Genomic DNA, 144179 nt, shown 5'->3' on the forward strand with positions numbered 1-144179 from the left:
GTTAAGGAGAGATGGAGAGGGGAAGAGTCTCTTGATGTGGATTAGGGAGAAAGATGAGGTATCAGATGAGTCTAGAACGGATACATGAGGGAAGGGTTTAGAAAGCCTTCTTTGGGAGCTCTGTAGAGTAATAAATATAAAGATACATAAGTACATGGAAGGTTTATATGTATAATGAAGGTAATCTAACTAGGTTTAACTTGTATGAGTTTGGGGAAGGGTACAGACTGCAGGATTAGGGAACGAGATGCTCTGCACCTAAAATTGTTCTTCACACTCCACTTTAGCAAAACATGCTTCTTATGTCTACACAGTGCCGTCCGGCAGTCCAGTTTAATTTCCCTCTTCCTGCCCTGGAATGGACAGCTCAATGCAGATAAGGTTTACTGTCCAAGTGCTGAGGCAGCCTGTGGTTACTGGGCAGTGCTCAACTGAGTAAGTCCGGTACAGCAAGAGTAGAAAAGTCTTGAGTACTACTGCAATACTCACGTTCCAGAGCCTCCTATTTTTGTCTGGACTCCTCCTGCTGAACCAAAGTCCAGGATTTATTCAGAAGGCAGTTTTGGTTACAATAAGGTATAGCACAATCAAATATTTCTAAATTAATGGTTAACACTTTAGGAAACATAGTTCTTTGTTTCCTCTACTGACAAACAAAGAGTAAAATGATGAAGAGAACAGAGGTCTAAGCACCTTTTGGGGCAGAGATACAATGCCTGTCATTGTGGACTGCATATAATATTCTGTAATGTCCCATGAGAACACAACTGCACTCCAGTTTACTGAAATATTCTTCTACAGCCTGACACACACTCAGCCCTAGACCACTGGAAAAGTTGCACACGAAGGAGCAGGACAAGTCAGATCCCTACAACACGTTTTCACCCTTCCCTGAGAAGAGGTTGTAGGGTAGGAAGAGTAGGCTCTCTGTTGTGATCTTAATCCAGAATGTTATGTGTGGAGCTTTCGGGAGTCATTTTGGGAGTGATTCCATGTAAAACAGTTACTCTGGACTGCTGCAGTTGTGGCTAATAAATACATGTCTTGAAGTATTCCTGTCTGCTGCCATTTACTACATTACACTTCATTACACTCTCCTTCCCACCCTAGCTCTCTGTTTTCACCCATAAGCTCTTTCTGCCATCAGCCATTAGCTCCCACTCTTTACTCTGACAGAGGCAATAATAGAGGCTATTTTGCAGGGCCAGCAAAGACCCCTTGTCACTCCAAGTACGGCAGCCCCAAGAAATTACAGTATTCTGCACAGCACGGCACAGTTCTGCACGTCTCCCAGACTCTAATGTGCCAGTGGATCGAGCACTGGGAAGTATGTAGAATAGGAGTAGTGCACAGGTTTATTTCTTGGCGCTGAACCCGGGCACTGGTCCTTCTGCCCCATCTCTTCAACACCATTAAAAAACAACAACAAGTTAGTTCTTTGGTTGTGGTGGCACACATTCACAAGGACCAGCCCGATTGGCTTATAATGCATTTCTCTTTTCTACCCGCTAACAGAAGCAAGCAGTAGTGAGCGACAGGTAGTGCTCAGGTGATGGGAGCCTGGGCCCAAAGTCAAATGACTGTTACTCATTGTGGGGCAGTCAAGCAAGTCTGTGAATAACTAGCACTATATAGTAAACCGCACAAGTAGATAAACCTGATTGGCAAGTTGCACATGAATCATAGAAGGAGGCGTACAAGCCACTGAGCGGTTTTTCCTCAACTTTTCTTGAATCGTTGAATATTGTTGGAGTTACAATTTTAAAGGGTTCAAGTTTATAAAGTATAACTTATCAATTCACTCTTTGTACTGATTTTAGGAAAGTTTCTTTGAAGGACACAATAGTCAATTTAAACGTATTTTAACTCACATATAAAGACAAACTGTTTGGTGAAATTTCACTGAAATCTGCGTTTGTGTGTGGGCTTTAGATAATTTATTCTAGCTGAGTGGATCGCAGCACACACTGCAGGTCATTAGGTCTGTAATCTGTTGCAATAGGTTATAACTGATCACATTATCTGCTAGGTCTAGTTTGTGAGTTATTGCAGCTGCTGCAGAGGTCTGGGGTGGGTATACTCTGTAGCACATAGTTATCAGATCCTTCTGCCAGAGGCACTGAGAGGTGATTCTGACATCCTGTTCTACCACTGCCTGTGCTATACGTGCTGCTTGTATGAGAGGAACATGCACTGACAACTGCGTACACCATAATAACCCCATCTCACCTGCCCAGGAATGTAAAAGGGGGGCACATGCAAATATTAGTAACAGTCATGACTTAGCAACCAACCCCAAACATTCCTTACTTGCAATTATAGCAGTCATGCTCAGAGGTTCTGAAACTGTAACACTTCAATATGATCTGCTGCTGGTGCAGCTGTCCTTTTGTTTTTAAAGGTTTAGCAACACTGATAAGAAGTAGGTATACTTCCCCATTAAATTACATCAACTCTACTAAATGGCTGTGCTGCCCTGTGCTGTTATAAGTAGGCCTGGGCGAAGCACTACGCTACGCTCGCGGAGTTTGCGAAGTTTGTGCAACTTCGCACTACGCGAGCTGCACGTAGCACAGTGCGAACATGCGTAGTGCAGCGTAGCGTAGTGCAGCGCTCATTTTTTGCTTGTTCGCGGTCCTGAACGTCATGTTGGCGACCGCGAGCAAGCAAAATTACATCCCGGCGAGATTCTCAACGCAGAGAGGTAAGGTTTCTCATTGTGAGTGGTTGTTCATGCTTGCGACCTCTCTCAATGAGAAACTACCAGTTCGCGTTGAGAAAGCTGCAGCTCGAGTAATAATCTACTCAAGCAGCAGAAAACTACAGTTCGCACTGTGCAAGATGCCGTTTTCAATGATTGCACAGTGCCGGATGCTTGTCCGCACTGTGCAATCATTGAAAACGCATCTTGCACAGTGCGATCATGCTACTACGCAGCTCACGTAGTGCTACGTGAAGTTCGCGTAGTGCGAAGTGCACTTCGCGTAGCTTCGCGTAGCGCTACTACGCAAACTACGCCCATCCTTAGTTATAAGTACACAAGCCATCCACGGAAATGAAGGGATCATTGCCCATGGACATAAGAATTAGTGCCACAGGACCACTACTAACCATCTGGAATGTATTATACCATTGCACCAGTATGTTGAAACATTTTTAAGATATCCACAGAGTATTACAACAAATGTTCCCTGTCAAAATGTGTCATAAGTAAACTGGCTGACAAGTGTGTGCAGCACATAGCCAACTTTTGCACATCTGCAGTAAAACTAATAAGTATGACAATTCTGCTTAGAATTGTTACATCATCATGCACTGCAACTCTGAGACTTGCACGTGAAGCAAAGTGCAATAATAGGGCTCCTGATTTTATGGTATTTATTTTTTTGACATTACCATCTGTATTTATCCATATTTATTTTCTGCTCATTTGTTCTGTATTTATCAATTTTTTTATTTGTATTTTCTGTATAAATGAAGCTGCAATGGGTATTTTTGCACATTTATATGACTGATAAATGCATATTTGCATTTGAATAGCTGAAAGGTTTCAGCAGTATACAGTGCAATAGCGTTATCTGAAAACACTTACATTGTAGAAAGCATAAATAACTGTAGATCTTCACTTAATTAAGCTTAATTCGAAAATCTATAGTATTTTTTCATCTCCCCTGCTTCTCACTCTGTACTCATGATTGGCAGTAGAAAAAATCATTAAAAGAAGACCTATTCTCTGTATTTAAAAATAAATATATACAGGAAAATAAATAGTTTTTTGTGTGTATTTTTCTGTAAAAATCAGAAACATAGAGACACTGGGAGCCCTGTGCATCAATCACAATACAGGTAAATTCTGTCACAGTCAGTCTAAGTGATTTCTGAAGCCGATAGCACAAGTGGATATTTTTACAGGAGAGGTGGATTTCAGTAACATGTTGTCCCTCGTACAAGTGGAATTTTTAAACAATTCCACACCCCTGATTAAGGACTGTCTAATGTTCTAAACTAAGGTTTAGATCTTACAGCAGCCGTGGTTTAAGTATTTGCGCCTAGGATCCACCACTCATTTCCCAACTGGGATCAACAGCAGTGATGTCACGTTGTCCCAGTAAATTATCTGCAGAGTTTAACATTCATAACAGTGGTTGCATCATGGCTTCCATAAAGGTTGTACGTCTAAACGGACTGTTAGAGTTCCAAAGCATGACGTTTAGGGAACAAACAATCATGCACCAAGGATTATGAAACTAGGATCCCCTTTTTCAATAGAAAAGCTTTGACACTTTATGTCACAATGCACTCCAAGATCCTCAGCAACACTTCAGCTAAGCAACCTGGAACAACAAACAATAATAGGTGGGAACAAACTTCAGGGCTCGCTACTGCTCTGGACTTTACTGACCAAAGGCTACACCATCATCGATAATCTGCAAATCTGACTGTTTGCACAATAAGTGCAGGTCACAAACCACACACTTACAATGCAGACCTTCTCAACAATGATGAAGGTGCCAACAGATATTACTATAATAATTAATACTTCAGTTCTTGAAAGCAACCACTCACTGACAAACAGTTAGCAATGTTTTTTAGCATTATGCTCCCTGAAGAACAATGATCAAAATGAAGAAGCAGTGATGATATTCACTTATTTAACAGATATTATAGTGTTCATGCTTAGGTTCATCTTGTTTGGAAAAGTAAAAAAAGGATTGACTCAAGTTGATCTCAAGACACAGCTTACTTAGTCAGGCTAGATTGTTATACTTGTTTCTACTATAAATGTAGCACCACCAGACCCTGTAGGGACAAATACTTTTTGCCAGGACGGAAAAAGGGGATCCTCCTTTCCTTCTATTTGAAATCCCACACAGCCATACAGAAATAGATAAACTCCTTTGCACGCAAGGGTCAAGATATTTCATAAAACGTACAAACAGAAGGCATGCAGTTAACAAGGTGCCTAAAGCATCCTCCCAGAGGCGTGTTCTAACATGAACAGCTGTGTATAACCTTCCTGGCCTGGGGAGGGAGACAATGAGTACACCTTGGCCTGCCCGCAAAAATAACCTTTACAGGCAGTCATAAGCAGAAAGTAAACGTTCAGCTGACCCACATGCAGGAGTAAATTGGGTAATTTAGACATGAAGTGATCGGGTCATTGTAATAGCTTTAGTGGTGCCCCGTAGAAGCATCTAACTCAATGCTTCAAATGAAGGCTAGCTCTTTCCTCGTCAGACACTTCCACTGCACCATCCTTTCCACTGCTACTGTTCTTCAGGCTGCTTTTCACAGTTTTGGGGGGCTCCTTGGCTTTGGAGGTGCTAATACTGAGTGCTGCTGGAGAAAGAGAGGTGGAGGACTCAGATTGGCATACAATATAAGGCGGCAACGTAAAGTCATGAAGGAAACATTGATGATTATCCTTGAAGTGTTGCTGGAGGCAGGGGAGGCTGATTACACTACTGATTCAGCATTTTCAGGAATACGTAGATAAAGCACCTATGAGTTCTGCCAGAGGAGAAGCGCCTTCCATATGTGTTTGCTGCTCCAAACACATATTAATGACCAGGGTAAACACCATTCCAGCCATTCACACCTTAGTGAAGGCCATTCCCTCTCCCTGTCCCACAGAGACATGTTCAGCACTGTAGGAAGCTGGCTCTGTATATACTACACCAAAGTAAGGTATGGTGTGCACAGGGTCCAGTGGATTCCCAGAGGCTTTACAGAGGCTAAAGTGGATAATACTAATGCTCTCCTTTGTGGAACCTTGGGCATGCAGTTAGGCTTATCAGCGGGCAGTGTTAAGCATTTGTTGTACACACTCAGGCTAGAAGTGATTACACACACTCAATGACTAAATCCAAGACCAAGGGGCATATTACCAAGCCCCAATCGCCACCACAACGTCACTGGTGGTGTATCTTCCAATTAGGAGCAGATAGAATCCTAATTACACGTCTGGGATGGATGACCATTGGACTTTGTGAATTCACTCTAGACAGTCGCACACAAAGAGAGCTGAGGTGTGCCCTTCATAGGCTGATGGCCCATCACCAGGCTGATGGGTCTTCCTGAGCTAGAGTGGTCGAAGGAGTTGACAATTGCACCTGAATAGGGCTATGGCTGTCCCCTCACAAATCAGTCTCTCCCCTAATAGTGTGGTGATGCTAGATGAAGCATGTAGGAGAGTAGGATCTGCTTACTATGGTTACCACTACTTTTTGCTGGTGTTTCACTGTATTTCAACTTTAGTCTGGCTGGGGCCCAGCTAACCAGGACCCCAGCTTAGCTGCTTCCTCTCTTAAATGATTGCATGTACTTTAGGTACACTCCAGATTGGTTACTGGGTTACCCTTGTGAGTCCCTAGTATATGGCACCTTAGGTACTAAGGGCATAGGTACCCCAGATGCCTACCAGGGGCTGAAACATGTATTATGACAACCCTGGGAAGCCTTCCAAAATGGTACCACAGGTCTGCTACTGCAGTCTGGGTAAGGTGGTGCATGCACCCCTTGCTAAGATATAGGTTACCTATATCTACCTTTAATCACTGACACATACAAACCTATAAGTCACTCCAATGGCAGACCTTATCAATCCTGAAGGCAGAATGCTTGGTTTTGTGTGAGAGGGTGCCCATGCATGAGCCGGACCCCTCTGCAGCTTCCGGAATCAATTCTCTGTAGCTGTTCTGTGAAACATGTCGTGTTTGGTGTCAAACACTTTGGAATCCCAACCCCCCGCCCCCACCAGTCCTGGCGGCGGGGGTAGAATTCTACCCTTCTAGAGGGAGAAGACATGTACACACTTACCTAACTGGTAATAGTTTAAAAGAGCCCCAGCATCACAAAATGGATGCTGCAGCCACAGACACGAGTCTGACCTCCTGCTGCTTGACGAAACTCCGGCAGGGGAGGCGTGGCCAATAGGTTTCCTGTCACAGGGAGGTGTAACCACCAACCCAAACAGACTTTAGTGTATTGCGGCTAGGTGGGTGCATTCATAGAATGCTTTTGAGAGAGTGCTGGGGGCACACTTGGTGTCCCTGTGCATATCCCAGTGCAAACCGGTTGCAGGGGCACTCAGCCCCTATTCTGGCACGAAACTGGACAAAGGGAAAGGGGTGTAGCCATCCCCTTCCTGGATCCTCTCATAGGTGGGTCTCCAGAGTATGTCCAACCCCCTAACTTAGTATAAGTATTGAACCCAGCATCCGGGGAAGAACTACACGCTGCATGTGAACCAATACACAGAGATTCTCTGGTTGATGGCTGAACCCGCCCGTCACCCTGTGGTGTCCCGGATCGAGCAACTACTGGACCACACCTTACCTGAAGCCAGATCTGGCCGGGTTGGAATTATCACCGGCTATACAAACCTTTTACTCAAGATTCACTTTCAGCCCTGAAGAGTCACAGGTTAACTGCCCGCTTGACGAAACACGTGTCGGCTGTTTTTTTCTTTCTAAAGAAGAAGGTTCAAATATACTTCACCTTAAAAGAAACTGTCTACTTGTGTCTACCTTGTGTCATTCTCTGCAATTACATTGTGTTTCTTGAAAAAAGACATTCATTTATACCTACCATAATGTGTGCACAGGACTTTTGTTGGCTTTACTGAGTGGGCTCTTGCCACTCCCAGGGGCTATTGTGGTTTCCATTGACCTTGTAACACCGTACCATCCATTGTTGCATCTCTTCAACTCACCGCTACCAGGTAGGGCACCATTCTTCCTGCATACTCAAAACCCTACACAGAACCCTCATGGTCCCCAGAGTATGTCTAACCCCCTAACTTAGTATAGTATTGGAACCCAGTCCTTAGGACTTCAGATTACACCTGGACGAAACGCTGTAACATATATCCTGGAGCTTCGACATTCTACATAAACAAGAAGATGGAAGAATCTCCTGTGGGGTCAAGGAGTGACTCCCCTGTTCAAACAGGCACCAAAGAAGCATCTTGCCGGTCTGCATTTGCAAGGCTCCCGCCGGATCCCAATGGTTTTGCGACTCAGGACCTGGACTTCCATACTTCTCAGAGGCCGACACGAGATCCCAGCAAAGCTGAGACACACTGCCCTCACGAGTGACGTGGATCGAAACTCCTGGACACCATGCACATTTGCAAGTGCATCGACTTCCTGAGCTTTTCTGAAGTTGTGCATTGGGCTACTTGTAGTCCAAGCCCGAACACCATCTGCACCGAAGATTGTGGGCCTACACTCCACGAGTGTTCCATGGGCCTGCTTCCAGCATTTCTGCTTGAAGCTCCTTCATGATCCCTGGTCCGTCGACTGGTGGGTCCCCACAGAGGTAACTATTCTGTTTCTTGGGCTTTCCTGGTTGCTCCAGATATGCCCTGACTCCCCTCCAAAGGTTGAGTCCCTCAGACCTTGCTGGTCTGCACCGAAGCAATCTCTGCTTTCTGCGTGGGTTGCTGTTGCCAAGGCTTGCTGGGTCCAATCCGTAAACCGACACCGCAGCACTCGACATCCTTCCTGGGACAGCTCAGATCCAGCTCCTGGTCATACTCAATGCCTCCTGGTCCTCCTGGCTGACGAGTCAAACTTCACCTTCTTCACCTGAAATCACCAAACATGGCATCTTCTCATCGCCTTCCTGGTCACTGGCAAGTGACCCAGACTCTGTCCCCTCTGCTTTCAGGTTCTTCAGATCTCCGATCCGCCCTTGGATCCACCCGGACACTTTCCACTTGGTCGCCTGCAGCACTTTTCAGCAGCTCGCCATTGAAATCGTCAACGAAACCCGACACGAAAAAACACCTATGCACTCGGGTTCCCTGGGTGAGGTAATTCGAGTACTCTGGTGCTCCCATGGGTGTTGACTCTAGAACCTCCTAGTTCTAAAGGGGTTTGCTCCAAGTCCTCTTCTAAGTGTTCCTAATCTGTAATTTTCCAACCGCGACTTTCCCCATAGACGTTAGGGTGATTCGCGGCTGTGTTGAGACACTGCATGAGTCCCCCGTGGGTCCCCTGTGTCACTACATTGGGTGGTTCCTGGTGGCCCCAGCAGTTCTAAAGGCTCTAGGCCTTGTATCTATGTCTGTCATGGTTCTTATACCACTTTCTTAGTATATGGTTTGGAACGCCCCTAGGGCTCAACATATATTATGCTAATTTACTGTGTGCTAAATAAGTTTACTGAATGTACTTTTGCTTCTAACCTCATAAAGAGACTAGAGGGATGTGTTTAGAATAAATACATGTATTTTATATATATACCTGGTGTGGTTCCCTTTTCATTTGGTCATTCATGAGATTATAGACTGGTAAAACAAGCTGCTTTACATTCCTTCAATCTTCAAGACTTAGCCTGAAGGCTGCTCTCCACAGCTACCACTAGGATAGCTTTCTATATAAGTTGTCTTTAAACTTACCATCAATAAGGGTTGTTTGGACTGGTGGAAGGTGCCCACTAGAATAGTGGACAGCATATGCCAGACCAACTTCTCACAAAGCATACAAAAATAAGTTACTGCCACTTGACCAACTACTTGAAGATTTTGTCATGGTCCCTGAATCTGGGGCAACCCTGGATCAGTGCAGGTTGTATTACCCCATTTCTCTTATAAATAAAGATACGTAACAGATGCTAAGGTTTTGGCAACCCACTTAATAATTGTAATTGGTACCTTAATTTACAAATATTAATGCAGGGTCATGACTGAGAGGTTTACCAAAAATAATATCTACAGACTTCAAGCCACATTAGCTCTTGCGCACAAATGATACAGCTCATGGCGCTCCTATGTGTAGACTTTGAAAAGGCTTTTAATTTGGTGGCCTGTGGTTATATTTTGTAGATCTATTAGAAGGATAACTTCGGTGACAGTTTTCCCTATTTTATTCGCTCGCTATATAATCATCTGAAGGCCAGGGTTCAGCTCGGCTCAGATCTCTTTACAGAATTCCCAATCGGCATGGGGACAAGACAGAGGCACCCTCTCTCGTCCTTGCTCTTCACGATTGTTATTGAACCTCTCTTACAGGGATCCGGGTCGACTCATTGGTAAAGGGGTTTCCATGGAAAACAGGAGACTCTCGTAGTGCTTAACTCTACACAGATGACCTCTTTATATTCTCCAAGTCCCACAAGAATCTGCGATGCATTCAGTGTTATATACGATAGGTGTGAAGTCGGAGGACCTTAGCTGGGCCTCATACCTTACATTCCGTTGTAAGGTGCTTGAGCACACGTGGACAAAAGAGCGCAATACTACGGCAAAAATATTTGCATGAGGACCATTAAGTCTATCACAAATGGTTAAAAGTCCCAGGCTGATCTCCGTGTGGACAAAATTAGGAATAACGGCAATTGCTCCCAAAAAATCTATGTAATAATACAATGCCTGATTAAAAATGAAGTGAACTCCCGTCTCTTGTTGAAACATCTGCCAAGAAATGTGACAGGCTTGCGGATCACTTTATTAAAAAAATGTAATGACATCTATGTGCATTTCCCCAATGATAACCTCTTATCTAATGCTGGATGTCCTAATCCAAAGAGTGAGATTATGTCACAGGGGGGTGGGTTGATGGAGTTTTAATTTTTGGATTATATTTCTCTCAAAACCCTTATGTGTAAAGTAAAGCAGAGCTCTCCTGATGACCCGATGAAACCGAATCTGATGTTTAAATTTAAGGACATTGTAATCGCTATATTTGTAAGTTTAGCGAATTCGAGAACTGTGGTGCCTACTGCATGAAAACACGCCCAAGCCATCCCACACCTAAAAAAATCCTTGCTAGACTCTGCTCTGCCTGAAAATTATTGACCCATCTCTCTCTTACCTTTTCTGGCTAAAGTGATGGGGAAACATGTGAATAATTTTTCGGTAGATTTCTTAGAGAAGCATCAGCGGTTACACCCCTTGCAGAATACGTTTATATCTGCCCATAGCACAGAATCCATCCTTTTTTTTTTTTTAAACATATTTTATTGTTATTTTGCACAACAGTCATACATCTTATAATCAATCCCCAGAACCCAACCAGCCCCTTGGTGACACAAAGGATCTCCATAGGAACCAAGTATTCCGCCATAGTCTGAGTTTTGCGACAGCTAAATCCAAATAATTTGCTCTCAGTTAGTTTATACTCCTATGTGATATCACAACCAACAGTCCCAGCCATCAATTACATTAACTCCCTATTTAACACCCCCTCTCTCCCCCTCCCCGATCTACCACTCCACTTCCCCACATATTCCCCTTCCCTACCCCCCTGTTACCGGTGTGTTCTATATGTCAATGGATATGTTTCGCATGGAGTGTGTGGCCTATTCTCAGGATTCCCACTTTGGGCATTTCAGTGCTCTTCCTGCGCTTGATCATTTCGTTCTTGGGCTTCTCGTGTCTGCTGGTCTGCTAGGGAGTGGACTAGTTCTCCCCATGCTCTTTCTGTGTCTAATGCTTTCTCACTATTCATACGTCGCGCTTGCCTGAGCCGAATTGCGTCCTCTGCGCTAGCCCACTTGAATAACTCTACCCCCCATCTCTTTCTACGGGGACCTTCACTAGACTTCCAGTGCATTGTTATTTCTCTTTTCGCTAGCACCAGACCCATGTCTACAAATGTACTCATCACTTTTGTTTTGGGGGGGGGCGTGGAAACCCGTGTAGTATGCACATAGCCATGTCAAATTCTAAATTACGCTCCGTAATCAAATTCAGGAGTTCTCCCACTTCGCTCTAGAAGTTCCCCAATCTCGGGCATTCCCACAACATGTGTTCCAGCTCCACCCCTACTCCAGCACACCTGGGACACACCGCATTCTCAATGTTAAAGTATCTCATAATCTTACCCAGCGTCAAATATGCCCTATGTATTATGAAAAAGTGTACTAGCTGAAAACGTGAGTTTCTAGTGCTTTTCCATGCCCTACGCAAGATTTGACCCCACGCGGTTTCTGGGATGGGTTTTCCAATCCCCTCTTCCCATTTTAGTTTTAGTGTATCTAGCGGAGCCAATCCCTCGTTCAGCATTCTCGCATACAGGCAAGTAACAGCCATAAATGTGCCCGCCGCCATTACAACGTACTGACACGCCATCGTTGTTGCAGGCTCTGCCAATCCCCCTCTGCAGTGTTTTTGCAGCGCTCGCACCAGGGCAGCATGTACCAAGTGTCAGGTTCCTTCTTCTGATCTCTTGGGGGCTGTGCTGAATTACCTATAACGTCCCCTACACAACTCTCCCAGAGCCTGAAGTTGTAAACACAGGCAACTAGGATAGTCCCGCAGGGGAAGGAAAGGAAAGGGACAGCAGGGAGGGAGATCTGAAACGAGAATGACAGACAATTAGAATACACCCCGTACCACTTTATGAGAACCCCCTCACTTCCTTTCCTATTCTCGTATGTACTGGTGTCACCCCCTACCTGTAAAGGAAAATACAGTGGACCTGAAACCTAGGAGAAGAGATTCGGGGCGATGCAAGGGTGTTGTAACCAACTGCAAAGGAAGACAATGTATTATATAACTCTCATTCCCAATGGAAGCTGAACTAATGAACAACTATCATTCTGCATACCAAACAAGGTCTGTTTGTATTTCTGTGGTTGTAACAATCCCTCAGACTTGTAACCCCTACCTCGTTTCTCCTGTGTAGGGATGAAAAGAGTAACAAAAATAGCGTGAAGACAACTCATAAAGGTTCAGAAATCAAGAGTGTAATCATCTCAATGTGTTCAGCCGAAACTGTACAGCTCCTGTGCTCCACAGGCTTCTAATGACTCTTAGACGACCATGCAATCACATATCAAATGTAAATAAGTCAGAAAGCAACTTGTGCACAAATGCTCTCTATTGGTTTTGAGGTAGCATAGAGTTTCGCAAAGACCCGTGAATAAACGGGGCTGAACAACATCCAATAGTGCCAAGTCTTTGTTTTCTCCCTGCAATGAGACGGCAAGGACTCGTCTCTTCCAACAGGGAGAATGTTCACGGACTGCTAGGGATACGAAGAAATGCCCCAATTTCCAGCTTAAAGCGAGTTTCAATTTGGAGAGACTTAGTCAGTGTACCCGACCCAGAGTGGGGTACCAATAGTCCCAAGGCCAAAGAGGAACCAATAAGGATCTTACCGGAACGGCTGCATACCAACCCACTCCGGCATCTGGCAAGAATAATCGGCGATGTCGGCATCTTCGGCGAGCTCTTTACTTCTTGATTCTGCGTGCCTACGTCACGCACGCAACGTGTCCCATGGCTTGCTGGGTAATTTAGTTCTCTGCTTGCGCTGCTAACGCTGTATTGTAGCAGCAATCCGCAGACACTAAGGATCCACCCCTAGGGAGGTCATATCGCTCCTGTAACACCTGATAGGGGAGCAATGTGCCATCTTCATATAAATCTCCAAGCTCCTGGATCCCCGCCTGTTTCCAGTCTTGCAAGGAGGACCAGTCTCCCCCATGAAGCAATGCCGTAGCCATTCCCAGTGGAATTTCAGGGCATAAGGATGCGAGACACCTGCTCGCCGCTGACTCCGATTCCAGCACAGCCGTAGTGTTTTTTGCTCTAGGGAAAGACCCCCGAGGTCCAACCGCTGCTGTAGAATATTAAAGGATAGTATATGCCTCTTTATGCCCCTCTATCGCAGGTCCTCCGGTCCCCTAAGCTCCTTTTCCACCGCTTGCGTGAGGAGCTGGAGCTGTGCTGCAAGATAGTAGATTTCCAAGTCTGGGACCGCCAGCCCACCCTCTGCCTTTGGCCTCATCATTGTCTTCAGCGCTACTCTACGTCTTCCCGATCCCCAGAGGAACCCCACCACCATGGACTACAATAACTTGAATATCGAACACGGTACCCACACCGGTAATGTTCTGAACAAGTACAACAGCCTAGGAAGTGCTACCATTTTCAACAGGGCTATTCTCCTCATCACGGACAACGGCAGAGTACTCCAGAACACCATACTTCCCTTCAGTACTCGTATGCACCTCCCTATGTTTCCATCCAGAATAGCATCTGCTTCGTGATAGACACGTACCCCAAGATATTCCAAGCAAGATGGTTCCCATCGCATGGCCTGCAGCATCCCAGGTGCCGTTCTCCCCGGTTGTACTGGAAACAAGGAAGTCTTGGACCAATTCACATTTAACCCAGAAATGCAACCAAAATCAACAAGTAATCTCGTCGCTCCCGCCAGCGCACTCTCCGCTTCTGCCAGGAACATCAGCAAATCATCTGCATACAGCGAAAAGTGCTGCTGCTCCCCCCTGAACATCAGGCCCTCATATCATTGTCCTAGCCAGGCGTGAGCTGCTAAAGGTTCTATCGCTAAGGCAAATAGCAGCTGGGACAGCGGACAGCCCTGCCGAGTCCTGCGAGCCACTGCATACTGGGGCGATATCATCGTCCCCACTTTCACTCTTGCCACTGCAGATGCATATAACACTGTCGTCCAACCCACAAAGGCGTCCCCCAACCCAAAACATCTCATTGTTTTGTAAAGAAATGGCCATTCCAAGCTATCTAAAGCCTTTTCTATATCTACCGACAGTATCGTTGCGATTGGTGAGGCAACGTGGGCTTCCCCCATAACTCTCACCAGCCTCCGTATATTCGTGGTGGTGTTTCTAGTTGGAATAAACCCGGCTTGGTCCTCATGTAAAAAGCTGGTCATATGTTGCAGCAAGCGCAAAGCTAGGATTTTACTGAGAATCTTATAATCCGTGGACAGCATTGACAGCTGCCGATATGTAGCCATATCCACGCCTTCCCGTCCCGGCTTCAGCAGTGGGATAATAAGTGCCCTTCGCATTGACAACGGCAATTGGCCTAGTTCTCGAGCTTCCCCGTAGACCTCCAGTAGTTTTGGCGCTAGCAGATCTATATAGTGCAAATAAAACTCTATTGGTAAGCCATCTACCCCATGTGTATTATTACGTGCCATGTTCTCTTCAACTGTGATATCCCTACCTAGGTGCTTCGCCTGTTCCTCCTCCAACTGCGGGAACTGCAGATTCCCCAAAAAGGAATCAATATCCTCTTCTCCTGCCTCCAATTTACTCTCATTCAATGATTCGTAGCACTCCTGAAACCGGGCCATTATCTCCTTCTGCGTGTACACTGCACCCCCATCCCCTGTTGCCAGTGCCAGTATGGATGAACCCCACGGAGTTGGGTTAGCTGGCCATGCTAGTACGGTGCCCGCCTTGTCCCCCTCCGCATGAGTCTTTTCAACGTAACTCTTATAGTCAAAACAACGCAGTCTTTCAACAACCATGGCCACTGCTTCCTTAGCTTCTGCCACTTCCGCCTGCATTTCCGGCCTCTCAGGTCTCGCTTGTTCTGCTAACCTCAATTTAAGTTCTGCTCTGTTTACATCATGCATCAAAACTCTCCTCACTCCTGGATATTTACCGTTACAGAGTCTCCTTATCACCACCTTAAAGGTGTCCCACTCCACTGCTCTGGTAGAAGCTGTACCCGCATTTTCAGCAAAGTTGTGCATAATTCCTTCCCCCACTTCTCTCCGGAATACTGGGTCTTCCAATGTTTCTCGGTGCAATCTCCAAGTTGGTATGTCAGACATCTCTCTCGTCCAGTGCATGGTAACCAACAATGGCTTGTGGTCAGATAATGTCCTAGTAAAGTACTCTGAATTGGTTACAGTGGACATTACTGACTGTGAGCATAATATCGCGTCCAGACGAACATGAAGTTCGTGTAGCGATGAAAAATATGAATAGTCTCTATCCTGCGAATGATGCGCCCTCCACACATCCACCAAATTTCACCTGGTCTGTCAGTCCAAACCATACTTTGATAATTTGTAAACCAGGGAGTCCACCAAGGGAGGGTGCGATCTATCTTGTAAGGGATCTGTTATTGAATTGAAGTCTCCTCCCAGCATTATCGGACCTGCCAAATATTGTGGTAACACTCCGGATAACCGATCCATGAAGCGTATCTGGTCCACATTTGGCGCACAAATGCTGCAATACGCTATTTCTCTTCCATATAAACGCCCTTCAACTGCCACAAATCTACCCTCAGAGTCTATCGTTTACCATATCACCTGAAAGGGAACTCCCGCCCTGATCCAGATTAGTGCCCCCCTCGCATATGCTGAATATGATGTGCTGAAAACCTGCCCTCTCCACCTACGCTGCAATGCCAGTCCCTCCGCCTTAGTAAGGTGTGTTTCCTGAAGCAACGCTACATGTATACCTCTCCTAACTAAGTATGCATGAATCTGTGCCTCCTTGACATTGTGTGTAGTCCCCGTACATTCCATGTGACGCAACGCAAATCAGGTACTGCCCCCATTGTCATACCACAAACCGTCTTCCTCCCCTTGAAAAAAGCAGAACACACCGGTGACCATCACATCCCACACTGTCCTCAAACCCCAACTACACCCCCCCAAAAGCAGAACCTAGAACAACATTGCTAGTCCTCATCCAAACCATCCCAACTCTTAACTCACACCTAAGCCTATCAGTAGTCACTTTAGGCATGTCTTATGGGCTATGGGGGGGACTCTGAGCCAATGGGTGACCCCTTGCGTACTACTACTACCCCAGCCTCCATTCCTCAAATGATCTCAGCTAGCCCCCAGGCCCTCCACACCTTATTATAGGTTTTCAGGCATAGCTCATAGAGAGACCGGCCCGCCCCAGTCACAATTCTTAGAGGCATCCTCCGGCTTTTCACTCAGCAACCATTCACCTATGGCACAGTAAATATAAGCAAGTCTCCATCTTCGGCCCTCAGTTTCCCCCACTCTGCGCTGTAAAGTGAACCGTCCTTCATCCAAGAGTCCATCCGCCATTACCGGGGTGACCTGTGGTAGTTTAACACTCTCCGCCTCTGAAGCCTCTGCATCCGATTGGACCTCGTCCTTTTCAGAGTCTGTACCCTCGGACGATTGTAGCATCGGTTCCCCCAACAATGCCAATACCGCATCTAGTGCCTCCTGTCTTTCCAGCTCAGTTTGTGCCTGCGAAGGCTTTCGGCTATCCTGTCGCTTGCGTCGGAGGCGTCGCAATTGTCGCTGAGGGAGACCCCCACAGGATTCTCCGAAGCGCCGCTCCGTGTGATCAGTTCCAGCCCTGTAATTCTCCAGCAACGCCCAAGCGTCCTACGGAGTGTCATGAAACTGCGTGGTACTGTCCAGCATTGTTTTTAACTTTTCAGGAAATAACGATGCATACTGAATGCCTTCCGATCTCAGTTGTTTTTTAATTGTCAGGAAGGAGGCTCGGCGGCGTTGGACTTCCCACGTGTAATCCGGGAATAACATCACATTACTGTTGTCAACTTGGTAGGGCCCATCTGTTCTCGCTTTCTAAAGCAATAGATCACTGTCCCTGTAATGCAGCAACTTAGCTACCACCAGGCGGGGGGGGGGGGGACGCCTGGGCAGCGGGTGGCTTAGCCGGAACTCTGTGCGTCCGTTCCAGCCTGTAGAAGGGTGAGAGCCCCTCCGCCGCCACCACCGTGCGCTGCCATTCTTCTAGATATTGCACCATGTCTGTCCCTTCCACTTTTTTGGGCAGACCCACTACTCGGATGTTACTCCTCCTATTCCGGCTTTCGACGTCCTCTGCCCTTTTCTCCAACGTCTGTATGCACTCCAGTGCGTCCGGTACTTTGTTATCTAACTCCTTATGGGCCGGCGCCTCTTCCAGCAATTTATACTCCACTTGTTTCACCCTGTCATCTAGCTTAGAGTGGTCAGCTCGCAGGAGTCCCAGCCCCGTCGCCACCTGTGCAATGTCTTGCTGTAGAGCAGTGCGTGAGTCCGCAATCGCTGCAAGTATTTTATCAAATTAATGCTACATTCCAGGATCTTGAGAAGCGCACAGTTCCTCCAGTTCAGCTTCAGACCTCGACTCTCCATCTGGTGGCTAATTTCTCGCTCCTGGCTTTCCCCTTGTTTTCCCCATGTTCTGGGCCACTAAAGTGTGCACAGGTGCGATTGTGCTCGCCACGGTGCCCTGAGTCCTGGTTGTAATATCAATGGCATAATTCAACAAGGAGCCAAGAGGGAAATGGGGGTGACAACAGGGTAGCCTCCACTCAACCAATAACAATAACACAAACCCTGTACCCCGGACGTCGGATAAAACTATTTTACTTAGCGCTTATTATTATTCGCCTAGAAAGACAAAACTACCAGATTCCAGTCTCGCACCCCCTCTTATATAGCTAGGTATGCTAAAAGCGTCTCATCCGACAACAAATCTTTGTATAGATAAAGGAAATACCCGGCGGATTTCAACAAGACAGTCGCACAGAGGGATATACGATGTCTGCTCCACTGAGACAGTACATCCACCCAATCTTACTATCTGGGAAAAAAAAAATGTGTGATGAAGAAGAATGACACCTCATGGGCGCACCACCCAGACGGCAGATGTTACCAACTTAAACCCCTTTCTCATCATTGGTAGTCATTCAAATTCAGAAAAGCAAGAGGAAAACGTGTCCAAATGAAACAACTTAGCATGTGAAAAATAAATATAGTGCAAGCAAGGAGCACTCGCAATCGCTCCTTTAAGTGACACAACAAGTGATTAAAATCACCAGGCACACCTGTGACACAATTTTATTCTTAAATTAGGTGTGTTCTGATGAAATAAAAAGGTTGGTAGCTTAGTTTTGCATACCAATACCTGTAGCCAACATGTTTCACTGCCTTCACAACTTCTGGCAGATTCGCCAGGGCTCACCACTTAGTCACTGCACCAATGTTGGACACCATAACTCTGGGACCTCATCCAGCCACGTCATCTCATACCGGCTGGTAGGGCAAAAAAGGCTCTAAATGCAAGCCTGTTTCAGTAGTTGAAGCACACCTCCTGGCGATTATTGCATCAATCATACAGGGGTTCAAACGGCTCAATAACTCGTTTCCTGGGTTGAGACTGGAATCTGATAGTTTTGTCTTTCCAGGCGAATAACAATAAGCGCTAAGTAAAATAGTGTTATCCGACGTCCGGGGTACAGGGTTTGTGTTATTGTAATATCAATGGCTCAAATCCTCACAGGCGAGGGCAGAGATCCTGCTCTTCAGGAAGAACTCCCCTCGCCTTCACAGATGTCTCGACAATAAAAGCTAGCAGTTCCAGTACCCCAGGGCATCAACACTCTCCATCTTTGCAGTCCTCAATACTCCTCTCCAATTACTCTGCCATGCGTGCCCTGTTATGTGTTGCCCCTTTGCCCCGTGCCACTACTGCTGGTGGTACCACTGTGTCTGTCTTCTTTTCATTTCAGCAGCCTGAAGCCTCCACTGGGCCTGTTCACCCAACACTGCTCTTTCACCCCTCTTGGGCCCTCGCTACTCCCGGACTGGTCTTCACTTCTGCCCTCCTCTTCCACTCCAAGTGATCGGCTGGTCATAGGGGCAAGGCATGAACCCCTCACATGTAGGGGGGACTCCCCTTCCAACCTGCAGTTCAGGGCCGCTGCTCCGTGCTGCAGGGAATTCCTCCAGGTGCCCGCTCCTTCCCCCCGCCCCTACCACAGCTTGCAGGCCGCGACTGTCCCCACAGCCCCACAGCCGCCTCCGCAGCCCGGGACCACTGGGCAGGCCACCCCCCACTCAGCGCAGCAGGTTTGAGGTCACCTCCGGTCCGCCACACAGCTCTCGGCAGCCACAACTTGCTGTACTTTGCGCCACGTCTATGGGGCCTTCTCCTGGCGCTAGGACCGCAGTTCTCGCACTTTCTGTGCTCGCTTGCGACTGTCTGCGGTCTGCGGCCGCCACGCCGATCCCTCAAACCCAGGATCTCCGCACTCTTCGCCTCACAAGCCCGGCCTCAAAACATAAGTCCCAGCGGAGTCCAAGTCATTATTGTCCGGCTGTGTTACGACCTCTCTCCTTCTCTCGTCCCGCAGCAAGGCCCGCTTCAGATAGCCCAGCTCCCAAAGGCAGAGAGCGGATCCCAACGCTCTCTCCGGTCACCCACTGCTGTTATCGATCCGCCCTCACAGCCTGCGCACGGGACCTCAGGGTGTACAGGCCTTGATTTTCACAGGCTCTGCATTGGACAGTCGTCCCATCGTCCCTTCCATGCACCAAAGTGCCGAGTTCCCCAACATCTCCTAGGGAGGCAGCTCCGCTCTGCCCTGCAGCAGTGTTAGTCGTCCTCTGGCGGGGCCACTGCCATTTTGGTTTCCACCACCGCCCGCAGCCCGGGAACGAATTATGCAGAAATCGCGCAGCTCTCAGGACGATTGTTGGCAAACATGAGCCGGGGCAGTTCCGCACCCCTCCATCACCCCTCAGTGACCGCGGTCAGTCTGGGGGCCAAGTTTATTCAGAACAGGCTGCAAATTGTTCAGAACATGGCGGCAAGATTTTTATTCAACCTACCCTAATTCTGCTTACTCTGTAAGCTGCTTTAGCTTCTGGTAGGAAAATGCATTGAGTTCAAGGCTCTGCGTACCTCATTGGATTGTGAACAAGCATGGTGCGTCCATTCTTTCATCCTTGTTTCAGCCTTATAATCCTACAAGGTATTTACGATTGACAAACTCTAATCTGGTCGTGGTACCTCACATTATTTTGGCTAGGAAGGGAGGTTGTCCTTTCGGGCAATAGCACTGGTGCTATGGAACAATTTACCTGTACACCAAAGGAATGCATCCAATAATATCTCCTTCAGAAAGCAGCTGAAGTCTGCCTATTTTCAGCATAGGCTTTTGGTCTCTTATGGGATCTCTCAGTAGTAGCAGATTACTACTGGGTAGCCCTTTAGGGGACAGGCATGAACTTAACAAAATAGTAGAGCCTAACATAAAATAACATTGTTCAACAAGGGCTCTACATATCTTGGAGTGTATGTAACTAGTAACCATAGTAGAGATTGGGAATGCAACATCCTCCACCATGTCTACCGACTGAAGGGATGCATTTAATTATTGTCCTTCCTCCCCCTGTGTCTAAAGGGCAGGCATGCCAATATCAAAATTATGTCACTGCCACAGCTCCTCTACCACCTACCACCTACAACCTATAGAATTGCCAACTCAGGATCCCATACATGTTCCTTAACCAACTAACACCCCTCCTCCAAGGCTTCCTCTGGAGAGGAATGGCACCAAGATTAGCCCTGAGTAAATATTACAAATCACCGTTTGATGGTGGTCTGAGCACAGCAGATATTCAATCATGCTACAAAGCAGCTACACTCCCGCAGTTTTCTGCACTCCGCGCTCCACGGATCTTGCAGAGTGCAGAAAACTCCACTCTGCTTCATTATCTCCAACTACTCCATACCTTAAGCCTCTACATCAAACACCAAAATGAGCCTCCTGAATTCAACCCTCTTGAGGCCAGTCTACAGACTGGCAATATTGTAAGTAAACAGATCTCCCTCATCTACCGTACGATAGTGAATTACTCATCTGACCGCTTTGACTTCCTCCGGGCAGTATGGGAAAAAGACCTCAGGGATTCCTCAGATAACAACTGCAGGGACGCTAGGATGGGCCCCAGAATGACAGCTATAGCTATGCAGTTCTGGATAATACAGTTATGGATACTTCAGAGAGTTTACATCACTGTCACAAACTCTGATGCTTTGTGAAAATCTCCTCCGCTTACTATTTCTGAGGTGGGAGTAATGTAGGTGACTTTGTTTACTCAATTTGGTCCTGCCCAGTAATTCAGAGCTTCCCGTATGTCGCAAATACCTCAGTGTGATGCAGGGATCTTCCTTATGCCCAGAACCTAAACTCTTTCTCCTACATTTGACAAAATACCTAGACTTAAACAGATATACGATCACCTCCTTCCATGTGGGTGTGCTGGTCATATTAAGGGAGACTGCAAGAGAATGAGGAAACACAACTTGGTTGTCCCTGGAGGTGTGAGCCAAAGGGCTTGATAATTCAATAGTATTGGAATTGCGGATTGTGACTACAGTGGGTTGCCAGAATACACGTGCTAAAATCTGGACTGACTGGCAGGACTATAGAGGAATTGATATGTTAGTCGGGGGAGAATTTACTCTTAATGGTTAAGTTATAGACACCCCATCCTCCGAAAGCCTCCCTTTACATGCCAAGATATAGCCAGCTTGTCAAACTATTATCCTGCTTAAGGTTCAGTGGGAGATTGTTGTGCTGTGCATATAAAACTTCAATAGAGCATGTTATAACAAAATAAACCCCTGGAATGAAGGGTTTCTCACTGGAAGGGTCTCCCACCATCCAAGAAGGTAGCTCTGCTATGAAAGAATACCTTGTATAACACTGAAAAATGCAGCCTCCCTAAAGCCACAGGCCAATAATGGGCATGGAGCTACCCATGCACCGGGCATGGTAAATTAGTGTGGAGCATCAATCACATCAGGTAAATATCTAAAGACATAGTGAGATATCTTAATATTCTATCATTGAGGTAGTGCATCAAACCTCAAACAGTAGAAAGGATATAACTTAAGTGTATTTCCATGTAACAAAATCTTGGTGCTCTCATGTAAAGCTGGTATTTCTGAAATTGGGGCTTAACAATATTTCGGGAACTATATATATTGACCAAACCTTCTTACCTAGTGACCTTATGCCTTGTAGGCTTAGTTTCTATGTTGCCATTTGTGCAACTTAATTACAATACATGATCATTCATATTGTGTGCTTCTTGCAGCAAGAAATAAATCACTTTTCTAAGTACCACATGCACCTTCACACACATCTATACTACTATTATAAAGAGAGAACAGAAAACTTTTGGCAAGGTAAACTCGAGAACCACAGCGCCAATCCACACACCCAATACATTGTTGGAATCCTCAGGGTGTGTAGATGGACATAGGCGACATAAAATAAAAATAAAACAGAAATAAAAAAATTAAAATTTAAAAACAAAGTAGTCCCCTAAAACTAGCGCCGGCCGCGACGTAGCGCTGACCGCGACCTAGATGTGTGTGATGACGACAGGCGGGGAGGAGCGGTGACGAGCGGCGAGGAGTGGCGGTGAAGTCCGGAGCGCGGGGAGGAGCGGCGGCTCAGGTAAGGCAAAGGCGAGGCGGGAGGCGGGCGGGAGGTGGTCTGGGCAATGTCGGGGCGGGCGGAGGCGGTCTGGGCAATGTTGGGGCAGCGAGGCGGTCTGGGCAATGTCAGGGCAGGCGGGGGCCCGGGCGGGAGTGCACAGAAGTCTGAAATGCTGCCCCCAGCCCCCTTCTGCCCCGGGCAACACTGGGGAGGGCTGCTAGTATGTAATATATATACATATTCTCCAGAAGGACATTTGCATCTTGTATGTACCAAATTTCATCACCACTCCAGAGACATCAAAATGTTAAAATATATATATTCATCTTTCTTTCATGTACCATATATGATGGCTAAGCAATTTGTTTCAGCAAATGCCTTCTACTGGGCCAACCCACCCACAATACAGAATGATTTTTATGCAGTCCTACCCCTATCCTACCTTCAGGAACTAGACTGCTAACCTTATTTCAATCATCTGTCTATTCAACTCTGCCATTTTGACCCCTTCAATCTCTATTGTTGTACATCTACAGAATTTTCTACATGATTCTAATTTCCTGATTCTTGTCCCAATATAGTATCAAAAATGGAGACAGCCACTGGTTGAACAAACATATTTTCACATTTCATTTTTCTCTCCAGCACCATATTTTCTACATTTTCAAGGTCATATTTTAAAGTGACACATGCAAAAGTGCTGAAAATATTTCCTTTAAAGTGCCCCAGTGCAATATAGTGCAATTGCTAGCAACATCTTGTAAGTTTAATCCATTTTAAGGTGCAATTCTCCAGATCCTCATTGCATCATGCCCAATAAATATATAATGAATTGTACATTTTCTATACACGATTAATATATATAATATATGTAGGCACATTTTGCCTATATATACTTTACATAGGCAAAGTTTTCCATCCTCAAAAAGAGCTTAGTTTGAGCATTCAGGCAGGTTTAGAGTAGGGCACCCACAGGCCAGGTGATTCATGAAAAGTGAACCAAGAATACCAAGATTATAAAATAGTGAAGATACATGGACGACATACTGGCCATTTGGAATGGCACGCACGATGACCTACCCAGACCTTTTAAGTGACATTTTGTATGCATGTCCAGTGTGTGTATGCACAGCATGGATTACAGATTTTATGTTGAGAGTATAATTGCAGGGAAAAAAGGCATTCATTTTAGTTTTCCACTTGTTTAACATGTCAAAAGATGAAGGTTGAAATGCAGCTTCCTCAAACAGTGGAAAGGTAGTGCCTGAATTCCTGGAGTTGAAAAGAGGAACCCCTGACAACTAAGTGTGGCAGAATTGAGAAAAGAGATATCCTTAGACTGTCTTGTAGTGGGTAATTGTTGATTAGTCTTTCCTGAGCACTGCCATTTGGTTTGCGATAGGGGAGTGGGGTTGAATCAGCAGATTCTGTTATTAAGGAGGAGGATGTTTCTAGACAGAATCTGCCCTTTTGTCTTTCCATGAATGATAATGGAGCAAGGCTTCTGACAGAAAGGTGCAGGGTTTTTACTCTTCATCGTGGCCATGTTTTGGATACTTCTGCTTGGAGCCAACAGCATCACTACCTGCTGCCTGCTGTGAAACCTATCACCTAGCACAAAGGCTGCGTCTGCAATGCAGTCGGAAAATGAAATTTGAAAAGGAGTCATACCACTTAAGATGGTGGATCAACATCTCAATTGGTACAAAAATTATAGGGTTGGGACCCAAACCATCCCACTTTTCATTATCAAATTTCTCCTTCACAAGGAATAGAGTGGTTTGCAGAATATTTAAAGAGCTGCTCTGCTCCAGAACTGGTACCTGTCTGACTTCCAGTCCTCTAGAGATGAGGGTACATCACCTGAAAACTATGCAATGGCCTAGAACCTAATAGCCTGCTTCCCAGCTTAGAAAGAAAAAGAGAGTGCCTTTCACTGCAAGAAAGGAGACTGCCCAGGAGGAGAAGCCCAGCCACGTTTGCAGCAAGTGGAGCACCAAGAAGAGCTGACTAGTACCATGAGTATAGCAGTGCTGACCTGAGCTGCAAGAGGTCACCTGACCTCTCTACATGATTCATGTGGAAAACTGCCTTATGCATCAACAACCCCCAAGATGTGACCAGGGCCTCTTCTGCAACTGCTTTGACATGCAGTCCAACTTGTGAGCCCTGACATCACTACTGTAGACCAGGCCACTACAACCTCGAGGCTGACAGTGCCTCCGCAAAAGCGTACCACCTATCACTGTGCCGAGCCAAGTCATATATAATAGGTAATACAAGGCCCAAAATCAAAGTCTTACAGACTGTATCCTGAATATAAAAATATATGCCTGTGAATTGGGGAGATTATTGATCCTAACAAATTAACCTACGGGTCACAAACTGACCATGTATAATCCTGCTTTCAATCCAACTTCAAAGTCTTCTCTCATCCCTCGAGAAAAGAGAGAGGTTAGGTATTACTCCTGGCCCCTTCCTGGAAGGACTCTCTCCTCCGTCTATCATCGTCTCATGGGAACACCACCATTATTGGACCGCCACTTAACTGGAGACAAACGAGGAGGCAGGTTTTACTTCTGATCCAACGCTGGAAGGACTGTCCTGTGCCTTTCTTTTTACCCTCAGATTTTATTGGTCTCTCCGTGGGTGTGGCTGCTCCTCGACCACACTTTTCGTATTGCTTGCGGCTTACCCAATTCCTCTCCACTCCCCAAAATTGGGGTTCTGCTTTGGTCTTTAATTCCCATAACCCACACAACAGTCATGCAGACTATAAGACAAACATCAGATGACATAGTGCTAATCAGTCACACAAAAATAGGGCTGCAAAATCTTGTGGATGCAACTCGGTTGTACTCGGATGGTAATCAACTGACGATAAATCTACAGAAGACACAAACTATGTCAATTAACAAAAAAGGGAGAACAAATTATGGCTGGTTCTGGAACAACAACCGTATTGAAGACACAACAGTATACAAGTACCTGGGAGTCAAAATCGATAACAGCGGTCAGTTTACAATTCAGAAAGCAAGCATTAGAGGAAAAGGTATTGCGATATCTATTTCACTAAAAAAACTAAATGGCAAACTCACTAGTCCATCTCTTCTGCCCCTGGCACAAGTTATAAGAGCTAAACTGCTGCCTACATTCACTTATGGGAGTGAAGTACAGAGAGGAAGGGATGCAGCGACTCTAGACAGAACTGTGGCAGCAGCATATAGAACAATATTCAGCTTGCCAAAACAAACCTCTCCGGCCCAACTTAGGCTGGAATTTGGAGGAGAGAAGCAGTCTCTTGCAAGACAAGGCGCATACATAATTACTTTGGATAAAGTCCGGAAGGCAAACAAAGGAACCCTAAATAGCTACTTATGGGCAGACTAAACTACCAAGCCAATTCTTCACCAGAAAGGAGACAAGCTGCCGGGGACCGGTTTCTGGCATTTGTCCACCATAAGCGTGGAAGGGTATACTCAGATGTGAGTCCCTTGCTCATTGCACCATCAGGATTCAAGCAAGCCGGGCCGAAGACAGCTGAAATGCCAGAAACCGGTCCCCGGAAGCTTGTTTCCTTCCCAGTATAAGAATTGGCTTGGTAGTCTGGTCTGCCCTGTTCCCACGATGCACTGGGCCAGGGACAGACTAATTTGCATGTAGCCAGGTTCTGAGCTGGGATGGTGCAGTGAGCTAAAAAACGGTGATGGATCAAGCTCTGATCTTTGGACTGGGTAAGAGTGGTCTGCTTAATTCAGACACTCTGTTCATCACCACCCCCTTTTCTGAATCATTTTGTCCACCATAAGCGTGGAAGGGTATACTCAGATGTGAGTCCCTTGCTCATTGCACCATCAGGATTCAAGCAAGCCGGGCCGAAGACGGCTGAAATGCCAGAAACCGGTCCCCGGAAGCTTGTTTCCTTCCCAGTATAAGAATTGGCTTGGTAGTCTGGTCTGCCCTGTTCCCATGATGCACTGGGCCAGGGACAGACTAATTTGCATGTAGCCAGGTTCTGAGCTGGGATGGTGCAGTGAGCTAAAAAACGGTGATGGATCAAGCCCTGATCTTTGGACTGGGTAAGAGTGGTCTGCTTAATTCAGACACTCTGTTCATCACCACCCCCTTTTCTGAATCATTTTGTCCACCATAAGCGTGGAAGGGTATACTCAGATGTGAGTCCCTTGCTCATTGCACCATCAGGATTCAAGCAAGCCGGGCCGAAGACAACTGAAATGCCAGAAACCGGTCCCCGGAAGCTTGTTTCCTTCCCAGTATAAGAATTGGCTTGGTAGTCTTGTCTGCCCTGTTCCCATGATGCACTGGGACAGGGACAGACTAATTTGCATGTAGCCAGGTTCTGAGCTGGGATGGTGCAGTGAGCTAAAAAACGGTGATGGATCAAGCCCTGATCTTTGGACTGGGTAAGAGTGGTCTGCTTAATTCAGACACTCTGTTCATCACCACCCCCTTTTCTGAATCGCCTTGTAAATAGGGGGCAGCGTCAAAATCAATGGGTGTTGCAGTGGAACGACCACCGCAACACCCATTCCTTTCCGCTTTCATGCTAAGTACAGTATGAAAGGGTGCCTTATTTACATGGCAGAGTTAAGCCACGTTAAGTAAATAAGGCGAAGGCCCTATCGCCACCACAACGTCACTGAAAGTGATATTGTGTTGGCAATAGAGGCTTGTAAATATGCCCCTTTGTTTCAAGTTTGCACACTTTGGAGGAAGGTCTCACATCATTTTTAGGCATTCTGTGCTTGTGGAGTCAGTCTTGAGTCCACAGATCTGGCCCATTCAAAAAAAAAAGTGTAAGTTCACTATGAAGTTAGTAAACTTTAAATCATGAACAATTAAAGGGAACCCAGCATGGGTCCACATGTTTCATAGTTCATGAACCCTACATAGACTCCATAAACCACAGAAGGGAATCAAACGTTTGTGCACAAGTGCCATAGTTCATAAACCCAAAACACATTTTGGGAATTTAAGGCAGTGGATCCAGATTGGTTCCACAAATTTCATTGCTTGCAAAATAAGTACTGTTTTCCAAAAGTTCAGAGCATGGGTGCAGGGGCTGCTGCTGTCAGGGTTTGCAAACTCTGGAAGGTGTTCAAAGATTCAACAACATAAACCAACAGTTTTTTAAGTTTGAGGCGGGTATTTGTGTGTTCCTTCACATAGGCATTGGGGTCAGGGTGTGCCCACCCAGCCCAATATGGAGCCTCTTAATTCTGAATGCAGAATGTTTGTAACAGATCCTGTAATGATGGCTACAAGATAAATGTTTCTCTCACTGCCAGCCAATCAGGGTCTTCAGGTCCGCAGATTTAAGTTTGGGTCCACTGACCAAAATTGTACAATGGAAGATAAAGCTAATTCATTCAATAAGGGGACTTTATTTGTTAAATTTAGGTCTGCAAGCTGTCCTTAAGCTCTGGCTCATGAACAGTAGGTAGACAATTAGTCCTGATATTGCTAATATTTAATCCTTCAAGGCCCACTTAACACATTTTGCAATGCAAATTTCTTGAAAAATTCGTAATAGATTTATACCAAAACAAGCAACGGCCCTTCCCTAGTTTCATGCCTAGTTTGGTGAAAGTGTGTTGTTTTCTGAAGCATCGAAACATATTCCCAATGGAGTTCAATTGACCAACACTGCTTTTTTTATCTCTCACCCCCATTTTACCACTCCTTGATGGATCTGCACAAACCTTGGCATTCCAGTACTGAACCAGATGAACTTTGTTCCTTATAGACTCTAATGCAGCATGTATCTCAGCATTGCTTTTAGTGTTCATATTGTAGTGTTTTTGCATGCTCAGCACAGTTTGCTCGGAATAAAAGAATGTGGTTTGACCCATTTCTCTCTATTTTCCTTTTTTTGTGGTAAATCATGCTCTGGATGTTTGTTTTTGTGGGTCTGTTTGTTACATGCGCTTTTGGCGTGATTTGCATTACTCAATACGCCATTTCATGTGTTGTGGATTTAAGATAACAGTGCATGTTATGTCATTACTTTTATCTGAACTGTAGTCAGTGATCACTTTCTTGTGTCTGCATTGGGACACAAATATTTTGGTAATCATGGGGATTGGTTTCCATTTCTTTAGGGGGCGATAGAGTATTTGCTACCTCCTGATCTGTTTGTGCAGATCACATTTTTGAAACCAGATATCCATCTGCGAGACTTAGGGGCCCATTAGGATGTCGGGCAGATCGCCACCGCCGTGCGGGCAGTGGCGATCCGCCCGACATCCTTGCCCGCCCGCCACCCATTTCCCCCGCCATTTTACTATGGCAGGGGGACTGCGGCTGACGGAAACACCGTCCGCTGCTATTCCGCCCCGGTCGCCTTGCAGCCGGGGCGGAAAAGGGTTTATATGGTGCCATAATACGATGGGCTGTGAAAGATGCCTTTCCGTAGCGGCAATGCCGCCACGGAAAGGCAGGTGGTCTTTAATATGGGGCCCCCCTGCGGGCCCCCATGGTTAAGGTGAGGTGGGAGGTGCACCTGGGGGGTACCTGTGGTACCCCCCTGCATTTGCATACACAATGCGACAGGCACCGCGTGGTGCCTGCCGCTTTGTGTATGCAAATGCATGCCATGCATTTTTAACATTGCGGCGGGCGGTGCTTTTAGCCCTGCACGTCGTAATGTTAAAAGTGCGGGATGCGCCCGCCACTGTGGCGGGTGCATTCTAATTCCCCCCACGGGACCCCCGCCCCTATGGCGGGCAGGCCCAATCCCCAGGAGGATGGCGGGCGGGCAAAGTCCGCCCGCCATCCTAATGACCCCCAAAGGCCTTCATTAGGATGGTGGGTGGATTACCCCCACCAGGCTGGCGGTAGCCCGCCATCCGCCTCGGAATGACCCCCGCCACATTAGGATGGCTGGGGGGTCCGTGGCGGATGGAAAGATCGTCCGACGCTTTTCCGCCCTGGTCGCCTTGCGACCGGGGCGGAAAAGGTTTTATATGGTGGCGGTGTCTTACAGACACCGCCAGGCATATTAGGAAGGGCTGTAAACAATGCCTTTCCATGGCGGCAATGCCGCCATGGAAAGGCATGCAGAGACCTCCTGTGGGGGCCCGTTGCAGGCCCCCGGGGACTCCAGGAGGGTGGGGGTTGAAAATGGGGGGTACCTATGGTACTGCCCAGTATTTCAAAGAACAACGTGGCAGGCACTGCGCGGTGCCTGTCACGTTGTGCTTTGAAGTGCACAACATCTATCTTTACCATTGCGGGGCAGGCGGTCCTAAGTACCGTGAGGATGGCGGGCGGGCAAAGTCCGCCGCCATCCTAATGAGGGCCTTAGTGTCACTATTTTGGTGATTTAGCCTTTGTTTGCCTGGCTTAATAACTGTAATGTTAAAACAATAAATGAATGCAAAACCTTAAAATTCACATTCCAGTGTGCACATGTTTGTGAAGCTGCAGTAGCGTTTACTCAATGTCATAGATATTTCTATCCCGATATCACATTCGACATGTGAAAGTCTGGATTATCAGGACGGGAGAGAGACCCAAGATGTTTTAAGTTGTAATTACCGCTGTGGTGATGTTCTGATTTACTAAATGTCCCATGTTTTTGTATTCAACTGAAAATATCACTGACATTAGCTTTGTGTGTAGCAATGTATCCAGCCATCCATTTTTCTAGTTTCTGCTTCAATATTGTTTTTGTATTTTCTCCTGGAAAATTACACATTTACTCTTAACATGTATCTGTTAAATAAAAAGGAAAATGTGTCAATTAAATTGTGGCCAGAACTATGTATAATGCAATTCATTCAATGGGTTTACTGGTATCCAATCTCCCTATTTCTCTATAGAGCTGATAGGCACAATATACCTAGGTGGAAATTAACTGTGAAACGAAGGCTCACTGAACATCACACTTTCATTCCCTGATGGCTCTGAACAATGTCTAGAGTTAATAAGTTGAGATAGTGTAAGTCCACATAAAAGGCTTAGGAGCAATTAACAAATCAAGGATCTGAACATTTAAGAAACAATGATAGGTGAGACACTCCTCTTCTATTTCACTGTATTTTTTAATCTTTCTGTTTTGAAAAATAAAACTAAGGGAAACTACAAATGATAGAGAGGTGTCCATTGACCTTACATTTCAATTTTCCTTAAAATCACTGTTTCTCAATATGTAAGAGATTTCAGTGCATTCAAACAGGTATTATTAATGTATAAGTTAACCATTATTGACTACCTACTAGGCACACCTGTAAGATCAAAATTACCAACTATAATCCGGATCCAAACTCCCTGTAGTTAGAAATAAAAGGTGAACCTGTTCCTTACGATCAGTGTTTCACAATATGTAAGAGATTTGAGTGCATTTAAGCAGATTTTACTAATGTATTAGTAAACAACCTTAGACCACCAAACAGGCACTACTGTAGGATCATAATCACCAACTAAAATCTGGATCCAAACCCCCTGTAGTAATAAATGAAGGACAAAGCTGATGATATGGTTTGGTTGCAATGGCAAAAATAATTTTTTATGAACTAATGTTTTAAACACATACAGACAATTTGGTAGCAGCAGAGAACTTCACAGTCCATTGAGCCTAGACTTCAATAGAAAGGAAGCAATTGTGAGGAGATGAGAAGTAAAACAGTGTTGTGAAAATATATATTAAAAAGAAAATACATCAGTATGACAGTGTAGCTGTAGATCTTCTTTTCGTGATATTAGGTACCTTTTAAACAATAAAATATGTGAAATGTCAATTGTTAAACATCAGTGGAGTATCTAATGCTTGTTTAAGGATGCATAAGTTGTAAGATGTTGACAGGCATCATTTAAAAAAAAAGAAATCTTCATTCAGTATAATTTATGACAGCTACTTAAGAGGGTGGTGGGCTTAGTCATTAGTTTGTTCTACATATGAATATATATTGAAAATGCATTTTACATTACGATACGTTATGAAACAAATACCTGAATGAATTTTGAGCCAGTTGTTTTCTCATATTTTGTAATCAATAATATAATATGACATCCAGCTTTAGCTGTATGCATTCACTGAGAACTGCCGTAACAGAAATATTATACTGACTGGAACTTTACATAAAATATGCAACAGTCTTTCATGTACAAAAGTCACCATTAACATCATATTTATTGTTATTTAGTTGCTCAGTAAAACATATACAGATATATACATTATGCATGAATACAGAAGACTGCACTTTACATATTTAAAAAAGAAAAAATAACACTCAATTTTATGAGTTGTCACAGTCTTCCAACCAAGCATTTAAGAAAAAATATCGAGAGTAAAAAATGAAAAGAAAGATTACAGGGTTGCCGAACACACAGTAGGCTGAACTTTCCATATTCTACATGTGCAAGAACAACTTTAGAAGACTTTGCTTTGCAGTACTGGTTACCAGTGTTTTTAGATTTATTTATTTAAAACGTATATTTTAATTTGTTTTTGTGAAACATGATGCACATATCGGTTTTTCGTTTTCATAGTTTTGTCTAAACATGACAGTGTTTAAACATTAACACCCTTGAGAAAGTGCATGTTAACGACATTTCCCAGGCTGAAAGGGATCCATTTTTTCTGACTACCAAAATAAAATGTAATACGCCATTTTCAGAGGCAGAACCCAATTTTGAGCTCCTATGGATTTTTTAAATAAAATGACTATCACAGCTTTAGCATTATTAAAATATTTAGAAATAATTGATTTTGTGTAAAACGTGTAAAATGACTACTATGACTATCAATTGAAGAGACAACATTTCTTTGTATGTGTATGCTCTTGTGTTGCCATGGAAACAACAAACCTGCTTGATAAGCAGTATCCCTGCTCTCAGTATTTTGATAAAGGATGGCCTCATGCACATATCTTTGCAGAAATGACTTTCATTTGTGACCCCTAAATAGCACATGTCAATTGGTAAAATGGTTCGCTATAGCTCGTTGATAACACGCAACTACCAATGCATTAAGCTTTCATTGTGTTCCTTTAACAAGTTCACCAAGGTGCTTTTGAGATTTTCATTTGAATTGAAGGAGATTCCAATACTATGTCAATTACAACTATTTATCTGACTAAAAGTGAGAAAATGGTTTGCCTTGATGCAGGCACACCTTACAAAGTAAAATATATTCTGCTAGGTTATCAGTGCTGCTGATACTGGTACAGGTTCAGCATCCAGGCAGTCACTATTGGTCATCAATCCGAATATGGGGTATTAGGATTCTAATAAAATGCAATTGATTAAGGCAACAATTCTGCATCCTAAATTGTGGTACATATCTGTTTAATTTTCTCCCTGAAGCGAAAATTAAAACATTTACACCAGTTGAAGGCCAGTTTTATCTGTTAATATTAAAGTATAGTTTTTACGTTGTCCTTTAAAACCAGGTCAATTCTTGTTATACAGAGTATGGTGGCACACTAAGTCAGTACTCTTGGTTGGTTTTGGAAATGATAATAGACATTATTGAATACAAGTCCTAATCTTTAAAAGATCTTGTTTTGTTGCATTTTCTTTACTCCACAATCAGATATTTGAAGGAGTCTTGGGGATCATACCCTGTTCATTACATTAATTATCATGCTTTAAACATTTTATTCCCAGAAAATGAAGAGTAGATATTAAAAGCCTGCTTTTTCTTTTTACCAGAAGTTAGAGACATCCAATTTCAAATATATGTAAAAATTAAAAATGCAAAAGAAACGAATTCCAAAGGATTACTTGTTTAAGGTGCCAATGAAAGTATACAGTTGGGGTAAAAAGAGTGCACACACACCTTTAAACATTAGGTCCTTGTATTTGTAAATCACCTGCTATATCATGGCCTGAGCAGGTTATTTGCACACAAAAAACAGTTATGCATGTCTTGGTGTAATCTACTTTGATTCAACATTGAACCAGAACACACTTATACAACCTTTAGGTTTATTTACTGTCTTTGAAAAAATATACCTTTGGCAAAGTTAATACTGTGGATCCCAAGGACTTCATATTATCTGACGGTCATTTAATAATATATTTATATATATGTATATACTAGTATATTTTTATCACTGGCCTTCAAAAGAATAATGCTGATATCCAAAGCACAACTAAAGGATTTCAACATTTAAAAAAAACTTGAATTGAACTATCAACCAATTTATGTGGACAAAAAGCATGTACTCTAGAAATGGAACATGATTTATGGGGATCATTTTGGATCCAGGAATTGCAAAACCTGCACACAAATGTTATTTCTGTCTGTTCTTCCACCAATGCTTCCCTCGAGACGATTGCAAATTGTACTCCTGTGTTTTTACAGGAAACTACTACTGCCATCTATCTGGTGGGTTTTTTCCCCATGCAAACCACTGCACTGGAGTCATTACATGTGCAGAATCTGTATTTCTGGGTATCATATCACCAGTACTGCATTGTATTGCGGACATTAAACTAGAAAAAAGAAAGGACAATGTGTTTTCTCCAAAGAATATGCAGACATATTTTGGACCAAACCCAGCATTAGCAATGAGGGAGTTGCTGATTGTTTTCTTTTTCATACATATCTTGCTATTTCATCAAAGAAAGAAATTATGGTGGATTAGGTCTAGAAAGTAAAATTTTAGAGCTTTTGGCCAACTCATCTACTAAAAAGATCTGAGGGCTGCAATATCATTCAAAGAATATTGTTTTTGTTTTTGAGGCAAAGAAATACATCTGCAAGCTAAATTCAGCATACAGAGCTAATTGTCTGCCTGGTGTAGGGCTTAGTGAGTTCTTCCGGATTGGCATGTTATTGGGTACCAAGCAAAGAAAAAATATATAGTTGTCTTATTATGCCAAACACTGTTTGGACATAAATGATGATGTTAAAAATTAAAGCCCTCTTCCATCACAATCAAAAATAGAATGCCAGGCTTACAGAATAACAGCAAACTGTGTTCTCTATCAGGTGAAAATAAGTGTTGGCTAACTGTAACAGATTTAACACTGGTAACATACTGTGGAAGAAGATTAAGTGAATGAGGTGTGTCATAAATTAACCCTTTCCAGTCCATTTGCCAATGAGCAGTTACCAATCTAAAAATAGTCCTCCTAACATTAACGGCCCTTTAGAGAGTTTGTTTCTTATATGAAAAATACATGAAAATATGGGTTTTCTTCAAGTAAGGGCAGCCACAAAAGTTCCGAATCTGTTGGAGATGTCCGAATGCAGGGATCTCCATGTTGGCACTGGCGTCCGGCCCTTTGATTCGCTGATGTCATCCGTGCAGTGGAGGGAGAGGCACTGCAAATGGCTGCCGGCCTGGGCTGCTGCTGAGGTCTTGCTTTGAGGGAGATCATGAGCTGAGAAGAAAAAAATTGAAATGTCAATGCAAATCCTGTTTGGTATGCCTTGTAAAGAAAACAACATACTAAATTAAAACTGTTTAAAAAAAGGTTTTGATTTGTAGAACCTAGGAACCAAGACAGATATTAAAAAGCACCGACTAAGTAACTAAACATTAGCCATGATTACACATATCAATTGTTCACAAGGATTTCAAACTGGTTACAATGAAAGGACGAACTGGCTGTGAAAGAGGAAGGAGCAGTAATAATTAACCAATTTAGAATTCAAGGTAACCTTTCTACTTCTGCTTTCATGTCAATTGCCTTGAAGATAAACTTCGGAATAAACATTGGGAAGATATAGCAAGTTACTAGCAGATTTGGCTCATTCTACCATATGTTTTCTACTGTTCACAATACCTGGCTTTGACCTGGTACAATCTGTTCATAAAGTGTCTCACGTATGATTTATAAATCTGAAGCATATCCGGAGAGTAGGACACGCGCCGATTCCACTCAGCCTTCCATGTCTGGAGTCTCTCTGCCTCAAATGGATAGAAAGCCACCAGTTGGCTAGTTTGGTTAAAGAAATACGATTGTTAGAATGTTTGTAGTGCATGTTCGAATATGGTGTTTAGGCAGTTGTTGAGTGCCAGTGAGAGCCCCTTCTGATTAGTAGTTTGCTGAGTAGGAGCCCAGAGTTTTTTAGACTTTGACTAGTTTCTCTATGTTAAGTTTGAACTAAAAAATGCCATTTGGAGGGGCTACAAATAAGCACATGAACTTGGGTGTTATTTGTGATGTAAAATTGGATGAGGGCATGATCTACCGTAACGATTGGTGTACTGGATGTAACTTCAGTGAAGTTGTCTAAAGAGAAAATAAGGTTGATAATGTGCCCCTTTTGATGTATGGCCTTCCGGACCTCTTCTTAAAGCCTCAAATCGAAGATGAAATTATACTACAGCTAGGAGGGTTATTGTATAGGAAATTAAAGTTCACAATCAAATTTATGAAGTTGATGGAGATACAGCCAATCACTTCTGCCACTTTTTCCCAAAAAGAGACGAGAATGGGAAGAGGTCAGTGGACAAGCAAAATGCATACAATACTGGTTGCTGATAATGTCAAATGGACAGCCAATATTTCTTCCAATCAACAACTAATTTTCAGGACAATGACCACATTCAAGGCCATCCTGAATACTATTGCTAGTCTTCCCCCTATATGCTGGTATCAATTAAGATGTTACAAGGTGAACCCCGTAAGTAGAGCCTCCACTATATCTGGTCTAGATATCTCCTGCAACCAGGTCTCAGTCATACAGAGCACATCAAGTTGAGTGTCGTTCAACAGAACATTGTTTCAGCTTTGTGTTTGAGAAGTGATCTTACATTCAATAAAGCTACTTAAATGTGGCCCCTCTGCATGCCTGTGTCTTGATTATCTTTGCAGGTGTCAGATTAGATGTAGTAATGTAAATTTCAATGATCGTATTCCAGAGATTTGATCAGAGATTGGAACACTCATGTATCTTAAGTTGTACAGTGTGATGTTGTTTTAAGTATACCTGCATTGTTACCAGCTGGACGGTCAACTTGTTAAGACGGACTTCCATTGGCATGCCACAGCACAACCACATTGCAGCTGCCTCTAAATATGTCTAATGGTCTAATACACTAGACTGCAATGGTCTTGTTCAAAGTCTCCCTCCAAGATGGCACAATGAAACAAATAGAAAAAATACTACCAGAGTGCTAACAACTTTAAAATCCTAGAAAAGATTGTGTTCTAATTAGAAAATGTGGTGGTCAGTAACAACATGTTATCCCAAGAGCAAATACAAAGAGTAGGTTATCCCCGCAGATGAAAGGAGTAATGCTTTTAAAAACGGTGTTTCTGAGTCCTCATAACAGTGTGTCCTAATAATAATTTGTGAGCAAATTGTCAGATACACAAGTACAGATAACGGCAGGCTTTTGAGAGTTTTACAAAGTCACGGTTGGCTCAACAGAAAACAAGCAGAAAAATTAATAATCCTGCATCGCCACTGGAAATCTGCTTTTAAATATGTGTCTGCACACATTAGACAAGTAGTTTCAGAATGAAGAAACTTAAATAAACCAGACCCAGCGGCCATGAGAATACCTTTGGGTTGTGATTCCAAAACAAACCACAATAACGGGTTTGCTACTTATATGCAACTGTTATGTCATGATTGCTATTCTTGTCATTAATCATCACCTCAAGACTACAAAGGCAATCAGTAGCAGTAGCAAGACCTACTTTTTCAAATACTTTACATAGAGTGAGCTCCGGCTCCGCCCAGAGGAGTATTTCAAACTCTCCTTGTGCTAATGGTTGCTTGATGTATCATTCCACCACCCACAGAGGGCTTTGTGCTTGCATTGTAATCCATGAGAGACTGTTTTACATTTCAAAAGTACACTGATTAATCACATATTATATTCTTTATCTTATAGATGCGTTGTATACAGAAAATAAAATGTAAATTAAATGTTTTCTTTTTTCAGGGCAGCAGGCTTGTTTTCATATTTTAGCCAGGTCACAAAATGCAAGCCAAACCTATTGACTCCAAACTTGCTAAGGGATGATGAGGAGAATTGCAGTGTGAAACACTGTAGAAATGAGTGGGGTAAGTAATTTGTACTGAGCCTCATCCTGACGATGAAGGGAGAGAAGAAGTAGATTAGTTTTAGAGTATTCATCACTGTTTACGAATATGAGGAGAGGGGAGCTTAATGTCATCAAAATGTGATGAGATCTTTCGCTTAATTTGATTAGATTGTGAATGGACTGGTGAAAGAAAGTAAAATTCTATTCGAATAACTTGAAATGGTGTCTATGAAGTGTGGTAAGCGGATTGCACCAAGAATTCAAATATGTATGAGATGAATGTAATGAACGTTAGTAACCACGAATTTTTAGGTTTGGCGTTAACCAAGAGCTTTTGATTTTTTATAAAAATATATACTTATAATACAAACTTACAGGGGCTTTTAGTCACTCCTCACCATTTATTGGTCCGCTGCAGTGTCAATCACATTTTGCTTTTGCCTATCACAGATTAAAATATGGGGCACAGTCTCAGTCCACTTCAGTCATTGATTTCCTGGCTTAAAAGAACATCGGAAGCGTATCGAAAACAGAACTTGATTTTAGTATTATCTGGTTTAGAGACAGACACAATATAGCTCTCTCACCCTCCACAAGGTTTAATGCTGAGAAAAATAGTGACTAAAACAGGAATGTCCAGCCTAGGTTTAAGAAGGGATGAACTCAAGATAGATTTTAATATTACCACTGACTATGTAAATTAGTTCTGTCTATAATCATTGTATACCAATGTAACTCAAGATGATATCCTGAAAAACGTTCATGCATCCTGTCACTTATGGACCTATGTTGGACAACCCTCATTCAGAAGGTACCTTTTTTAATGGTATTCTGATCTCCAGAGCCTTCAGAGAGTGTTGACTCACATGGAGATTATCTTATTCAATGTGTATTAAAAAATCTCTTATGATATCTAGATTGAATACTGGCATTTAAGTGTATTTTATATGCAGATTACCAAGTAGAACACCATTTGGGATTAATTTGTCAAGGCCACATAATTTAAGAGAATTAAGACAGTTTGGACAAAGGTAATTATATCATTCAGAATTCACTAGAATGTGCCAATTCCCCTTTTTAACTATTCCAGATATTCCAAATTCATAAAAGAAGTATAAGAAATGTAAAAAATGCATTTTGCACACAGTAAATTCTGTATAATCATTTTCTTTGTCTAAATTCCCTTTGCACTCGGAATTTCTCTCTATTCTTAAATCTATACACTTTAAACAACATTATATTTGTTTAATGTGCAGTGTTTCTAATAACCAAATATTGAAATCTATGTAATTGGTAATAGGCATATATTATCCAATTCACTATTATACAGATACAAAGAAATAAAACAAAGTAAAGGTTCTTGAAACAGAAGCCTTTAACTATGAACAATGCATGTGAAATCCAAAAAGGCAAGTGCTAAGACTTAAAAGTCAAGTTTGTATCACTATCTTGCCCACCTATCTTCAACAACAGACTCAAATCTTGGTTCACTGAACGTGTAGGTTGATGGTCTTAAAAATACACCAAATTATCACTTGACTACAGTTCATCATTTTTCAGCACAGAACAACTTTTAATTTGGTTCGCATTGTTATTATGTGAAGGTTTGTGTACCCAGCAGCAGAGAAAACTTGGTAGGCAGTGTTTTCATAAGTCATATTCTGGTTATGCAGATCTATGAGCCTTACCAATGTATTGTTAAAGGATAGCACCTTAGCTGGTATGACCAACAAAGCTAGTGAAGAGGTCAGTTGTTATGGCGAAGACATCATGTCCTGATTGCAAATGATTGTCTCCCATTTTCACCCATCATTGTTCGATTTTATCATGGTGGTAAAGCTCACTCAAATGAGACTTCAAGATCACATTAGCAAAATAAAAAAGTTTCGATGCTATTAAAAACATGCCTTACATAAAAGAGTTGCACAAAATGATTGAAAACCTTAAGAACTCTGGAATATGGGTCTTTTTCGCATTCCCTTTATTTATTTAGGATTGGTCATCCATATCATGTGCCTGTTTTTTTAACGCTTTGGCAACCCCTATGTTCAACTTAGCAGAGAAGAACATTGTTTTTATTTGGGAAAAATCAGGATTCATGGCATTTTACAATTTAAAGCAGCATTCATGAACATAGAAATTCCTCAGTTTGTTGGCTTATTTCTCAGTGTTTCTGCAATCCATTCATAGTAATCTGACAAAGGAAGTACAAGGCAATGCTTACATAGCTGCATACAGAAACGGTAGCATTACATTTTAACATAGAGGTCACTGGGGAAAAAAGTTTTTCTGTCATCTCATATAGTTCCACAACTTGCTGTGTTAGCACAGGGGTTCAAATCTTGTGCTTGCTTAAAATTAGAGCATTCGAAAAATAAATGTTACTAGGTTGATTGAAAAAAAGATAAACATTCTGAGCTTGATTAGAGTGTTTGCCAATAGGAATTTGTTTTAATTTGCAGTGTACCCAAAAATAAATCTAAACATACACATTCATCTAACCTGAACAGACCTTTCGGGTCTCAAGACATGGTAGGTGGAACACTTGCAGAGCAACGACGCACGAAAGAAGTGCGCACGGACGATAAGCTGGAGGAGGATTGTACCACCTGGGGGGAACTCTTACAAAAATTGACAACGCTGGGGAACAATTCACTGTTTGCTAACTCATCCGGCACCCTCGATGGGAGGGGACCATCAGACGGCGGGAGAGCCAGTCCTGAAAATGCACCCCTGAATAGTGCCCCTAGATAGGCGTACCAAGGGGATAAGCAAATATAGTGCCTACCAGGAGAGGGATTTGGTTGTTGTGCAGTGTGCCCCAGGGGAGTACGAACCACATATATGATGTAGGATTCAGCTGAAAGGGAGTGGGTAAGGGGGCTAGAGCTTTACAAATTGTGATACAGTAGCCATTCTTATGCATATCCAGATGTATTGTTGTGTTTTTAGACTTAAAATAAAGTAAATAAAGCATTTAAAAAAACACACACCTAAGGAGGGATTCAGGGTCCTACATTAAATTTGGGAATTATTCTAACTTTTGAAAGTAAATAGTAACATTAATATTCCAGAAAGTATAATGTTTTATTTGAAACCATAGAAATGTAATTTTCATACATATTTTGTATGCAGTTAAAGATGTGCGCTGAAAGCATTTTTCTCACTCGTTTATATTTTGCACAGTGTTGCCCCTGTATTGCTCATTTAAACTTCATTTTGTGGTAGATCTCTCTTTTTCCATGTGTATAACTTTCCTCTGTCAATGTGTATCCTTGTGTATACTTGTTGGATTTGTGGAGTGTGGTTATACGTGTGTATGTCTTTGTCAGCATTCAGGTTTCTCTCTCTCGCATTCTCTTGTTCTTCTCTATGGTGGTTAGCGTGCTCACTTCTGCCTACCTCTGTCTCTTATAGCCACAGCTCATGCTCTTGCTTTTTAAATTTTTCTTCAAAACACCTTCTTTGTGTTTGCCTCTCTCACACACCACCATACTGTAAAGCTCTCTTTTGTTAAGTTGTCTATCTCATTTGGTCTGTATCTCTCGCTTGCGATTGAGCATTGCTTTCCCCGTTCTTAACTGAGATCAGGGAATGTGGGTACAGGCATGTGCATAAACCTCAGTCAAACCGTTACGGTGCAGGAGGAATCTGAAAGGACATAGCAATCTTTCTACTACAGTACCCATAAAGTATGTAAGTGGCAACAGAAGAGCAGAGGACTGGGTAGGTGCTAATCTTGGGAGGCCTGGTACACTGGTCTCTGAGTTGCTGTAAGGTCTTTTACTTCTTCTCGGCCCATGCCTCCCAGATAACAAATCCATTGCATCAGCAAAGACAGCCAATTGTCAAACTAAGTCGATGTTACCATTTGTTCTCAAATCCTTCACCAATGCAACACAGAGACAGAAGGGCCCTTATATGCCACATTTGTTTTCCCTATGTTTGTGAAATGGGATAGGAAGGCAACCTATATGTAGCTGTCTATTTTTTAGATCTGCCTGAATCCACTAGAGGGTTCAGAGGTATATCTCTGATTCTCCAAGTCAAAGACCTCACCCTCATTTCCATCACCATCAATCGGTTGATCCTGAAGAGAAGAACCAATCAGAGAAACATCCTTCTTACCTTTAATTTCTCATTAAAACTGCATGCCAGGCATTTTAATGATCTTTTGTGACAGCAGGACAACATTCTTACCAATGTCAGACTGGTGTGCTGCCATCATGCAAGCTGCACAAAAATAACTGGGATCCTTGCTTCTAGCCCTGTGGGAGAGGACACACTAATTTTGGGACTTTTCTCTATTAACTTGTTTTTCTTCATAGAAGGCTCATCTCCGCCCATAGCTTTCCTGGCAGGAAAAAAATAAACTTACCATCAGGCTAAAAGATAAACAAATCTATCCTTAACATCCGTAACAAAAGAAATGAGACATCAAGAAAAGTTAGTAAGTTAAAAGCTAAATAGCAATTGAAAAATATATATGAAAAATATATATGTTGACTTAAAAAATGCAGCTTTATGAGGAAATCTAGGAGATTTCTGTTGTGTTGCACCTCCAAAGCCACCTTCAAGGGATGGACCAATTGGGTGACGTACCTGAGGGAAGCTGACATCACGGCCCCACGAAACACACCATGGAGAAATGCCAACAGGGGGATGTGGGCAACATTGGACAAATTCCTAGCACCCTACGAGCCCCCATGAAAAGCGCTAGACAGAGACAACCAGGGGCCTACCGCAGGTACCTCGAGAGCAGGACGTCCCCCCCACCCCCTCTTAAATCTTTACTCTTACCCCCTCTCTCTTCCCACGTCAGAGTAGACAACAAGATAAGGGGACCGATAAGACACGTGGTACGTATCACCACATCTAGGCTGGCGGTTACCCCTAACACAAACGCCAATGAGTATATGTTCTATGTTATATGTTGCACGGCAGGGAGGCAGGGACGCTCAGGTGTATATGCCCATGGGTTAGCGATACAACCAACAACCAAACCGTGTACGCTGGGACACCTGTATGAACAAAAGCGTTGAGCATTTCATGTTTTTTGTCATATGTTGTAAATGTGAAATATACCAATAAAAATATATTTTTTTTTTAAATGCAGCTTTATATAGGAGGGGATCCTGAAGATCTATGGATTGGGAAATAACACGAACTAAGGTGCATGTTCAAAAACTGATAAAGTAAATTGTACTACACTAGGAAAATGCCTACCACATCAAATGGTCTGACTCAAAGACATGCTCTCCAAAAGGGAATGCTGTAAAAAATCTTTAAACTCAATTCTAAATTATTCATATAGAAATCACTGAAAACATTTTAAACTCATGAACGTACTTGAATAAAACTAACATTCTAACAAAGCCATGCATCTACCAAATATTTTTCTATTGATCTATTTACTGAAACTGATCTGAGTACATATTTGTTTTCAGAACTGATTATAGGATGTGTTCCAACAAGCCAGTTCCAAAGCAGTGTACATGTTTTTATTTTCATTACTCAGCTTTGGGATTATTTACCAACGAATTTTTTTTAAAGTTCACAAATCCATTATATGTAATGTTGTGTTGATTTGTATAGTGCTCTCTTATCCCGAAAGGGTATCCAGGTGACTGGGCAGGTGTGCGATCCCCAAGCTGCTTATATGAAGAGCCAGGTCTTCAGCTTCTTGTGAAACACAAGACATATGTAGAAGGCTCTAATATGTTGAGGGAAGTTGCTCCATGTCTTCGGTGCGATGCAGGAGAATGTGGAACCTCCATTTTTGCTTTTGTAGATGCGGGGAGTGTGTGTGAGTAAGACAGGGTGCAGGAATCTTGTGGGTTGGTGAAAGTGTATGTAGCTGTTCAGGTATTCTGGTCCTGTGTTGTGTAAGACTTTGTATGTGTGCGTGAGAAGTTTCAATTTATTGTGCTTGTGAATGGGGAGCCAGCAAAGCTTTCTGAGGTGCAGTGTGATGTGTGTGCAGCATAGTGGGCTGAGTATGAGGTTTGCGCTGTGTTCTAGATAGTGTGGAGTCTGTGAAAGAGTTGTCAGGAGATTCCTGCATAGAGTGTTGCCGTAGTCCAGCCTGCTGGTGATGAGTGCTTGTGTGACAGTCTGTCTGGTGTTCTGAGACAACCATTTGAAGATCTTTTGCAGCATGCACAGGATGTGGAAGCAGGAGGTGCATACTGCATTGACTTTAGCCAAGATTTTGAGCTTGTTCTCTAGGACGTTCCCTAGATTTCTTGAGTAGTCTGTGGGTGTGGGTGTTGGTCCTAGGTTTTAGTTCTTTTCTCCTATGGTTTATTCTGCCAAAATAAGTTTTTACAATACCTTGAATTCTGACGACCACTTGAATTTAATGTGTGTACTTGACTTGCAAACTTATGGCCAATTAGATTTCTTAACGCTTTCAAAGAAAACAATTCGGTACATTTTTAACTGCAATTCGGTCAAAATTAAATGCACTGACATAACTAAAAATATAGAACTATGGCAAGCAGCATTTTTTAATGTAACTTTGACTTGATATGCAGGCAAAGGGCACTCACACCTAAGCAGCACTATTATCCACAGTTCCTGAGATGGTTGGCGGTATACATACTATACTATGAAAGTGAATATGATCCGAGGAAATGCGGGACGTAATCAATTACACTGTTAGTTCCATTGCCTCTACCATCTCATCAGATCCAGCTACTGAACTATCCTTTCTAAGGATTGAAGATTTTCTATTTTCCAACTTTCCCATAGTAGAGATGTACTACTTTGGTGCAAATAGCAAAATAACAAGAGGGCTCTCTCTGTAGTTTTACATCTTATTCTGTCACCAGCACCTCGTTTGCACTGTGACTTCTTTCCTGCCACCAAATCCTATGGTAGGGGAATGTCACCAAATTGTGCATTCCAATTCCAATTTAAAAAGACATGTTTGACCTGATTTTGTGCATCACATTTTACATCCAGTCTCACAGACTTTGCACTGATGTATTCCAACAACACTTATTAGACAGCATGCAATTTAAATAGCTCCAAAATTCTCACCATAGGAATAATCCATAAATGAAGTATAATCTAACAGTCATTATCTGACTCAGTGACATGAATTTTTTGAGGAGGGACTTTAACAATAAACCATGATGAATTTCCCACTCAGAAACAAAACAAAAGTGAAAACTATGATTTTTCAGTATTCTGTTTTCTCCCTGACTGTCACACAGGAGACTTTCATTGGGATTTGGACGCCTTCATAAGATGCAGTACATTTGCTGGCTTGGCTCCATGTTTTTAATTAAGGAGTATATGTGCCTGTAGTGTTAGTGCTGTCTGCACAACATAATGGGAACAGTATGTGCACGTGAGTGGGTGCATGCGTGCGTGAGAGAGAGAGGAATACTACTCTCCATGTGTAATTTAGAGCAGACGAGAGTGGGGCACTGCCTGGTAAGAGCATGGTTAGAAGCGGTGTTCACGGCTGCATTTCATCTTCCTTGTAAGATCAGAATGACAAACAGGAGGTGAAGATCTCCGGAAATGCTATTTGCCTCAGGGCTTGTCCCTTACACTTCTGCAAAGGCTCTGACAGAGCATCAGCCACTGCTCATGGCTGCCCATCCCATGCACCTTACACAGCACTGGCCCAGTGTGAGGCAGCCCGCCCTTGATAACTACCCAAGCGTGAATTTCTCCCATGGATACTGATCAGGTCAAACATGTGTGGGTTGACTGAGAAAAAAAATCTCCTTTTCCAGCAGAAGAAATTGTTCTTTTTTTCAGTAGCATCCTAAAAAGAAAATATAATCTCCTTTCAAAATGTTTGAGTATGGGTTAACAGTCACAGGTAATAATAAATGGGAGTTGCAAGCTTTTGTGAGGCAGCAAACCTAAATATAGAGTACCCAAGAAATCCCCTAGGACAAGATATTTTGTGAACAAATCTTTCACATGACAGTATGACATATTGGTTTAGAAAGACTTTCTGTTCTAACACTCACCAAAATCAAAGCTTGTGTGTCTGAGGTAATGCCAACGAACACATAAAATGCGTATGTACAGATGGAAATACATATCTTGTTAAACAAACTCTCTTACCTATGTTAATATGGTGTTCCGTTGTCTTTTTTTTTTTTAAGACAACTAAGATTTAAAATTCTTGACAAAATATTCAAAGGTACTTTCATTTCGTCTTTAATGTTATTAATGTGAGCACATGCACACCTAACATCAAACCATCTATTCTACCACTATGCACCGCTTTCTCTTCCAAATATTTTCCAGTTGCAATCAATTGAATTGTAATACATTTGTGTCAGAATAAAGGCCTAACGAATGCCCCTAGACTTTAGGCAGAAAGAATTGTCATAAAAATTAAAAATAAATGCAAATGTCTTAATACTCCTCTGTAAAAGCGTTTCTGTTTGCATTAATCTATAGCTTCTTCTTAAAGTTATTGCATTTATTGTGTTCAATTCATTGAAACCAGTCATATTACTAAACACTTCATCGCGAAAACATCTCTTGACACTGGATAAAAGCTGTGAAGTCAACACTTCTCAGGATCTATTACTGTCAAAAGAACTACATGTCTTGATCCCAACAAGTTCACAGAGCTGTGTAATAAAAGCAGGCGCCCGGGCTGCTGCAGCACAAGAGAATAACAGATGTGTGTCAGCCACAAACCTGCTACTATGTGTGCATTCACAAACATTAAGCAGGCACATTCCCACCCTAAATACATCTAAGTAATTATTTATGTCAATAGAAGTGAGAAGCCCCAATCCAGCGTGGGAATTGGGTGACAACAACCCCAAAATTAGTGGGGATGTAAAGGAAATATGTTTCCCCATTGGAAACACAAACAAATGACCAAGTTCAAATACACCTCACCGTATCATTTGCACTGGTAAAAGTGTTTGCTCATGCAATTACTTGTAGGAATTTACAAGAGTTGCCGGTTCTCTAGACTCCTAGAAATCTTTGAGAATTAAATGATAGTCAAAAAAGAAGGCAAATTATAGACATAACCCTTTGAGTCCACATTTTTTAATTTAATTTTCAGCCCTTATCTTTTCCAATCACACTGCTAACCTTCATACCTCGAGTAATCAAGCTAGTACATGGCCAAAATAACAGTGTCCCTTCTACTCGTGTTATTTCCAACCTCAAATCCATCTTTTGTTATACTTTTTACGTTGTTGTGGCATAAAATCCAGTGTACGCGCCATAAAGGAAATCATCTGCCTTTGCCTAAAACCCCACCTCTTGTGAAAGCTCTCCATGTGTGAGTACGCATAAGGAGTGAGAGGACTTTGCTTTTAATCCTACCATGTGGGGGTACACATTCAAGTAAAGCAATGTCACTCTGATTCAAATGATTTTTCCACTCAGACCCTCTGATTTCAAGATACTACATCCAATATCAGGAAATGTTAGTACAAAATTTACATATAGCCCACCCACTAAAATATACCACTGAAACATGAAACGTGCAAAATCCACTCACAGAGGATGTTCGCACATGGATCAGATTCACCATGTCTTTTGCAAAAACTGTTCTAACTCACAAAATTACACAGAAGTAAATCACATTCCATTGCGTTTCTATTGTTTGTGAACTACACAAATCACCACAAAATGAAAAATATTTCTGAAATATTATCTTTTGTATCATGGCTTTGGATCTCCCTTCCCCTTTGTTTTGTGGCACATGGAAGTGAAATTGCACAGACTGCAGCTGTTTAGGTACCTCCTTCAATGAAACAAACATCCCTTTGCAATTTTACAACAGGTACTGGGCACACGTATAATAAAAAATTCTGATGGTACAGTAGTTGAAGACAAACACGATTGACACCGGTAGAATGGTAAAACCAATAAGTGATGCTTTATGTAGTTCTTTTTTCAGATTTTACAAACGCCAGCCGACACGTGTTTCATCAACAGGGCAAAACACAGGGTTTGAGGCTTAGTGAGTTACGGTACGTCATGTACTTGTCTACTTACATTTACAATCATTGCTTCACTGCATATTCATACTTGACCACGCTTGAACCATATTCAGGCAGTATGGAATAAGTCCATAGCAATATATGTCAAATTATGCTACCCATTGCACTATATGGGTGTTGTCTCCACAGATGGAGGAAGATATAAACTAAACAACCGGCTATCTGTTGCCAATGCATGCTCACACAGGATAGGCAATAAGAGTTCTTGTGGTTAAAAATTACATAGGTGGAAATAAACACCCAGAGAGTGCACACTTAAAGTAATGAATGTATTCACTCAATGGAAATTACCTTGAATCTCATCTGGTAAGGTCAGCAAAATTCGGTGAAAGGCCACTGAAAGAATTAACAATACCAGCACCCAGACACTTTCTAATTTGGATATTTTTTGCCATTAGATACACTTTACTGATCTCACTTAACCTAAATTAATTCAGTTATTCTAACAACAGATTGTGAGGAGCTAGCCTGCTAATCTGGCTTTGTGTGCAGTCAGAGCGCGTACTTCAATTCTTATCAGTTACGAGATATGCAGACAGTCCATGAAGCAGTGGTGCACTGTTGAAGTCAGAGGTGGAATAAGACTGTATATCTGTGCAGTGGATTTCGATACAGAACAACTAACATGGGGCTTTAAAATGTAACAACATTCCCCATTGGGCCACCAGGCAGAACAGTGACGTCACAATGGCAGTGCTTGCACTGCGCCTCCCTGCCATTCACCCAACGAGGTCTAGCTACCCAAGTAATTGAGGGTAATTACTCCCAGAAGCCCTGGCAGGTGTTTCCAATATGATGACATGGATTAGGCCCCACAGCGGTGGTGACAAAACCAGTGCCTAATTCTTCTTTTTTTTTTTTAAACGGGTAAACGTCCATGTTTTCAAGTGTACCCAGTTAGACAACATGAACCAACTCCAGCTAAATCAGCGTTTACTTCGGTGTGCAGAAACAGTTAATTGTGAAAAGACCAGAACAAAACTGAGCAGTTAGATACATGTTCGAAGTGCACTTTAAGTGAACATTTTATCTGGCAAATGGTTGGGCCACACATCATTTAGCTTTGCATACCACTGCTACACACCTCTCACATCTCTTCCAAGAATACGATTGCATTTTTTCAATGACATTATAATAATGTTTAGATATTACAGGTAAAAATGAGAAAAGGGCAGCTGTACAAAAGACACAAACAATCACTGGGAAAGCTAATAGCTTGTGTAACAGACATTAAAAAAATTACAAAAAATGTAAAGTAAAACTGTTGCCATGTAAAGGTAGTTTTCGTATATTTGCAACAAAAAATTACTAGTAAATAATGATACCGTAAAAATAAATAAATGAAAACTATGAAATTATAGCAAAAATGGAAACAGAAAATGTCTACTAGCCCCTCTCACTGAAGTTTACCACTTTCTAGATGGAGGTGCACAAGTGCAAAAGAAAAGGCCACCATTCACAGTGAAGTGGGCTGATCCACTGCCTAATGCTGTAAATCGTGATGGTGGAAGCAAAATCTAAATTACACTTGACCAAACCAATGGATGAATACGGCAGAACGAAAGCCTTTCTTAGAGTGTATTTTTAATCATGATTCTTTGGATAACAGGAAGCTGATGAAAAGGCTAAAGCCGTCTCTAGGCCAGGCCTAGGAAGAATTAATCCTGAAGAGGATGCATGTGGTATGCCCTTTTGAGTACCTCCATAAAACGACTACTGAGTAATCCGTCACGATTTTCAGAGACAGTCGTTAGCACTTCAAGTGCTTACATATCAGTTTACAGTTTTGTGTGTATCCATAAAAGGTTAATTGATTTCATATCAGCTAAAAAATAACAGAACACGCATATTCTATCTAAAGTCAGCGAGCAAGCATTTTTAAGAGTGACTTAAGTCAGTTGCACTGTGCAGAATTGCCATCTAAAGTTTCCCCAAGAGCTGGTAAGCAGATGCTTGCAACTTGACTTGGCGTTGAGACACACTGGCTGGAAATGGTCCCATATTCTGTGTTCATAGCATTCATATGTCATCATTCAAGTGTACTTAAATTTAGAGAGCTTCTACTTAAGGGTGCTTTATTCTGCCTCCTTCCATTGCAACCTTGGCGTGTAAAAAAAAAGGAACTCAACCTGTAAAAATGACTAATGATAGCAATCTACATGTACTTGACTCAGTACTTGAACCGCGTGGCCAGCAGTGCTAAAAGATTTTAAAGAAGCAAATTAAAGGGTTTACTGAAATGCGAGCAGTTATTGAAAAGCCAACCTTTTAATAGAACCACATCAATTTTAATATGTGTTCATTTTAAATTAATCGGTTTTATGTCCCTTTGCCAGTTGTGCAATGTACCATGGTTAGTGTTACTTGGTTCCCTCTAGCACACAGCACACATCTTAGATTACAAATGTATATATTTACACATGCAGTTATTTACTGTTGCAGTTCATGCCCATAACAAAAGATCTCTAGGGCTGTGAATGAAGTAGTAAACATTATTTTATATTTGCTAATCACATTGCTAAACCTTTAATTTGTTCTAACTCAAACATTTGGACATAAAGAATTGTGGTGTGTGCTGCAGAATGATTGTTCCAATGGCAGTGCTATATGAAACACTTGTAATAACCAGTAGTATTAGACATTCCTAATGCTGATAATTATGATACACTCTGGTAGGATGCCCACACTTCCTCTGATCTGATTTTCTAACACACGTTTCTTGCACTCGTCCTCCTTAATCACATTAAACAAATTGGCTGCCACTTCCTCAGCCCTTTTGCTCGATCTTTTGCTGCCACCCCCTTTACACCCAACCGTACCTTTCATAATGTGCAAAATCCACAATCCCCAATCCTTAATCAACACTTTCTCAGAAATCCACTTGCCTTCCAACCACATTCTCTTTTTGCCACGTTTTCACCAAATATTCTGTCAACTCCATTCAGATGATCTTAGTACTCATCTTCCACTTCGAAAACCAAGCAGCGACTTCCTCTTCTTCCCCTTCTCACTCCTCTCTTGAAACATTATCTCTTCATTAGCTCAATTGTTTTGGCAGCCTACTACAGCCAGTGGCATATTTGAGACATACAGCAAATTTCCCCATGGATTAAAGCTAGTCAGGTTTAACACCCACCAATCATATTGTGGTCTTTCTGCAACCTTGGCTGCACTTAGTCCAAATGTGCTTTGCTAGATGTCTGGCTTTTGGCTTCAGAGGAAGGAAGTTCAAACAGCAAATACTCTCAGGGTCTTCAACATCGTCATATGTATTTCGCCCATTCTTTGCAGTTGTTTTAAGTTGGTAACAAACGTCCACCAAATTCTATCAAATGTTGAGATTCTTTCGTGGATCAGGGCTGTGACTCTCTCCATGGCAGTTATCAACCATAATCTACCCCATTACTGACTAAATGTAGGTGACTGTTGTTTCCATATCTTGGCTATGCTTCTGTGTGGTGCTAGAAGTAGATAGGAAAATAATTTCCCCATTGGCATCACCATGGGGTACAGTCTTGGTTCACTCAAGAGGATAGTGAGTGGGTCAGTGGGGCAGAGTAACACTTGTGATAGACCGTATCGTGAGGAGAACATTGTCCCAGAAGGTCTGAATCTGTGGGCATGTCCACCACACATGTAGGAAAGGGCCCCTACCATCACAGCCAATCCAGCATGCATCCAAGATACCAAACCTCCTGGGTAACAGCACTGGGCTAAGGTACCACTGTGCCAGTATTTTCTATCCATTTTCTTTATTGTATAGACATATTGAGGATTTTGAAGCCCTCCCGTTGTATCACATAAGCATGTTTCTTGAGTGGGCGTGAGGGGTGGGGGGAGGGGTCAGATTCAGTAGTTAGCAATAGAGCCAAGAGATACCTCTGCTCCTAATGTTGTTAGCGTATAGCGATTCAATCTGTGTTTCCTCTTGTGTGAGTGTATATATGTCTAGCCTAGTCAAGGTGAAGTTCTCCATGAGCTCCGCTCTCAATCAAAGGTCAGTCCCACTGTACAAATCACAAAATTGTGAAACAGGTGAGAAAACTGAGTTCCAACAGATCCGGTGGACAATCAAGACTGTTGGCCAGAGGGGTGAGGGGGAATGGGTAGGAAGGAAAAGCCCACTTGCACCATATAGTTTGCTAGTGGGTCAGTAACTTGGCCATTAAAGGTAGATAATTGCCTGAGTGACACTCTGCAGCCATAGTAGATCCTTAAGTGGTATCATCAAGAATTATTTTCCATCTGGATCCACAGCATTTCCTCAGGATCCCAATGCCATTCTAAAAGGGGAGTATTTGGACCGCCAACATGTATATCATTATGTCGGAAAAGCCTACCCCCCTCACCTGTGAAAGCGGAAGGGACTTTTTTTTGTCTTTTTGTTAAGATTCATAACAACATAACAAAACATTAAACACTTCCCAGCATGCACCCTGATCCACCAACCAGCAGAACACGCTGCTCTGCAGCCAGCCCTGTCACTTTGAAGTAGGATGTTCCAATCTGGAATGTCTTGTGACTATGCTCTAATCTTTAGGCATACCCCCATGTCACCTGAGGCACCATGGGAGTTAGACCACCTCACATTCCGGGCCCACCTTGGTCCCCTGCCTCTGGGCCCACACTTTCCCATATTTACCAGGGCAGCGTCTGGCGCAGTACACAAACTTCTTCACCCGCATGCACCAGTACCAATGCTTAATTTGAGCCAGTGGTCTCTGGTGCTCGGCACTGGCACATCATTGCCAACACCGGCACTTGACAGCTGCCACATGGTAGCGCTGATTTTTGTCATTTAAAGATGCACAGAACAGTTGTTTACTAATTCAATATACATTGTAAACAACAAACATCTGCTACCCTGCTATCTGCTTCTTATAACATTGGGGGCCTCAAACAGTTTGAATTGTCACACTTGTAGCAGTGTGATTCTTAGGAGTTGTGCAGGTACTGCCATTGGCAGCGCTGATAGGACAATATGTGGTATAAGCTGTGGTAGCCTCCTGACGAGAGCCCTGGCACTTATTTTTTTTTTTTACAAATTAAGCATGACCAGTCCATACTCGAAACCCATTCGACCACCGGGGGGCCACTCTCCCCACCCCAGTATCTGGCACTGTCTCTTCTGGCCACCATCAATGCCATATTGCTGAACAGGAGCTGATATCTGTTCAACAACTGTTCCCCCCATATTCCCAACATCACCAGGTGTGGGGTAAAAGCAAAGGAGTAACCAAACACCAAAGAGATCCTCTCCTGCAATGCCTCCCAGTACCCCTTCCACTTTGGACATTCCCACAGTGCCTGGAGCAGGGTCCCTCTCTGCCCACATCCCCATAGACAGTGATCAGTATCCGCCCTCCCCATCAGGTAAAGTCTGGACCTCATGTAGGAAGCCCTGTGAAGACGCATCAACTGCGCCAGCCGAAAGCCTGCCTGGATAGCTACTTCCCTTGGGTACCTAAAGACCTCTCCCCAGATGTTATCCTCCATCATTCCCAGGCCAGCTTTCTACTTACTGCGTAAGGTGGTCAGTGGGGGCTAGGTATGCGTCAGCAGGGAGGCATAGATTTGAGAGACAGCATGTTTGTGAAAGGCGGCCCCCCAACACTTCCTGTATAGGGGGAAAGGATCGCTTTTGTCACTCAGGGGGATTTGCCCTCCCACAGAACATGGAGCATTTTTTAACAAAAAATTGACTGCCATGCTTGGAATCATGAGTAGGAGGGTTTGTAAAACATAGAGCAAACAGGCCATAAAATTCATTTTGAGGCTATTCAATCGCTCAAGCCTAGAAATGTTGAATTTGCCCCATCTATAAAATAGGGATGTAAGCAGGTGAGGTGTTATGTTAACAGTGATTGCAAAGCGTGTTCACCGGTCATTGATGTGCTTTGTAGTACAGTAGGTGTCATGGTAGGCAGATGCATCCTTGACCTATACTTTTTGCAACAGGTTCCATGTTATATAGAAATGCTTTAATGGTCTCACTAAATGGTGTTTACCAGTGCCTTACATATCACTTAGGAGCCCATAACAAGGAAAAATCCCATTGCAAACCTATAGATCTAAAAGGAGAACGCACAGCAATCTGATTGGTGGTTGTTGTACCTTAGCTCAGGGCTAGTGTGACTCTTAGTGTGAAAGCCTTGGAGTTAAAATATTTGTTGTCGTTGGTGAATTGTTGTGGGCAATGAAAACAGATTTGAATTTGGTGTGCCCCGCAAAGCAATTCAAATAATTTAAGGTTCTCTCACAAAGTTAGTTGCACCACAATCAGGGTGGACATGGTATAGTTTCCTTAAAGCCCATTCCAGAGGTCTGCATACAGATCATTGGCATAATCAAAGTGGAGAGGCACTAAGGCAATGACTCTGTCCCAGTGGCCTAACATTAGGTCCTGCTGCACTGAGGTGCCTGAGCTCCAGGCGACCCCCTCCCACACTGCATGGGCAGCAGACCCGTAGTCTGAGAGCTCCTGACTGGCTCCCCTGTGTGGAGACCCCTTCATGTACTTTGCCGAGGGGCGTGTGGGGGGCGTCAAGCTTTGGTACCCCACTGCTCTGTCCGTGATGTAGGTTAGGTGAAGAAGTTGAAGATCTGTCAACCTTCTGAGATGGAACAAGTAACATCTGCATGTCTGTTTTTGTACTTCACCACATAACTGCACAAATAAAAATAGACAACATTTGTTTAAGCCACTTAAGCAATGCAGAGGACCCTACACAAAAATAAAGGCAACTGTTAAAAACAAACTACAGCCTGCATGGTTTACCATTGCCCTGACTACCACCAGGCACCATCTCCTGCTGGGTCAGACGCTGTTCTGTCTTTGTTCACCATCAATCCTTTTTGCCATTCTCTGAAGATATGAGACTGAAAGTGAGCACTCCATTCCATGACACTCCAGCACATAATGCTTTGAAAAACAAAAATGTATTACATTCACAAATGAGGAAGCAAGCCCTTTATGTCTGTAAGTTGGGTGTTGAAAGTAAAACAGAAAGTTCTGTAATTGTCAGCACTATGAAGAATAACTATTGTACATTATCCCAGAGAACATGGCAGTGTTGTTTGCATGGAAGTGGTTGATGGATTTCATTTTCATCACTAAAAACAGGAAACATGCATTATTTGCCAGCTACTGAAACCCCACCTGTATTAACCATCTGCATTGAGGCAGTTCAGTTTCTCAATATTAAATTGTTATCACTGTCAAGTGGTTAAATGATGTAATGATGGCTTTTAACAAGTCCTGGCCATTCTGTCAAAATCAGTAAGCCTGCTGGAATCTTCTACCAATTTAAGTACCAGTTGTAAAACCAGGCTTTAAAACCAACATACTTAGTGTAGTCTGTTGAAAAACCAGGATTGACTAAAAGTCACTCCTGAGAGGGCAATCCTATTTTTAGGGAAGCAGGAGTAAAATGGATGAGACCTGCAGCAACCTGATTGGACAATAAATAGCACATGTTCACACATAGCAGCTCCCTCAATTCAATGTATGTGTTAAGAGTGCCACAGGGATTGGAAGTGTCTTATCTGGAATAGATTGATATCCTTTAATATTGAAGGTGGCCGGGAGAGATTTGAGCTCTTTATTATCTCACAGTTGTTGTCAGCTTCTCCTTTGCCCATTGTGGCACCTAAGCAGACACTGCAGCTGAGCCACTGCACCATCTCTGTTTCTTCTGGAGCTCATTTGCCTACCATCGTGTAGATAGCCCCCTATTCCACATGCTCCAACACTGGGCTCTGGGGCTGCCTCCAATTCTTGACTAGCCCTGCTTTTTTCTCCAACTGGTGTGGACCGTGAACCTCCATTCTTGAACCCTGACTCACAGGGTTGTAGAGTTGTGAAATATTCCCATGCAGCCGGAGCAGAGATAGGTTCCAGAAGCATGCCCTTTCTCTTATGTTGTTGTTCTCATAAAGCAACCCATGAATTCAGGTAGATTAATACTATCTCTGCTCCAAGAATGTTGCCTGTAAATGATGCCTTAATCCAGAGCCTTTGATCTGTAAAATATGTTCCCCTGGATCAAGCACTATAAGATCTGTGCTAGCTGGGCAAGAGCTCTTAATTGACAGAGGCTAAAAATTACACTGTATTTTACCTGATGTCTTGTCACTATGATGACTTTAATTTTATTTGTATTTTTTTTGCAGGACTTCTTTTTACTTTGCCAAATGTAAGCCCATGGGGCTCTATGTTTCCTCTGCATATTATGAGAATTTCAGCCCCTTTTAGGTGCGTTTTCCTTGAGATTGCCAGCAAAGGGCTTATTATGCATTATTATGGTATTTTTTTTTTTCTGGCACAGTCAGTCAGTGATGGCTCTGGGTGGCCCTCTGTACTTTCATTGGAGTGAAGGTATGGTGGAATAATCATGGGAAGTTGTAGGTGGGCATAGCATTGGTGCTAATCGTCTTAGAAAGTGACATTAACTACAGACTAGGAGTATCCAGGTTGACGCCCGAAAAAGTCAGAGCCATCACGGGTTCCATCGATGCATGCTGTGGGTCTAGAAAGTCTGCTCTACGCCAAGTACACTTGGTGGTCAGGCATATTCGTTTTTCAATGAAAGACATCCATTTGGACCATTTTCCAGATCAATCGCTCACTCCCTCCGTTCCACCCTTAAGGGTGAAAGAAAAGTGTTTTGAAAAAAAGGAGTTTGGGGAACTATCACGCAGATAGGCTGAAGGGTTGTGTGAAGAGATTTGACACTGATATTGAATCCTATAAAGGAACTGAAGTAAAGTGTGGGCAGCCTAAATACCTAACTGAAGGTTTTGGAATTGTGAATGAATACATTTATTGAAAGTCCCCTTTAAAATGTAAAATTACTGATAAGGTGGGGGCATTTCTTTTAATTATTGCTACTACATTTGGTATTAAATTGATGGGGGTTTCAATTTAAATGTAGCCTTGATTATTGAGAAAGATAGCTTTCCTGGGTTAACTGATCATACTCACCTCTTTACAAGTGTTTAGTCCAAGGGCTCTGAATTGGAGATTAAAACAAGACTTTCCTATATGCCAGGTCTAACAATTTCCATAAACTGTACAGATCACCCAGTGTCAAGGAGGTGGTCTTAGACTATACCTTCATTTCAGTGCCAAGCTTTACCCTAGTTAGCCAGTATAGGGTTGAGAGTGAGCATGCTGCAGAGAGCATGATCTTTAGATGCTGTTTTGAGAGTTTGACTGAATGTAAGAACATTGGAGTATCAGTTGCTACGTAGGCCTAAAAAAGGTTAAATTGGAATGTTCTCTAAAATGATGTAGTTGACTACAGAACATCCTTACAGAAGCAATGAACTTGTTGACCTTAGCTTAGCACACTCCAAATATCAAAGAAAGAATAGTGAGGAAATAGTAATTAAATGAATATGAAAATTGTTGCAGATCTTTGCATGCTACTGTTTTTGTAAATATTTAGATTAAGGAACTGAAATTAACACAAAAGAAAACACTTTGGCCCTCAAAAACTATGGCTCGACATTTATCATGTTTGTAAAGTGAGGGAAAGTAAGACATTTCACAACTTTACTTACCATTTAACTATCTTGAGACCTATGGTCTCAGGCAACCTTATAGCAGCTTTCTCTGGGACTACACATAATGAGAACCCATTTGGGGATCCTGCTCAATTATAAGTTGATATTAGGCCTGGCAATGGGTCCGACAATCTTACGGAGGAGAATATTAGTAATGTAATGCAAGCTATGCGTTCTGAACAGTGTGCCAAACACAATTTACAAGGAGGATCCTCAATATTGGGATGTTATTTTAGTTCCCCTATCCAAAGCATCGTTTGAATCACAAATATTCCTGCCTTACTGACAATGCTCTATTTTACACAATACTGAAGAAGGACGACATTGGGTTACCTGTAAACTATCATGATTGCTTTACTTGACACTTGGAGGCAAAATTCTTTCCAAAACAGTAATTGCTAGATCTTCATACTTGGGTATTAGAAACAGATTTGATTCCACATCACCAGGAAAAGCTTTAGGCCATATTGTGATACTCTGAATATTGTCATGTTATTGTAGTTGAGGGTGCATCAGGCGATTTCCATCAGAAAGGGCAAGTTCTTATCCGTTTCATTATTATTAGTACTGCTTTCGAGGTAGTTGTTATGCCTTTATTGTGGTTCAGACAAAAAAATTGGGGAATCCCAAATTCCTTGCTGAATCCTATTATTGCATTACATTACCATGGGTCAGAGAAGAGATCAAGTTGGACCAGAAGTGTCATGTCTCTACAAATAACAGAGGTTTGAAGCAGGGGGCTTGAACAGCTTGTTTCTTGCCTCTATTCCACAGACATGGAGTGTCTTTTGCCAAAGAGCATTCTTTCATTCAAAACTGAATACTTTCCCAGTGTGCCTACTGCAATATGTGGAGTATACTGTCTTTCTGGATTATAAGGCAGCACTGGAGATGGTTTAATTGGCTGGAGGTCGAGGTATAACAATATTGCCATGTGGGCAGAGAAGCAAGGGGTCACGAATTCCATCTGAATTGCTTTAAGTTAAAACTTAATTCGCTCATTTATGGGTTCAAGCATTTATATGGCTACCTCAAATCCCCTACCATTACACCAATCATAAAAGTCGTCTCCACAATGTTCCTTCCCTCACTTCTGTATGGCCATATTCCCTTTCCTGTGAAAACCTGAGGCTGCCTTGAGTGTGCTCAATCTAAAGCCATAAAATCTATTTGACATCTTCCGCAATCTAGCTAACACATACAACTAAGACATGAGTTTAATTCACTTCTTCAGGACCTTAATGTAATGAGAACCTTTATAGAGGACAACCCGAGATGTCACTCTAAAAAAAAATGTATGGGACTGAATAGGTTATTATTCAGGAGTATCTACAACATGGTCAACGTACACTAGGAATTCGATTGTTACTTTGAGATTTGAGGATAGCTTGTCTGGTGGTGTCTCCTAATCTTCTAACTTTAGATTATGCAAGCAACCCAAAGAAAGCATGATACATAAATTTTCCATATATCTATTCCTTTCATACGCCTGGAAAAAACAGCTATAACCTAAGATAAATAGATGCAATATTGGAAATTGCATCGCTACAGTGCTTTTCATATTAAGTGGCCAAGTTTTTATTAAACCCAAAGATGTGGTCAAGTTAACTGACATTAGTTTAAAGGAATTGGCCAAAATTCATTAAGGTAATTTGAATGCAATTTGTCATTTTTATTTGTCACTTGATGTTTTAACAACTTTAATATTTTATTGTATCAAGTGTTATCTCTGTGACTAATGTGGTTTACTCTGTGACTAATGTGGTTTAGAAGCTTCTTTATCACAGGCTGGAGTATGACCTTTTGGTTATGTTTTAATTAACTAATTATTAAATAAGCAACTTGACAACTTAGACCTGAGATTTAGAAGCTATCTTTCCTCCCTATGAAACAGTGTTTTTACTGGCCATTCTATAGGGGAAGGTTTTGGGTAGGCTAAAGGCTGCTGTCCACACTGTGGGGCAGATTTATAAGCCCCTTGCGCCACTTTTGCGTCACTTTTCCCATATTAAAAATGACGTAAACAAGGCGCAAGGGGCTTGAAAATCTGCCCATGTGTGTTCAGGTGTGGAAAGGAATGGGGTCGCAGATTAAGCTATTTGTCCCCATGTTTTTTACCATATTTCCTCCACAGAGTGCATTCTTTTGTCTCTTTCTCATGTCACCATAGTGACTACTGCTACACGAGCTAAGCAGACATTGTCCACTTTAACCCCATTACTTTAAAATTAGGTCAACAAGGAGGAGCTGCAAGGCTGGGTTTGGTCCAGAGTCAAATAATGTGTATAGGATGATTGCTTTATGTTGCTATAAGCAGTATGTTTATCAAGAGCGTTAGTGATTGTGCTGTCTACGTACTTTTCATATGCGTATATTTTTCTTGTTTACCTAATATCAATGCCATACTGCTTGTGTGGTTGGTTGGACATTGTGTTATGAGGCATGCTTACTAACAATTGAGAATAGGGAATGGTGCACATCAGGCTACAGATAATTAATGAGATAACTACAAAGATGATCCATCTCTGGGCTTGTATAACCTTCACCTCCAAAGATATTGTCTGGTTGCTTCATCCAGAAAATAGTTTGCAGATGCAATCCTCAATGACTGCGGTTGGTTTGCAAGGCTTTTTCCCATTATTGTTGGTCCACAGTATGCCATGATGCTGAAGAGGTGCATCAGGCAGATGGCTCCCACCATTTCTTTTTAAATAGGAGACTCAATGCTGCTCTGGGCAGCTCATCCAGGGACTTCAACACTTGAGGTTTTCATGTGAAGGGGATGTTTCACAGAGATGGGCTCCAACTGACACAGCATGGTACAAATCTGTGTACATGTTGTCATTTTTTTTTTGTCCAGTCACTATTTGAAGCTGGGAAAGTTAAATGAGTTGTCATTATCACCCTCCTGGCTGCATTAGTATTTCTCTTTAATTAAATTGATGTTTTTAGGGAGCTTTACGTTTCCCAATGTGTCACCTTGAAGTGTGTAGTACAAAGATATTATAGGAAACTATGTAAAGTCAAAGTACAAATATAGATGAACCCATGACTGCAAAACTGGCATGTTGGATCATGTAATGGTCTACAAAGGACTCCAGACAGACTTTCGTACGTATCTGGACCTAGAGGTGTCAGCACTCTTAGGGAATCAAATCACACATCACGCTGACACACTTGCTCTGACAGCTGCATGAAGCACAGCCATATCTATAATTACATCAGCCTGCATATGCATATGTACACACCTCTACTGATCCTCCTCAAGGCAGGTGGGCACTTGAAATGGTGAAAACTTTGAAAATCAGTAATCATGGACAATGCAGGGAAAGAAACATTTTGGACATATGTCCCATGCCTCTAAGCTCTTTGACAGCAAACCTGGTAATCCATAAGTTAGAAAAGTGGTGTTTTCCTTCATTGTTCTTTTCTTTAGTTTTCATGAGGAATAATAAATGAAAGAGACTTGTAAGTCAACTCTAAAAGGGTGAATCGAAGTTACAGGGACATACAATATGTTTTACTCATACATGATGCAATGAATGTAAATAGCCAAGGTGCTCAGTGTTTGAATGTTTACGGAGTGCAATTTGTCAAATGAAAAGAGTGGGCACAAAATGAGGAGGCTGCAGGACCAACCAGGGAAAGAACAGAATATATCAAAGTCCAGTCAAATAGTTTCGTTATTTAATTACAATTGTTATCCCATTAAGTCCTTGGTGCCGATGTCTTGGCCGAGTACATTTACTTTCTGGATAATCTTGAGGGGAAAAAATGTAATACACATACTGTTACTGCAGCTAATAGCAAACCACGTGCCAACTGATCACACAGGATCAGCATAGCATGTCTTTGACTATTTGGAGTTGAGCAAAGGATGGGTCCAGATCAAAGTATGAAGCACCAATGCAGTCAGTCTCGCCTTTCCGTGTCTTCAGTGCTTGATGTAATGTGGCTTCTCTGGCTGATGTTAGTAAATCTCACTGATTTGCTACTGTTTTTGAACCTAGTATTGCTCTAAGTGCACAGCTTCTTCTTTGGACAGGTCCCTGCGCACTTGGGGTGTGGGCATCAAATTTAGTTTAGCCGTGGATGCCCTCTGAGCAATGCCCATCTCTGGCCTTGATTGACTAAAATGCCGGATGCAGTGATAAAACAACATTAACAATTATTGTTTTCTTTGTAGATGAGATCATGACACCGTAAGAATTTACGGCGTCCTGATTCAACGCTTTTCAAAAGCATGCACTTTAATGTAAGCTCTCAGTAGGAGGCAAAATGGTATACAAAAAAGTAAATAGCATAGGGTGAGAGAGTGATACTCCTCTGAACAGAGCCAACGCCTACTAGATGCATATTTTAAATAATTGGTAACAATAGGTCTTGCTGACAGCTCCATTGTCAAACTAGACCTAATAAATAATGGGTACAGGTGGCACACTGACAAGTGATTCAAATGTATGCACTGATAACAGGAATTAATGTCACACAACTCGAAGGTGCTAATTTTAAGTATCTTTCTTGTATGCGAGACAGACGCATAGGACCCACTGGGAGTAAATTCCTTCAGGTCGCACATCAACCTTTGTAGCACGTGCATTAAGCAACCGAGCTAGCAGATTAGGATAATGAGCAGGGAAACCTACAATGTGATTTCGTCAGATGCCAAGAGTCACAGGGACATTGAGATTATGCCTGCTATCCCAGAAACCCATACTGAAGCTGCTGAAACATCCATTGGTTATAAGTCAAAAAAGATGACAACATCTGTAATGGGTACATTTATGATAGCACTAATCACCGATAGAAAAACACACAATGGAAGGGATCTAGAAAGGATGTAAACACCTCTGCTGCGACTCAGACCCCCTGAGCCCCTGATTTGTTACCCAGGAAAACACTCTAAATACACTGATTTCTTCAGGTGGGACAGCTCTGCTCGCCCTGTATCATTCCCAAGGCCTTTTACAAATCGCACACTCTTTTTTTCCTTTGACTACGTCAACATATATAATACGACTTGTTTAGGATTTTCCCAATTACGGCAAAAATAATTGCTTTAATGAATAACAAAGTAAAAAGTAATATGTCGACCCATTTCAATTTCTTCTCTCCCAGCTGAATGGAATCTTTGTTTGGGGCTGTGTGTTGCCAAGCGAGCCCCTAGCTGCACTGGCTGGCAAATGGCACCAAACATGCTGGTACCCTTAAACCCCCCACTCCCAGAGATCACCAGGACAATGACCTGCGGAAAATGTTTGATCCTCGTGCAAAGCAGGTTTGCCTTTTTTTTGTGCCCTCGGCTTCGGGTTTCATTATTCAAGCCCCTTGAGCATTTAGGTCGAGCCAAAAGTTGAAACCTGACCCTCACCGCCTTCAGAGCAGCCAGAACCGAGCTCCGGCCTGCATGCTTATCAGCAACACAGCCACAGCCTGGACAAGCACTCTCTTGTGCTCGTGGTCACTTCTTCTTGTGCCCACTACAAAGCTGTGTGTCTTCCTCCATTCCGTCCTTTTGTTCGCTTTTATGAACTAATATACCGACTCTTTAACTTAAAAAAAACTGTAGGGCTTTTTTTGGACTCTGAATAACTCTAAAGGACGCAAAGTTATTCCTACTTAAACCTGTTTTGGGATCTGCTTAGCTTTACCATAACTGCCACGTTTCCTCTTGCCATGTCTGACATCCTCTGCTTGCCAGGTTGTTTTAGCCACCTACGTTGCATTCTGGGAATTGTAGTTTCATTTATTTACGCTGTAAGAAAACAGTTTTTGTAAAAGTCCCAAAATGTGTTACGAGTCAGTTGTGGGTCACCTGGCAGTTCTGCCTACCTTCCAAATGTCTAATTAAATGTTGCTACGTCTAGTTACTGCTTTGCTAAGGGCGAGATGTATCAAGCCGTTTGCGATTTGCAAAGGCCGGAATTCGCAGAATTCCGGCGTTTGCGAATCGCAAACGGTCTTTTTGCATGTTTTGGCATGTAACAAAAATTTGCAAAATAAGGAATCGCAATAATTTGCAATTCCTTATTTTGCTTAAGCATTTAAATGCTATGTATGTAGCATTTTAGAATTGCGAGTTAAGGTTAAGAAATCGCAAATTGCCACCAACTTGTAGTTGGTGGTAATTTGCAAATTCTTTTAAAAATGCACAATTTGGCATTTGTGAAGGTGGCATGTGACGCACATACATGCCCATAGGCCATGTATGTGCGCCATATGCACAAACATGTACATTTCAGGGGTGCAGCAGGGTGTCCTTGAGACACCCCTGCACCCTTGAAATTATTCTCAATTTGCGATTAGCAAATTGCGAATCGCAAATTGAGAATTATTTCACAATCATTCCTATGGGCCTCCTGGCCCATAGGAATGAATGGGAAATTATTCCTTATTTGCGCATTCGCAAATTGCGATTCGCAAATAAGGAAGATTAAGAAATCGCTACAAAATTTCTACATACATCCCATTTTACAATTTCTAAATAGCGATTCCTTAAAAATCGCTATTTAGAAATCGCAAAAGGGTATGTTGATACATCTACCCCTAAGTCACAATAATACTATATCTAAGATTAAAGGTCCCAATTAGAAACACATGCATTTCTATTGAGACCACACAGAAAGGGGGTTGCAAACGTTTGCTTCCACTACGCTTTGTTTTACACCATTAGAATATTAATACCAGTAGGAAGGAATGAAAAATGTTCAACTGCTTGCTGGCAAGGAAACCGGCAGCCTTCTCTAAAACAACGTGCAGAGCGAGGAGGGAGAACAAAAGCCGCCTTTAACGCTGTGCTTCCCCAAAAGGGCTGCTGAGCTGAGCTCGGATTGCTCACAGGAGGGGAGCAGCCGAAGCTGAAATAGTTAACCCCTGGAGCACGTTTCAGGTTTCGCACAAAGTTGTAGCTAACCCAGCCTGCTACCCTGCCTGCAGCCTGACCCCTTGGCATTTCCACTCGGCTTCTCCCAGCCATACATAAACTTACACAAACAAACAGGTTGCTCAGACAGAGTGGCTCAAGAGAAAGGCTTTTTTTGCAGCTTGCGTCTTATGCTTTCTATTGCCAAAAAATGCTTAACTAATGAACCAGAAAGTGAACTGACAAACCAGAGTTATTGGGTAACCAGGAAAGTACAACAGCCAGACAATTTGTTTAATTACTTCCAAAAGGAGGCCCTGTCTCCCCCCTTTCCTCGAGGTCTGCTGGACTAGGCTCAAGGTTAAAGGTAAAGAGAGCTCTTTGTGCGTTTATCCTGGAAAGCCCAGTTAACTCGTCGAGTGTGGTGTACCATTCAGGGTTATTACCAAAACCAGAAGTCTTGCAAACAAAGAATGCAAATAATAACCAACGAAACAAACGAACTGCTGAAATGTGCTCAGAGTAAAATTTCACCATAAGGGGGGAAACTCTAATTAAAAATGTTTAAGTGTGCACAATTAAATGAGAAATAAGCATACTTTTATTTTATTTTAAATGATTTGTGGAGAGCTGGTTAGCACCATATGAACACTTCTGAGTGCTATAACAAATACCTGCTGCATAATAGAAAGAAAGACAAAAGCAAAACAACTTTTTTTAGTTTTACTAATGAAAAATATATCTTTCTATATGGGTAAGTATCAACAAATAGGTAATTTTGAACAGAGGCTATTTTCTGTGACATCATACGTAATGAGAGTGGCAACAGCCTCCATAAAAATATCTGAGGCTGATGTAACTAGACCACATAACTTTTTGCATAACGCTATGCAGATGCTGTACATTAATTCACTCCAGCTCATCTCTCTCAGCATCTTCTGGTGTGTTAGGGTTCTTGAAATGCTAGTGCACAAATCCCTAGGACTACAGGGACCTCGACTCTGTATGAATTAATTAATTAGAGTGAAATCAGGATAGCTTGAAAAACTGATGCTCCCTCAATCAGGAATGCATACATTAATGTGAAGGGAGCCTGCAATGCTGCTGGGTTGGTCTGCTCCTGGTCAATTCATCTCTGTGAAGACTATCTCCACTGTTAAGCAGCATTCTTGAAACAAGCATTAGAAATGCAATAGGTCTCGCAGCATTAGAGTTAGTGCTTTTAGAATTGTTTATGGTTTTTTTTGTAAATCTTTAGCATGAGGTTGAGGGTGAGTGAGGGTGAGTGAGGGTGAGGGGTTGAGGGTGAGTGAGGGTGAGGCTGAGGGGTTGAGGGTGAGGGTGAGTGAGGGTGAGTGAGGGGTTGAGGGTGAGGGGTTGAGGGTGAGTGAGGGTGAGGGGTTGAGGGTGGGTGAGGGGTTGAGGGTGAGTGAGGGGTTGAGGGTGAGTGAGGGTGAGGGTGAGTGTGAGTGAGGGTGAGTGAGGGTGGGTGAGTGTGAGTGAGGGTGAGTGAGGGTGAGTGTGGGTGAGTGTGGGTGAGGGTGAGGGATTGAGGGTGAGGGGTTGAGGGTGAGGGGTTGAGGGTGAGTGAGGGTGAGGGGTTGAGGGTGAGGGGTTGAGGGTGAGTGGGGGTGAGTGAGGGTGAGGGGTTGAGGGTGAGTGAGGGTGAGGGGTTGAGGGTGAGTGAGGATGAGGGGTTGAGGGTGGGTGAGGGTGAGTGAGGGTGAGTGTGAGTGAGGGTGAGTGAGGGTGAGGGTGAGGGTGAGTGAGGGTGAGGGTGAGTGAAGGTGGGTGAGGGTGAGGGGTTGAGGGTGATTGAGGGTGAGGGTGAGGGGTTGAGGGTGAGTGAAGGTGAGGGTGAGTGAGGGTGAGTGAGGGTGAGGGGTTGAGGGTGAGTGAGGATGAGTGAGAGTGAGGGTGAGTGAGGGGTTGAGGGTGAGTGAGAGTGAGGGTGAGTGAGAGTGAGGGTGAGTGAGAGTGAGAGTGAGAGTGAGGGTGAGTGAGGGTGGGTGAGGGTGAGTGAGGGTGAGGGTGAGTGAGGGTGAGGGTGAGTGAGAGTGAGGGTGAGGGTGAGGGTGAGTGAGGGTGAGGCGTTGAGGGTGAGGTGTTGAGGGTGAGGTGTTGAGGGTGAGTGAGAGTGAGGGTGAGTGAGGGTGAGTGAGAGTGAGGGTGAGTGAGAGTGAGGGTGAGGGTGAGTGAGGGTGAGGGTGAGTGAGGGTGAGGCATTGAGGGTGAGGCGTTGAGGGTGAGGCGTTGAGGGTGAGGTGTTGAGGGTGAGTGAGAGTGAGGGTGAGAGTGAGGGTGTGTGAGAGTGAGGGTGAGTGAGAGTGAGGGTGAGGGTGAGGGTGAGGGTGAGGGTGAGTGAGGGTGAGGCGTTGAGGGTGGGCAGAGAGAGTGAGGGGGCGGAGCGGGGGTGTGCTATATGGTTGTGGTGCCTTCATTCTCGCTAAAACACTCCTGTGGTAGCTGATGGGCTTCAGCATTTTTTGACAACCAACTTTTTTTTTGAAGATTCTAAGACTAGAGCTTGCAGTCAAATAACATGCTTGACTGGCCAATATTGTGAGCATCTGTTTTTGTAGTTAGATCTTTATAAATGCACATGCTGTTTAAGAAGATATTGTAGTTGAACCACATTTGAAAATTTAGAAAACAGCACCAGCAACTCTCAGAGGCCTTTTTATGAGCAAGAAAGAAGATGGTTTATTTTTTTTATGAGTTCTACTGGGTTTGTAAAAAATTGAATACAATTCTGGGAAGACGAAGTTTTAGGGTGGTTGCCAGTTTGGCAGAATACTGCAAGCATTGTTAGAGTGGCTGTCCAGCATATTTCCATCCTAATGGCCTGGAGCAGACTCTGCAGTCAGGCATTTCCTTTCTCTTCCAGTGCAGGAGATGCTCCCAGCATCCAATCAGAGCCGCTTCTCCGCTCGAGCAGGGGGTGAGGAAACAGAAGACGGACAGGCTTATTCTGAAGACATTTGCTGTCTGACAGAGTCTCAGGATGAAGAATTGAGGTACCAGCTAGTGGCTCCGTTGCTGTTACAGGGAGCTAACATAGCCTTCTGCTGCACAGTCTGAACCATGGGTGAGAGTAAACCATTAGAGGAAATGCATGCAGAGTGCAGGGTGGTAGCTAAGTATGCCTGCACCCATGACACACTCTGCACACTTCCGATTGCAGTGATTATGGTAGAAGAGGTATGTTGAAAGGCTGCGCCACATTCCACGTCACAGGCCGCCCTCGCTTTCATCCAGTCTCGAGGAGCAGTAAATTGGAATAAACGAAGTCCCTAAATCAATCAAATAGCAACAAAGAGCCACCCACCCAAGTGATCTTTGGCTGCAAAACTGGTTCCACCTTCCTGACTCCGAGTACTGACTTTCCATTCAACTTACCAATGCATAAATGTGCATGAAATGAACTACCACGCGCGTAATCCGCATTATTCATCCGCCCACTGCAGCACACAGCATGGGGCAGCCCACTTAAGCCATTGACTTAACTTCATTTTGAGCGACAGCATCGTGCCCTCCCCCAGAAGCACCTCCAGGCACACAGTGCTAGCCTAAAGTGCCAGCGACTACTATGGCAACGCATGCTATTTGAGACCGTAATATTCTTCTACATTTGGCCAGTGGTTTTTTTTCGATTTCACAAATTTGTATTGGGAGTTTCAACAGAAAAGAAGCAATACATACAGAATGGTAACAAATAAAACAAGCTTCTATTTTATAAAAAAAAATACCATTTCAGGAAAGATAACGATGTTGTGGAATACCGCGTTCTGTTTAAAATATATATGTCACTGAAATATCTTCAACCTAATAACATCAGGAGTGAGACATATAGTGAAGAGAGTGAGGCGGGGGAAAGGAGGAAACACGGGGAATCGAGAGGGAAAGAAGAGATGGCGAGGCAGAGGGAAGGGGAGAGAATGAGGTGAAGTAAGAGGGATAGGGAGAGACAAAAGGAAGACAGACTGCAACAAACAAGACGGAGGGCATTGCTGTGGGGAGGGGGGGGAGGAGAAGTGCGACACGGCCGCAGCAGGGGGCGGAGCGGGGAGAGAAATGTAATTGACACGGCCGGCCGGTCGTGAAACTGAAAGCATGGCCGGCCGGCCGTGAAAGCCTTTGATGCGGCAGGGGGAAATGCGAGACGGCGGGAAGGGGGCGGAGCGGGTAAACAAAGACGGACATGCACGCGCCCGTGACTTTTAAGGTCAATGCGCATGCGCATAAGCTTAATGCGCATGCGCATTGACCTTAAAAGTCACGGGCACTGCAAGGAATCGCCACGATTCCTTGCAGTGTAGATAAAGAGTGGATAACTCGCAATACTCTCGCCTTGCTCGATGCGCATGCGCATCGACAGGCGAGACCTAAAAAGGCTAGCTGGTACTGCGCCTGGGGAAACCCAATGCATTCAGCATGATTTGTGGCTGGGTCAACTGGCGGCAGGCTCCTTCAGGTAGTAAGCGCTGAATAGATATCACCCTAAATCAAGTGTGTAGCTACCAACAATGCAACAGGTACAGTGGGATCAGGCCCTGGAGCTCTGACGGGCTTAATTCACACCAATTATTGTCTTTTTTTTAGTACCAAACTCAGGGATTTGGGGGCCTGGCTTGCATTAGGGACCATGGCATCCTTGCCACACCACTACCCTAATTTGATAAAAACATTGCATAGCCATTGGAAGACATGCCTCAGATTTATAGATACTGTGGTTGCATACATATATACTGTGGTTGCATACATGCTCGAGAATCTTCTATGGAGCTTTTTTAATGTTCAGAAGGTAGCTAGAAACATTGACACATTATGCTAGGACCGTGAAGGTCTGACAAAAGAGTAGAAGATCTACGTACATTTACAAAATTTAGACAGGATTATACCACACCTTAAAATGCCTACTTCCCATACCGTGATTTTAGTTTTACTGACTCACAAGAGTAAACCACGCGAGGAACGATATGCCATTTTACATCAGATAAGTGTTTTTTTCGTACCAAAGTGAACTTATGCAAAATTACAAATCAGCTGAGAAAGATCAGTGTGTGAAACAGTTATTCTTGTGCTGAATGCTACATTTTACCTGTCTGAATATGTAGTCATTTTCAAGTTCATAAAATAAAATTTGGTATGTCACAACCGGTCAAATACACTATTGAGTATGAGTAGCCAGTCCCTTCCTCTCACAAGCTAGCTCTCCTGACAGTAAGATTACTTCATTTTAAAAATTAAAATCAAGCACAAAAGTTGCATTCAACACAAGGTTAACTAGAAAGTTTAGGATTGAGTGAATTATGTTTCACTAATTTATGATGACATAAGTGCATGAATCACATCTTCATGAGAATGAATGGAGGAACCATACTCACTTTGATTCTCTGGATCATTTATTTACACAGATAATTCAAATGCCCTTTATTTTGGATTGTGAGTGCTTATGACACCAATGTTGGATAAATCTCACTTTTGGAGAATTCAGAAAATACCAAGAAAAGAAGTGGGAGGAAATTATGTCATCTCTGTTGATGACTCTCATATATTGCCTAATATCTTCAACATAAAAAACTTCACTGTCCTGGAAATATTACATTATTTTGAAAGGGTTTATTTCTAGCAACAGCTACAATATTTCGTACAGAGAGACTATGCTGAAAATTTTGAATTTTTCTTAGTTGAATTGTTTTTGGATTGTGTAGGCTTGAATTCAATGCTGCTTTTTGGAAACTTCTTGAGCCACTTCCCATTCGTGGCTGGGCCCTCGAAACATTGAGGTATTATAGTGTTGTGTCGAGGAAAGCTACGTGACCCCCGCGGCTGGTAAGAGCAGTGCGGTTGGAGCGGAGAGGAGCATCAAAAGAGAGGGAGTGAGCTGCTCAGCAAGTCTGGACTCGACGGATGAGGCTCACAGCAGTAATCCTGCCCTGGACTGGACTGGACTCTGTGGTCAGTTAAAGGAGGTGAATCTCGGTATACAGGGACTGCGAGGACCAGCAGCCTGCGCTGTTACACAGCTGAGTCCTCTATCCTTGGGTGTACTTGAACTCTGTCATTTATTGTCTATGTATTTCAATTTAATTCTATGTTTAACTTTAGTCAGTCATTAATATTTACTTTATTTTATTTACTTGGGCCAATTTTATACTTAGTTTTATAGCAGGTGTTTCCACACCCTCTGTAGTTAACATACACCTTTCTTATAACTATTTCCCCTATATTAGCATGCTTGGTGAGTTTGTATTGGTGAGGGAAATGGGCAAGAACAATCCCCCTACAACTCGCCCTAATACCCGGCAAATGGCTGCTTCAACCTCCCAACTCCCGACGCTTACTGCCATAGATAAAATGTTGCAGAAGACAATAGGGGTTGTAGTCACAGCCATTGAAAATACAGAACGACGCCTATCATTGACACCAGCTACGCCCATACCTAAGCTACCCACCCCAACTTCTTCCTTGCCACCTGCTAATGAGTCTTTCCCAACAACTAAATCTCCTGATTCTCTGCTGGCATCCTCCTTTGCTGAGCTTCCTTGTGGGCCAACTGAGCTGGGGGCTAGCCCATGCATTAACTCACCATCAGCTTTGGGCCCACAGGGGCCTATTAAGGCTCCCAAGCTCTGCCCCAGAAAAAGGAAGCCCAAATCTTATTAAAAAAGTGGTTAGACGGAATATACTGGTTCCTGATATCCCACATGTGGATGCAGGGCCCTCCTTTTCGCCAACAACGTCACCGCTCTGGGCCACCCATATAATAATTGATTTACAAGTGCATTTGGAACAACTTATCAATTCGCAGTTTAAAATTGTGATGAGCAGAATTGAGAAAGTTGTATCCATGTTAAACAACAAGAGATCCGTAGGCCCACAGACAACAACGCTAAAGGCTATTACTCCTGCAAAGTCGGTTGGAGGAATTACTATACAGCCCGCTCAAGGCCTCAGTCAAGTGGCAGACTTTTGCCAAGACAACCAGGTCCAAGGGAGGGGACATTCGAGGATGATTAACTGTCCTCCAGCCCCTACCCATCCCAGTTTTGCTAACCCTATTCCTCTAAGTAACCCCCGAGGAGTGAGAGTACTGTTCCCCATACGCTTTTACCAATTTTAGCAGGACCTAGCATTCAGCTGACAAAGCGTGTGGCATTATCTAACAATTCTGCCCCCACCCCCCCCCCCCATTTGAATCTCTCCCTCAATCTTTACCATCCATACAACTGCCCCCTGAGGCTTCTCCATATGTGGTGGTTCTATCGGGAGTTCCACCACTGTTTGGAGAGCGAGGAGAATCGTTTCCTGAGCTTAAGAAAATAATTCTCTTTTGGTTGAATAAAAACAGACCACTAATGAATTCGGGCGAGGGAGAAATCCTTTTCGCTAGAAGAGTAAGCTGGATCGGGAACAAACCCAAAGATCGAGCAGGAGACTGTGTGATTATCAACTTTAGGGACCCGGTGTGGTTAATCACATTTTAGCATGGGGTGGTCCTCGACAACAGGGTTCAATCACTCCCCTCCATCTGGGGTACTTTTATCTGTATTCAAGGTACTTAAGCTCACGGGGATTTTCCCCTCTATACAACAGGGGTGCAAGGATGGAATATAATATCCTGGTGGAGAATAGATTCAATGCCCTGGACAATGTAGACTGGCTAATTCGCCCACTAGGGCATTTGTATTTGTGTAATGAGTCCATTTTAGCAGGGAATTGGGCAGAAAACGAGGGAGCGAGGCACGTTGGGATGATGAGCACGATCAGTACCTGGACCCCTCAAGTGGATCCATTCTGGATGCAACCAATGGACCCCTCTAATGTCCCACTATCATGGTGTGGTTACCGGGTAGGCAACTGGTGAAGGCACCTCCCGGACCAGTAGTCCGCTCACTCCCTTGGTGGATGATAGTTTAGGGCACCAACCCCGCATGTCACTTATAGTGTCTTGGAATGCAATAGGGATGGGATCTAAGTTAATGGATCCAGAATGGGGGGAGTTGGTTGACCTTTATGGCGTGTGTTTGTTCCAAGAAACCTGGATGACACCAGCTCCCCATAGGGTAGGTTTTGCTTCTTATTATAGCCCAGCACTACAGGAACCTAGGGGCAGACCTTCTGGAGGCTTGTGTATATGGGTGGCCACCCACCTGGGGTGTTCTGTGAAGGTGATAAATACCTCTTCTCCTGACGTCCTGGGTATTTCCCTCAAATTCTTAGATAAGATGTCATTGGTGGTCTTAAATATTTATCAGCGGCCCAGTTCCCCCTTGAAGGGGTCTCCCTTAATTGAGGTGCTCAATGATCTTTTTTCTATGTATCCTGCCCCTACTCATAGGATATTGGGAGGGGATTTTAATTGCCATTTTGAACCCCAGGTGGGTATACCGTCTGTAACTGTGGAGGAGGATGCTACATGGCACATACAGGAGTGTCCCTCATATTACGCTAAACGCCTGACTCCATTGGCGATGCAGATCAACAAGTTTTTAGTTTTCCACTCCTTAAGGACTTGTAATGGCAGGCTTCCCCCTGATGTGCCAGGGAAATTCACCTATAACAGAGCCGGCAAATCCTTAACTATTGACTATATAATGGTCAATGTTGAATTCTGGTCCATAATTAAATCTTTTACTGTTATAGAGAGGGTGAACAGCGACCACAATCTTCTGTCGCTGGAATTAACTATTGCCCTGGGTAACATTCTAGGTGTGAGGGAGCCTGCTATTCATCCTAATCCTAATCTTGTTCTGGTGGCAGGAGGTAGACGAATCAGGTGGGCCAAGTTTATGATGGCTCCAGACAAAGTAGCGGAGCTTTTCCAAGAAGTTGCCACCTCTCTTGAAGAGGCCTTTAAGCTCCCGGCTACCAATGATCCCATGAACTTTGGGGCTTTGGAGATTATACACACTAATTTAGTCACCTCCTTAGCAGTCTATTTATTTACTCCAGTAAACGGGAGGGCTCGCCCAAAAGCACAGGAGCATTGGTTCAATAAACAATGTAGGGAGGCAAAACATGCCTTCGTTAGAGAGGTTAAAACAGGCTCAGTAGAGAGCATAAGAGGGGATAGACACTCTTACAATGGCATCATTAGGAGTCTAAGTCGGAGTGGGAGACCTGTAGATGGGAAAGTATTCAAGAGGCCCTTGACACAGGGCGTTCTGGAATTTGGTGAGATCTGGCTCACCAGAGGGGACATGTGCAGTAATACCTAACTTGCATGAAGAGGTATGGATTGCGCACTTTAAGCCCCTTTTCGCGCATCCAAATAACTTGCTCCCTACTGAACCAGCTATCACTGCATCTCATCTACATGTTTTCCTAGACCCTGACTACTACCCAGTCACCCTCCAAGAAACCAAGGAGGCCTTATAAGGTCTAGCGGCAGGTAAGGCCCCGGGATTGGATCATATACCGGTTGACCTGTTTCTGGCCGAGCAAATGGTTTGGGTCCCATATCTCTGTCTCTACTTCAGCGTCATTATTTGCGGTATGGAAATCCCCAAAACTTGGTTGGGGGCTGAGATTATCCCCATCCACAAAAAGGCATCCCCTCTGGACCCGGCAAATTACCGCCCCATTAGTCTTATCGACGTCTTACAGAAACTTATGGCCCGCATTTTACTATCAAGGTTGCAGTTCTGGATGGACGAACATCACATCCTGACTCCCCTTCAAGCGGGCTTCCGTGGTAAAGTTTTCACCATAGACCAACGTTTTAGACTCCAGATGGTCTACTGGAAGACGGTTACTATGGGAGCGGGTACTCTGTATTTGATCTTTGTAGATCTTAGATCTGCATTTGACCTGGTCCAGAGGGAAAAGCTATGGGCGGTTCTACTGGAAATGGGTGCCCCAGTTTACTTATGCCATCTCTTCAGACGGCTACATCAAGACACGTTTGCAAGAGTAAGGTTTGGGAGGGTAGGAGAGCTCTCTGCCGCTTTTCCAGTGGAAAAGGGCATGAGGCAGGGGTGTGTCTTAGCCCCCACGCTCTTTTCCCTCTTTTTAAATGGCCTGATTAAACATCTTTTGGGCACAAAGGATTTAGACTCCCCTAGCCTGGCATCCCGAAAAATCCCAGCCCTAATGTTCGCTGATGATACCCTTTTATTATCAAAAACTTCCTCGGGTATCCAGCGGACATTGGAGGTTTTTTGCTCCTTCTGTCGACTCAGAAATTTGGAGATTAACCTCTCCAAAACAAAATTTATGGTTTTTAATTCCGAATCACGCAATTGTCCCCTCCCCCAAATGGATGGCATTGCACTCGAAAGAGTTTCCACCGTCGAATACTTAGGGGTAACTCTGAATGATAATATGGAATGGGGGTCCCATATAGCCAAGGCTAGCATGAAGTTGTCCCAATCTATTGGAGGTATCCTCAGGGTCCATAATGAGTGCTCGTCTAAATTCTGGGACCACCGTTAGAAATTTACAAAGCACAGGCGAGAGGGGGGGTGCTCTATGGGGTTGAACTCTGGGGCCATGCTAACGCCACGACGCTCTCCATTACGGAGAATAGTTTTATTAGGCGTCTAATGAGACTCCCACAGAGCACACCCCTGATTCCACTTCGGCTTGACCTGCGGCTGGTCCCGAAACACAAAGTCATCCCTAATCGACCTCTATTTTATTGGAGGAGGCTTTGGGCAACACCCGAACTCTCTAAAGTTACCTTCTGACACTGAGAGGTGTGGGAAAAATCCCTTGGTTTAAGTACGTAAAACAGCTTTGCCAAGACCTGGGAGGCGGGACTTGTGGCTTACTCCGGAATCTTCCACCCTCTCGATTACATAGGAAATTACTGGCTAAAGTGCTTAACCAATTCCATTTGGACCAGTTGGTAGTGAAACTATCCCTTGGTAGGCTCACAAGAAGTTTTTTAGAAATAAAGGATGTGTACCTTTTTGAGAAATTCTTGGATAACATTCAGCCCCCTCTGGCGAAGAAACTATACGTCCAATTTAGGCATGGTTGTCTTCCAGTGAGGGTTTTAAAAAATAAGTGGTCTATGGCTCAACACGCATTAAGCCTATGCCCGGGGTGCGAACAGGCCGAAGAGACAGATCTGCACGTTCTGCTCTTCTGCCCCCTGTACTCTCAGGCTAGAGCAAAATGGATCTTGCGGTTATGTAAGTCTAAGGGTTTTAGGGACTATAGAGAGGTGTTTAGATTGCTAAAATATGATTCCTCTGCTTTGGTTGTGTTCCCGACCTCTAGATACCTGTTTTCGATGTGGTGTACTAGAGGAGCCAAAATTAAATCGCATCTTGCCCTAATTGATTTTACACCCCCTTGAATTTACTTGGGATCTGTAACACACAATTACCCATATTATGTCTGTATATAACCACCTGTTTTAATTGTTGATGCTCATATATTCTTTTACTTTTATTGTGTATATAATGTTTTTAAAGTTGGCCAAACTGTAAATTTACCAATGTGTTCTGCTTTTATGATTTCCAACCGACAATAACGCTTTTTTTGACTTGAATATTTCCTACTACTTCTCCAAAAGCAAATCAGTAGGAAGTGATATAGTTGCCTGGAACCTGCCAGGTAGATGGCGCAGAGAGCTAAATAAATTTTGCGAGCAAATGTGGTGTTCTAGAGGTCAAGATGCAAATCCCAGTAAGGCACACTCAGTTGCCCTTGTTTCCACGGTGGATACAAGACATAGTGTTACTAACAGTAGAATCTGTTATTAACAGTTCTTGGAAACGCCACATGGGAGTTATTTTGCGCTGCATTAACATGTCATTATTATTATTAAAATTTGACCTGAATTACTGTGGCCATCTCTTTGCTAAGCAAAATTATTAGTTATGAATAAAATAGAATCACTGATCACAAACAAAAAGCCATGTTAAATTGGCACCTTCAAAAATGCTACTACATTTCATTACATCAACATAAATTATTATGATATGCTGCCGCTACCTCAGGCATTTGTTGCAAACTACTGCAGCAATATTTGTGTTACAGAAGATAAATAACCAATTAAATAAGCATTTTCAATTTTTACCACACACTTGAACGCCTAGACCATTGTTTGCCATATTGGGTTTACACCAAAAACTGGATTCTGACCTTAACCATGCATTAGCAATGATAACCACATCATATCCAAATATCCTTACAAAAATGGAACAACTTCAGATTTGACATTATAGGTTCTACTTTTTATACTTCATGACATCCGAGCACTGAGAAAAATATTAATTACTTTTTGTCTGAAATTATGATATCCAGTAGTATACACATTAGACAGAACACTATTATGATAAGATAGTTCTCAAAGCTTTTTATGTTACATTCATTCCAAATTGGTGTCCACTTCTAAATGCCTACACTTTACTTAAAGTTACTAATGCAAAGATTACAAGTCTTGGAAAGCAAAGCAGTCTTAACTAAACAGTGTCAAATAGATTTTAGACGGAGGCATGGATAGTCACACATCACAATAATCCATTTCAAATCCTAAAGTTTACTATTTAAATAGGTTTGAATGGGTGAGGGCCCTGGCACAATCCTTCACATGCAGTACATTTACTATAAAACGCACAAGCAGCTTCCAAATGCAATTCTCAGGGAGACATTCAAACACCGATTTGGCTTTCGAAGCAAGTATTTATATTGTCTGTTCACTCAGGGGATGTAGGAGCTGCATTCACGAGTTGAAACCTTTATCCTCACTGATGATCAGTGACAGCATAAACTACTGGCCTAATATGCAAAGTGTGTTCCATGCATTAGACAGATATAATGCCTGGAAACGTGTGAGCTATTTGGCAGGCAGATCAAGAAATCAAAGACATGCATGCAGTTGTCACTCACACATCCAGAAATTATGCAAGTAACCTATATTTTAGGATTTCTATAAGAGACACCTACAGAGGTGAGTTATCCCTAGGGTGCACAAACGGTGTGGATAATAAAATAGGAAGAACACCCTCATTTGTGGGCGTTCTCAAATATTAGTAATGCCATTTCCAACACTATTTTCTGTTCTAAATAACATTCGATTGCTCTAGACTAAGAAAAAGTTTTTTTTAAAAGGAAGACTTTTTAAACGTTATACAGTTACCCTCCGGCTTTGAATTCTATGGAATACAAACCTCTGGATGTATTTTTTTGGCAGATGTGTTGGATTTGATGAAGTGCATCCAACAAAATGTTAAAAATCTTTAAAAGACACATATGAGAGTATATTGGTTTACCTTATGTTGAGTTTGATAAGACTGAAGTGGATATGAATTACATTTTAAAAAGTGCTTTCCTACTCTCCGCGAGGCCAGGCGCACCCTGTGGACTGTGTGTAGTGAGATGAGTCGCTTTAATTGGTCAATTGATGTTCCTCTTTTACTGCGATATTACCATTCGCAATTAATGATCAACAAAAAATGTTTGCATGTTATGCTGCTTATTGGACCATTATGTGCTATTGATCGACTCTAACAGACCCTTTTTTAATGTTTTGATTAATATATGTGAAAACAATTGTATACATCTAACGGAAATTGATGGAAGTGCAAACTCAACATATTTTGCAGTGAAGGGCTTTTTTGATCCACATTTCAAGTGACTGATGTAGCTCTGCATTCCTCCAGTTTTCGACATTTGTTCTCTCTGACACAGTCTTTCTTTGGAGGTAGGAAGTTATGCCAAAGCAAATATAAAATTGGGCATTGCCACGTGAATTGTTTTAACTCCTGTAATGTTTTAAATACCATAGGAACAAAATTCACAAAAAAATATGGGCAGGGATTTACATCAATTCCTGAGTGCACGTTTACATTTTTTTCAATTCAGAAACATTCTCAGACATATACCTGGAAAGTTGCACCAAAGTATACAAAAAAGTGAAGCCTGGAATGCATGAATTAATCTCAGGCACTAGTAATTACTCTGGGCTGCAAACCAGTCAATTGTTATTTTACACACAATGCTATCTCAGTTTGCACCCAGCCATATGCACATCAGTCTTGACCCTGCTCCAATGGAGATAGTCCTCCCTGAACTGCCAAGCCAGGTCATCCCTTAACATGAATAGAAGCAACTCAGGACCAGTTTGGCTCTAGTTAGGACTCTGTAGCCAGGTATAGCTTGATTCTAGTGATAAAGTTTGCATAGGAACCACATCTGGGCATGCCCGCCTCCTTAAGGCGAAACACTGAAGTATACAAAAAGTGATGGATGGAATGATTGAATTCATCTCAGTTGCTGGTAGTTACTTGGGGTACATCCCAGTCCATCATTACAATTACACACAATGCCACTTCAGTTTTGATCCAGTCATAAGCAAATCAGTCTTGACCTGCTACAATTGGAACAGTCCATCCCAAACTGCCATGTCAGGTCCTCCCTGAACTGAAATATATCAACCCAGGACCGTTTTTTTCCTAATTAGGGCTTTTCAGCCAGTAAATACCTGGATCCATGGCACAGTATGCATGGGACCTACATCTGGGCATATCTGAGCCACCTAAGAAGACACACTAAAGTATACAAAAAAGTGGTGAATGGAATGCTTGAATTAATCTCAGCCACTGGTAATTTATTGTGCCACATCCCAGTCCATCGTTATTTTGTACACTATACATCTATATACTTTCATTGGGGAAAAAAAGATGAAAGTAACATTGTAGTTAGGTGAAAATGTCAGGTAAAGCAAAACGTTTCAAACTATAAAAACCACTGAAATTCATCAGTTATAGTTAGCTGAAGAAACTATAATTGTGCCCCCTCCCAAATACTTGAACTCTGCTGGGCCCTGACACCCGTGTTTAAAAAAATTAAATAAAAAAGGCAGAAGACCGCATTAACTCTTTTAATCTGCGCTGCTGACCTTTGTGGATTTGTGAGGCCAATAAAAGAAATTTGGCAGGCCTAGGGGGCAGGCCACACTCCCCATCAAAAAAATACAGCCTTGGGGGATGGGGACTTGAGGGCCTTCAAAAGGTTCAGGGCAGGGAGCCATGCACACCCCTCCAGTAAAAATGTAACTGGGCTGCCCTCATGCCCTGGCCCACTCAAGGTTTTTTATTTTAAATAAAAGGCGGGTGATCACCATATTTTTTATCCATGCTGTGTATCCTCTGCTAATTTGTGGTGCCAATTAAAACAATTGCCAGGCCTAGCAAGGCCCTAGTCCTAATGTTTTTTTAAAACTTTTTTCTAGGACAGGAGCACTGAGTTCCTGAGTCCTAGGATGGATGCCACCACATCTTTCTTAATGTGGTAGCAGCCAATCAAATCATATCTTTTGATCTGTCAGAAATATACATATATTTTTTAACCTTAATATTTCAAAAACTACTTAACGGAATTACACCAAATGACAAAAAGCCTGCTTTGTGGACCAAATTATAGCTTTCTGACAAATTTGATGCAATTCAACAATATTTTATATATTTGCCATTGTGAAACTGTCTATGAAGATTAATAAACCGTGTTATAGGAACTGAAGCAAAGATATTTACTTCTCTGTCTTTTCTGCATCATTAATTTGTACAACTACAGCCCGTCTAGCCAAAAATAAAGTATTTTAAAAAACATATCTGTTTTCTTAGCAGATTTGAAAGCGTCGTTGTGGCAGTTTCAAATTCTAGTGTTGTCTGGGGACACTGTCACTCAAAGACACCACCCAATAGATATCTGAGAAAGTGAGAAAATTTGCAGTGACTATTGCTCCCCAGGTACCATGTCACACAATTCTTACAAACTTAAAAACACCAAGAAACCTTCATTAACCCCATTATGGTTTAACTTGCTTCTATATAGCAAGAATACACATTTCTCAATAAATACATCCCAGCTAGAAATGCCATCTTGAAAAAAAACGTAAACCACATCTACTCATGCAGGATTTCAAGATCACTACAGGTAGCTAAATACTAACTACCACATGCAAAGGCATTTGGACAACATTGCAAAAACCGCTCCTTTCCCTCAGTTTCCTTAGAAACAAATGCATGAATCCAGCGCGCCTAGATACATCCTAGATGATTAGTATAAATATGATTATGTTTGCTTATCGAGTACAAAGGAAAGAGTAACCCTCCTATGTAGGATTCAGGAAGAAATGTAACAATGTTTTGTGACTGCAATTGTAGTAGCAAACCATTTATGAGTTACAAACCCCCGAGTGCTAACTGATTTTCAAAAGGGGAAGGTGTCCCCTTGGAACACCTTCTCCTTTGTGAATCAAGTCAGCAGCCTGTAATCTTCATCCGTCAATTTCAAACAAATTGACAAACAACTTTTTCACAGCAGCATGTCTTGGTTACGAATAACCACCTTATGACCATTGCCTGCTCCCCAACATGTCTTCCTAAATTAGAAGCATTTCTTTTTAGGTCGAGCCTGAGCCAGCGCACAATCACTGCTCTATCGATGATCTGTTGTAGTTCAGTACAGGAGAGAAGCCCCGCTCACTCCCCGGCCCATATTTTTCATTGGCTTGTGTCTTTTTCCTTTGTAAATTATGTCTTCTGATTCCTAAATATGCTTGTTAGTCCCTACTCAGTATGACCATGTCTTTATTTTGAACCTCCCGTGGCGACTGGCCCTTTACGTGGTTGTTACACGGTACGTGTACTATTTTATTTGCAATGCAATAGGTCTCGCATTTACGTGAGTTTAATGCTATTGGCATTGTCAATGACAATGCCCTTTATATATGTTTTAAAAACCAAAACATAAATAAAAGGCATTGTCAATAGCTCAAACGTGTGTACCAATAGCTCAAACTTGTGTAAATGCGAGACCTATTGCATTGCAAATGCTTGTTTGTAATAATAACCTGCGCCCTAGACTGAGTTCTCCAATATCTTGCAGATCATAATCTCTGTATTGGCAGCCGAAAATGGGGGGTGGGGGCACAAATTGCGATCTACCTAACTAATATTATCACGCATGTCATTTTACAACCCCCTGTAAATGAGCAATTTATGGTTTGACCTATTAGGACATAGACAATATCACCAATTACATTCCCATTCGCAAACCAGGCACTATGCAAAATGTGCAGCCCTAGTTTGCAACTGGTAAGAATACGTTTGGCCCCTAATTTCTAATATGGTAAATGAGACTGTGTCAAAAATATCTTTCTGAGAAATTAATTAAAAAATGCATTAATTATTTTAAAATGTTGTCAAACTTACAAACTTACTGAATAAATTAATCAAACTATTGCTTGTGACACAATCGAAGTCTGAGCATCTAACAGTACAGCTTTTATTTCTTTTTTCCTTTTTTTCAAAGGCTTGATGATATTACTTATTTAGACATTTCCTTCTGCTTTGTATGATCTCTCTCTATATGGTGCCTATGTGCTTTTCTCTCTATAGGAACGCGAATGGCAACTCAAGACAAAATAAAAAATGCAATATTTCCAGTCTGTTGTTTTGGGCTCATAGAAATCAGGGAAATCATCTGGATGAAATGTCCCGACATGTATATGAAAATTAATACTGTTGGAAGGAAGGATTTGCTAACATTCATGTTTATTACCTCAAGATGCACAAACTAGCAAGAAGGATCTAGGCACTTTTTCTCACAAACTTAAAGGAGAATCAAGGCAAGAAATGCTATCTGATATAATAATTTTGGATAGGACAACCTTTATAATCACAAACAAATATACCTGCTAGACCTCTTTGCATTAATTACAGTAATAAGTCCAACATATTTGTTGATGCAAAAATGTTTTTCTAAGATTTATTGTATTCATCTAAAGCGTAATTTTACTAATATACATTTGCAAACGACATATATATCTCATATTTTCAAACTTTTATCTATATAAACGTTATCCATATTGCACTTCTTTGTCCTATCAAAAATACACTACAGTAACATAGATACATTATATCAAACTAAATAAATATCATACACAATATCAATCTAACCCCACTCATCACTACTGTCTCTTATTCATACCCGCACACCACGCTAACACATATTCCCCTCAAACATTTCTCATCAGCCCAGAGCAATCCTAAGTATCCCAACAAAGAGGCCACTTCTTTTAGTCTTCCTTCAGTGTATCTTGGTCCAGGGTCTGCCACACAACCTTGATCAACATACGTTTCAGTGGATACACAACTTGCTTGACCACCAGCTTCAGGGCCTAAACCCAATAGATTGACTCACCCAGCACAAAAAGTGGGGGTTTATTAGAATACACTAGTCCTGCATACAGCCTAATGACAGACACAATTTTGGTAAAGTTTTCTCTCGCTACGCTATGTCCACACAATCATAAGACGCTTTACTGGATAATTTCCATGTCGTCAGCATTTATATACAGAATTCAAGATCCATCCATCCTAGATCATGCAATAACACACATTCATAGATTGTCACAATATGCTACTCCTCCTTTTCCCATACGATACTCCTGCAACTTGATTTACACACGAGAGTCTCATAGCAGGCATCTCTGGTTTTGCACGTCAGTCGGCATTAGGACGACCTTTATGCAGTAGAGTTTTATCTACCTATGCGATTCTTTTTCACCAATGCTGATAATAATTTTTGCAGCATTTTTGGAGAGAAGAGCAAAGAAGAGGTCATAATTCTAAAATGAATCACAGATCCACTAGGACCTTTACCGATATATTGCTCTTGTGCCAAACACAGGATTATAATTGGTGTCCTTTCCTGGATGAGGGGTCAGGAAATGGCTTTTTGTAATGGACACTTACATATTAATTTCTGCTATAGCTGAAAGGTGTAAGATCAAGTGTATTCTACATCCCTAGGGAGCACTCAATCACATTGCTGGACAGACCATGATAAAGAGTATTTCTGCGGTCGATCTGAGAATTAATGTCACCATTAACAAGCACTGGAGTGTAGAATGGCTTCGTGTAGGGACTCTAATTTAATTAAAATATGCAACTTCACTGTGTTTGTGAAGAATCGAGACAAAATGAGGAATGCAGTCTGCTTATATGGACCAGAACAAATTAAGAGACCATTCAATTTTTATTCTCCTAAATATTAATTAGTTGCATGTGATATTTTTCAGGAGTTGTCTGAATAGGAAGGAAGGCACAAAATGTGCTGTCATGGATCGGTACATTATTGCAGCATTTATATAGCACATACTACCTCTATGTGGGGCCCTGACACACTGGAGGTAGAGCATGTGAATACGCCATCTATCCAGTCAAATGCCAGGATAACCACATCAAGGTCCTTAAACAAGTCACATGCATGTTTTCTGGATTGGTTCAATGAATACGGTATCCAGTACAGATTGCTAAAATTATGAAATCTGTGTAAATGATTTAATCAAAAGACACTGCTAAATTCTAACATTATTTGAAATGTATTCTTGTAAAAGCAAAATATTCACCTCTACCTTTAACTAGCTACTGTCTTAACATTGATACATCATTTTATATCACCTCCAGCTCGAACTTGCTTGTAGAAAAAAATGTGACTAAATAAAACAATACATTTCAATTCCGATTGAGCTGAACAAAAGACAAATGTTGCTTCCTTGCATTTTGCAGCTTCCTACATTTGCCTGCTGCAGATCCCATTACAAAGGTGCAAACTGAAAAGGCAATCCTACAGAATTTATATATATATATTCGGGTTATAGTTTCTCAATTTAACATCTTTTCAATGCACAGTGTCGAAAGTTTCAGACTATAGACCCCGGTTTCATAAGATTAGCAATTTATTTGTTGAGAAAAACAGAATAGACCTATAACATGAAAGAACACTTTTTTCCACATTTTAGCATTGTTAACAGTTCTCAGAAGGCAGTCTAAGAACAACTAGGCTGCTTGTTGCCTAAAGCTCTGAATCTTTTTAATCTGTCTACCTACAGGTACAACAATCTAATGCCTTAAAAAAATCGAAATGAATACTGTAATGTATGCCTTTAGTCCAATTCTTCGAGATATTGCTTCCATAATTTTACAAAAGCTTGTTTTTTCCTGGGGAAATAGCGATATTTCCAATTACTGAAATGGTTAAATCGACTTAACTTATGTGCTCTGTTCAGGCACAAAATGGCCACATTAATAGTAAAACCAAAAAAACATACATATTAATGGTGAAAATAGATGATGTTCCCAGTTCTAATATACCAATGTTATATTGTGATTTTAAATTAATGGATACCTGATTTCAACTAAAAAATAAAACGTTTTTAGCTTTATTATACAATGTATTTTTCAACATTAGATTCTGTTTGTGGCAAAACTGTATTGTTAAGACAGCATGAGATTGGATTGCATCTTTTAATTGAAAGGCATAAACGCAATTTAGTTTTTTGTTTTTTCAACTGAGATGTATGAATTGTCGGATGAAAGGGCTGCCTTCAGTTTTCCGAGAAATTGGTGATATCCGTGAAACAATTCCAGTCCTAAACAGGAGCATCTGTAACACACCAAACACATTATATTTTCTGACTTCGGTTTTATCCATTGAATGTCAAATTTTAGTTTTTATTACAAGGTTGTCCATTGGCCATTAGGGTGCTTTCCATGAGAGCCAGGTTATGTTACACATATTTTTTCAGGACAGGGGGAACTAAGGGACCATTTGGAGCTTGGCAGAGGGGCTATTCCATTGGATTTGCAATGGAGGCCTTTGCCTGCCAAACCCGTGGTCCGCCTGCCTCCCTGAGAATTGGGCAGACCAGAAGTATTCCATTGACAGTGCTCCTGTTAACATCGTCTATAGAATATGTCCTTCAACGAACCCATGACTTTGACAGAGTAAAGTCTTTTCTTTTTTGCCTGTGTGCTAAAGCCAGAAAAAACCTGGTGGTAAGGGTCAGGAAAATAACAATAATGTCCCCCCAACACACCCTGGCAGAAAATTCCCAGAGTATGGGGCCATTCGTTTTTTTTTCAAACCCAAAACTTTTGAAAAGTTTGACGGCATGGCTGATGGTGCTACCTGTCAAACTTTTACTACATTGACAGGAACTACCAGAAAGGCAGAGAGTTGTCTGTTGGTCTTAAGGACAGCTTTATATTTGGTGGGCCAAGGTATCTCGGGACAGCGCAGTTATTGGCTCCTACTATTCCCACAAAGGAAACTCATTCCAACAAACTATAAATCTCAATGATTTCCCCAGACACCCACGACATTGAGCAGAGGTTTGGATTTGAAACTGGCTCCAGACCCAAAGTCAGCAGCTCTAGTCATTAAGACACATCTGTCCCATTATTCTGCACTAGTGGTAAATTTGACAATATAACACAAATGTTTTTGGCATTTATACATAAAATACTGTAATGCGTGAGCAAACTGATCATGACAGGTATGCAAATTCAGTCCACGTATATTATGAAGTGATAAGCTAGATAATCGATACACAAGTGATGTATTTGCTGTTGTACATAATACGAATACGTCTTTGAAATGTGCAGGCTTGTTTTGATTGCTGACATCAGGGTTAATTTTGGTGCACTTCAGTTCCATAAAAGTTTGATTTGCAATATTGTCCAATGTGTTTGTAAATAGTGAATGTTGTGTAAAATTCTCTTATTCTTCAAAATACTTCTGGAGAGTTGTCAGTTATTTTTAATGCACTTGTGGTTTCCATTTCTACTGCAATCCAATCATCTCCCCACAAAATGATCAACAACACACTAACTACTTTAGAATGGTAACTGTGTGGTTTGATTAATAGGATGTTTAATAAGAAATCACAAACATTCTGGTTTCATCTGAAATTAAGGATAAGTTTACTATGCTATGGGTAAACGAAAATCCAAAACAAAGGTAGTGAAGAGTTTGCCCTTCCCCTTGTCTGCTACGCTTGAATGAGAGACCTTTCACTTTATCAACATAAAAGTGAACAAGTATGCTAATAACAGACCCTTTACATGAAAGACTGTCTGTCTGCAACAACTATGATTATGGAGGCTATGTCCCATGCTTCTTGATTCAAAGACATAAGTGACAGATTGTTTTTGTTTATCAAGCCTGTCACTTAAAAATAAAATATGTGGCTCCTGGTGGAATATTTTTTTTAAATATTCCCACTGCCCGGAGTGAGATAGTTCTCCCTGCCAGACCATATAAAATTGGACATGCTGACCTGAAAGATCCTTGCTCAGCATGGCATTTTTCAAAAGATGAAGCTCCTAAATCCAGGCATTACTTTCTGCATGCATCGGAACCGTTGTAGGGCCTGTAAACATTCCATGGCTTTGTGAAATTTTACCAAGCAACCTACAAATATCTGCAACCCCCTCACCCCTCAAAGTAATTTCTTAAACTTCCTCCCAGTGTATTTCCTGAACTCTTTGCAAAGGCATTAAACCTGCATATTATAATTGTATATTAACTCTTCATAGCAGAAACTAGGATCGTGTTCCATCACAGCCCACAGACTTACTACACTATCTGGTAAATAACTGCAAGTTTTACAATCTGTGGAATTACCAAGTGGAATATCAAAATCAGACTTTGAAAATCGTATATTGCTCAACCTCTTTTGACATCACAAAAACTTGAATCTGCGGAAAAGTAAATGAGATCTGACACAATACAAGTTACGATTTATCACATATCTCCCACCATTGCTTTTTTCAAATCTCATTTTTAGCTTAATTTTGAACCGTGAAAGTAAATTAATCAGGTCAGGCTGGGATAAACATTTCCATGTCAACATAATATCTTTCAATTTTACCACTAAAAAACTGTTAATGTATTAAACAAAATAGAAAGTAAGATTCTTTTCCCTCCGCAGTAATAAAAAGTAACAGGGGAATGTCTTGCTAAATTGAGTCATAACAGTAGGAAAACGATATTTTCTGGTATCAAGCCTGAAGGCTTTTAATAACGGTCTGGTGTGTCACATTAATTTAGGCAAATAAATATTGTACTCATTATGCCAACAAAGTCGAAGATTTCTTTTTGCTCTTGTGCATGAGTGTCTTGTAATTTTTGCATTATGGCCGACCCTGAGGCTCAGCTGAGTGACAAATCCAGATAATTAGTTTTTTTTTTACCGTTTACTTATTATCTCATAATTTCAGACTTTTTCCTGAATTGCATTGGTTAATAAGGCAGGCATACTTCTGAGCAAGTATGTTAAAAGTTAGTTACTTACTAATGACAACAAATGAAAACCTTACATTTCTGTGCTGTTCCTCACGAATATTTTTATTCTATATTAATTTTTGTATCTTTTTTTTAATTGTTGTCATGCAATTATACACAAAAAGACTAACTAAACAGATTACTATAAATGGTACAGTAGAGTAACTGTAAGCAATGGAAATCGCTGCTGGATTTATAATAAATGAACTACAGATCACTGCAAGGTTTTAGGTAATTAAAATTTCAGATTCAACATTACAATCCTTTAAGAGTATTACATTGCTTCATTGTGGGTTATCAGCACGAAAAAAGTAGTAAATATCCAGTTATAGCTGATTGACTTGAGAACTGGTAGCCCACAATGAGGCTCCAGCAGTCAATAGTTAAGGAAGATATAGTAAGTACACAGAGGAACAGGTGCGTACAAGAAAAAGGTACTCAAAGTTCAGCCAAATAAGGCAAAGAGTTAATTGCCCTACTACTACAAGTAATACAACATTTAAATTAACCATGTGGTCAAAGCATGATTAAATTCACATGTATGAATGGCATACTTCACTCAATAAGGATAAGAGGGACTCATTTGGAGAAACACAGAAGATTGGTGTGGCTCACTGGTTAGAGGCAGCAGACCCGGAAGCAGAGAATGGCCCGGGACCAGGGTTCAATTCCCAACGCAGCAGGGTCGTGGACCAGGGTCAGCGGACTCGATAATTCTCACCTCGGTGCCTACTCTAACCAGGGATCACACTCTGCAACTCTGGGCATTAGCTTGCCTCGTCTCTACAACGGCCCCCCACATTTGCCGGGGATGCCTGGTTTCACCTTGGAGATACCCAGTAGGGACCATCTCACAGGGATAGCCAGGACGGGTTCCCCAGCTGTCTACAGCGCCACGACGCCTCAGGGCAGCAGTAAGCTTTACAAGAACACATACATTACATTACATTTCTTGTGTCACTGATTCTCGTGTTGTTTACCAATGGACTGTTTTGGTGTACTTTAGAGCATCAGAGCAGTAGTGGACAGTGCAAGGATGGTAATTTGAGAGGGTACTTGGGATGTCAGCAGGCAGGTTTCTCTTTAGAGTCTATAGAGTTCTGTGTCACTATTAGATGGTGGTTAAGGAATTGCACTTTGGATTAAAATGCCTTTCTCAATATTTCTTCAGCATTGGGTGACCAAAGAAAATGTGATTACATTTTAAATAAGAGCAGAGTGATGCTAGAATACGGATTGAGAATTAGAATGTAGTAGCACTATATGCTGAACCGTTCCTGATCTTCTAACGTCACAATGAATTCCATTCTTCTAAGATTATTTTTTATTTCAGTCATGGTTACTTAATATTTTACTTTCAAGCAAAGGATAACATAATAAAAACAGTGTGTGCAAGTAGTTAAAGTTCTGCCTTATACTGCCAAGTACAAATTTCAGAATGTTGATCAGGAAAATTGCAAACTAGCGGGACCACTTTTCTCTGAACCATAACCTATTTAAAACCACACAATTCCTTTTACAGTAACAATAAAATAAAAAGAACAGCTTTCACTACAAATAAAAAAATATATATAGTGATAGATTTAGCAGACAATTTATTATGTGTACAGGCGAAGCAGCGTATAATGCACAGTTGACAAAATAGGTTTTGTGCTCACTAATTTGACTTAAAGCACACCAGGGTACGTTTTACACTGTTAAGATTTTTTTTAAGCTGAAATTCAGTGATAAATGTGCCTGGGTTAAGATGTTTTACTTTACACGTTTTGCATGCCATGAGGTGGCTATTTGGAAAGCTGCAACACTGGTTCTCCTTCTTTAGATGTTTTTCGTTCACATTCTGCAGCTCCCCTCTGACATGCATTTGCACATATTCAAAACTCGCACCTCCCTTCTTCCAATGATTGGTTTTTGATAAATCATGAAGTTATCCTGATCTCATCTCTTCTTGCCATGATCATCCCTTTTCTTAGGGAAATGCTTCAAACATGTAAAGCTCACTTTGTTTATAATAAACTTGACCTGCTTCCTCACACGCAATATCATGTTGTACTTCTTTGGACACATAAAGTGACAAACCAGCAGTCCTAAACCACATTTAAAAGTTGTGGTCTATGGATTTATTTTGCCTTGCTAGAGGTTCAGAGAGAGATGGATGGCGAGGAGTATAGTGTCTTGGTTTAACCAGTGTTTAAATGCTCACGCCCACCTTAACATCCAATGATGATAATAAGTTGTGTAGTTTCTTAATCATATATGTTATATGCTTGTACATAAGAATGCTGACAAAAGGTATGCCCCAAAAATCGATCTTAAAATTCACACTTTTAACATCACATTCTCCTGAAACAAGCTTTTGGATGCAATTTTTGATATGACTCACTTAACGAATAAATATCTGTGCCTGGAACTGGGTGCTGATTCACACATCTTTCTGAATCAACACCAAAACATCTCAAATGGGATTTATCAGGTCAGATTCATGTGCAATTAACACAAATAGAAGGAATAAGTACTTTTTGTATTTTTACTAATAGGGGAATTGACATTCGTGGGCAAATTCACAACGGCATGTTATGGTTCATTAAAGAGTAGTCCTGCTTCCCGAACACAAATGTTTTTGAGAATTGGCCCATAGGTGTGTTAATTAGGACTAGTATAGTTCTAGGTGTGAGACACCAAAAGGGTATAACCACAGCAAAAAAACTCTAATAATACCCCCCAAAAAATGTATGATAAAAAAATACCAGTAAATATTAGCAAAAAAAACTCTAATAACACCCAAAAAAAATTAAGATAAAAAAAATAAGAGCAAATATTAACAAAATAATTAATTATTTACAGATGTGAACAAAATAATACACATTAAATTTAGAGTTTGCTCAGATAATATTTTGGTTATTGCCTACTTTGCTGAAAGATTGTTTATTGAAACATCCCATATAATTCAATTTTCGTAACAAGGATAAATGCTTTAAAGATGTTGCAAAACACAGGAAGACTAAGTAGAGGATAGCATTTCCTTACTGTTCATATTTCCTAGTTTTAAAGCAGTGCAATTAATAGGAGACTTCCTACATCAATTATTCTGTAAGAATGAAGCGCACATGCTAATGGATGCCGAGAAAATTTAATACCTTAACTACTTTGACATAATGCATAGATTGGAACATATCATGAAATAATTTTTGTTTAAAGAAATACTTTCTAAATAAAATATTAAGTGAGGGACTATATCTGATGTCACCAGAATGTGGTAAACAAAATAGTTTTAGATGAAATAGAGGACAACAGCAAGGGATGCTGAACTGGTTAGAAGCTTTATTCTTTACATTGATTAAAATATTTATTTCTGTCTGAGGGCCATTTATGACGGACATTTGGAAAAGAATTGGGGAGGAACACTGACATTGCAGTGCTACTGAGTATCAGACTGCTATGTCCAGAAAATGAGTTAGACGTACATTCTTATCAAGTGATAACAATAATGATAATAAATATAATGCTTACACGGAGAAATTATTCCCTAACACCCATTCTAGATGTGCAATGTGTCTTCAGCATCCTCTGGAATCTCATGTTCTACGCAACATGTAAATTATGTGTTGAGGGCCTTATACAGTAAAATGGTTTGCTGCAGCTGAGAAGTATGCTCAACCCCCTAAAAAATGCAAACAGCATTGGCTGACGTGTTTGCAGAGCTGTCAGCATTCTGCTGCCAAAGAACATGTCATGTCTAAAGGCTATTAACTGTGAGATATACGCACAAAACACATTTGTGAGGGGGGTTTTCCCATCAAAACATGCTTCCTGGTGTTTATATGAAAGACAAAATTAAAACCGCAAAAGTATCCTTCTATTGTTACATGAAATAAAAAATTTGATATATATGTTGAATTTGATTTACCTAATCAGTGTAATTTTCACAAGTGAAGTCACAGCACTGTACAGCACCAGGTAACACTCGGTCATTTTTGGACTGTACACTTTCTGATAAAGGACAAACATAACATATGTGCAATGCTATGGTGGCTTGGATACGTAATTCACTAGCATAATACATAGGTGCCTTAATTGCCTGGCAAGAGTCAACATAGTTATATGGGGTTAGGGAGGTCAATAAACTGTAAGATGTAGGGAGAAGTGGTGACCCGTTTTTCATGTATATAGAACGCTGTTACTAACTAATCATGTCACAGTGCACGAAAGGGTGCAATTACTATAAAAGTTTGCACTTACGATGATGCACTAATAAAACCTGTATGGTAAAATGAAGAGTCGTGTCACTACTTTGCCAATGTATTTGGAAAAATGTACTAAAGAGCAAAGATCCCTACTAATCCTAAAACAAGCTATAGCTTTTAGAAAAGATGATGGTCTTAAAAATGTTTCCTCAGTGGACATAAGGTTTAATCTGTGTTTTGCATCACAATTAACGAATATGGAAGGCTGGCACACCTATGTGATTATGCCCCTGCTGTAATCCCGTTGGCCTTCTGCACGAATGGTCAGTTTGTGGATGTTCTATCCCACTGTAAACATTTGGTGTCTGTGCTTAGCGTTTCTGATTAAAAAGCAGTAAAAACTGTCAGGAGCAAAAGCATAAATCAATTGGATGTATTTTACCCATACTTCACATATTGTGCAGTATTATAAATAATGATTAACAAGAAGTATTGTAGTCACATTTTCAATTTAAATATGGAGAAAATGATCATATTAGGACAGAATCTATGTAATAATCTGCTACTGACCAATATGTATTTATGTGTATGTGTGTAGAGTTATGCTTGCAAATGTGCTGGTTTACGGTGAAGCCCACAGTAAATCAATTAAATAGCTCATCAAATTTGCTAAACATGACACTGTTAGTGGAAAGGGTGTTCTTTTTAAAGATAATGCCATATGCTGTTACAGTAATTATACCAAAAGTATTCTAGTAGAAATCTGGAGGTGTAATTGCTTGAATTAGGATGGGAATATGTCAACCAGTACACGTGCAAAATGTATTCCTAAAAGGATTTTAAAATATTAAAACTTTTGTAGCTATACATTGCTGAATATTTTGCATGTTGTGACACAGTAGGCAATTGCATGGCAATTCTAGATATGCTGCACAAAAAGACAATTCAGTGGCAGAAAACAACATTAGTTTCCTACTTTATATCCGAAAGCTTCCAGTCTTTGACAACTAACCAATAGGTCAGTATAAGAAAGTACATCATATAAGCAGTTTCATCAATCACTGAAATAATCAAAATGGAAGAGTCTCCATTCCATGAACAAGAAATGAATGTGAAATTGCCATATTATTAAATACCCGCTATCACCAAATGCGTGTTAATGATAAAGACTGATTAATATATAAACAATTTACAAATGTATAATCAATTCATAATTATACATGCTATATGTGTTTTTTATTAATAGATTGACCAAAACCACTATGCAATATATGTTTAAATAGCAACATGGCTCTTTATGCAAACCCTGAAATATCAATGTAGGTGGATCTAAAACACGCAATTTGCTTTGATTTCCAACGATTCTCTCTCTGAGTGCCACTAGCATACAGCACCATTTGACAATGCTGGTAGTATACAATGTCACTGAGACACTCAAAAGCAACAAAGAGTCACTGTGGCACACAAAGAGGACGCGCCACTGCCAAAAAAATGTTTTCTATAAGAAATTGCAATATTTGGCATTATTGTATTATTCTGTTCATCTTGTAGAAGTTGTAAACATTGTTCAACACTGTTGCATTCTACATTAGCTTACAGTGATTTCGCTTTCAAAAAAGGTGTGAAATAGTTCCTAAGAGCTAACCATGAAACTTTATTACAAAATTACCAGTTGCGTTCAAAAGAAAATAAAGAACAAAGATCAGATAGCATGAGTATATTGGAAGAGTGAAAATGTAAATATAAAGTAAGACAACGTAGATCAATAAAACGTATTTTTGTAAAAACATCCACTGTGCGCAAAATAGTGTATATCAAAACCCTAACTATACGACTTGTAAAATCTTACTGTGTTTATATAATATTAGATTCAAAGTGCGAGCCCCTCAGAACTGCCGTTTTCTATTTCAAGTGTGTGGTACCCTTACTCCAGTGATTATGCAGATCTGTGATGCTGGCATTTATGTTTATTTGTATCTATATAAATGTATACATGCCATATATTTTTTTGCGTTTGTGAATGTGCAGTGTGAGTAAGAAAGAGAGAGGTAGAGAGATTATAATCGCAGGCTTTAGTTGCTTCTTGTTTTGTTTTTGCTTTTTTATGATTACGTTAATTCTGTGATAAAATATTTAACAAAACGAGCCCAGCAGTGAAGCATGCCGGGCTTGTAAATGAAATGAGGCAGACGTGAACATAATACATGTCAGGGTAACCGTACCCATTTACATTTTTCCTGATTAACACCTGTGTGGTTTTAAGTTGCATGTTCCTGCAGAGCAAATGTCAAGTGAAGGCATTTTTACAGACCTTAGGAATTTTGACGTGAAACAAAAAAAAAATCATGTTAACTCTTTCACTCCCTTTTTCTCATCTCAAATCCTGTGACACATTGTCTTTACATTCTGGAAGTGTGCAGAAAATGTGATAATATACTACAAGAGGTGCCGGAATTAATAATGTCTGCAATTCATTGTCGCCCATGAATAAATATTAGGCAGAATGGTGTTGACAGATGACGGGGTGGTTCTAAGCACACTACTGACCTGTCCCTCTACATAAGTCTAAATGTGTCTTTCTATTAGTTGTTGGGTTTGACTGAACTACAGCACAACAATTCACATGCTTTGCAAAACCAAGATGTGCACTGGTTCTGGGTACGAGTTTTGCTGTGGAGATGGAGATATTAATTCCAATTGCAAAGTTAAGTTGATAATATTCAGCAATACAATAAGTAGATAGTTTAAAATTATATGAAATAAAAAATATGCATATAATGTTTAAATGCATTGTGAAACATTAATCATATATTTAATGTATTGTGTGGATGTGGTCGTAAATGTATTCTGCTGCCAGGAAATCTGCAGCATCTAACTGGTGCTCAAAAAATGCATCTTAACAGCAATTTATCTCAAACGGAATCATTAAAGTTTAGACTATACTCGTGTTGACCATGCATTTTAAAGTATTAGGCAGTTAACATGAAATTGCCGGGGTTTTTTGTATGTTTGTGGATGAGGGATCGTGGAAAATAACAGAGTTTATACCTCGCCACTTTACTAAACAAACAATTGCCTGCAAAGCCTGTTTGAGAGGTGAAACAAAACATTTCTGCACGAAGGAATAGCAGACTTCTATCGGCTCCAAGTATGAGAGAGATAATACTTTACCACAGGGCCTAAACATCCTGACATTATACATTTACACCGATTCTTTAATTGTGAAATATAATCCAACACAAGAAAGCAGCGCCTTTCTGGGTAACTTGGAGTTTATCAAATGTTTTTGTAAGTTCGACCATTAGTAGGAACAGTCAACAAACGCATCCTACCCTCGGGGGTATTACCTGGCTCCTCTTCCAATGTCACAAGTTGTGTCTGCATGCTCGCACTCAGGCACACTTTGCTCCGTTTAGGTACCTAGCACACGCCTTGCAACTTTCCACGTGGAAAACAAAATACCCTCTGCTCCTTTGTCCTCCATGCCCACCACTACTGAGGGTGTTTGTATACTTGTGAAGACCACACATGACTGATGCTGCATGTTGTTCATATCAAGGCGCCCTGCTCTCAGCCCTGCTTTATTGTCTGCATCCTATTGTGGAAATGTAGTGTAATATATTATGGGACGCGTGACTGGACTGCACAATCTATTAATAAATAATGTATTTGAACAAGTGGGAACCACAGAAAGTACGTCTGTTTAGTAAAAAAAAACTAACTTAGAAAATGTTTCATTTCTAGCATCTGTCAAGAGAATGCTTTGACTTTGATATGCACACTTTATGTGGTGTGTGTGTGTGTGTGTGTGTGTTTGGGTGCTGCACCTGTGCTTCCCTTTTGCCGAATTTGGACCAGCAATTGACAGGAATGCATAATTATGTGTCCTGTATTTACATTTTCTACACTCTAAACAAAATATTCCAATGGGCACTGTTTACTGAAAGAAATACAAAATATTAATGTCCTGTGGAGGTGTGACTGAGGCATGCACAATGCCAGAACAACTGAAAGCCAAGGCCAATGCCTTGTGTTGTGAAGAGCTGAATGGACCTTGTGCAATTGCCAGCAGAAGGCATGAGATTGATCTTGAGGTGATATGTACAGTATATGCTTGTTGTTTCTGTGCGAAAGAGCGCATGTGGGCAATCCATTTGTGTCCAGTAGCACCTGGCTGAGAGTGTGTCTGTGTGTGTGTGTTTATGTATTACACTAAATGAACTGCACTCCTATCAGTTCATGCTAGTGGGAAGTGTTTAAAAAACAATCAAAAGTGCCAATGTATGTATGATTAAGGCATTGTAGGTACAAGCTCCGTCTTTGTCTTCCAACACTCTCACGGTCTCCATGAAGCATTGCTACAGATCAGAGGTTTAGTAGTACACAAACCTTGTGGTACTTTGTAAAGGCTGAACCTTAAAGTGGCCTGGTGTGTGTGAGTGTGGGTTGGGTTCGTAATTGTACAGTACAATTATAAAACATCCTAAACCTGTACATATAAAAGGTGTATTTAATCGCTGGAAGAAAGGGTTAGAGACATGGTTTGTCCATAAGCAGGAACTGCACACAATTCGGGGTACCAGGCAATATTACGGCCCAGGGCAGCTCTTAAGGACTTGGTTCGCGTATGTTCCGCGGTTCTATTTAAAATAACACATCGTGAATTAAAGGCAGAAATGAAATGAGGTAGTGCCCTTTTGTAAAGCAAATACCTGTCATGTCCAACGCCAAAAAAAGCAAAATGAATCTTAAAATAGCACCGCAAACCCTGCTTTTGTGAAACAATGAGAACGCTTTTCACCTTAAATAATTAAAAGACAAGCCTGCAATTGTATTGCACGGCGTTCTGTCTGCAAAGCCCTCCTGACAGGCCCTGTGATTTGTGCTAACTAGCTATTGATCCGGCCGCATCTAGAGGTGTGCAAGGAACAATAAAAGAGAAGGCTCTAGAAAGGATGTTGTGTGCAACTCCATTTAAGGGTGGAAAAAGACGGGCCCCAAACAAACCAATTTATGTCTTTGCCTGGGCGAAGCGTGGGGAATGCTGATGCGTTCGCGGGGCCTGCTCTGCATGCTAAGCAGCCGGGCCTCCGTCCCAGAGCCCTCCCGAGCTGAGCCTTAAGCACGAACAAAGAGGCGAGCGGCGGGGGAGAGCCGGCCTCCAGGCGTCAAAAGGCAACATCGAAGGCACACCGAGCGCCGTGGCCGCGGTGTGATGGGCCTTTTAAACAACCACAGTGTCTCTTCTTTTGTGCACCCCTTTCTGGTCCTGTGCCCCAGCTCAGGCACACAAAGGAACCTCTTCTAGTAAAACCACGAATGTGTCGCGGAAGAAATAGCACGCACTAAAATAACAATGGGAGCAAAATGCGCATACATTAATTAATAAGGAGAATAAATATATGTGCGGAAGCGAATCCAGGAAAATGTTTCCGTTCTGCATGCGTTTCACTACTTTAATAGCGGCAAAGAAGGCATTTAGAAGGTGTCTCCATGTCACTCACCCCCAACTCCGTAGATGAGCTATCAATATGCTAAAAATAATTAAGAAAATTGAAGAAAATCCTTGAATGGTACAACGCTGCCAAAAACGCGCGATAACAGATGTTGAATACGTTCCATACAGGTCGTTGCACTCAATAAAAGCAAACAAAAACTACAACACACGCTGAGTAGTTAGGAAAACAATATATTCAGTTTAGAAAACATACAGAATACCACTGTTGTAATTGCAAAATTACATTGAGACGGGAGTGGGGGATACTTCTGCATATTTGAATGAAATCTTACAATTAATACAAAAATACGCTATTCAATATGAATAAAATATATTTCGCATTCCATGGAGATGGAGCAACGCTACCCTTGTACTGTACACATTCTGTAAACTGAAGATACAGGCCACCCGGATTTACAATCCAACAGAAAAATATTTTTTAAAAACCCTGTTGTAACAATTGTGAAGCCAAGACATATTAACATTCATTAGCCTAATTGCTTCAATCAGTTCAGATCGTGGCTGTTTGATATGCAAACTGGAAAATGAGGGATACGGAGTATTTTTTCGCAAATTTAAAGATATATGTAAACTTTGAAAAATACTTTTGTACATGATATTTTTTTCCAAAACACTGAGAAACAATCACGAAATTCCAGGGACAGCTACTAATCACTGGTCTGTTACTTTCATGAGTGGGACAATTTCAGTCGATTTACATGCAACTGTGAGTAGAACATTACATGTACACATCTTCGGCAACATTTCTCCCTTCCTCTGTCTGTGAGACTGGTATAAAACATTGGCGTCCTGTCCCTTGTCTGCCCATGGCTCGCTTCACTTAAATTATAGAACATTCTTTCAGCTGCAGGAGGAGGTTCTGCTCCTTTGGTGTAAACAGATGCCAACATTTGAGATCCAGAGTTAGAATAAAGTGCATGGTCCGGCTGTTTTTATTTTAGAAATGCATTTAGTACCAGGCTATGATAGCAAACCCCTAACAATAAGAGGTATATTTAAAACATGTACTGTCAAGAGTACCGTCCTTTTAATGGCCATCTATCAACCCCTATTTGGTGACGAGATTCCGGCCTTACGGCAGTGCAAAAACGGGATAGTGCACATTGGTCGGCGTTAGTTTGTTAGAAAGTGTGGTGGCCGATTTTAGGAGACTCCAGTGCAACTGCTGGTAGCCACCCTCCCAGGCTCGCTGTTCCATCAATACTCTTGTGAACAGGGCCCCAATCACAGGGAAACAATATAATAAGATTCCAGGTGAGTGCAAAATACGAAATAGTTGTTTCTGCTGTGTTTGAATGCGGTCATGGGGTTCCACCATATCACCAAAGTATTGGTGGGCGTCAAGAGTGTCCAACTCCCAGTGTTCAAAGGCCACAGTCATGCAAGTTTTCCAGGTATCGATATATGACGCGCTCATGAACCTAGATAAGGAAGCGCCGCGCAACAGTGGACTTCCAGCACTGCAGATGGACAGTCCCATTATGACTGAGGACAACTGAGTGTAAAAGGCAGCCCCAGTGAACACACATGGAAGCCTCTTACGGGCAGGTGGTGTATAACACACCCTGCATTCTTTAATTCGCCTGACCATGGTTCAGTCTAACTTTTTGGATACAGAATGAGACCAGCAGGCATGGGGAATAAAAAAAAAATCCCTGGAAAACAATTATTTAAAAAAAAAAAGCTATACTAATGCATAAAATTAAAAATCTATACCTTCTTTGTTGGGGATTTGAGTCTTTGTTTTCTCCCATGATGCCATAGACTTGTCCTCCTCCTGTCCTTCCATCAGGGACTTGTCATTGGGCATGTACCAGGTAGAGTTGTGCTCTGCCATTAGAGAGTCAAGGTCTATGGTACTCATGGCACTTTTGACGCTGTCAGAGCAACAACTGCTTAAGTCATTGTCGCCATTTTGAGCAGTACATTCAGTTTTTTTACTTTTCAGACCCAGTGGCTGGTCTTCTGATATGCTGAACTGCTGCCTCTGGAGCTGGATCTGTGCTTGGAGGATTTCGAGAGGGTGGATTTCATCCTGCGGTGATGTGCTAGTAGGGGTGCGGACTTGCTCCATACCAGGGGTGCCGGGGTGCCCAGTGCTGCTTAGTCCATAGCTGTCTGGGGTAGAGGTAGTGTTGTTTAATAAGTTCTGAACCAGGGGTTTTTGTCCATTGAGCAACCCATGGTCCCCTCGCTGAATTTTCGGGGACCCAGTCATTGTTGGGCTGCGGTTGGGTTTGGATATTGTGTTATCTGAACTAGAGGATACTTCATCTTCATTCACATAATTGGTGCTGACATCATCAGGAAAGTCAACGTGAGGTGAGCTGCTGTCTGACTTAGTGATGCTCTGAATCCCACTGTCCAGCGAGGACATGAGGTCGGATTGGTCACTGAGAAGGAGGTCACTTTTGCCCCAAGAGGGTGAAGTCAGAGACTTGTCATGTGGAGTCCCACCACGCTCCCCCAGGTTGGCTGGTGGACCCTGTTGCCCTGGGCTGACTACCGCCCCATCTGCAGTGTACTTATCAAAAAAATGTCCAGGGCTCACGTGCCCACTGTCCCTTTTTCTCCTGCCCCGCCCCCTCCCGCCTCCGTTCACTGGTTTGCCATCATTGCCCGGGGTGGCCTCGATATTATAGTTTGGGGACAGTGTGGATTCAGCATGAGGGACATGGTTTGGCCCATTTTGTCCCACAGTTTTACTACTGTTCACAACACCAGAAACCTGATTATTTTGAGATGCTCCATTGGGGAAATATTCAGGACCACTGCTATTATTTGCACCATTGACATTGCCTTCAGACTCTGTCTGGCTCATCTTCCGTTTGCCTTCTGTTTGGTTCTTTTTGTTAAATGTGACATTGAGGTTTGGGGCACCCAAACTTGCAATCATGTTCTGGCATGCAGTGGATAGGGCTGCTAGGCAGCTTTGTCCAAACATATTGTCTTTCGAATTGGGTTTGCTGAATGAACCTAGGGAAAGGGCACCCAATTTGCTTGCAGTGGATCGCTGGCTGGCTTGAAAATCTGATTGTGGGGGATAGGAGCTTGGCGAAGCAGTGACTCCTGGGTTGTTATGTGCAGTTGTTTGTCTGTTTGAGGAACCAAATGGGAAACCTGGCTGCCCACCCATGGATGGAGCTGAAAAGTCTGATGGGGCTCTCCTGTCAGATGGAGTATTTGGAAGCCCCACGCCACCCCCAGGACTCTGCATTTGGGAAAGGTTACTCATGTTCCCGCCAAACTGAGAATGCATTCCTGGGGAGTGTAGGGCCTGTACGTGTCCTTCACCAGGCATTCTCATAGGTTCTTGCATACTCATCCCATTAACACCTGACCTGAACATTATATTTGATCCATTTTGCTGCAAACTGAGGTCATGCGGAGTAGGCTCTGCTTGTAAGTTCGACCCACCCATTCTCCTCTGCATCATCTCACCAGGTGGATGAGGTCCTGGAAACCAGTTGCTTTCCTGAGCCAGGTGTGGGTTTTGGGGGTCAAAACTGGCCAGGCGTCCACCATTTTCTCTCTCAAAATTTGCTTGAGGCATGCTCCCCATCTGAGCCCCATGCACACTGTTGCTTTGATTGACATCCCCGTGGTGACCAAGCTGCTGAAGGTTAGGCTGCCTCATTCTTTGTTGCTGGTTCCTGGAGGCCATCTGTTTGATCATCATGGCAGCATTTTGTCGCTGCTGTAGTGACTGGTGTTCTGGAGCGGGGTGCTGCAGGGTTGGACCAGGGGGAAAGGTTTCTGGAACTGGTGGAGTAAATTCACCGGGTAGTCCAGGGTAAGTCGAAGGTGAAAGGTGGTTCTCTATCCCCGCATTATGCATTGTGTTATTGTTCCAGGTTGCACAGCTTTCAACATTATGGTTATTAGGAAAGTCAAACCTTGGCCGCTTAGGAACACTGAGATAAGGAGTGTCGAAATGCTGCAGCCTTTGATTTGGGGGTTGGTGTGGGGCTGGTTGCTGCATACTAAATACAGGATCTGTGTAGGGGTGCATGCTCCTGTTTTCCAGTCTGTGAATAGGGTATTCAAACTGGGCATGCTGGTTCTGCATTATTGCTCCATTGTCCTGAAGGCTGGGGTTGGCTGTATTGGCTTCTGTCTGCTGTTGCCTGGGAATGGCTGGTGGGCATGAGTTCTGTCGGGCGAGTATTCCAGTCTGCTGCTGTTGTTGCATTAAGGGATGTCTGGCACTGACTCCAGATTCCATGCCCACAGACATCTTCCGAGAGCCCCCAAATCTTTCAAAGAAAACACCATGCTGCTGCTGCTGAGGGTGGGCTTTGTTTATCCCCACCATGCCCGGGGCTCTGGGCATTACAGGGGTGCCAGGAAAGCTACCGCTACCAGGGACCTGCCTTCCAGAGGCATAGTGGGGGAGCTGCCCATCTGACTCGGAGGGTGAGAAGACAGGCATGTCAAAGTGCCCTGTGGGGCCCTCACTGGGATATGTGTACTCCAAAGACTCCACAGCGCCTTGAGTCTGGATCCTCCTCTGCTCCAGGCTATGGGAGTCAGAAGAGCTGGCAGAGGACAGTCCATGAAAGGAGGCTGCTCGATTGGGTGACTGGTCCAAGGGCAAACAGGGTGCAGGAACAGCATGGTTGGAACCGGTAGCAGTTGGGTGCTGGAAGTCAGGCATGTTTCCTGATCTCTGTTGCCCAAAACCCTCTCCGCTCTGATTCTCGCCTATGTGCTCGTATCCCTCCCCAAAGGCTTGTTGACCTCCAAGGGCACCGGTGTAGCCCATCAGCCGCCCCCCATGTAGGCAGGAGTTGCTTGGGTCGGGCCCCCCAAAGCTGCCAGTGAAGTGTGGGTGTTGCTGGTGTGGCGGGTGATGGCTGCCACCTGGATGCCCGTGGTGGGGTGGCTGGTTGTTGCCGAAGAAGCCATGCACCGGTTGGGGCTGCATTCCCCCAGCATGAATCTCCGGGTGCCCCCTGGCATGAAAGGGATAAGGCTCACCACTCAAGTTCATGTTCATGCCCAGCATGGTCGGCTCGCTCATTGCACCGATGGAGGGGTCCACACTGCCAGGAGGCCCCCCTGAATGGAAAGCAGGGCTCTTAAAGTGGGAACTCATGGGGAGTCCTGGCTGGGCAAAGCCTCGGTCTCCTGGGCCAGTGCTCCTTGTACTGATCTGAGGCTCAAACTGTTCCAGCCCAAACATCCTTCCACGCTAATAGGACGGCATGGCAGCCTCCTGATGTGCTGTTCCCTCACCAGACCAGCTTCCCTCCTCCTGGGGAGTCACAGCCAGGAGGCACGGTAGACGCAAGCAGGAACCGAAGCAGTGAGTTTGGGGAAGGCCCCCTACAGGTTTTTCTCCAGGATAAAAATATAGTGATGGGGGCGGCGAGGGTCTGTAGCTGGAAACAACCCGCATTACCGCTCACATGGTACACTGCAACGAGGTCTGACCGGTACGATGAAGTGCAAATATGTTCCTTCTCTGGCTGCTCTGAGTTTAGAGATAAACCCCGAAAATATCACAAAATAAGACAAATAGTCACGCACAAAAAGTTTCGGTGCAGCGGGATGCTAGTTTCTCTGCAAGTCAAAGTTTGCGCAGGGTGTACAACACCTAGGCTGTCCTGGTGTCCTTGTCTGGCTCCAATGCTGGGTGCGGGAGAGGTTAGATGGCCTTTAGCAGCCCCAGGCGCTCCATGGGACAGACGCCGCGGCTCCAAGTAAACCTGGACAACAGCTCTTCTTCCAGGTCAGCTCGGGCAGAGCAGAGTTCACAAGGGGCACTCGATGCGTACACCCCAGCCAGTCTTCGAAGGTGCGTCGGGTGCCCGTGCCAATGGAGCAGAATGTGTGGGACCTTCGCCCAGTGTCCGTGGTAGTTCGCTCCTCGGGGACGTGAGCCCAGCTCCTTCAGTTAGTTCACTTTCCTCCCAGGGTTTAGACTGGCTGCATTTTGCCTCCCGTGGAGAGAGCGTGGAGACAGCAAGCGATCAGCCGGTCCCCTCTGGGTGCCCAATGCGCAGGTATCCCCTCTCTTATCAGCAGGGGTCTCGTGGGGACACCGTGTAGAAGAGGCCCTGCATTGTAGACAGTTGCTGCTGAGCGCTTAGCATGGGTGCCCTCAGCTTCAAGGCGCCGCCGTCATGATGTGGGCGCCTTCGGGCTGCCTGTGAGGGGCCAGGAGTTCTCGCGATGCAGCCCTCCCTCCTTCAGCTGCCCCTTCTCCGGAGCTCGTTCCACCGCAGCAGCCTCTGCTTGGAGGATGGTCCTGGGCACCTCCCTTGCAGGGAGCTGCTCCACTGCTGGTTGAGTTGTACCGGTGCGCACCTCCCCGGGTCGTCCCCTGCCCAGCGCGGGCGGAGGACAGAGACTGCAGGCGACACAGGGGCTGCTGCCAGGGGCCCCGGTCGGGCGCCGTGCTGTGTGCGGGGCTTTCGCCTGTCCCGGCCGCTCACTGGTTCTCGCTCGGCGGGGTGAAAGCTCTCACGGTCCGCGCTCAGCTCCTCGCTCCCTCCGGCAGGAGCCGTGCTCTGCAGTCCGCGCTCAGCTCGCTCTCAGCTCCAGAGCCAGCAACAAGTTTTGCATTTCAGTCGACCATTCCGGACAGCGGGTTCTAGCCAATCACAGGACGCCCTGGACGGAGGGGCGGGGCTTCCAGTTAAGGTGGACCTAGGAGATGCCTAGTGCAGCGTGTACAGCGCCTGCTGCACACAGGTTCAGTCCAGCACCCCCATCCTACGGCCCATGATGTCTCTTTGGCGCCACTCTGCACTTTCAGTCCAGTGCGCTGTTCATTAATGGAAAATCCACACGTTGCGGACGACCGGGGCCTGCTGCTGGGACTGGCCCGTCTGTGCCCCCCTCCTGCAGGGACTCGCAGGAAAAAGCCACACAAGAGAACCCTGCGCCCTCGGCTCCTTTCAGGAAGTCTGCGAGCAACGCCTGACCCCGGCGAACACCAGTGTATTATTTTATTTTTTTACGCGATATTTATTTACGATTCATCACACTTGCAACTTTTGTTCAAATTCAATGATGTTGCATCACAAAAAAACAACAAAGGCTAAATATGCAATGATGTAAAACGCACTGAATAGCTTAAAAGTTCAATGATAAATAGTGCGAAAGGTTCATCGTGTTGCAAATAAATATATATTTTGAGCAACTGCACGGACACGATGGATGTGTGGGTGGAACTGAATTATCCAACCCCAGCGAGTAAATCTGTCCAATGTCCTCACGATGACGTCTACAAACTCACTTCCACATGCATCGCCCATTTGTTTAAAAAAAAAAACTTAGACGGAGAGCGAGGCTTTAGTTCCCATGCACTCGGTGGTAAAGTTGAAGGCCAAGCTGACATTGTTCGTGTTTAGCTGGCAGGTGAATATACTCTTTTAAGGTGCCGGCCTGGCCTCTGTGTGTGTGTATTTACAACAGAAGCATGTGATTTGTGGCAGGCAAGGCAGGAGTCCTATACATTTATGAACACTTGTCCTGCCATTAAAACAGGCGCTCTCGCCCCTAGCTTGGTTCACTCCTCACAGAGACGGAGCGCAGGCGGCACCCAGCTGCCCCCTCTCCTCTGCCAGTAAGTGCTGAACTCGAGCCGTGGGCAGGGGCACTCCAGCGCCGAGGCAAGCCCTGCGCTCCCCATGGAAATCCCCACACTTGCTTCAAGTGGTTTCCGCTACGGTCCCCGCCGCCGCGCCTCAGCGCACACCGCGCTCCCGCATGATATATTTAAACTGTTGTTTTTTCTCCCTCTCTCGGCTTTTAAGAATCTTTCCACGGCTGTGCGCGCTCTAACCTTCAGAAGAGACCAGCCAGTCTGGGGGGACAGCAGTGGGAGGGAGACGACGGAGGAGAACGCGGCTTAATATCGAAATCAATACGTGTAATTTAATACCGGCCCTGCTCTTTATGAAATATTTAGCCCGATAATCTTAGTTAAAATGTTTTGACCACGCTGAACTCTACGGGGGCTGAAATGCACCCGACCAATAGAAATAGCGGGGAAACGGAGAAATGCTGAAATTAAATACAGGGGACAGTTTTACACGGGGCAAGCATGAAATAAAATTAAACTGTACACCACAGTCACTGCTTTCAAAATAGTAACAGAAACGACGTATGCATTCTAACGCGCTGGCCGACACTTTACGCCAACCTAAATGGATATTAGCTATTTTAAATGCTAAGGAAGAAAAAGATACCCAAGCAAATTTGATAGTTGGTGGGATACTGCATACACATGGAATCCTTACACTTAATAGCCTAACATACAATGCAAATTAACTACATATTTTGTAAAAGGCTTTGTCAACTAAAGCCAGCGGTTCCCCAGTGAACTGTGGGGCCCTATCATCCATACACTTTCTAAGGAGGTTCGTGTTTTATTAAGTAAGACATTAGAATAAATAGATGTTTGTATATTTCACGACCTGTCAGTCGAGCAGCAGGGATGAAAAATACAAATCTTGCACGCCCCCGCCCCCTACGCCTCAGCACGCTCCGCCAAAAATGGGATCTATAAATAAGCAGACAAGGAGAGATATTTGTATATTGCAGTAGATTTTTAAAGGGATTTTTCTGCAGGATCAGGATGCTGGGCTGTGATTAAATATTGATTTTGTGTAATTAGTTTTCACGGGGACTATCCTCCTTGCTGATGGCTTAGAGATTTCAGAACCAGGGAAGAAATGCAACTGGGCGTGGAAATTATTACTTAGCAGAGTGATATGAGGAGGAGAGAAGGGGGAGGGGCGGAGGGCATTTGTGTAGCGAAGTAAACACAACACGGGGCAGGGACAAGCACGAAATATTGGCAGCACCGACCAGAGACAGGCATTGGAAATACCTTAATAATATCAAATACAAAATGGCGTTATGGATATGCAGGCAGAAAATACCCACATATTCAAGAGTATAGAAAATTACATGATATAAATATATATTTTTTTTTTGCACGTGAATGCACATTTAAACATACGCTTTTCCAGAGCTCGTGCCGTTTGCCCGAGTAAACCAGTACACACACCTCCCCCTTTACTGTCACCAGTTGAAGTCTACTGTCTAATCTCTTGCCATGTGATTTAACTGGTTTTGTTATAAGCCGCACTCGCTGTGCCCATGTTGTCCGGCCTTGTGCTTGGAGGTGCATGCACAGAAGCCCTTCCTTACACAACTGGGGAAACGGTGGCTTGTATAACTTCCCCAAATCTAGGGAGGTCCACGTCTAATTATCGGTAGTCCACGTCCATGGGGTTGTTTCTCATTATATGTAACAATGATTTTCTTCTTTAGTTCAAAGTCAGTTCAAGAGACGCATCTTTCTCGGGCTTTTGTGTCTGCGCCCCAGCTTGCTGGAGCCGTGTTTCTTTTGAATAGACACAGTGCCACCTAGTGTACGTTATGTGAACTCGACAAAAGTTCAGAAATGTTTAGGTGGGCGATTCAGGAACTAAAACAAGGACCTAATTGTTGTCGGAGCTTGCTGCGTTTTTTTTGTTTTAAACTTCTGTGCATTTGTATTTAGTTTCAAATTCATTATTCCCCAACCTCAAACAAAAAGGGAATAAAAAAACACACTATGTAAGCTGTTATTGCACCGAGGTCAAGATAACCAGTATCTGGGTTTCTATATACTATATGTATATATGCATATGTTTCTGCCGTCTCTGCTTTTCTCCACAGGGCAAGTCCGGGGGGTATCTGTGAACTGACCACACGCACCTCGTGGATGCGGCTAAATCTGGAGCTAGATGTGACGTAGTTCAAACTTCACGTGCTGCCATCGGAATTCGTGCGACCTGTGTCTACTGCGTGACATAAGGCAAGCGGTACCTACAAGGACTAACCTTCACGTGGACGTCCGTCATGCACGGGTAGTGTTTTTAAAACTCCTGTTATCTCGGTCAGTGACCACCTGGGGAGTTTGAGTGGAATGATGATCACGTAACATATCGAATTATATTCACTATTAAACCGACTTCATAGATTTTCACCGTGCGTCTGAGGCGTGTAGTTCTTTTTTAAGTCTTTCGCTTTACGCATAATATTAATGTATTGGTTGTCTGAAATGCGTCATAGATGCCAAGCTGTGCGTGCACGGCGGATCTTCCGTTCGTACAGAGCAGAGACTGAAGCGGAAATAGTGTACTGCACAGTTTAAAATATCCAACTTGTGACCGACTTCATATGTTTCTGCTCCCACGTCAGGCGCAGTTTATTTACTCCAATTAATACTCTGTATATGAAGAAAAACTTAATGCACGCGCTTTAGAGACGAAATATTTGTTGCAGCAGATTCTCGGTTTCTAAGAAGGATGTTTTCACCCCTTATAAGTCTATAAGTTGAACAAGACTATTTCAAATAAAAGGACAACCCTAAACTCTTTTAGATAGATGTATGGGCAAGAGGCGACTTTGTGGGTTGAAACGAGCCTTTTTTAACTTCTGAGTAGTGTTATACCAGCATACGACAACATCGGGTCCTTTACATGCATTCAAGAAAACCTTTTCGCAGCTCTGCCACACTCTGGACACCGTTAGACCTGACAATGTGCACGATGTAGCCTACATATATTCTTGACAGCTTGCCGTACACCCAGAACCCGCCCCGTGGCATTTAGTGACTGTACAATTATTATCAATATTGTTGAAAATGTCAATAATGGGATTTTCTACCTACATTGATATTGTGAGTTATTATTAGCCAGCTTATTTCACCCATTGCTTTGATTTCCGCAGTATGCCGCCAGGCTCGAACTTGTAACCTGCAGGTCCTCTGAATTAACTGACCGACCATACACAGAGGATTCCCAGGAAGGGACACCTCAACCCACGCCTGCTCTCCTGACTTCTCAAATCAAAATGGCTGCCATCAGTATGACTTCTGCTGACCCTTTCATTCATCATCACAGCGACCCCTAGCCACAGCACTGCAGAAGGGGCAGGACAGTCAGCGTCCAAAACGGAGTTATTGTGGGATGAGAGGAAGAAATAAATCAAAACCACAACCCAGCTATGTGCTCAACTAACAACACCGGCGAAATACAAATATTTACTTACCACAAAGCATCTAAACGTTGCTGGCCTCAACCCGTCTCTATAAATCAAAATGTATTAGGCGCAGACGTTCTGGGTTTGTAGACTGCAACCACAAATCCACCACAGAAGACGAAGATACTTTGTTATTTCGTGTGAGTGGTCTGGATTTACATTTATTAAAATACTGGGCTGAAAAGAAAAAGGAAGAACATTATATTATATATATATATATATATATATATATATATATATATATATATATATATATATATATATATATATATATATATATATATATATATATATATATATATATATTTGGTTATCCCCCACCCCCTCCCCATTCCTTCACACACACATAATGAAGAAGCGAGCTGAAGGCAGACAAGACCAAAAAAATCTTCCCCAGCTCGCAATCCATCAGCGGGGGTTCACGGAGAGTTAACGACAGCGCCAGGGTCGTGGTATATTCGATGACGTTCCTCATAATTCTCCGTGCTCTGTTTATGAAAGTGCCCATTAATGTCCCGCGAATAAATCCCCACGTTTAAACCTTAGCGTCGCAGGATAATTGAAAGCGGGAATTAAAACCGAAGTGTGCCTTTGAGTGTGTTCAATTATTAAATACTGTTCCGAACAAGGTGCTAATGTACGCCCAATGTCACGGGGTAATTAAAGGAGGAGCCGAAGGTCGCGAGACATTAAACAGCTCGGATCATAATCCTCTGAGGAAAAAAGGTCACCTTACCTTTGAGCTCGCTGGCTGAATGCCGCTGGTGAAGTTTTCCATGCTCGGAAACCCTAGCAGGAGTGAGACTCCGAAAAGGGAGACAGAAAAGAAAAGACAAAAGGTCATAGGTTGACCTCAGCCTTTCAAAGGGCTATTCTGCACTCTTATCAATGGGCTGACTATCAAGTATGCTTTTTTTTTTCTTTTCCAGTTTTGTTTTGTACAGCAGAGCTCATCATATAACACGGACATAGCCGCCCCCCACCCCTCGATTCAACCCCCGCCGGCCCCAGCTCGTGAGAGGCATTCCATGCCGCGTGAGAATGTGTTTCTGACAGGAAAGGGGCGCGCTGCGCCTCGCGCTGTCCGTCACTGGAAGCCGCATATCACGTTCCACAAAAAAATGTCAGCTTCGTGATGCGCGTCTTACCATTTCCAGCCAGACCTCCTACGAGAGGCTCCCGGGCCGCCGCCTCTGTCTTTTCCATAAATAATTGCCATCAAAGGTGTCTGTGCAGCGCACAGAAGCCGCAGCCGAGTACCGCTATGAAGCAGAACGAAGGCAAGTGTCCGGGACAGTCATTTTTAGATATTTTTTCTGTTTATGAGAACACCTGAGATCGCCGTGGAGACTATGGAAGACTTAGCAGCTGGCATTTACAACATGAAAGGTAAACTACCTGATTAAAAAATAAGAAACATTGGAGCGGAGTTTTCCTTCAGTAGGCGCCGATGTTGTGAGGGAGGGAAAGGGTTAACACCCTCCCAGAGCAAGTGATATTTCTTCCTCTGGCATGCATTTATTTATTAGTAGTTTTATATAGACTACACCAGCCCTAAAGGGCGAAGAAGTGATTTACATATAATCCGCTTATCAGGAGAACAGTACACGTAATATAGAAACCAAATGAATATATTTCCTGTAATGTGTTCAATGATTGCATTAAACATTTACACTAGGACTTATTTACAAATATAAATGTGTGTCTCCCTATTTCCGTGTGTCTGTGTCTTTGGTTGTATGTGTGCACGTCTCTATGTTTTTGTGCCTTCTTTGTGTGTGTTCAAGTATGTATACGTTTAGCTGTGGGTATATTTTTCTGTGTGTTGGTCTCTGTGTCCGTGGGCGTGTCCTGTGCGTATGTTCGGCTGTGTGTGTCTCTGTATTTATTTTCTACGTGTATAGTTGTCTTCTGGCAAAAGTGACCTGCTGTTTTCTTTCTCACTGATTTTTGTTGTTAATGCAGTTGGTTGATTGTGAACGACAGGACGGTCTGCTGCTTGACACACCACCAGAACGAGCAGTATTAGGGATCAACAAAGGGGTTTTACTGTTCATTCAGACTTTGAACACTTTTTACATGCACATTCATGCGTGTTTTCTTTATGTTGCGGGTTTGTAACCTTCTCACCACAGCTCCCAACCATGTCCATTTACCTCAGTCCTCGTTTACTCTTCCCACGCCTTTCTCAAAGCTTACAACTATTTCCCAAGTGCATGTGAGTGTTTAATATGTGACCACAAAAGATTAAAGTGATAACAAAAATTACTAATGGAGAGAGTAAGTAAGTATTTTATTTGCGTAATTAATTAAAATCATTGCAATTTGTACAGACAATAGTTGCGAATAAAAGAAAAAAAAGAAAAACTGTAAACACATAAAAGAAGGGGGAGGTAATTGTGGGGATTAAAGTAAACAATGGACATGCAGTACATGAATCAACCAACCAGATGTAGCACTGGGGCACCGAATCTGATAGCTTACAGGGAGATGATCTTATTCAAAAGAGGTGCATAGGATGACAAAAACACTGACCAGGGTACCTATTTAAAAGCAGCATTTTAATATTCCTTTTATCTAATGCTCTGGCACAGTTTTAATAAAGTGGGGAAGCCCGGATAGTGAAACTAGTTGCACAGATGATGCACTGCTTTCCTCTTGAATTAAGCCAAATGCCAGCCAATGGACTATGATGGTTAGAAGAAATAAGGCGTCGTAATGCAACGTTTGCCAAAGCCGCTCCAAAAGAAGCAGACAACCGTTGTTCTCTACTCCTAAGTACCCTGAACCTAAAATCACTTATTAGTTCTTCCTTCTTTTTCGATCACTGTCAGATAATGCTTCAGTAAAACTCCTTGCTAGAGAAATCAACATACTCTTGCGCAACCACACTGCACCCCTTATACCACACATGCACTGTGGCATACATCGCTGCCAACTATCTTACCCTCTTTCAACTATTTGTTAATCTATTTGCAAACATGATCCCTCCTTCCCATCTGGTGTCATCGAAAGCACTGCTCTTTTTGTAGAGCACTGTGTAAAAACATCTGTAACATGGAAGGTTAGAACACTGCCCTATTTCATAGATCTACCCATCCTTGCATGCTCAAACAAAAACAAAAAATCAACAAGTTAGTTTGGTAAGAATGCTCTGCCTGAATGCATGCAGGTTCATGCTAAATAAGTCCAGCCCATGCTTTGCGATAATCCTTTGTCGTAAATTTTCCCCATTTGTAAATGTATCCCTGATTGTGGTACCATGAACCGCTTCAGTAACAATATGCAGTGTTTCTGCGAGTCATGCTTCAGGCTTCAGAAAGTAAGTAAACCAGTGAACAGTGCACCTCAAAATAATTGTGTTCATTATACTCATTATACATACAAGGGCCTTTTTGTCAGAGCCCTGTGTCACTTTGCACTACTGAAACAGGTACATGCGCGACACAGGGCTCTGAATCAGATTTCTGAAGGCAAGCAAAGCCTCATAAATCTTGTATAAGGCAACACTGCGCTAATTGCTGCATCTATTTACTCTGCGCCTCGGAGGAGTTACATGGGCATTGCAATAGGTTTTACCACTATTCTCCTTTTTGATAAGTTTAAATAAACACCATCATTCTCCTCAACCTGAGTGCAGCGTTTGACATTGTGGATCATAAAACCCTGGCGCTCAGGATGAGTGAAGTTGGAATAAAGGATGGTGCTTTAAACTGATATCTTCATTTTTGGCAGAAAGGTCCTTCTAAATTTGGGACCCCACCAAGTTATTCTGACGTCCTCCCTCCTATTTGTGGTTTCTACAGGGCTCAGCATCGAGCCCCACACTTTTTAATATGTATCAGCATCCTCTGGCTGACATAGTGAGTGCCAATTCTTTCCTATGTGGACAACACCCAATTGGTGGGCTCCCTGTCTCAAGAAGCAGGTACACAACAACAGCTAATCCTGTGCTTGGAAAAAAGTGGCAAGCTGGATGGCAAAATGTTCACACCTCAAGCTAAATGGAGACAAAACAAAGTTGATGCTGCTAGGAAATAAACCAACACCACAATCAGGCATTGGATGACCGAAGAGCCTGGGTACCCGACTCACTCCTGCCTCCCCCATCTAGTCCTTAGGCATGTGGTTGGATAATTCTCTATCGATGAATGCCCAGCTAAAAAAACTTACAGCCACCTGTTTTGGCCTGATCAGAATCACACAGAAAATCCTAGATCTACTACCTACACAATCCAGGAGGTCAGTACATTCTTTCCCTCTGGACTTAGGGAACTCTTTCTATCTTGATTTCCCCCATAATACATCATCAGGAGACTTAAGGTGGTCTAGAACATGGCTGCAAGGATCATTTCAAAACTTCCTAAGTATGTCTCAGTAAACAATGCAATGTGCTCCCTGCACTAGTTACCAGTGGAGGATAAGTTCAAATTTAAGGCACTTTTTTGGCATACAGGGGTCAACCTCAAAGGGCCCCCTTTGATCCCGAACTTCTTTGTCCCCTACTCTCCCAGCCAAACCTTAAGGTCCTCCAAGGCACAGCTATTAAAAGTGCTGCAAATACAAAGGGGTAGACGGGGAGGCAGATCCTTTTCATACTCAATACAAAAGCTATGTAACTCAATGTCCCAGGAGCAGAGAAACAAAATTAATTAGCTAAGGTTTAGGGAATTGCAACAAAACCTGGCTATATCCCCACTAAGGCTAGCTGTTCTCTGTTCTTTCAGTTGTATGCTTCGCTGGTTCTCACTGAGCCCTGGGAGGCTTTTGGGTAGCTACACGCTGTATAAATCCGCGTAGCATAGCATATCAACACCCATGGAATTTGATGCCACCCTTGGATTTACAAAATCATGTAAACCTAGGGAAGCACCACATCCTTACATCTCCTGAGGCGAGGAGCTACAAGGAGAAATATCTTTATTTCGCCTAGCTTTTTCCTCTTTCTATGGGTGCTGCATTCTGCAGCACAGATAGAAAAAGGAAAACGCCTCTTAGGATTGTTTTTGTACAGGAAGGTGCTCCTTCCTGCACAAAAAAATTCTGCATGCAACAGAGGCATCCTTGCATCATGGTGCAAGGGTGCATACGTTGGCGCTAGGCTGCCGAAATGGCGCTAGTGCAGGGAGTAAGGACAGGAATGCACCATATTGCAGATTGTAGAGAATGCCGCTGCTAGGCGGATATGCAACATCCCTTACCGCCACTCAATAACTCCTCATCTGATGAAACTTCACTGGTTGCATGTGCCCTATCGCATCCAGTTTAAAGCCTTGGTCCTGGCTTTCAGGGCTTTAAATGGCCAGGGGCCGGCGTATCTCAGACGTAGGCTAAAGCCTGTTCACTCTGCCCGAGCTCTCAGATCTAATCACCTCCATCTTCTTCTCCCTCCCCGTTTTTGCCGTTCCAGGATGGGGGGCAGAGCACTTGCTGTTGTCACCGCTAAACTCTGGAATAACTTACCATTAAGTCTGCGGCTGACTAAAACTGAATCCTTGTTCAGGCGCAGCTTAAAGACCTGGCTGTTTTCCAACCTCTAGCCTACAAGATATCGATGTTGCTCTTTAGTCCATAGCGCCAGGACAACCCCCGTTGGGGGTAGCCACGCGCTTTATAAGCTTCTAAATAAATAAATAAAAATAAAATAAATAAATAAAGTGCATTCCTGACCATTAACTTTTTCGTAGGGCAGCGCAGCAAGACATGTTTTCCTGCTCTCTCCTTGCACTTGTACACTGAATGCAACCTAGTGCCAACACATGCACCCTTACACCACGGTGCAAGCATGTGTGTTGCACCCAGGATTGTTTTTGTGCAGGAAGGCGCACCTTCCTGCACAAAACAATCCTCTGCCACAGCCACCTTTCATTAAATCGATGCAGAATGTGAGAGAAGAGACTCTCGCTTCTGGGGGATAGGTAGGACCGTCGACAGAAGAGTTAGATGAATGGATCAGAGGAATGGTGTCTAGTACAATGAAACTGAGTATGGATGCAAGTAGATTGAAAGCAGATTTGGAAGAATTGATTCTAGGTACAATTAGTCCAGAGAGATTGAGTAAATATCAGGAATAAGAGTTGATATTTTTGTGTAAGAACATTACGATGAGAGCAAAGAGGTTGCATGAGTAGTTTGCTGAAGCTGCACAGGCATATGGAGTGGACATTGATAAAACAAAGGCTTTGAAAAATACATATGGATTGGATTTTAGTGACAAGGATTTGGGGAGTTTTAATGCTTCTGGTAAACAACTTCAGATAAAAGAGTTGATTAATACCTTGAAGAGATGTGGTGAATTGGAAGGTTGGAAAGGCAGATGGGCTAAAAACAAAGGAAGAAATGCTAGCAAATAAGGGTGCGACTGCGTCTCCTTTATTTCGTGTGAGAGAAACAGGGACAGACACAGTGACAGCTGAAATGATATATCCGACAAGAGAAGTTCCAGGTGGGTGATATGTCCACATTCCTTGGTCCATGCAGGACATATTGTCTTTTACAAATTAGTTTTCCAGATTGGAGAAAAAACTTGTTGAGTGGTATGAACTAACCCTCGCGTAGTTTGCGAAGTTTCCGCTACTAGTGCAGCAGTCATTTCGCGGTCCTCAACGTCAAGTTGGCGACCGCGAGCAAGCAAAATGACATCCCAGCGAGACTTTTTCCACGTTCGTGATCAGCAACATCAAGTTGCCGATCGCAAGCATGGAAAATAAACCTCCCGGCAAGATTCTCAACGCGGGGAGGCCAGGTTTCTTATTGCGAGTGGTCCCGTATGCTTGCGTTCCTCAACGTCAAGTTGGCGACCGCGAGCAAGCAAAATGACGTCCCAGCGAGACTTTTTCCTCGTTTGCGATCAGCAACATCAAGTTGCCGATCGCAATTGTGGAAAATAAACCTCCCGGCAAGATTCTCAACGCGGGGAGGGCAGGTTTCTTACTGCGAGTGGTCCCGTACGCTTGCGGTCCTCAACATCAAGTTGGCGAACGCGAGCAAGCAAAATGACATCCCAGCGAGACTTTTTCCTCGTTCGCGATCAGCAACATCAAGTTGCCGATCGCAAGTGTGGAAAATAAACCTCCCGGCAAGATTCTCAATGCGGGGAGGCAAGGTTTCTTATTGCGAGTGGTCGCGTATGCTCGGGACTGCTGGCGATGAGAAACTACCAGTCTGCGTTGAGAAAGCTGCAGCTCGAGTAAAAATCTACTCGAACAGCAGAAAACTACAGCACGCACTGTGCAAGATGCCATTTTCAATGATTGCACAGTGCCGGATGCTTGTCGGCACTGTGCAATCATTGAAAACAGCATCTTGCACAGTGCGAACAGGGTACTACGCAGTTTGCGTAGTGCGAAGTGCACTTCGCGTAGCTGCACGTAGCGCTACTTCGCGAACTACGCCCAGGGTCTCATGATACTGCTGTTGATGTTAATAAAGAAGAAGTGTTGAATGAAATACAGTTCAAGAGCAAGTACAGCAGAGAAAATAATCAAATAAAAGGAGTTATGAACTTGGCTCTAAAACTGGTGAAAGTGTGTAAGTTAAGAAAGCTAGAAAAGGAGATCTGTGGCCAAAAGGAGTGAAAAGACTGAAATACACTCTGAAAGAAAAATCACCAGACACAGTATTGGAAGTATCGAGCCAAACAGAACAAAGTGACTCAGAAGAAGATGTAGGGCCTGATTCACAGAACTAACTTAAGACAAAATCCTAAACTTACTACTTTTGGTATTCACAGAATACATTTAGTAATAGTAAAGTTAGAATTTTGTCTTTGTCTTAAGTCTGTCCTAAGTTTATCTTAAGTCTGTCTTAAGTCTGTTTTAAGTCTGTCCTAAGTTTGTCTTAAGTTTGTCTTAAGACTGTCTTAAGTCTGTCTTAAGTGTGTTTTAAGTCTGTCTTAAGTCAAACTTAAGACAAAATCCTAACTTTACTACCACTAAATGCCTTCTGTGAATACCAAAAGTAGTAGGACAGACTTAAGACAGACTTAAGACAGACTTAAGACTAATTTAAGACAGACTTAAGACAAACTTATGACAAACTTAGGACAGACTTAAGACTTAAGACAAAATCCTAACTTTACTACTACTAAATGCCTTCTGTGAATACCAAAAGTAGTAAGTTTAGGATTCTGTCATAAGTTAGTTCTGTGAATCAGGCCCATAGTTCGGGCAACAAAAAGATTGAGAGTTCCGAACAAGAAATACACAGCACCTGAATGGACATATGCGGTGTCTGAAGCAGCTGAGCACCGAGAAAGGTGTGGAGAAAACACCGTTACAGAATTGAATCACACAAATGGTTACAAGCTTCCCTAAATGAATAGTGTAAAAAACAATTGGGGTGCAGAAAGTTAACAGTTCACTCGAAGGAGTGTGGAAAATTAGAGCTGGAACTGAGTCAAAAGCTGTGAAGATATTAAATAAAAAGGGTGAAGCAAGAAGGCTTAAAAAGTGTTTGGATACAACATTATTTTTTGGGATTTTCTAAATTTTTAGTTTTTAGTAAACTTTTCTAGTATTGCTGATGCAAATACTACAGAGACTAGATATCAAAACCGAAGTTTTAAACGTTGATGTATTAATGCTTGCTTAATGTTGGTTTGGTTAACATTGATTACCTTACTTTATGTATCCTAATAGAAATACTAATACTAATACTGTGTAGAGTGAGAAAGTAGATGTGGATAATCTTAAAGAAAATTCACAAACTAACAAAGAAAAGATGATAGATGATAATGTTTATCACAGAGATAACTCGATTAATGACTTTTCGTTAAATGTTTTTACAAAATTGTTGTACTAGCATGTAGATACAATGGATGCGAGAGATTGTTATGTGTGCATGCAACTACCATTGCCTGTCTCTGAGAGAGTGAACTATCATCACTTACCTCTAACCTATGGAGTTTCTTGTAGTGTTTTAACCAGTCTGTTTTATAAGAGGGGTAGTCTATAATACTACTATTCAACCATGGATCTAGTGTTTTCTGAGATTCCAATTAGAAGGATTATGAATAGAGTGTATAGGGCTAGAAATGCAGAATTTATTAGTGAGTATTTCCATTCGACCAAAACAACTGATATAGTATATGCGCATAGAAATACCTTGACCTGCAGATTACATCAGGAGGAAATTGAATTTATTAATCTGGTAGAAGATAGAAGATAGAGTTTTAAGGAAAAGGCTGATGAGCAGAAGTCCCATGTACCTCCATGGGCTTTTAGAGAAGGTGATTACAAAAAGGGTGAGACATACTGATGGATTAAGTTTCCGCACGTAAAACTACTTGCTTGGACTCAACCCTCTCAAAATAATAAGTAATGTATTAACCAACATGTTTTGTCTTATTAACAATGCAAAGCACGACATTTCTAGTAAGCTGGGGAAGCTTGCATATGTGCTTTTATTAACCATAACTCGATTAACCTAAAATGGCTGCCTCAACGCAGTAACTTTTCTGCGCATGTGTCTGTCATACTCACGTGACATGACGTATTCTTAAGCTTAGTGGGAAATCTTTGCTTCTGCGCACTAGAACTAAAGATGGCTGCTCTATGTTTTCATGTGCTAACGCTTGCATTGCTGCTTTTACTAAGTTGTTTGTTCTGCCTAAACCTTAATGCTGCAGTTAAAATAAAGTAATGGGAATAGAGTAGAGATAAGTGGTATACAGTGCATTAATTTATTCTTTGTTCTAAAACTGTTTCTCTTTGACTTTGCTATTAGCTTGTGATTGGACCAATGAAGTACAATGTTGCTCCATCTTGAGTCCTGAAACTGAGCATGCGCCAAATTCACTCGAGTCTACAAACCATGGCATTGAACTCCTGCCAACTCCTGACTTGCTAGAAGATGCTTATGGGAACCCAACCTCTTGAACCTTCAAGAGGATGTTAAATTCTACATTGTATTTACTATTGGAACATTAATTGCCGAGTGGAATAAAAGTGCATGGGAAAATAAAATATTGGGCGGGAACATTGATCTGAATATTGAAGAGCATGACCTCATAACTGGTATGGTGTGATGACCTCTCCTCGCCTTTTGACCAATACAATTGAGGGAATACACACATTTGCAACATGGGGGGGGGGGGGTGGTACACTGCCCTGGAAAATGTAATAACTACGATAGGCTTATCTAGTTAGTTTGTCCGACTTGTCCGAATAGCTGACCTGTCACTGACCGAACGCACTCAATAGGCGATCAAAAGCCGAGGTGCTGGCGGCGCACTCTGTCAGAAGATTCGAGAGCAGAGGTGCTGGCGGGTCACTCTGTCAGAAGATTGGAGAGCAGAGGTGCTGGTGGAGCACTCTGTCAGAAGAATCAATAACCCAATCGGGGTTCTGGGGAGTAGTTCGATAACCCAATCGGGGTTCTTGAGGGAGAAGATTCGCTAACCCAATCGGGGTCCAACTGTTAGCTGCAGAGAGGGGTGTGACTCTGGCATTGCACTTTAGCTGTGGGTGCCGGTCCTGACCTGCGGTGGTCTTCTCCTGATCCAATTTGGTCCGTACTTATCCTGATTCTGGTCTGCACCTGTTCTATCCTGTTGTCACCTGCACTATCGAGGGTCCTGTCCTTTATCCCAGCCCGTGGCCAGGGTTGGTCTTCACACCATTCTAGGTAAATATAAAGTTGCATGGGTATGTCATTGTGCTGTTTCCCTTTTCTTATCCTTCCTATGTTTTAATGCTTAAAGAAAGTCTCATAATATTTTTGCATCATTTTGCTTTGATTCTATTCTTTATAATTGATCAAGCCCTGATTGATTTAGTATGGACTCTAACATTTAAGAAAATATTTAAATAAAGCATTTAAATCTTTCCCAAGTCTGTGGTTATTTTAATGAGTGCAAATGTTTATTTACTACCTATTTTCTTGCTAACTCCCTTGATCCCTTAGGACTCTAGGTACCGGTGACTAGGATTGGTAAGTCAAGGTATAGGTCCTAAAAGGTTACAATTAAATCACTGGTTAAGCGTAGGTTTACCTGTTCAAAGTGTGTATGTGTTTATGGGCCCAGGTGAGTATGGTAAAATCCTGAGCAGGTGAACCCGCACTCTATCATATACGCTACAACAACTTTACATTGGCATCATAGAGAGAAGCTTTGCTTACTTAGATTAAAAACGGACTTTAATAACTATTTAATTGGTTCTAGTGAATGTGATTATGTTTTCCTAATTACAGGAGGATGGGGAATAAGAGGAGGTACTGATCCTGTTTTCCCTGGAATCTATTATGTGTGTGGTAAGAATGCCTATTATAGGTTGCCTGCACATTGGTATGGGTGTTGTTATATGGGAATAGTTTTTCCTATGGTTTATCATTCAGACAAGAACCATGGAATCAATTAAAAGAAATGAACTGAAGGTTGACTGTGCTTAGGAGAGACTAGGTAAGCGTTTCTCCTCGGTGGGCAATTGTTTTCTACTTTTGGAAATAGCTTTTTAGGGAGGCTACTAACACCAATAATTGGCGTTGCTACCAGGATATTAATACTATTATTTATATATGTTTGACAAATGTAAGGAAGGAACGCTGGATGTTAAAAGGAGAGCAAGAAAAAGAAAAAGAGGAGAAATAGAATTAGAACACAGGAGAGGTAATTACTATGAAATAGTAACAGATATTGATGGAGTTATGTTGAAACAAAAAACGAACTATAGCTTTCTAAATGGTAAAATGGTGACAAATTGTATCTGTGGAATATTGGGTGATGGCTCAAAATCACCATCAAAGGGGGGGATTGATGGAGCAGGGTTTTTGCGAAATGAAACCTGCTCGGATTGAACCTCATAGAGAAAATAACGAATCATGTGACGTGCAAACTAAATGCGAAATGAGCTAACATGAGGGATAATGAACTTGTGCAAGCGCGAACTAATATGCTGACGTAGGCCACAAATGCTAATGACTAATAGAAAATAAAAGGACTATCGCTGCTTGTTTATTTTATAATAATTTACGTTGGAAATAACATTATTTCGGGGAGTGCATGGGTATAAATGAGAAATGTGCAACACATAGGGTGGGTGCGTTTATGGTATAGCATTATAAGTGGTTAATAATAATTGTGTTTGTTTTTCGTAGAAGTATGATTTTCTGCCCTGCAGAAAAGGCCAGAGAATCATTTTAGAATATAAATGCTTGTGTAAACTGTGCAAGAAAGGGTAATCAGAGACTGTTCGTCCTTCACAGGTCCTGTGTGCCTGCCAAAGTTTGCGTGGAGAAACAAATTAATCTTCGAAGCCGGAATACTTCCTTAAACATTTCCTTAAAGAGCGGCGCAATTGAACAATCGAGGCACAACATTTCTTACATCACCGAGATGGAGGAAATGTGTATATGAAGGTAGCTCGAATTTGTATTTCCTCAGCTGGAAGTTGATAAAATGAATGCAATGGACAATAGACTATTTTGCAGAGTTTTCATGATGAGAGTGGTGGGATAGTACACCCCCTTCCTAAACCAATAGAATGAAGAAAAATTGTGTGTTATGATACATTGTGGATTGGTCTTTCTTGGGATTTAGAGTATAACTTATGAACCTAGTGGGTGGGGGTTGGTTGCGTGATTTCCCACTTTGCGAGAGGGGAGGACTGCTTTGCTGTCTTCTATTCCTATTTGGGCTGCCTATTCCTGTTTGCTGAATCCTGACTTATTCTTTGCTCTTCAACTCTTCTTGAGGGGCCTTGCTGCTCTCATAGCCAGAGAGTAGTTTTCCTAATTTCCTTTGTGGGTTAGTAGTATATCTGAATTTGCATAATCATTTTGCAAATGTCTTTTGTCTCTAATCTTTTGTCTCTACACCTATCCACTCACTCAGTGCATCAATTATGAGATGTTCTTTGTCATTTCTCATTTATTGTTCCTTGTATGGTGATTAATGATTTGAGCTGTATTGTATTTGATGAGCAATCACATTATTTTAGATAAAGAATTATTAATTCATAAGTGAGTATATCATTATTTTAGAATTGGTTTATGATGAGCATGCAACAGTATTATTCTAGATCCAAATATTAGTTTGCCAAACCCTGATTACATAAATAAAGATAATGCAAGGATGATAAGGTAATAGAAATTGGTAAGTTTGGTATTCACTCACCCAGCGTGAAAGGACTTGTATGGTAGTGAATTGGGCCCAGGTAAGGGGAATTTGTTAGTCCCAGATTGCTGGATCATACAAGGAATGATCATGGCTGAGAGTGAGTGAAATCAGTCTGTGCTAAAGAGTTAGGGCCTCCATTAAAGCTTATGACGCATAAACGATGAGCGCGTCTGGTTATCAAGCCATTTGAAAACAATAAATCCAATCAAGACAGTTTTCATGGTCACTGATGTATGAGCTTTACACGTAGGATGACAGAACAATACTGTGGGAATTACTGGGCATGCTCAGCACAGACGAATATTTGTTTCTGCGTTGTCTCAGCCCAGTGATTCCCACTTTTTACTACCTTCCCAAGGTGCACAAAGACATATTCAATCCACCGGGAAGGCCCATAGTTGCTTCCAACGGCAGCCTCACTGAAAATCTCTCCATTTATGTGGACTCGTTCCTCTCTCCATTGGTCATGTCACTGCCCTCTTATCTTAGAGACACTAAGCATTTTTTGACTCTTATGGACAATATTGTTTGGAAAGATACTTACTGCATGATGGTACTAGACATTGCCAGTCTATACACATGTATAGTACATGACGATGGTTTGAGATCGATGGCTAGTTTTCTGGATAAACGTCCTATACGTTATTATGAACACAATAAGATGTTGCTTGATTTTATGAATTTCAGTTTGAAAAATAACATCTTTCTTTTCAGCAAACAGCTTTACAGGCAGATCTCCGGAGTTGCCATGGGAGCTTGCTCTGCTCCTAGTTTTGCCAACCTCTTTGTAGGTTGGTGGGAGGAGCAGGCTCCCTGGAAAATAACCAATCCAGAGTGGAACAACAGCATTATAGGGTGGCATCGTTATATTGATGATTTGTTTATCATCCTTGATAGCCCCATAGAAACTGCTAATGTGTTCATAGACGTACTCAACAATAATGACATGAATTTAAAATTCACAGGTCATATAAGTAGGACTTCAGTCAACTACCTTGATCTCACAGTATACATAGATGACAAGGGAATGGTGCAAACTAAATTATTCAGGAAAGAGACGGCAGGAAACTCCACCCTCTTTGCCACAAGCAGCCACCCACGCCAATTGGTTGAAAGTATCCCTTATGGCGAACTTTTGAGGCTCAGGCGCAATAATTCCAACCCTGATGATTTTAAGAAGGCAGCGGAGGCTAGTCTTCAAAGATTCAGGATAAGGGGTTACAGTGAGAAAGTGCTAACTAGGGCTCTTGACAGAGCTAACAAGATGCAGAGGAAAGCTTTGTTAGAACCTAAGAAAACTGTCAAATCAAACAATGGGGCATTCCGCCTCATTACCACTTTTTCCCGTAATGCTGGGCAAGTTAAAAAGATACTCAAAAAGAACTGGAATATTCTAATGTCCGATAACATCATTAAAGCTGACTTGCCCAGTAATCCCCTTGTGACCTTCAGGAAGGCTAGATCACTCAGAGACCAGTTGGTCTCTAGTCACTATACTGCTCCTGACAATACACCCAAACTTCCAGCACTGAATGGCTTCTATCCTTGTGGTCGGTGCAAGGCCTGCAAACACAGCAAGCGGACGCTTGCTTTCAAAGTTCCAGGTCTTCCCACACCGAAAAAGATCACTAAATTCCATACGTGCTCAACAGCATACGTCATCTATTGTCTCACTTGCCCTTGCGGCTTAAACTATATCGGTAGTACCACCAATGCGGTTAAATTGAGAATATTAGAGCACATGCGTGCCATTGCCAAAAAAGATGTCACCTACCCCGTAGCGAGGCACTTCGAAAAGAAACACAATAGTAACAGGGATCTGTTATCATATATCTGTCTCGATAGTGTAGCAGCTAACATCAGGGGTGGCGACCGCCTTCTTAAACTCAGAAGGCTAGAGTCCAGATACATAATTGATTTGCAGAGCAAACACCCGAATGGCCTCAATATGCATGAAGAACTTTCAGTTCATTTGGGTTAATTCTCATGTATCTATGATGGACGTCAATGTTGGCATAAGCACTGTATTCTTGATTGGTATCTTTTCATGTCCACACATGTATTTAGTACTTCTGGTTTTAGGATATTTTGATCGTAATTTTTGTGTTTATAATTAGTCCTCACATCCCATGTTATTATGAATTCCCACGTACAGGTGCAGTACTTAGCCCATGCAGGGCATTATCCATGATTGCCATTTCAGCAACGTTATTATGGGTGCGTTTACACATGTTTACAGGAGTTTTGTCTCTGAAAGCCTTTGGATCAGGAGTATCTTTACCCGCGTTTTCGCATACCATAATCATGTATCCATATGTGTTCACATGGCTTTTAACACCGCTAAGTGTTTGATTTACTTTGTCTGCACCTTAATATGTAGTATTGTTCACCTGTTCGTTGGCATGCCCATTCGGGGCGTTTATGTGAAAGAAGGACTATTGGACTACTGGTGCCCATCATGGGCGTGATAACTCATGCAGTCCCTAGACCATTTACTGTGGGACATGCATAAAAGTTTCTTATGTGTACATATATCTTGGATATGTTCAATCAATGAATGTGATACATCAGTATTTTATTCCACCATCTCAAGATGGCCGATCCATTAGTAACCTTGTATATAGTCCTTTTTTGCTTTCTACTGTAATAGCGGAAGTAAGATATCTGATTTAAATGAGTTGAGCGCCTCCGCTCTTTGCATATCTTGACGAAGCCCTCTGGCGAAACGCGTCGTATGCTGTAAAGTTCCCAAATAAAATCTACGTGGAACTACCCCCTGTGTGTGCTGCTTTCCTTACGAACAGTCGGTTCGTGGATGTTTGAAGCTGTGTTAAATACAACGGGTACACCCCCGTTTGGCGTGCACCCGCTCACATGTGCAACCGGCTGGTGTTTTTGAGCCTTGTATATATATATATATATATATATATATATATATATATATATATATATATATATATATATATATATATATATATATATATATATATATATATATATATATATATATATATATATATATATATATATATATATATATATATATATGTATAGATATATATATATATATATATATATATATATATATATATATATATATGTATAGATATATATATATATATATATTTATATATATATATCCAGCAATAGCGCAGGTACCCATTTAGGGAAAAGCCACACACGAAATGAATGCAAAACCTCCTTTATTTCAAGAGCTTACTAGGCGGCTTCCAGCACCAGCATGATTCACCAAAGGCTGCCATACGAGTTTCGAGAGGCCACGCTCTCTTCATCAGTGGCAAAAGTTCATCAATGGCTTGGGCGTGCCCCTTAAGTATTCAGTCCCCGCCCCCTAGGCGTGTTAGGTCACAGAGGCATTTCTGGGATATGTAGTCCTGAAAAATTCAAGTGGAGCATTCCAGCTTACATCGGTAAAAAAAACTTAAATCACAGTGGATTGCAAAAGATACTAGCGCCGTCCACCAGCCCTGCTTTTCAGTTGTTGAAGGAGTGGCCGTGGTCCTCCCCTGCAGAGTCCCAAAGCCTTTGTGTACTTGTTGTCCTCAGTGGGTGTCAGCAATGGTTCTGCGAGCAGCAGGCTTCATCCCCACGACCGGACGGCCGTTAAAACATCCAGCAATAGCGCAGGTACCCATTTAGGGAGAAGCCACACACGAAATGGATGCAAAATCTCCTTTATTTCAACAGCTTGCTAGCCGACTTCCAGCACCAGCATGATTCACCAAAGGCTGCCAGTAGAGCTCAGTAGAGCCCGTTTTTGTTCAGAGGTTTTGTTTTAACAGTTTCCCTTCCTTTGTCTGTGATTTACCCTAGGATCTTCTACTTACTTTGCATTGTGAGTATGTTTACTAATCATCCTTTTACACGCACAGCGGTGTGGGCTAAGGTCTCTATCCCTACCTTCCTTTTTTAATGCACTAGAGTTTCTGCCATGTATAACCTGAACCCTTGTACATCTTGTTAGAGAGAAAAATTGATACCATGTTTTATCTCAGTTCCAGGCCCCCGACGAAGAGCTTGTTAAGCTCGAAATGCATTGGGCACAAGAAGATGCACCAAAATGACTGTTTGTTTCTAAATGCATTTTTGAATATATGCCAAATTTTGTTTCTGAATGTTTAAATGAATCTTATAATTTCATGAAGTAAAAACTTGAATATTATTGTTCAAATATTGATGTTGATGTATTCAATTGAAAAGTGTTAAGTTTGTAGTGTTGTTCATAATATTTGAACCACAAATAGCAACAGTGCTACGAGGTTGAGTGTGTTCCACGCTCAAGTTAGGACTTTCATTAAGGCACGGTCAGGACAAACGTGCTACCTCTGTTGCACGCTTCGAAAAAAAATTCTTAGTTCAATTAAAAGTAGTAATAACGCAGTTAATCACAAGGAGTGCTCCTCCCACCCACCCATTTCCTCCCCTGCAGAGTCCCAAAGCCTTTGTGTACTTGTTGTCCTCAGTGGGTGTCAGCAATGGTTTTGCGAGCAGCAGGCTTCATCTACACGACCGGGACGGCCGTTAAAACATCCAGCAATAACGCAGGTACCCATTTAGGGAGAAACCACACACGAAATGGATGCAAAACCCCTTTATTTCAACAGCTTGCTAGCCGGCTTCCAGCACCAGCATGATTCACCAAAGGCTGCCATACGCGTTTCGAGAGGCCACGCTCTCTTCATCAGTGGCAAAAGTTCATTGATGGCTTTGGTGTGCCCCTTAAGTATTCAGTTCCCGCCCCCTAGGAGTGCTAGGTCACAGAGGCATTTCTGGGATTTGTAGTCCTGAAAAATTCAAGTGGAGCATTCCAGCTTACATCGGTGAAAAAATTAAATCACAGTGGATTGCAAAAGATACTAGCGCCATCCGCCAGCCCTGCTTTTCAGTTGTTGAAGGAGTGGCCGTGGTCCTCCCCTGCAGAGTCCCAAAACCTTTGTGTACTTGTTGTCCTCAGTGGGTGTCAACAATGGTTCTGCGAGCAGCAGGCTTCATCCCCACGACCGGGACGGCCGTTAAAACATCCAGCAATAGTGCAGGTACCCATTTAGGGAGAAGCCACACACGAAATGGATGCAAAACCTCCTTTATTTCAACAGCTTGCTAGCCGGCTTCCAGCACCAGCATGATTCACCAAAGGCTACCATAGCCGTTTCGAGAGACAACGCTCTCTTCATTAGTGGCAAAAGTTCATCGATGGCTTGGGTGTGCCCCTTAAGTATTCAGTCCCCGCCCCCTAGGCGTGTTAGGTCACAGAGGCATTTCTGGGATTTGTAGTCCTGAAAAATTCAAGTGGAGCATTCCAGCTTACATCGGTGAAAAAATTAAATCACAGTGGATTGCAAAAGATACTAGCGCCGTCCGCCAGCCCTGCTTTTCAGTTGTGGAAGGAGTGGCCGTGGTCCTCCCCTGCAGAGTCCCAAAGCCTTTGTGTACTTGTTGTCCTCAGTGGGTGTCAACAATGGTTCTGCAAGCAGCAGGCTTTATCCCCACGACCGGGACGGCCGTTAAAACATCCAGCAATAGCGCAGGTACCCATTTAGGGAGAAGCCATACAGGAAATGGATGCAAAACCTCCTTTATTTCAACAGCTTGCTAGCCGGCTTCCAGCACCAGCATGATTCACCAAAGGCTGCCATACGCGTTTCGAGAGGCCACGCTCTCTTCATCAGTGGCAAAAGTTCATCAATGGCTTGGGTGTGCCCCTTAAGTATTCAGTCCCCGCCTCCTAGGCGTGTTAGGTCACAGAGGCATTTCTGGGATTTGTAGTCCTGAAAAATTCAAGTGGAGCATTCCAGCTTACATCGGTGAAAAAATTAAATCACAGTGGATTGTAAAAGATACTAGCGCAGTCCGCCAGCCCTGCACCACCCCCTTTTGTACCACTTAGTTCGCGATAAGTTGGCAGGGTATGCTCAGACGTGAGTCCCTTTCTCACTTTCCCACTGGATTTAAGCAAGCCTGGCTGAAGACGGGTGCAATGCCAGAAACCGGTCCTAGGAAGCTTGTTTCCGGTCCAAGGAAGGCATGGCTTGGCAGTTCGGGCTGGACTGTTCCCATGAGGCACAGGGTCAGACTGATTTGCATATGGCCATGTCTGAACTGGGGTGGCAGAGTGGGCTAAAGAACGGTGATGGATTAAACCCAGATCTGTTGACTGGGTGTGAGTGTTTGATTGGTTCAGATTCTCCGTCCATCACCTCCCCTTTTTGTACCGCCTTGTTCGCCATAAGTTGGCAGGGTATGCTCAGACGTGAGTCCCTTGCTCACTTTGCAACTGGATTCAAGCAAGCCTGGCTGAAGACGGCTGCAATGCAAGAAACCGGTCCTAGGAAGCTTATTTCCGGTCCAGGGAAGGCATGGCTTGGCAGTTCGGACTGGACTGTTCCCATGAGGCACAGGGTCAGACTGATTTGCATATGGCCATGTCTGAACTGGGGTGGCAGAGTGGGCTAAAGAACGGTGATGGATTAAACCCAGATCTGTTGACTGGGTGTGAGTGTTTGATTGATTCAGATTCTCCGTCCATCACCTCCCCTTTTTGTACCGCTTTGTTCGCCAAAAGTTGGCAGGGTATGCTCAGACGTGAGTCCCCTGCTCACTTTGCCACTGGATTCAAGCAAGCCTGGCTGAAGACGGCTGCAATGCCAGAAACCGGTCCTAGGAAGCTTATTTCCGTTCCAGGGAAGGCATGGCTTGGCAGTTCGGGCTGAACTGTTCCCATGAGGCACAGGGTCAGACTGATTTGCATATGGCCATGACTGAACTGGGGTGGCAGAGTGGGCTAAAGAACGGTGATGGATTAAACCCAGATCTGTGGACTGGGTGTGAGTGTTTGATTGGTTCAGATTCTCCGTCCATCACCACCCCCTTTTGTACCGCTAGTGGGCTTGCAGCACTGATTGTGCCACCCACACAAGCTGCCCTTCAAAGAGGTCTCAGACCTGCCACTACTGCCATGTCGATCTGGCAAGTTCACCCACTTTCCAGGCCCTAACCTTCTCTTTTATTACATGTCAGTCACCCCTAAGGTAGGCCCAACAGTACACCTGTGAGTAGGGTACATTGTATGTGAAAGGTAGTACATGTACTGGTGTGTGTGACATGTCCTGTTAGTGAAATACAGTGTATTTAGTTTTTCACTATGGAAAGGCTATTTGTGCCATAGGATAGAATAGGAGTTTATTTATAACATCGTATAAATATAACTTCCCATTGAGACGAGGTAGAAAGATGGATTTAGTGTGCCTCAACGTAGAATTTAAAAATGCATATTATTTTTATATTATGTGTTTGAAAATGCCCCTTTTAGAAAGTGGGTATTTTCTTTTTCAGCCATCCCATGTGCCTCTGCTGGTTTGTGGATTGACTGGCTTTGGAGTGACAGGGGCTGGGTTGTGCATTCACTGTAGACATCCACTGGACCTGGGCTGCATTTAGAGTAGGGGGAGGAGATTTCCTTTCACCTGAATGGGCCTGGTCTGCCTTACACAATGCTGTCTCCACCTCCTGCCAGGAAGCTGGACCAGGGATGACATAACTAGTTTTGACTGAGCACAGAGCCTCTCTGCCACAAGAGAACACATTAAATTGAGTATAAATATTGGAGCCCAGACCCCAGAACTTTAGAATACATCTGGACTCAGGAGGAACCTCTGCCAAGGAAAAGAGCTGGGAACGCGGAAGGAGAAGAACTGCCCCTTTGCTGTGTGCTGTCTGGGGATGGCCTGCAGTGGCTGTTTCTGCCAAGGAGAGGACAAAGACATTGCTGTGTGCTGTGTATCCTGTTTGAAGAGGATCTCCAAGGGCTTGAAGGAGATCTTGCCTCCTGTTCTGAAGTCTCAGGAACACAAGGGCTTCCCCACCAGCCCCCCTGAACTCCCTTGCTAGAAGTTCTGACTTGCCAAGAGGTGCATGTTCCTGTATTGGGCCTCTGGAGGATGTTCCTGCTGCTGGGAACTGAGAAAAGAAAAGCAACTAATGAAGTGTGATGCATCCACATCCGTTCCTGATGCAACAACGCAGTGCGGGAAGAATTTCATCACATCGCTGCCATGCCGCTGATGAAACTGACGCAGCGCTTGTCTGCGGCTTGGATAAATCGCTGCACGCCGAGTCACATGCACCTATCTCTGAAGTCCGAGTTCACTGCACCAATTCTGACTCATGTCCTGTTGTGCGACTGCAAGAACCAATGCATCGGGGTACCAAGGCTGGAGAGATTGATGCAATGCTGTTGCTGCTGCATCGAGAGCAGACTGTGAATACGTTTATAACCTTGTTTCTATAAGACACTTGTGGATCTTTCATATGACATGCAGAATATTTTATGTCTCATGTAGAATGTACTGTGGTTCCCCAGGGAGGAGCAGTTGGAGTGTTGATTTCGTCAGCCCAGCTGTTCTTTGCTGTGGGTTCCTGTGTCTACACTTCTGCTGATTAAATACTTTGTTACCTGAGCTTCTGTTCCCACTGTGATTCTTTCTCCACCCCATGATACATTTTGATACTAGGAGTGCGGTGGATTGCATCAGCTGTTTGACTTCTCGATGTTGCAACAAAGTCTTAAAGGAGAAATTCTGTTTGCAAGTTTACCCGAAGGTGGGTCACCTAACTTTTTGCGCGGCAGTATGTCCCGGTGAATTATTCCATGCCGTTGCTCCACTCGAGCCTCCCTACATTTGAATCCCCTGCCTGCCTATCTCATTCTGAGTAATCCAACTGCCGCCCTTTTTACAGAGAGCAGGCAAGCCAGATATTAAGTGGTCAGAGTGGCTATGTAATTTTGAAAACTACTTAACAGCAATTGATGCTGATGGTGTTTCGCCCTCCAGGAAGATGGCTTTACTAATAAACCATTTGGGGCTTGCTGGGCAAAGAGTTTTTGATAATCTTCCTCGTTTTCCTGCTCCATTATCCAAAGACACTCCCTGGAAAGTCAACTTGGAAGCCAAGGAACGTATGAAAAAACAATATTCTGATTCCTTTAGTGTGCTCTTAGAGAGATTCAAGTTTGCCATGTACAAACAATCTTCTGAGGAATTAGTAGAAGACTATATTACCACATTGAGAGTTTTAGCAGAGAAATGTGAATTTGGGGCTAATGTAGACATCTACATTCGGGATCAGTTTGTGTTTTATTTTTTTTTTTTAAATACAAGAGCCTTTATTGACCACTTGCAATCCCAGTTTGATAGAAAAAATAGAAATTGCTAAGAGTATTGAAATGTCAATAGTGACCTCTAAGGTGCTGTCAAACCATGCATCACAGGTCTCTGTAAATGCTATGTCTGATCAAAGTATTGTTTGTGCAATTAGTTCAAAGCAACCTGGTGGAAAAAAGTATAATAAAAAATCAACCTGATCGAGGACAATTGGTCTATTTCCATTGTGATTCAAGAAATCATATAGGCAACAACCCTAATTGCCAATGGCAAGAAGTACATGCATTGCCGTAAAATTGGGCACTTTGAAGGTGTATGTAGGGGAACATCCACTGAGACTACACGTTTCAATAGAATCAAAGTTTCTAATATAAACTTGGACAATCATGAGTGTGACATACAAGAATGCAGTGGTAAATTTGATAGTAGTAATCTGGATGGTAGACCTTCCAGATTCTGGTGGTTGGCCACAGAGGAAAATTAAAGGGCCACTGGTGGATACCATCATTGATGGAAAATCTATTGTTGTAATGGGTGATTCTGGAGAGCCAGTTAGCATACTTGCAGATCACACCTTTTACAGATTCTGGTCTGAAGAAGTATGCCCTTTGGCACCTGATACCATTCCTAAGGCTTTCGGGGAACAAGACATACATTTGTTAGGTTTCTTTTGGAGTGATGTGGAGAGTCTGGACAGGTCTGTAAGAACAAAGGTATATGTGGTAGGAAATGGGAGAGATATCATAGGTTGGAAGGATCTTGCACTACTGGGTATTATTCAATGCCCAGGCAAGATCATCAAATTACTTTAGGGGCAATTCCGACGAAAATTATTTATTTGGATAAAGAGAAAGATGTAGTGGACAGCTTTGTACGATCTTAGCCAGACGTTTTTAAGGATGCAGTTGCAAAAGTAAAAGGTTTTGAGCATGGCATAAAACTCAAGAAGAATGCTGTGCCAATTGTATATAAAGTTAGGCCTGTTCCTCTCAGCATAAGGAAAGATCTTAAATTGATGTTATCAAAATTGCAATCTGAAGGGATCATTGCAGCCATTGATTCCTCAGAATGGATTTCTCCAGTCGTTTTAACCAAGAAAAATCTGGGGATCTCAGATTATGTGTGGATTTGAGGTCCCTTAATCAAAACATATTAGTTGATTGCCACCCTCTTCCACACATCCAAGAGATGATTGCTAACATTGGGAGATCTAATTATTTTTTCACGAGTGACTTGCATTCCGCATACCATCCGATCCAACTTTCAGAAGAGTCTCATACACTCACTGCACTTGTGAAACCTTTTGGAGCCTTCAAGTATTTGAGGTTACCATTTGGACTAACATCCACGGCGAGTGTTTTCCAAAAATTAATGGATAGTTTGTTTGGGGAAATTCCGCATGTGCAGGCATTCCAAGACGATATTTTGATTTTCACAGAGACCAGAGATGAACACATGCAAGTCTTACACAAAGTTTTAGGAGTTTTACAAAAAAAAGTGATGACTGTGAAACAGGGTAAATGTAAACTTCTAGTAAATGAAGTGGAATATTTGGAACACCTCATTTTAGACAAAGGCATCAAGCCAAAAATGTTCAATGTGGTGGCAATATGCAATGCTCCTCCTTCTCCATACACGGGTGCTCTCTGTTCTTAGTCTGTGTGAATATTATGCCAGATTTATTCCAGGATATGCTCACATAGTTCAATCTTTAAGGTGTCTACTTAAAAAATGAATGACATTTGTTTCAAATGACACAATACAAGAAGCATTTGAGAAGGTGAAGTTGTTAGTGTTCAATGCTCCCGCATTACAGCCTTTCGTACCCAATGGCAAACCATTTATTTCTGTGGATGCTAGTCATAAAGGTCTTGGTGCTGATTTTGGGCAGTGGGTGGGAGGTCAGGAAAACACTACAGCGTTTGCTTCACGAGCTTTAACTACTGCTGAGAGTAAGTACTGCACCATTGATCATGAAGCACTTGGGATAGTTTGGTCAGTACAAAAGTTCAAAACATATATTTGGAGGACACATTATGAAATCTTTACAGACCACAAACTACTAGATTTTTTACTAGACGGGAACGGTTTGGGGAAGGCTTCTGCATGCTTGTTGTCAAAGTTACAAGAATATAACCTTGTAGTTATTAAATACATCCAGGGTGGAAAGAATGTCAGAGCGGACTGCTTGTTTCGTATTACCCTTCCTGGTTCTGGTGAGGGGGAGGATGATTTTGACAAAGACTGTGTTGTTGGCCTAGTGGTTGGGGTGTCGAACTGCAATGGCAGTGTCACTCAAGAGTAATGGTCTACAGCTATGAAACAAGATGAGTTTTTAAGAAAGTTTGAATTTTTAATAAAAAACAGGTGGCCTACAGGAAAAAGTTGTAGGGGTGATTAGGATGGCAAGCGGACCACCACCACCGCCGGCCCGGCAGTGGCGATACACCCACCATCATACAGTGATTTACCCCCACCATATTATCATGGCGGGGGGTATCACGGCGGACGCAAAGTGCGTCCGCCGCTTTTCCGCTGGTCGGCATCCATATTAGTATGTGTGGCTTGTAAGGCCTTTCCATGGCGGCGATGCCGCCATGGAAAGGCTGTCATGGAATTGCTTTGGAGGCCCGTTGCGGGCCCCGGGGGGATGGGTGGCTGCACTTCCCTACATTGCCATGCATAAGGTGGCAGGCAACATGAGGTGCCTGGCACGTTTTTCATGACAATCCACAACAAGGTGCTTTTGCATTGCAGCGGGTGCTGCTTACAGCACGCGCCGCAATGTCAAAAATGTGGAATGCGACAGCTAGGGTGACGGAAGCATCTTAATTAGCGGTGTGGGAATGCCGCACGTCTGGCGGCCAGTCCCAGCACTGCTAGGGTGGCAGGCGGACTTTAACCCCCTAAGTGAGGAATTGAGGAGTTTTGCACAGATCAGTAAGGATTGTCATTTGAGAACGGGATTTGTGTAAGAAATAGTCTGTTTGTTCCTCCTCTTTTGTTAAGAGAAAGGATTATTCGCATGGCTCATGAGGGACACATGGGGATTTCAGCCTCTTGTAAGAAAATCAAAGAGATTTATTGGTGGCCTTGTATGGACAAACAGGGAGCCATCGTTGCTGGTAGTTGTCCTGAATGTGTAGTTTGAGACAAACATTGGAAGGTAAACAAGAAACCCCTATTTCTGGTTTCATTTCCAGAAGCGCCATGGGAGAAAATAGCCCTAGACTTTGCTGGGCCATTCAATGTTTTACCCTCTAATAAAAGATACTTATTAGTAGCAATTGACTATTACTCAAAGTGGATATACTATTCATTTGTGGAGGCTGCTAATTCAACTACTGTGATATCATTTCTTGAAAACATTTTTTTAATGGTTTTTTATTGAATTATTCCAAACATCACAAAGCAGTGGTATGCATAATTTTCACAAAAGCACATTATAATCTCGTTATGATAAGACATTAAACATTCCATTGATCAAACAATCCAAATATCTGGTTCTTTCGCCTTGACATGTCCGATTCCACAGTCGGGATACACATAAACCTCCCCTGTGAGCGTTCCACCCACCCCACTTCTTATCCAATTTTAGGGCACCGCCTGGCTTTATACACTTCTTTTTCAGCAACCATGCATTTGTCCATCTCCGCTGCCCAGTGCCTGATCAACAGTTGCTCCACTGCCCCCATTTCATTGCTATCGCTCTGTTGACCAGTGTGTACCCGAATGTGGCTAATTGTTGTTCTATTTCCGTAAGGTCCGTAGCATCCCAGACATTGAGAAGCCCCAGCGATGGTGTGAGAGTTATTTGCTTCTCCATGGCGTCCTGCAGTTGTGTTGTTGCCCCTTCCCATATGTGACGTAGGAGCCGACAGTCCCATATAGTGTGAAAAAAGGTGGCCTCTTGTTGACAGCCGTGCAGGCAGAGTGCACTTTGCCTGGCGCCCATTTTTCCTACGGCCCCCGAGAGTTACACTCTATGAAGGACTTTTAATTGGATTAAACGAAAGCACATCAATGCTGTCTGCCAGTCCTCGTCTTCAATTTGCCCTAGCTCTCCCTGCCATTTATCACACAGAGCCTGAATGGGAACTTGTAGATTAGTACATGGTTTTCGGTACGTTAGTGATACAGCTTTGGTGTGCATTGATTCAGAGAGTATCCGGTCCTCCAAGGGGATGACTCCTTTAGGGTGCTCATATCTGGTAGTGCTGTCATGAGTGCATGGCGGACTTTCAAATATCGGAACATTTCCCCCTAGGCTAATTTATATTTCTGTTGTAGGTCCTTAAATGTAAGGGTCTTGCCCTTCCTCACTAAATGACCAATGTGGGATATACAAATCGTATCCCAATTGTCAAAGCCCGGTTGAAAACACAGGAACCCAAGTTTTTGATTAGACCATAGGGACGAGGCCTGGGTTAACACCCCGTCCAACCCAGGCGTTTAGTTGCCTGGTGCCAAATTTCAACTGGGTGGGGCCCACATACCTCCCCCTTCGGACCTTTGTATACAGAGCTCCTAGGCACCCTTCTCTCCCCATCTGACATCTGTCTAGCATAAAGGCCGGGTCTACCGGGGAACGATATAGGCAATGATTTATAGCCACTATTTGTGAGACCCAATAATATAGTCTAAAATCTGGAAGGACAATCCCCCCATCATATCACCAGTTAGTCAATTTAAGTAGCCCTATACGAGGCACTACCCCATGCCATAACAGCAGCCGAACCTTGCTTTCAATGCCTTAAAAGTAAGATTCAGGTACCCTGTAGGGGCAGTTTTGAAAGATATACAAGAACCTTTAAAACATTTTTAAGATTGAAGGTGCACCGTGTTGCATTGTTACAGATAATGGATTATCTTTTGTTTCAAGGCAGATTACATGTTTTTTGGAATGGTTTGAAATGAAGCGTTGCCAAGTTGCTTTGTACAGTCCTTCCTTCAATGGACTTGTTGAGAGAGCCAATCATTTTTTTAAATCAACCAATGTCAATGTGGCTATCGTTTTGCAAGAAAAGGTTTGGACTTATCTCAGTTCGCCACATTCTACCACAGGTGTGACTACTTTTAAAGCTCTCAGTTAAGAGAAGCCAGGTCCAAATTGATGCCCAAATTGTACACCGATTTGGCAGTGGGTTCTGCTGTGTCCAAGAAAAGAAATATGAGGCAAGATCAACAGCAGGTTAGGGATAGAGTATTTGCCAAACAAATGTTGCAAAACAAACTGTATGAGAGCAATTCAAGAATCAAAATTTAAAATGTTGCAGTGAATGATTGGGTTCTGATCTAGAAGCCTTACCATGTTTTTAAAGGTCAATCCAAATTCTCGTTAGCCGTATGAATAGTTATGGTTAGTAAACCCTCAGTTTTGTTAGCAGGGAGAGGTTGGTGGAACAAGGATCATGTAGTCAAACTTACAGAAAGTCAAGGGGAGGTTTTCAACAAGGTGTATGCTTATAGAGATGACGAAAGTGATAATAATTGTGCTTTTTTTGTTGGTCACGATTTTGTGGTCAATTTGACTGCTCAAGATCAAAGACCATCAAGAACTGCTGGTTTTGTTCCTGTTCCTTCTATTGCTGATTGTAGTAGAGGTCGTTCAAGCTCTGAATCTGGGGTCATTGTTGACAACGTTGTTGGGATTGAATCCAGGGGGAGACTCCCAATTTGAAATCTTCTCCAAGTGAAGTGTGTTTATCTTCTCGCAGTCAGTGCACACGTAAGATGCCTGCTAAATTGTATGACTATGTTCTTTATTCAATCTTTCTATTTTCTGTTTGTTGCTAAAGGGGGGAGATGTGTGGTATTGTAAGTTTATAACCTTGTTTCTTTAAGACACTTGTGGAACTTTCATATGTCATGCAGAATATGTTATGTGTCATGTAGAATGTACTGTGATTCCCCAGTGAGGGGCAGTTGGATTGTTGACTCTGTCTGCCCAGCTGGTCTTCGCTGTGGGTTACTGTGTCTACACTTCTGCTGATTAAATACTTCATTACCTGAGCTCCTGTTCCCACTGTGATTCTTTCTCCATTTCCATGCTACACTGACTCCTCCAGAATCCTATGCATTTCAATGGGTCGCCAAGTCTATAGCAATGCCGGGCTCGCATTAAGAAACAAACATATCCCCACCCGGCACATTAAGAAACTGACGCATGACCTCCTCTTCAGTAAGGAACCGACGCATCACCTCCCATGCATGGCACTAAGTAACCAACAAATCACCTCCCCTAGAGCAAGGAACCGACGCTTCACCTTCCCTGTGCATAAGGAACCAACGCATCACCTTCCCTGAGGCTGTTTCTGCTTATCCTTTTGAGGCATCCAAGTTACTTTGTATTGAAAGTGTTGTATCTATAGTTTGCTATGGACAGAACAGTCTTTACCTTTTAAAAGTCATATCTTGATAACTGTATATTGGATTTTTGTAGTTTTGGTTTTGTTTGGTTTAGATAAAGATTACCTAGTTTCTAAACTGGTGTGGTGTTCATTGCAGTGTTTTCATTGTCTTACTGTATGTGTGCACAAATGCTTTACACACTGTCTCTGAGATTAGCCTGTCTGCTCATACCGAGCTACCAAGGGGGTGAGCAGGGGTTGTCTAAGGGCGTAATTCCTTACCCTGACTAGAAACAAGGGTCCCTACTTGGACAAAAGTGCAAACCATTGCCAAAGAGAGATCCCCATTTCTAACATGCACCCATTTGCACCCGAGTTGAGAGCAAATTGTAGCCCTAAGTATTTTGTGTTTGGTCTCCACTCAGGTTAATCGGCAGTGTTAACAACAAGCGCAAAATCCAGGACAAAATAGCACATGTTAAGGGAAGATAGGTGCTCCTTTCCCCTAAAAAGGCACAATTAGGGAAAAGGGACTTACCAAGAAATGCGGCCCAGTTGTAATTTGTTGTATTAAAAAACCAATAGCAAGCTTCAATTTAACCATATCAAATAAACTAGGTGTAATTAGGCAGTAACCACACTCTATAACATCACAAAAATGAATATATGTAGGTGAAATCTGGGTTGGGTGTCATAATATGAAATTCTGTCTTTAAATAAAGATAGGGCACCCTTAGGATTGCCATCTGATATAATCTTGTTTTTATCAAGGAACCTTATGAATGAAATGTGACCTATCTATATAAGGGTACCCTTATGCCCCGCACAAGATAGCGGCTGTTGTCTTTAGTTTGACATCTGGGGACGGTTGCAGGACCGGCTTCCTATAGTGGGCGTACTATACGACAAAGAAAAATTGTAATGGAATTAATTACACTATTTTATTTCTATACAATCTCTGATTCAAAACTAGCAACACATTCTATTGGTTGAGCTATTAAGATTAGGGCAACTATAATTCGTTAATATGTTAAAGCACCATCATGCAGCCACTCCTTGATGGCAGCTACATCGTTCTGTGTATTGTCCGTTATTGACGCTAATGACATGATAAAGTGTGCGTAAGTTAAAACCTACAGATAGAAGACTTTATTTAACCCCTCTCAACATCTGATTTATAATATATACATCTTGTAGTATTAATCCAACAATAGAAACCCTGTTTTCTGCATCAATGCAATTGCTTGCCCATTTTAAGATGGCACCCATATTCATATATGGATGTCGTTCTTTACTATCTCCAAGGCAGATCACGCGTTTGTCAATAGTCTAATATCAATGACTCTATTTCACTACTCCTAATATTTTTTTTAAATGAATAAAAGGTTGTATACAATTTTGCCATTATGAACCATGAGCAGAAACCAATATATCTACAAATAATTTTTTGTATAAATAAAATTGGCCGCCTATTACAAGATGGCGATCATTATATAAGGAAGTAGTCTGACATCAATTTCTATGATCCTCTTACTAGACCCGACTCGAAAAACACGCGAAAGCAAAGTGCTTTAAATAGAGCTAGATATTTCACTAAATTCAAGATGGTGATCCAGAGAATCGAAGCGAATATCTGATACCACGGACCACAATTACATCGAAATACAAAGGTAACGGGAAATGCGAGGGAACTCCCGTGAGGTTAGCTATGGGTCAAGCCCTCCATATTTAATTTACTAAGTGGTGACACTGGAACTTTTTGTTTTATTTTCAGCATTATAAATCACCTATGAGGCCGGTATTTACTACGTCTTAAATGGAGTGTTTACCTCACACCTAGAGCCGAGTGCAGGAGACTTTTTTACATCCAACTAGAAGTAAGCGCTTTAGACCTAATTCGATTGAAAATATATTATATTGTCTCCAATCTTTAGATATAGAACATTGCGCTATATAATTAATCGAAAATAGTGGTTACCATTTTCAAATCGTCATACTTTTAATTTCAGAAAGTATTGCGTCGCAGCACACTCAATAAGGATCGTATCCTAGGTACCTACTAGAACGAGAGAGAATTTCTCTCCCAAGTAAGCACATACTATATAAGCTAACTCTTATGTATTATATAGTCAACGTCTGGTCGCATACTATAGCATAACTAATAGTAGGTTCTATCTGCCTTAAATATAGCGCCATAGGATTCAAGTTCATCGCAGTCAGAATTCAGCCCTACGCTTACTATCAACTAACGTAGCTACCTTTAGGACCAACATATTCCTCCTTAATGAAGTGAGTGTCCAAGTCTGCATATCTCTTCTAGGTATAACTAAGCTATTCAAATGGGACATAACGATTAATTGTATTATTATTATCCTCCACTTTTCAGCTTTTTGGAAACCATTCTGGGCACTGGTTTACTATAGTTTATCGCCATTCAAGTTTTCATCCATCTGAGCAAGTGTGGACCCTGTAACAAGCTTGATTAATGTATTGCCCAATGGAGTTAAAACTAAGATTTTCATCATTAGTTTTTAGCAATACCTAAGATATTGGTAGTGTTTCACCCTTTACATATACAATGCATAGCCTATCTGTGTTTATGTATCCATTAACTATTCCATCAGACAAGTGGTAACCCATTAATATGGGGTTGTTACCCTTGTGTCCGAGTAAAAAGAGTCACAATAGAAAAGTGTAAATATATTTTAAAATTAAATAGTCACGGGCCCTTTGTAAATACCAGTGTTTCTGTTTTCATCTTTCCACTCTCCACTTTCCTCTTTTTCAATTTTATTAATTGTATTTCTATTAATTGTTAAGAAATGTATATAACTTATCTGTGTTATATGTGTATATGTTATGCTGTTTTTAAATGATAAATGAATCCATCTTGTATCCCTTAGATGTTTATAAATTGCTGAGGTATCAGATGTTATAAATAGGAAATAATATTGAAAAATGAATTGCATTATCAGATATATGAAATGATTTATGGTTAAATTATTTGCTGTGATTATGGTTAATGTTTCATTGATTTGCTTGGTTAATAATGTATAATAAATATTCTAGGTGTATGTGTACCATATTAGTTAGTAACCACTGTGTTGTTTTATGTTTTATGTTTTACTTAGTTGCTTTGCAATAGACGGTTCCCTGATGAAGGCAGTAGTGCCGAGACGCACTTAGTTCACATCTACCCCTTGCCCTCATCAAGTTTCATCTTCTGCTTGCCCTACCTAACCTATCAAGGATTATTGAAAGCACTAATTTGATAACACAAATAAGATTGTCCTTTGCCATCATTCCATTTTATGTATTGTTTTTGTCATTTTATGTCAATATTTAAAAAAAATTCTCTGTGCCTTAAACAAAATAATCTAACTTAAATGAATAAACAAACAAAGCTGTTTATATAGATAAAAAAATAAATTGAAAATATATTTTTCCATAACTATGTGTTCATTTATACATTTGTTTGTGATGTTATAGAGTTTTGTTAGTGCCTAATTGCACCTAGTTTATTTGATATGGTTAAACAGAAGCTTGCTATTGGTTTTTATGTACAATTCTATTTGCCCCTACACTGTTCCTACACTTAGCAAGCATACGTGTTTGGTAGGGGTCCCATTTTTCAAAAAGTCCAGTTGTAATTTGTGGCAGGGAGTTTTTGTATCCGGTTTTACAACTGGCATCAGTTTGAGTGCATCTCAAATCAAGGTACAGTATGGCAAGCAAGAGCGAGCTTTGATGAGTCAAGAGACTGCCTCCCCTGCCATCTCCCCAGTGTGTACACTTCCATGTTGCCACTCCATGATAGAAACACTTAACCAGAGTTCCAAGACTGAAAAAGGAGAAAGGAGAGGGGTACATGTCTGCCTTTCATTTCCTAAGTGTATAGCCTTCTGCATTTCAATGAAAGGAGGGGATCTCCAAAGATGGCTCCCAAGTTCACTAGGGGGACGATTCTGTGGTAAATAATTTACCGTATCATTTTTTAGTGACAAGTACAAGAATAGCTCAATTAAATGAGAGGCAGAGTCCGTGGTATCTGAGTCATACGGGTTTTTAATACAATGGCTCGAGCCATGGGACAAGTCAACAGGGTGTCAGGAAATCAGGACAAGTCCACGTTATATTAACAGTGCTCCATATATATAGTAAAAACGGTACATTAGCATTGCATTGAAGAGGCGTAACAAGTGAAAAGGAGAAGATAAGAACACATGTGCGTAGCAGGGGGCGTGAAAGAAGGCGTGTAATAGGCGTACACGGAGGCGTATGATGTGGACGTAATGTAGACGTCACAGAAAGTGTCATAAGTGGGTGTATGCACAGAGGTAATCTACAGAGTCAGCAGGAAGTGCGGATGCGCGCGCAGCTAGCATGACGTGACATAGACGTGTAACTGGGGAGAACTTTAACACTAGTAGAGGAGACAGAAGTCTGGGATGTCAGAATGACCTGGACCTATAACATATCTGGTATCTTATGTTTGGAGGATGTATTATCTGGAGTAGAAGGTCTCTCGGGCAGAGGCTATTCTATACTGAATGCTAGTGCGTGCATATGTGTCTAAGTGTCTACTTGCGGGGCCATGGGCCTACTATGGCAACGGGAACTGTAAATTACTTGCATGGAAACAGGAAGGCTTGCTCTTTGCTCTGCAGCCGGGGATATGTTTACCCAAATCACTAGACAGGAATGTATTTTCGAGGAGGCTGAACAGATAACTTGAAGGCAAAATACTGTCTTGGCAGGCAGGCCAGGTTGAGCCAGGCACCGCTTCGCTTGACAGGAAGTAAGGCAGAGGTCAGGGATACGTGTCCATGCTGCAGCTTTCAGAGGCAGAAAGTAGAAAGGGCTCGGAGACAGAAATCAGGGCCTAGCTCGGCAGAGCCAGGAAAAACGTAAAAGTGTACGATGTAAAGACGTTGGCATGGCATGGTTAGGAACCGAATTATCGATCCATTCATGGTGGATCTGAAAGAGGACATGTTAACGTTGGACGCAAATGTATTTGCGTCTTCATATTCGGTCATGGAGGGAAATAACATGTACTTGAAGCACGTACATGGAGACGTTGGGGTACACGTTAGGGGACATACTTGACCATAAAAATTTCAATTACCTCATTCCCTCCTTGTCCCCTACGTTCCCTTCAGGATATATCAATCTTCATGAGTCCATCTATCTGTTCATATAACATCATTTGCTCATCTGTGTTCATTCGGGCACGAGAATGTGGACTTGGATGGGGAATACATGATGTGGCGCACAAGCCGCAAATCGCTGGCCCACATTGTAGACATAGACAACAACTGAATACTAGGAGTAGGATTATTCCAAGGAATGATAGGACTTTCCATCCCCAGGCTGATATCATGCTCCAGAGCCAACCGGACCAGGTCCAGGTACCTGGATTCTGGTGTATCTGACTTGCAATCTTGTGGAGCCGAGTTATGGCTCTATATACTGACGGTGCGTTATTAGGAATGAAAACGCAACAACTGGATCTGATGACTCTACAAGCCCCGCCCCTATCTGCCAAGATGACGTCAAGGACGAGACGATTTTGAAGAACGACAAGTCTCATAGCAGACTGCTCTTCTGTCAAGTTACCTAGGGCAAAAGTAGTTTCATTTACTACTGCTTCAAGGGTTCTGGTCAATTTACGTATCAGTTTACTATTTGAAACAGTTCCTAAATAAGGAAAGAATCCTTTATTGAAATCTGTGTATTGTTCCCATGTGGTTTCAGTCTGGTCGACAATCGGGAGATCTCTCTTGGGTCTAACATGAATGAGATGAGAATTTCTATGGTAGTCAGGTGGGGCTAGAAAAACGGGTGGCAGTAGGAATGCAATGTAACAAGTACCATCCCAGTCTAGAGGTAAACATATATAAGCTGTATGGCCACAAATGAAATAGGAATGTCGGGAAGCTTTGAATGTAGACTTGCCTTTATCACTGAAGTCAATAACTGTATTACAATTGCTGTGTCCTAGATGTACTGAACCAGTCTTTCTAACGCATAGGTCACCTTTCACTGGTAAAACTGAAATTGAGGGTAAGTTCGAACTAGTTTCTGACTGGACGTTCAAAATCATGATGTTAAGTGTAAAATTACCTAATCCATATACTTCGTTTTCTAGATCGGTACCTGTCATTTGGGGAAGACCCTCCTTGTCTGGGAAACATGCCTTATTCATAACTGTATTCAGGTCTCCCCATATCCAATTACCTTGGGAAACTTTGGACTTACTGTCCAACGAGGACATTAATGTAAACCAAGCACCACATGAACCATTATGTGTAAACGGGTAAGGAAAAAGAGGCAAGGCTCCCGTCATTTTCTGGTAGGGAGGGAGTCGGCCACATACCCAGCAATTGGTGGCATTGCTGGTCTGGTGAGAATGTTGTAACATACGGATGAAAGAATTGTTACGCAGTGCAAGTCGATAAGAAAGTTTGTGCGGGGGCAGATCACTAAAGGTGTGGTCTGCAGTGTCATTGAAAGAAGAATGTGCTTGTATAGGAAAATATACGTGTAACATACAGCTTAGGCATATAATCGTAAGACTCAGAAAAAACATGACAAGTAAAGTTACAATACAACGGCTTCGGAGATTCTTGCAATATTTCTGTTTCTTGATCTCCTGTCTATCTCTTTCACTATGTGGGTCTATCTTGTACATGTCAGGAACCTGTCTAACCGCTTCACCCGAGGGGGACTTAAACAATTAAACTGTCTGACTTACTAGACCTCAACTTTAATCTGTACTCCTGGGACGGAGTTTTCTCTACCAGGGGGAGTTTAGTATCAGGGATTGGAATGCGGCAGTCCTGGGAAACAGTTTTTGGCGGAAGTCCATAACACCTTTTGACGTGGCTCGAATGGAGCCAGCCTTTTCTGCCTTCAATCTTCACTGCAGTCCTCGTGGTCATTAAAACGATCTTAGGTTCCTCCCAACGGGGCTCCAGAGGGCTCGACCGGTCAAAGTTGCGGACGTAGACGTAGTCACCAGGGACGAGCTTGTGTGGCTTCACCTCGGTGTTGTCTGGAAAGGCTGCAGCGACCTGTGAACGACATGATTGTAGTGCAGACATCAAGGAAGCAAGGTAATCTGTCAGCATATTACTGTCAATATCGGTTAATTTACGGGGCAGAGGCGTCCCCCACATATTCGGTGGCCTGCCAAAAACCACCTCATACGGGGATAGCCCTGTCCTAGAATGGGCTACCATTCGCATATAGAAGAGAGCAACTGGAAGGGCTACTATCCAGTC

General features: G+C 42.5%; 1 protein-coding gene across 1 annotated transcript; it reads right to left on the reverse strand.

Moving 5' to 3' along the window:
- Positions 1-32116: 32116 nt before the first annotated feature.
- Positions 32117-103726, reverse strand: MN1 (MN1 proto-oncogene, transcriptional regulator). Its single transcript, XM_086943147.1, has 2 exons — positions 98912-103726; positions 32117-35338 (listed from the first exon to the last, which is right to left on the reverse strand). The coding sequence occupies exons 1-2, from the start codon at positions 102378-102380 to the stop codon at positions 35154-35156; spliced, it is 3654 nt and encodes a 1217-aa protein (XP_086799273.1). The 5' UTR covers positions 102381-103726; the 3' UTR covers positions 32117-35153.
- Positions 103727-144179: the final 40453 nt, after the last annotated feature.

This window comes from Lissotriton vulgaris, chromosome 11 (assembly GCF_964263255.1).
Source record: "Lissotriton vulgaris chromosome 11, aLisVul1.2, whole genome shotgun sequence".
NCBI lineage: Eukaryota > Metazoa > Chordata > Amphibia > Caudata > Salamandridae > Lissotriton > Lissotriton vulgaris.

Excerpts from the sequence above, each read along its gene's own strand:
- MN1 (XM_086943147.1), bottom strand. The coding sequence starts at position 102,380 with ATGTTTGGGCTGGAACAGTTTGAGCCTCAGATCAGTACAAGGAGCACT. Across the intron at positions 35,339-98,911 it reads TCAAATCCCCAACAAAGAAG|CTCATGATCTCCCTCAAAGC; the intron begins GTATAGATTTTT and ends TTTTCTTCTCAG.